Genomic DNA, 113,180 nt, shown 5'->3' with positions numbered 1-113,180 from the left:
CTAAAATGTCACATAGCCTAAAAGCATGCATTCCATTCAGCCCGCTGAAACAACTCTCTCCCTCTACCTCTCGCTCACCTCTGCAATAGAGAGAACATTGCATAATGACGCACCATTCACTCCTCCCAGATTAATCAAATATTATGGATCTATCCACCAATTCATTATTTATTGGTTGCCTCTGAAATCAATCTGAAAAAGTCACGAGGAAAGTGTCTTGGGCGAGGTGCGCTTGTTTTGGAATTTCATTCGTTGGAGCTGCGGCGAAAACTCCGCCCCCGTCCAACTGCCGCACTGGATTGGGTGCTACGGTCGTCTGTCTCCGGGACATCAGGGGAGGCACGAGTTCGCTCTAGGAGTAATCAGTTTCGGACTCGTAGTGGAACCAAGCGCTTGGGTCCCCGATGCTGCACAAATCACGGCGACCCCCGGTGGAGATGAAGGCGGACTCCGATTGGCTCTGATTTTTAAAAGCCCTTTTCATTCAGGAGGTTGCCCATTATCAACATGGCTGAGCCTTCGGCCCCAGTACCCTCTGCAAAAATGGCGTCACTTAGCCGGGTTCGAGCTCTGACGATGATTTTCTTAACTGTCAGCGGTTGTTTGGTCACCTCGACAAGTGGCAAGGAAGGCGGGGTAGAGTCGGACACGGTTATCATCGGGCTCCGGTTGGAGGACACGGACGACATTTCCTTTATGGATAGGGGCTACCTACGGGTGAGTGAACGGTCTCGTGTCAAATTGAGGGTCTACGGGCAAAACATAAACAACGAGACCTGGTCCAAAATTGCATTTACGGAACACGAGCAGATCCGACCAGTCGGGGACATCGACAGCTTATCAGGGGACAACGGGAGCAAAGAGGATACATCCGCGCATCCCTGCGGTATCAGGACCTCGGATATAATCATCTTGCCCAACATCATTCTAAGTCGCAGGACGTCGGGAGTAGTTGAAATCGAGGTCAAACCCCTTCGAAAAACCGAGAGGAGTAAATCGTATTACCTGTGCATCGCCACCTCGACACCTGCCCATCACGCCGCCGGCCTGCACGACCCATGGACCGAAAACACCTGGATTTACCACGACGGAGATGACACGAAAGTGATAGTTGTGGAGGAGAAGAGGTTTCTGCTCCCCTTCTGGCTTCAAGTCATCTTTATTTCTATGTTGCTGTGTCTGTCAGGCATGTTCAGCGGGTTGAACTTGGGACTGATGGCACTGGACCCAATGGAGCTCCAAATAGTTCAGAATTGTGGCACAGAGATGGAGAAGAATTATGCCAAAAAGATAGAGCCAGTTAGGAGCCAAGGGAATTACCTGCTTTGCTCACTTCTCCTAGGCAACGTGCTCGTCAATACAACTCTAACTATCTTATTTGATGATATTGCAGGTTCTGGGCTGATAGCTGTGGTGATGTCAACTATTGGAATTGTCATCTTTGGAGAGATTGTCCCTCAAGCCATATGCTCAAGACATGGCCTTGCCGTTGGAGCCAACACCATTTTCCTCACCAAGTTTTTCATGCTGCTCACCTTCCCTGCGTCATACCCAGTGAGCAAACTTCTAGATTACCTTTTGGGCCAAGAGATAGGCACTGTGTACAACCGCGAGAAGCTTTTGGAGATGCTCAGAGTCACGGATCCGTACAATGATCTGGTCAAAGAGGAGTTGAACATCATTCAGGGCGCCTTGGAACTACGGACTAAGACTGTGGAGGACGTGATGACCCCGCTAAGAGATTGTTTTATGATTCCAGGTGATGCTATCCTCGACTTCAACACCATGTCTGAAATTATGGAGAGCGGCTACACGCGCATCCCCGTGTTCGAGGGCGAGAGGTCCAACATTGTGGATCTATTGTTCGTGAAGGACCTGGCGTTTGTCGACCCAGATGATTCTACGCCGCTGAAAACCATCACTAAGTTTTACAGCCATCAGCTGCATTTTGTGTTCAATGACACCAGGCTGGATGCCATGCTGGAGGAGTTCAAGAAAGGTGAGAGGGGTTTCATTTTTATTGGCCAACTGTACCCTGTCAATCAAATGATCATGCCATTTCAAGCCAAATGTGGGATGACTGTTCCATCATGGCTTTCATTTGGCATGTCTATGGTCTAGGGATTCATTGCAAATGTGAGAATGGCGTTTCATCGGAACACAGACCGATTATATAATAACCTAGAGAGACAAGTGTTGCTACTCATTAGTAAGCAGTCAATTCACTGTATTACATCTCCACTGTAGATTTCTATTCATATCAACATATTTATGGCATTTTATAGTTAGGGAAAACATCACAACCTTCAATCAGGGGGTATTTGCCTCTGGGAACAACACTGTCCCAGTTCCTTGACTGTATATGTATAACGTCACACACTTGACATAATAATATCCAGATCAGATGTCCTACTATGATAATACTATGACATCATAGAGAGCTCGAAGACCATTTCCCTCTGGAAAATGGTCAAGTAATGTGTGTCTTACTGTCTAATAACAGGTTACTGTCATTTAAAACTTGACTGAGACACGTGAATGACCTCATAGCACGGATGGCCTGCTGTCCTTCAGGTGTCTCCCAAGTGTTTCAAGTGTATAAACAAAGATGTTAAGCCAAACCACGAAACCCGACTTTCAGGAAGATGGATTGTGGCGTTGCTCCATCAGGAAGGGTGTCACAAAAGATCCCAGATACAATAAAAAGAAAAGAGGCGAGGTGAGGTGGGGAGGAATGGCATCCTAAAGTAGCTGGCTGCCATACCTTGTCAGAGATGTAAGGGCATATTTGTTGTCACCTCTTGGGTCATTTCCTGCAAAGAAACGGTGGGGAGGGGGAATGTTCATGTTATCTTTCACCATCACTTCCATTCCTCGTTAATGTTCACACGGTTCCCCTCCCACTCTCTCTTTCTCTCTATCTATCTCTCTCTCTCTCTCTCTCTCTCTCTCTCTCTCTCCCTCTCTCTTTCCTTGTCTCTCCTCTCTCTCTCTCTCTCTCTCTTTCCTTGTCTCTCCTCTCTCTCTCTCTCTCTCTCTCTCTCTCTCTCCTTGTCTCTCTCTCTCTCTCTCCTTCTCTCTCTCTTTCCTTCTCTCTCTCTCTCTCTCTCTCTCTCTCTCTCTCTCTCTCTCTCCACCCCTCTCCCCCTCTGTGGTTTGTGACTTGCATTAGGAAATTCATTCATGGGAATGGTACAACCGCGTCAGTGCTAAGGTTATCAGGTGGGGGCATCTTGTTTGAGAACCTGCTTAAATCCCCTCCTGTCCCTACTCTAAGTTGTGTGCATTGCCTCTGAATGATGGTGGTGTATAACTCCATTCATCCTGCCCACTGGAATGCAGTCGTGTGAATAATGAATAACTCCTCTCTCTTAACACCCACAGAGTTACACTTTATGACATAGTTACTCACTTTGTAAAGTTTTCATTTTAAGGTGCGTTTTGGTTTCGTCACAGTCTGACACTGACAATCACACCTGTCTGTTGATAGCAGGAACAATATACATTTTGATCAGGCAGTTTCTGTGCACACGGTTGTTACAACATTACGGTTGTTACATCATTACAGTTGTTACATCATTACGGTTGTTACGTCATTACGGTTGCTACGTCATTACGGTTGTTACAACATTACGGTTGTTACATCAGTATGGTTGTTACATCATTACGGTTGTTACATCATTACGGTTGTTACATCATTACGGTTGTTACAACATTACGGTTGTTACATCATTACGGTTGTTACATCATTACGGTTGTTACATCATTACGGTTGTTACATCATTACGGTTGCTACGTCATTACGGTTGTTACAACATTACGGTTTTTGCATCATTACGGTTGCTACATCATTACGGTTGTTACGTCATTACGGTTGCTATGTCATTACGGTTGTTACATCATTACGGTTGTTACATCATTACATTTTTTGCATCATTACGGTTGTTACATCATTACGGTTGTTATATCATTACAGTTGTTACTTCATTACGGTTGTTACATCATTACGGTTGTTACATCATTACGGTTGTTACATACTTACGGTTTTCCATCATTACGGTTTTTACATCATTATGGTTGTTACATCACTACGGTTGTTATATCATTACATTTTTTACATCATAAAGGTTGTTACATCATTACGGTTTTTACATCATTATGGTTGCTACATCATTACGGTTGTTACATCACTACGGTTGTTATATTATTACATTTTTTACATCATTACGGTTGTTACATCACTACGGTTGTTATAGCATTACATTTTTTACATCATTACGGTTGTTACATCACTACGGTTGTTATAGCATTACATTTTTTACATCATTACGGTTGTTACATCACTACGGTTGTTACATCATTACGGTTGTTACATCATTACGGTTGTTACATCAGTACATTTTTTACATCATTACGGTTGTTACATCACTACGGTTGTTACATCATTACGGTTGTTACATCATTACGGTTGTTACATCAGTACATTTTTTACATCATTACGGTTGTTACATCACTACGGTTGTTATAGCATTACATTTTTTACATCATTACGGTTGTTACATCACTACGGTTGTTATAGCATTACATTTTTTACATCATTACGGTTGTTACATCATTACGGTTGTTACAACATTACGGTTGTTACATCAATACGGTTGTTACATCATTACGGTTGTTAAAACATTACGGTTGTTACATCATTACAGTTGTTACATCATTACGGTTGTTACGTCATTACGGTTGCTACGTCATTACGGTTGTTACAACATTACGGTTGTTATATCAGTATGGTTGTTACATCATTACAGTTGTTACATCATTACAGTTGTTACATCATTACGGTTGTTACGTCATTACGGTTGTTACAACATTACGGTTGTTACATCATTATGGTTGTTACATCATTACGGTTGTTACATTATTACGGTTGTTACATCATTATGGTTGCTACGTCATTACGGTTGTTACAACATTACGGTTGTTGCATCATTACTGTTGTTACATCATTACGGTTGTTACGTCATTATGGTTGCTATGTCATTACGGTTGTTACATCATTACGGTTGTTACATCATTACGGTTGTTACATCATTACAGTTGTTACATCATTACGGTTGTTACATCATTACGTTTTTTTACATCATTATGGTTGCTACATCATTACGGTTGGTACATCACTACGGTTGTTATATCATTACGGTTGTTACATCATTACGGTTGTTACATCATTACGGTTGTTACATCATAAAATGTTTTACATCATTACGGTTGTTACATCATTACGGTTGTTATATCATTACAGTTGTTACTTCATTACGGTTGTTACATCATTACGGTTGTTACATCATTATGGTTTTTACATCATTATGGTTGTTACATCATTACTGTTGTTACATAATTACGGTTTTCCATCATTACGGTTTTTACATCATTATGGTTGTTACATCACTAGGGTTGTTATATCATTAAATTTTTTACATCATTACGGTTGTTACATCACTACGGTTGTTATAGCATTACATTTTTTACATCATTACGGTTGTTACATCACTACGGTTGTTATAGCATTACATTTTTTACATCATTACGGTTGTTACATCACTACGGTTGTTACATCATTACGGTTGTTACATCAGTACATTTTTTACATCATTACGGTTGTTACATCACTACGGTTGTTACATCATTACGGTTGTTACATCATTACGGTTGTTACATCAGTAAATGTTTTACATCATTACGGTTGTTACATCATTACGAGGCTTAAAAAAGACTACTTACACTTTGTAGCCTATCATACATACTTAACTTTAAGACTGGTTGTGACCATGTTCATCTAGTCAATATGACTATGATTTCCCTGAACTCCGTTTGATCAGAGAAATAATATCAATTAGGCATTTTATATTAATTATTCAATCGCTAGAGTGTTTGTTTTGGTTTATTGTAAAGTCCGGTTAATGAGAAGGAAATTAGTGGAAAAAATAACTGTGCTTGTCAAAGTAGCCTTGTTTGAAGGCTAATGTATAATATGTTACATATTATGCATATTCATTAATTTGGTCACATTCATTTGAAGGTTTCTGTCAGTGATGAAAATCTTTACAGAAACCATGGTGTGATTACTTCAAATTAGGTTTCTATTAATATAGCGGACAATGGTATGCATTAGCATTTGCATAATGGATTCATTAATACATGGATATGATTAGCAGACTAGAAGGTGGTCAGAACAGAACAGCAGCTGCATTGATAATCTTATGTATTGTAGGATATTGCTGACCTATGGCCAGTCCTTTAGACATCATCAGTGATCCCAGAACATGACCCGTAAAACCCCCATTATCTACCACCACAGTTTCAGTTTTAAACTCCAGCTTCACACAGCTGAAAATGCTATATTTTTGCTTATGGAAAATATATTTCACAGCAGTTTAGATGGTTTAGAGGGTACAGTGATTCTCTACGCGATTCTTGCTTGTTTTGTCACAAACTGAAATTAGGCGAACTATTAGAATTTTAGCAACCAGGAAATGGCGGAGCGATTTCTGCATTGTGCATGTTTAAGAACTAGAAGCATAGAAATTGCGCCCCATAGAACAGATCTGTCACTTCTTAGACTTGTTTTCAATGAGAATGACAGATCTATAACTCCAATTTCTGTGTGAATTTGTTTGTATATTTGGTTATATATTGCCGTTTTAAAGCTCTAGATATAACCTTTTAGTAGATTGTACATATAGGTAAGGTACGTCAGACTAAACCCTAGTCCTCCAGGTTCCAGCCTCCCAGCAAGGCCACGAGGCCAGGTGCCAGTGTGGTCTTTGGGTTCCTGTTCTTGGCTCTGCTCCAGAGGGAACTCGCCTTCCTTCCGTCCAACCTCTGGAGCGGTTGTAAATCCTGAGGAAGGGAGGTCAAAGTTTCTCGTCAATCTGCCTCTAGTCACGGCACCACACTCGGTTCAAAGTGCTTTGTATTGTAAGTCATTGTTAATTCATTTGACTGCCTCTTGTGGAGCTGGTTGCTGCACAGCCGCCTGAAGTTGGGTTGAAGAAAGAAAGAAAAAAGCCTCCCGCCACATCTGCTCCAACAGCTACATACGTTAGAGATACACTGCTCTTTCCATGACATAGACTGACCAGGTGAATCCAGGTGAAAGCTATGATCCCTTATGGATGTCACTTGTTAAATCCACTTCAGTCAGTGTATGTGAAAGGGAGGAGGAAGGTTAAAAAATGATTTTTAAGCCTTGAGACAATTGAGACATGGATTGTGTATGTTTGCCATTCAGAGGGTGAATGGGCAAGACAAAAGTTTTAAATGCCTTTGAATGGGGTATGGTAGTAGGTACCAGGTGCACCGGTTTGTGTCAAGAACTCCACTGTTGCTGGGTTTTTCCACGCTCAACCGTTTCCCTTGTGTATCAAGAATGGTCCACCATCCAGAGGACATCCAGCCAATTTGACCGAACTGTGGGAGGTATTGGAGTCAGCATGGGTCAGCATCCCTGTGGAATGCTTTTGACACCTTGTAGAGTCCATGCCTCAACGTATTGAGGTGTTCTGAGGGCGGGGGTGTGGAGGGGGGGGGGGGGGGGGTGCAACACAATCTTAGGAAGGTGTTCCTGATGTTTGGTATACTCAGTGTAAAGCACACAAAAAGCGTAATTAGTTTGACTTTTGAACTCAGGTTTTTGAGGATTCTGAATTAGCCGTTTCTTGCTGGTTCTGTTTGTGGTTGAAGAGGAGGCTTTCACTTTCTGCACTGCAACTGTGAAGTAAACCAGCTTCCACTTGAAAAAAAACAGTGGTGGCAGTTCTTAATACTATGCCCCCATGCTAAGGTTCAGGTTGGTGGCTTGACCTAAGCCACTATCGTCATCCTAGACCTTTAAATCGAGACAGACAACCCCTTGGAAACTTCTGAACCCCTTTGTTAGTGTCTGTCGGATTGCAACAATTTGTGACAATTAGCGACTAGTAGTGACAGTGACAATTAGCGACAATTAGAGACTACTAGCCATACAGGAGATTAGGTGGTCAAGCAGCAGGAGTAGTGTGTTAATGAGTGGGTCAACGTGTTCCCTTTGGGATGAACCCAAGTAGCACACACAGAATGGGCCAATCACACTCACATCCAGTCTTGTTTTTTGAACGAATGAATGTCACTCGCTTGTTGCACCCCCTTTAAGTTTTACTTGTCTTATGTTGTCATATTTCATAGACACGTGACATATTTAAAAAGGTAGATCGAGGTTCGCCTTCTGCTTGTGTTTTGAATCACATGCACACACGCACGCACACACACACACACACACACACACACACACACACACACACACACACACACACACACACACACACACACACACACACACACACACACAGAGGGTTGATTTTAATCTTATCCCTCCCTGAACTCCATGACCTTGGACAGTGTAACTTGGCCCAGTGCCAGTCACTGCAGGTGGGAAGGACTGCTGTCGTTCAAACTAAGCAGCGCATCGCCATCGTTCCTCGAAAGTGTCATTCCTCGTTTTCCAGTTCTGCTCCATTCCACTCGTGCCTGTTTCTGTCTCACATATAACTAGAATACTATGTGCTGTATGTGCTTGATTGGGGTTGAGAAAGAGGCCTCCAGTGTAGACTACACTGTAAAAACAGAACGACTCGAAACACGATGATTGTGTAATGAATACACAGATAGTGTTTTAAAACAGAATAAAAGCACTCTGAAACACGATGATTGTGTAATGAATACACAGATAGTGTTTTAAAACAGAATAAAAGCACTCTGAAACACGAGGATTGTGTAATGAATACACAGATAGTGTTTTAAAACAGAATAAAAGCACTCTGAAACACGATGATTGTGTAATGAACACACAGATAGTGTTATAAAACAAAATAAAAGCACTCTGAAACACCCAAAGTGGTTCTTATATTTAAATGTGGGTGTTTTTAAGATAGTGTTGTGAAAACACTTTTGGGGGTTTTCAGTGCATGTAAACGGCAGCCTCAAAACACACAAAATATATATTTTATTGCAGACTAAACTGAGTATACCTTACATTAGGAACACCTTCCTAATATTGAGTTGTTTCAATGATTTGTTAGTTTAATTGAACCATAAAATGTTATTCTTACATTTTATGGGTCAATTAAATTAACAAATCATTGAAACAACTCAATCCAACTTAATGTTTCTCAAAATGTAAGATATTTCATATGAGGATAACCAAAGATAGAGAACATGTACAGTGCCTTGCGAAAGTATTCGGCCCCCTTGAACTTTGCGACCTTTTGCCACATTTCAGGCTTCAAACATAAAGATATAAAACTGTATTTTTTTGTGAAGAATCAACAACAAGTGGGACACAATCATGAAGTGGAACGACATTTATTGGATATTTCAAACTTTTTTAACAAATCAAAAACTGAAAAATTGGGCGTGCAAAATTATTCAGCCCCTTTACTTTCAGTGCAGCAAACTCTCTCCAGAAGTTCAGTGAGGATCTCTGAATGATCCAATGTTGACCTAAATGACTAATGATGATAAATACAATCCACCTGTGTGTAATCAAGTCTCCGTATAAATGCACCTGCACTGTGATAGTCTCAGAGGTCCGTTAAAAGCGCAGAGAGCATCATGAAGAACAAGGAACACACCAGGCAGGTCCGAGATACTGTTGTGAAGAAGTTTAAAGCCGGATTTGGATACAAAAAGATTTCCCAAGCTTTAAACATCCCAAGGAGCACTGTGCAAGCGATAATATTGAAATGGAAGGAGTATCAGACCACTGCAAATCTACCAAGACCTGGCCGTCCCTCTAAACTTTCAGCTGATACAAGGAGAAGACTGATCAGAGATGCAGCCAAAAGGCCCATGATCGCTCTGGATGAACTGCAGAGATCTACAGCTGAGGTGGGAGACTCTGTCCATAGGACAACAATCAGTCGTATATTGCACAAATCTGGCCTTTATGGAAGAGTGGCAAGAAGAAAGCCATATCTTAAAGATATCCATAAAAAGTGTTGTTTAAAGTTTGCCACAAGCCACCTGGGAGACACACCAAACATGTGGAAGAAGGTGCTCTGGTCAGATGAAACCAAAATTGAACTTTTTGGCAACAATGCAAAACGTTATGTTTGGCGTAAAAGCAACACAGCTCATCACCCTGAACACACCATCCCCACTGTCAAACATGGTGGTGGCAGCATCATGGTTTGGGCCTGCTTTTCTTCAGCAGGGACAGGGAAGATGGTTAAAATTGATGGGAAGATGGATGGAGCCAAATACAGGACCATTCTGGAAGAAAACCTGATGGAGTCTGAAAAAGACCTGAGATTGAGACGGAGATTTGTCTTCCAACAAGACAATGATCCAAAACATAAAGCAAAATCTACAATGGAATGGTTCAAAAATAAACATATCCAGGTGTTAGAATGGCCAAGTCAAAGTTCAGACCTGAATCCAATCGAGAATCTGTGGAAAGAACTGAAAACTGCTGTTCACAAATGCTCTCCATCCAACCTCACTGAGCTCGAGCTGTTTTGCAAGGAGGAATGGGAAAAAATGTCAGTCTCTCGATGTGCAAAACTGATAGAGACATACCCCAAGCGACTTACAGCTGTAATCGCAGCAAAAGGTGGCGCTACAAAGTATTAACTTAAGGGGGCTGAATAATTTTGCACGCCCAATTTTTCAGTTTTTGATTTGTTAAAAAAGTTTGAAATATCCAATAAATGTCGTTCCACTTCATGATTGTGTCCCACTTGTTGTTGATTCTTCACAAAAAAATACAGTTTTATATCTTTATGTTTGAAGCCTGAAATGTGGCAAAAGGTCGCAAAGTTCAAGGGGGCCGAATACTTTCGCAAGGCACTGTATTTATTTAACTAATCAGAAGTATGTTCTTGCATTTCCTATCTTCCCACGTGGCTCAGTTTTTAGAGGATTGTGGGTAATTCAACATTTTAGATTTTATGATTATTTTACACAATGTTGTATGCATGTTTGAAGAAAGAAATGTATACTTCTATATTAGTATTAAGCAACTTGTTATGCCATGAGGTGTAATGGATAATAATGAACGGATATCAAAATTATCAGGCCAAATTACGTTCAATGATGAGACGACACATTCCCACATTGACAACTTTTTACAGTAGAGGCAAAGTATCCAGTATCCTGCAATGTTTGATGTAATGTAACCCCCATGCCTGCATTAAACAGAACTTGAAACATCAAAATAGTGTTTTCAACCAATTGGTGTTACTGTGTCATGTTTCAAAACATCTCAGGTTGATGTGTTTCAATACCCCAGAAAAGTTCAGGTTTCGTCTCCTTTGAGTTGGTGGCAGCACAGTTGCCACTAGTTTTGGTATTACAAAGCACTTCATTTTAACAGTGTACTAGAGGCTACATGAGCCCTGGCAGGTATTGAACTAGTTCACCCCTTTCCTGCAATATAGGCCAATCTATGCTTAATTCAGATTCAGCAGCCTCCACAGCCGCCTTCTCCTTCCTTTTTGTCTTAAAGTGAAACTAAACTAAACTTGATATTGGAGTATTTTAACACTTTCAGGGACATTGCTTCAGTGGACGCTTTTCGAATTCATATCGTTTCACAAAAGTGGTTTTCAATTCTCGGCAGCAAATACAGCTGTGCTTGAGCGTTTGTTTACCTGGTTACAGTTCTTGTGCTTATTTATAATGCCGAAGTAAGAGGTGGGATTAAATGGCGTCATGTTGGCAGTTGGACAGGAATGGCTCCTGGTGAGGGATACCCCTTTGAACACAGCGTGACTTTTCCTTCAAGACTCTTTACTTTATCTATTGATTACATGCTTCACCTTAATGTGGATTGGTTGTCTCGGTTTTAGTCGCTCTTGTCTCACTAAACAAGAGTTCATTTTACCTCTGTTTTTTTTGTTTGCAACTCAAACTAGGCATGTTTTGGCAAGCTTGACGTGTTCAACGAAAGCGTAAAACGTACTGTAGCCAGATGATCAGTTTGAAGTAGTTCTGAGAATCAGACCTCGGATCAAATACTTTTTTGTTGTTTTAGTACTTTGAGTAGTTTCTTTAGGCTGTCTGGAGTGCCAGATTGGCACGGTTTGCAGTTATTGTGACTATTCTATTGAACCCAGGTCTGTTGAGAATAAATAGACTTCTGTGATCAGTTTGTTTGAGCCGGTTGTGTTCAAAGCCAGGCTTTTCAAATGGCCAACATTCCTCAAATTCTACTATAACATGGATTGGACTTTTTAAAGGCCAGGTACAGTCAAAAACGTGATTTTCCTGTGTTTTATATATATTTCCACGCTTTGAGGTTGGAATAATACTGTGACATTTTGAAAATTATGATAATGCCCTTTTAGTTGTAGAGCTGTTCTAGGGGAGGGAGTTTTGACCTGCCTGGTGACATCACCATGCGGTAAATTGGTTAAAAGACCAATAAGAAAGATAGTTCCAAACCTCTCTGCCAATAACAGCTAGTTTTCCCCTCCCCGCTCAGACCACTCCCAGACAGTCCTAGCAAAATTCTTTCTTGAAAGACTTTTGCCCATTTGAATGGAAATCTCTTACAGTAAGGTGCTTAGTTGTTAGACAGAAATCATTTGATATTGAGATAAAAAAAAAAACATGTCTGCATTGGACCTTGAAAACTGATTAGCAGTGTCACTGTTGAGGAGAATGGAGCCAGCTTCCAGCCTCAGTGTGTTTCTGACTGCAAAGTCTGTCTGATCTGGTATCGCAACTTGTCTTCTTCATGTGTTTGAACACATCTTAAATGACTTCTCGTACTACAGTATTAAGGGCAGAAGCAAACTCATACATTTACCGCTATTTTGTGTAGTCACGATTATTTGCGCTCTTTCCTAAAAAAGCCATCCTTACCCAGAAGGCACTTGAGTATTGTTTCGTTGTTGTTCCGTTGAAATATGTCAGTTGTCACTTAATGTAATTAATTACACAATAAGGTATTACTGTTCACTGATCACTGTTCTTGTGATCCACGCATATAAACAGTCGTTAATCGGTCGTTAACCTGTGAAACTTGGCATGCGTTGAAAAAGCGTGATACTCCAAATTCGTCCTACTTGGCAGGCCTGTATTAGAAGCTGTGTTAGAAAATTAACATAATGCTTTAGCACGTCCGTACAGCACCTCCGCCGGCTCTGGAGAACAGTGACGTACTCCCGCTGGAGATTCACCAATAGGAAATAATAGACAAAGGTATGATATGGCATATCTTATCTCCTCACCTGCTTATCCTGAAGGACTGGATAGATGCAGGCAACATGGCAGAGCCATACCGTCCCTGCCACAAACCAACTGAACTGAACCCGCGGTTGTCTTATCTTCGAATGCCTTTTGATCCCACCCTCTGTTGCAGCTCCTCAAGATGTGGTCGATTCTCAAAATAGGAGTGTTCTGCTTCTGCTCATTCTATTTCTTTTGATGCTGGTGCATCAATGGAATTGTTATTATGGGATTGTAAGAGTCTGTTTCATGAATCAGACATTGTTCCTGTGTAGTGAACGGGGGTATTGAAACAGTTTTTTTTTTAATGTCTGTAGCTTTGCTGTGGAACACTTTAAAGTTGGCTTTTGAAATAAGCTCAGAGAAGTCTGGAATTGTAGTCTGATCGGAGTAAGGCTAACTCTTTGATTTCAGTGAGCTGGCATAATGGCAGTGCTACTAGCGTTCCGTACAACTCGGCCAGAACAAATATCGTTTCACAGATGCAGCTAGTTATTTTGACCGGCAAAGTGTAATGATACTGTCTATGTCTGTAGTCTCTTGAATTATCAATGTCCTTCTCTAAATGTCATATTGAAAGAATTATGCTATTGAAATGAAACAGAAACTGAATTAGCCGTTCTAATTCCTTCTAATACGAATAACTCTGTAAAAGGCAAAGTCGTGTGGTAATGTGAGGTCATGATGACAGTGTGTTGGGCACACCACACGTGCATCATGGAATTTGGCTCTTGTGATTCATATCCGTAGGTCCAGTAAGCTTGGTTTTGTCTTACCAACATGGATTCCAGAAATGTAGCTTATTATAAAGTCTGAGCGCATGTTATTCCCAGAAGTGTGACTTTAGCGGTTTTGAGTCTGATGATATGTAGGCTAATCAAGGACGCCTACTTCCCACAGAAGTTGGATAGGCCGTTGTACAGAGAAAATAATTATATTACGCAAATCAATCCCTTACAGGCAGGCCCTTTCTCCAGGGCTTTAGGAAAGTATCCAGACCCCTTGACTTTTTCTACATTTTGTTACATTACAGCCCTATTCTAAAAGGGATTCAAGAAAAACATTTCCTCAGCAATCTACACACAATACCCCATAATGACAAAGTGAAAATAGTTTTTTAGAAATGTTTGCAAATGTATTAAAAATAAAAACAGATACCTTATTTAAATAAGTATTCCAACCCTTTGCTATGAGACTCGAAATTGAGCTCAGGTGCATCCTGTTTCAATTGATCACCCTTAAGATGTTTCTACAACTTGATTGGAGTCCACCTGTGGTCAAATCAATTGATTGGACATGATTAGGGTCCCACAGTTGACAGTGCATGTCAGAGCAAAAACCAAGCCATTGAGGTTGAAGGAATTGTCCGTAGAACTCTGAGACAGGATTGTGGCACAGATCTGGGGAAGGGTACCAAAAAACATCTGCAGCATTGAAGGTCCCCAAGAACACAGTGGCCTCCACCATTCTTAAATGGAAGAAGTTTGGAACCACCAAGACACTTTCTAGAGCTGGCCGCCCGGGCAAACTAAGCAATCAGGAGAGAAGGGCCTTGGTCAGAGAGATGACCAAGAACCCGATGGTCACTCTGACAGAGCTCTAAAGCTCCTCTGTGGAGATGGGAGAACATTCCAGAAGGACAACCATTCCTCCAGCACTCCACCAATCAGGCCTTTATGGTAGAGTGGACAGAAGGAAGCCACTCCTCCGTAAAAGGCACATGACAGCCCGCTTTGAGTTTGCCAAAAGGCACCTAAAGGCTCTCAGACCATGAGAAACAAGATTCTCTGGTCTGATGAAACCAATATTGAACCCTTTGGCCTGAATTCCAAGCGTCACATCTGGAGGAAACCTGGCACCATCCCTACGGTGAAGCATGGTGGTGGCAGCATCATGCTGTAGGGATGTTTTTCCAGTGGCAGGGACTGGGAGACTAGTCAGGATCAAGGCAAATATGAACGGAGCAAAGTACAGAGAGATCCTTGATGAAAACCTGCTGCAGAGCCCTCAGGACCTCAGACTGGGGAGAATGTTCAACGACCCTAAGCACACAGCCAAGACAACGCAGGAGTGGCTTCGGGACAAGTCTCTGAATGTCCTTGAGTTGCCCAGCCAGAGCCCGGACTTGAAACCGATTGAACATCTCTGGAGAGACCTGAAAATAGCTGTGCAGCAACGCTCCCCATCCAACCTGAGAGAGCTTGAGAGGCTCTGTAGAGAAGAATGGGAGAAATTCCCAAATACAGTTGTGCCAAGCTTATAGCATCATACCCAAGAAGAGTCAAGGCTGTAATCGCTGCCAAAGGTGCTTCAACAAAGTACTGAGTAAAGGGTCTGAATACTTATGTAAATGTGATATTTCAGTTTTACATTTTTAATAAAGTAGCAACAATTTCTAAAAACCTGTTTTTTCTTTGTCATTATGGGTTATTGTGTGTTAATTGATGAGGGGAAAAAACTATTGAATCCATTTTAGAATAAGGCTGTAATGTAACACAATGTGGGAAAAGTCAAGGGGTCAGAATACTTTCCCAAGGCACTGTATATGTTTCGATAAAAAAGCTTCAACAGGCTTTATAGACTTAGAGGTTCAAGTAGAGAAGAACATTCCATCAGGAAGGTCCCCACCTTCCCACTAACCAATGGTTTGTCACCATGTACGACTACCTTGATTTGTACTGTGTACACTATTAGAAAAAAAGGTGCTAGAACCTAAAAGGGTTCTTTGGGTGCCCCATTGGATAACCCTTTGAAGAACCCTATTGTTTGTAGGTAGAACCCTTTTGGGTTGCATGTTGAACCCTTTCTACAGAGGGTACTACATGGAACCCAAAAGAGTTCTATCTGGAACCAAAAAGGGTACTTCTATGGGGACAGCCGAATAACCCTTTTGGAACCCTTTTTCCAAGAGTGTACCCAGTGAGTTATTAGTTAAGCCGTACTAGGGTTGTTGTGGTGGGACTCCCTAGTAATGATAATACGGCTGCTTGCAGACTTTTACAGACTTATGTCTATCCCAAACCCCTTGCTTTCTGAATCCAGTGACATCCCGGACGAGCCCCGATTTGATGTTTACTATTTGTGTAATGCAAACGTGGTTTCTGCACAATGTGTACCACACACACAGTCTGTGCTTGGTCTACTATTGGAGCTTTGTTTTTGCTCATAGACCAATAGCAAGCCCCTCTGTCCTCTGTCCTTACAACCTACGTCATACCACGGCTATATTGTTTGTGTGGATTGCATTACGGCCCAGTCAATTGTTTTCAGAACCCGTACAGTTTTCTGCTTCAGGATTTACATTTTGGATTCTTGATATTGTGGATCTAGTACCAGATCAAATGGCTTGATCCTGCCCTGAGAGAAATGTCTCAGGGGAGGGAGGGGTTGTGCCCTAGATTATGCCATCTCCTAATATTTCTCTTGGGAGTAAAGATGAGGACGTGTTTGTTTTCCATGTGGTTATGGCTTGAAGATATTATCATTATGGCAGGTTACATTTTACGGCATCATAATCAACGAAGGCAAAGTCTATGATGATGATGATGAATATAGTGGTTATGACGATGATGAATATAATGGTTATGATGATGATGAATATAGTGGTTATGATGATGATGAATATAATGGTTATGATGATGATGAATATAATGGTTATGATGATGATGAATATAATGGTTATGATGATGATGATGAATATAGTGGTTATGATGATGAATATAGTGGTTATGATGATGATGAATATAGTGGTTATGATGATGATGAATATAGTGGTTATGATGATGATGATGAATATAGTGGTTATAATGATGATGAATATAGTGGTTATGATGATGATGAATATAATGGTTATGATGATGATGAATATAATGGTTATGATGATGATGATGAATATAGTGGTTATGATGATGATGAATATAATGGTTATGATGATGATGAATAAAGTGGTTATGATGATGATGATGAATATAGTGGTTATGATGATGATGAATATAATGGTTATGATGATGATGATGAATATAGTGGTTATGATGATGATGAATATAATGGTTATGATGATGATGAATAAAGTGGTTATGATGATGATGATGAATATAGTGGTTATGATGATGATGAATATAGTGGTTATGATGATGATGAATATAGTGATTATGATGATGATGAATATAGTGGTTATGATGATGATGAATATAGTGGTTATGATGATGATGAATATAATGGTTACGATGATGATGAATATAATGGTTATGATGATGATGATGAATATAGTGGTTATGATGATGATGAATATAGTGGTTATGATGATGATGATGAATATAGTGGTTATAATGATGATGAATATAGTGGTTATGATGATGATGAATATAATGGTTATGATGATGATGAATATAATGGTTATGATGATGATGATGAATATAGTGGTTATGATGATGATGAATATAGTGGTTATGATGATGATGAATATAGTGGTTATGATGATGATGAATATAGTGGTTATGATGATGATGAATATAGTGGTTATGATGATGATGATGATGAATATAATGGTTATGATGATGATGAATATAGTGGTTATGATGATGATGAATATAATGGTTACGATGATGATGATGAATATAATGGTTATGATGATGATGATGAATATAATGGTTATGATGATGATGAATATAATGGTTATGATGATGATGATGAATATAGTGGTTATGATGATGATGAATATAGTGGTTATGATGATGATGAATATAGTGGTTATGATGATGATGAATATAGTGGTTATGATGATGATGATGATGAATATAATGGTTATGATGATGATGAATATAATGGTTATGATGATGATGATGAATATAATGGTTATGATGATGATGATGAATATAATGGTTATAATGATGATGAATATAATGGTTATGATGATGATGATGAATATAGTGGTTATGATGATGATGAATATAGTGGTTATGATGATGATGAATATAGTGGTTATGATGATGATGAATATAATGGTTATGATGATGATGATGAATATAGTGGTTATGATGATGATGAATATAGTGGTTATGATGATGATGAATATAGTGGTTATGATGATGATGAATATAGTGGTTATGATGATGATGATGAATATAGTGGTTATGATGATGATGATGAATATAATGGTTATGATGATGATGATGAATATAGTGGTTATGATGATGATGATGAATATAATGGTTATGATGATGATGATGAATATAGTGGTTATGATGATGATGATGAATATAATGGTTATGATGATGATGAATATAGTGGTTATGATGATGAATATAATGGTTATGATGATGATGATGAATATAATGGTTATGATGATGATGATGAATATAATGGTTATGATGATGATGATGAATATAATGTTTATGATGATGATGAATATAATGGTTATGATGATGATGATGAATATAATGGTTATGATGATGATGAATATAGTGGTTATGATGATGATGAATATAGTGGTTATGATGATGATGAATATAGTGGTTATGATGATGATGAATATGGTGGTTATGATGATGATGAATATAGTGGTTATGATGATGATGATGAATATAGTGGTTATGATGATGATGAATATAGTGGTTATGATGATGATGAATATAATGGTTATGATGATGATGAATAAAGTGGTTATGATGATGATGAATATAGTGGTTATGATGATGATGAATATAGTGGTTATGATGATGATGAATATAGTGGTTATGATGATGATGAATATAGTGGTTATGATGATGATGAATATAGTGGTTATGATGATGATGAATATAATGGTTATGATGATGATGAATATAATGGTTATGATGATGATGATGAATATAGTGGTTATGATGATGATGAATATAATGGTTATGATGATGATGAATATAATGGTTATGATGATGATGATGAATATAGTGGTTATGATGATGATGATGAATATAGTGGTTATGATGATGATGATGATGATGATGAATATAGTGGTTATGATGATGATGAATATAATGATTATGATGATGATGAATATAATGGTTATGATGATGATGATGAATATAGTGGTTATGATGATGATGAATATAATGGTTATGATGATGATGAATATAATGGTTATGATGATGATGATGAATATAGTGGTTATGATGATGATGATGAATATAGTGGTTATGATGATGATGATGATGATGATGAATATAGTGGTTATGATGATGATGAATATAATGATTATGATGATGATGAATATAATGGTTATGATGATGATGATGGGGGTGATTATTATCATGTACTATCACCTTTATGGAATTGTAATACATTGAATAACATTTGATTCTGATCTCAGTTGGTTTTGTGATGTTCACAGGAATCACCTTGATTTGCTGACCTTGTCTTCTTTAATGCAATCAAATAAGAATATACTTCACACAAACACTTCCGTTATTCAAACTAAAGTAGATGAAAGTCCAAACATTGCATTTGTCCTCATCCTAGAAAGATCGGAATTTGAGAGCCAGTACTTTTTTGACTTCCTTCACGTTCCAGTTGAGCAGCCAGCCACAGAACAGTCATATTCGGTTAACCAGCCACAGAACAGTCATATTCAGTCAGCCAGCCACAGAACAGTCATATTCAGTCAGCCAGCCACAGAACAGCCATATTCAGTCAGCCAGCCACAGAACAGTCATATTCAGTCAGCCAGCCACAGAACAGTCATATTCAGTCAGCCAGCCACAGAACAGTCATATTCAGTCAGCCAGCCACAGAACAGTCATATTCAGTCAACCAGCCACAGAACAGTCATATTCAGTCAGCCAGCCACAGAACAGCCATATTCGATCAACCAGCCACAGAACAGTCATATTCAGTCAACCAGCCACAGAACAGTCATATTCGATCAACCAGCCACAGAACAGTCATATTCAGTCAACCAGCCACAGAACAGTCATATTCGATCAACCAGCCACAGAACAGTCATATTCAGTCAGCCAGCCACAGAACAGTCATATTCAGTCAGCCAGCCACAGAACAGTCATATTCAGTCAACCAGCCACAGAACAGTCATATTCGATCAACCAGCCACAGAACAGTCATATTCAGTCAACCAGCCACAGAACAGTCATATTCAGTCAGCCAGCCACAGAACAGTCATATTCAGTCAGCCAGCCACAGAACAGTCATATTCAGTCAGCCAGCCACAGAACAGTCATATTCAGTCAGCCAGCCACAGAACAGTCATATTCAGTCAGCCAGCCACAGAACAGTCATATTAAGTCAGCCGGCCACAGAACAGTCATATTCAGTCAGCCAGCCACAGAACAGCCATATTTGGTCAGCCAGCCACAAAACAGTCATATTCAGTCAGCCAGCCACAGAACAGTCATATTCAGTCAGCCAGCCACAGAACAGTCATATTCAGTCAGCCAGCCACAGAACAGTCATATTAAGTCAGCCGGCCACAGAACAGTCACATTCAGTCAGCCAGCCACAGAACAGCCATATTTGGTCAGCCAGCCACAGAACAGTCATAGTCAGTCAGCCAGCCACAGAACAGTCACATTCAGTCAGCCAGCCACAGAACAGTCATATTCAGTCAGCCAGCCACTGAACAGTCATATTCAGTCAGCTAGCCACAGAACAGTCATATTCAGTCAGCCAGTTCTCCAGAGAGTAGCAGTAGCCACAGACCTGCACTTCACCTCAGCCTGTGTGAAACATACTCACACTCTTTACCAGAGCCACTTGCCTTGCCTTGGGATTCTGCAACCCCTTCTCTCTCTCCCCTCCGCCTCCCTCCACTCCCTCCATATTGTCCTCCTGCCCGTTCCCCTCAATGTTATAAATTACAAACGACACAAACCGCGGCCTAATGCCCTGCCGTGGACGCCTTCCAAGCTGCAACTTTTTGGAAGGAACCAAGGGCCCTGGTTCATTGATAACACCAGGCACACACTCTCTCCCTCCCTCTCTGTCTCTCCCTTTCTCTCTCTCTCTCTCTCACTCTCTCTTGTTCTCTCTCTCTCTCTCTCTCTCTCCCTCTCTCTGTCTCCCTCTCTGTCTATCCCTTTCTCTCTCTCTCTCTCTCTCTCTCTCTCTCTCTCTCTCTCTCTCTCTCCCTCTCTCTCTCTCTGTCTCTCTGTCTCTCTCTCTCTCTCTCTCTCTCTCTCTCTGTCTCTCCCTTCTCTCTCTCTCTCTCTCTCTCTCTCTCTCTCTCTCTCTCTCTCTCTCTCTCTGTCTCTCTCTCTCTTCCATTTAGAGGAAAGGAGGAAAAACACCCTGAACAGAGGACGGGTGCTAGGGAGGGCCAAAAGACACTGCTTTAGAAATCAGCTGAGAGCTGAGAGGGCCTTTCTCACTATTTTAGCAGTGAAGCAGCACTATCCTTCCACACCATCTTTGTGAAAGACTAATAGTATCCAAAAGTATCAAGACTAAATAAAGGGTTGAAGGAATGTATGCTACGTCTTTTCTTCCAGTCTAGACATTGCATTTTCCCAGGTTTGTGACTCGCGCATGGGACTATTTTCTGAGGAGAAGGCACACAAAAAGCACAGAACATGCGAGATGTTCTTGGTTGGTTCAAGGTTATTATTTTGACCCCAACAGCCACATTCCCAGTACAGCTTAGCGCGCGGCCATGACTGAAAGCTTTTTTATTGGTGCTTAGCTCCTTCTGGCTTTAAGGATTTCTGACACGGCTAATTGTTTTTATTGAGGTATTAATTATTATTACAGAGTTATAAAGCTGAAAACAGGCCGAGCCAAGAATGTGCATGTTTTCAGGTGTTAGATTGTCGTATTGCTTCTGTCTGTATCAGCCCATTCAGACTAATGAACCCCACTCTATGTACTATACCCCCCAAATTGTAATGGTTGAAAAGGTGTGTCTACAGCATTTACTCCAGCTTTATCATCGTGTTTTCTACAACTCACTCAGAGAAGCCTGGCCACTATTTACTCAAGTCAATTAGTAAGGTGTTAGTGTTGTCCACAAGTCACTGAAACCAAAGTATCGTCGAAGGAATCCATTTGTAGTGAGTTGGAGAACGACGTTGAAAGGAAGAACTAATGAAAGAGAGAGAGTTTCTGTTTGACCCTGACTGTCATTGATAAGCGCAAAGAGAGCCTCCCTACACCTCACAGGATACAATATGCTCTCGGTAGTGATGAGCTACAACGTGATGTCACTCTGAGATATCTCATGGAGTGTGAGTTCGTTGCCGGAGGGCTGAAACTCCAAGGACATTGGCCAAAGGGCAATCTCTACTTGAAAAGATTCCGGGGAGAGAAGAGAGGGGGGTTAACTGTGATAAAGGTGTTAGGGAGTCAGAGTCACTGTCTGTGAGCTCGCTGGATCAGGTGGAGGTGCTGAATTAAAGTTATTATTCCAACCCTATCACAGACTCAAAATGCAGATATTCTCCGAAAAGCCAGGGCACTCTAGATGAGTGAACACAGCCTCAGTGTTAGATTGCAGTGAGGATATCAACTGACACTGGCCATAGAGGGCAGTTTAAAATATATATACTTGTATCTCAAATGTCCCTGACTGTCACTATCTTGTGATAAATCAAATCAAATGTATTGGTCACATACACGTGTTTAGCAGATGTTATTGCGGGTGTAGGGAAATGCTTGCGTTGCCGCTCACTGATTCACATCTTTGTAAACCACAGCACCACCTGACTATCTATCTGTCCCTTCATTCATTGTCATTCATCTCTCATCACAAGTTTCCCATTGATGCTTCTCTTGCTCCCATGACTGAAAGACCTTGGAGTTTCAACACTCATCACAGGGTGTTTTAAACAACAAACGCAGCCAGCTGAGAATACTCCTTGTCTGGCCTCTATATGAATGAACACCAATGCCAATTCAGTGTGTTTGCTTAGAGTGTAACGCCACCTACTACTGCCGCCACAGATGTAGGATCTTAATTTGATCACCCTGTTGCAGGGTTAAAAAGACTTCTGAAGTTTGTAATTTCCACTTTGACATTTCAGACTTGATTTTCTCTTATAAAAAAATCTACCAACCCCTAAACACATGTTCATTAATTATAATTCACATAATAATTTCCTTTTGCTGCGTTGTTTTCCTGCTGTAGTAAACTGGCTCAAATTAAGATCCTACATCTGTACTGCCCCATTCAAACAAACCAAACAGATAGAGGTCTGCGTCCCAATAATCTCTAATTTCTCCCAAAGCGTGTACTTTTTACCTTCCCTTCATGGATTCATGGAAGGAAAATGCCTGGTATAATAATAATGGTGTGGGCTTTAGGTTGAGAGTGTGGGCTTTTGGTTGAGAGTGTGGGCTTTTGGTTGAGAGTGTGGGCTTTAGGTTGAGAGTGTGGGCTTTAGGTTGAGAGTGTGGGCTTTTGGTTGAGAGTGTGGGCTTTAGGTTGAGAGTGTGGGCTTTAGGTTGAGAGTGTGGGCTTTAGGTTGAGAGTGTGGGCTTTTGGTTGAGAGTGTGGGCTTCAGGTTGAGAGTGTGGGCTTCAGGTTGAGAGTGTGGGCTTTAGGTTGAGAGTGTGGGCTTTAGGTTGAGAGTGTGGGCTTTAGGTTGAGAATGTGGGCTTTAGGTTGAGAGTGTGGGCTTTAGGTTGAGAGTGTGGGCTTTTGTTTGAGAGTGCGGGCTTTTGTTTGAGAGTGCGGGCTTTTGGTTGAGAGTGCGGGCTTTAGGTTGAGAGTGTGGGCTTTTGGTTGAGAGTGTGGGCTTTTGGTTGAGAGCGTGGGCTTTAGGTTGAGAGTGTGGGCTTTAGGTTGAGAGTGCGGGATTTAGGTTGAGAGTGCGGGCTTTAGGTTGAGAGTGCGGGCTTTAGGTTGAGAGTGCGGGCTTTTGGTTGAGAGTGCGGGCTTTAGGTTGAGAGTGCAAACTTTTGGTTGAGAGTGTGGGCTTTTGGTTGAGAGTGTGGGCTGTTGGTTGAGAGTGTGGGCTTTTGGTTGAGAGTGTGGGCTTTTAGTTGAGAGTGTGGGCTTTAGGTTGAGAGTGTGGGCTTTAGGTTGAGAGTGTGGGGTTTTGGTTGAGAGTGTGGGCTTTAGGTTGAGAGTGTGGCCTTTAGGTTTAGAGTGTGGGCTTTAGGTTGAGAGTGTGGGCTTTAGGTTGAGAGTGTGGGCTTTAGGTTGAGAGTGTGGCCTTTAGGTTTAGAGTGTGGGCTTTAGGTTGAGAGTGTGGCCTTTAGGTTGAGAGTGTGGGCTTTAGGTTGAGAGTGGAGTTACACACTGTTTGTGGGGATATTCTGGGAAGATATTGATTTTCTGGTTGATTTTCTACTATTTGGAACGGAAGCTGCTACTTAAGCTGCTTCCTGTCTTGTATATGCATTTGACATTGGCTTGAGTATGATGATGGCCATTGACAATACCAAAACAGACACAGTGTTGGAACGGTTATTTGGTGTGTGTGTGTGTGTGTGCGTGTGCGTGTGCGTGTGCGTGTGTGTGTGTGTGGGTGTGTGTGTGTGTGCGTGCATGTGTGTGTGTGTGTTTTGCGGTGTTGCCCCCTTCAGTTTCTGTTATCAGTGAAGTGTTTGAGTCATTAGGGTAGCAGTAGCCTATTTCACAGTCCTGATGAGGTCAGCCAATCCTTTAATTTAAAGGTTTAGGCTTATTTTCTCAAATGAACTAGGAGTGGGTAGGAGACATAGGAAAAGAGAATCTGGTGGTTTTATGATATAGGGTCAATTTGAGTGTGTTGTTGAATGTATACTGATGAGTATCCCTACTGATAATGGCTGTGCTCCAATGTCCCCCTACTGTGTAGAAGGAAGTACTGTGTTGGGTATGCATTCTAAGTGGTAAGGCTATTGGAGTGTAGCCATGCAATCTGGAGGCTGACAGTTGCCTGTCTTTACAGTGTCTTTATGTCTGCCAAAATAAAGCTATTCCTTATACTAAATTATCCATCCAAATAGCTGAAAGTACTGTAAATACCCATACCATTGTTTTTTCACATATATTTCTTCTGTTGCGTTGACATTATGCGGTATGACAGAGGAACGTATGATTGTATCTTACCAGTATCATCTGCCAACGTGAAGCGATTCGCTGTATTAAATGAAAAGTATACCCATACCCAATACCCATACATTTCTCATAAAGCTTTCTGTCAACAAGGCTTTTCAAGGTCCAATGCAGCCATTTTCTTTTTTATCTCAACATCAAATCTTTTCTGGGTCAGAATGAATGACTTCACTGGGATTGTTTTCAATTCAAATGGTCAAAAAGACACAAAAAGAGTTTCTTAGCAAAGGGACATTTCTTGCTGTTTTTGGCAGAGGTTTGGAGCTCTCTTTCCCATTGGTCTACTAACTAATTTACCGCCTGAGGATGTCACCATGCAGGTCAAAACTCTGAAGTTGAAGTTTCAGGTGGTATTTTTAAACAGCTCTGATTCTAAATTATCATAATTTTCTAAGTTTCACAGTATTATTCCAACCTCATAGTGTGGAAATATATACAAAACACATGAAAATCACGTTTTTGACTGTACTTGGCCTTTAAATCCAATAATGAGATTCATTATCATGAAGTCAATATAGAAATGCCTCATATGCCAATCCTAATATTTACATTCCTCCTATCAGTGGGAACTTGAAGGTGAAATGCACACAAAAGAGGCTGATAAGCCCCACAACAACCAATAGGTTTCTGATAACACAAAGTACCTCAGTACCTCTACTGACCTATAATATCTTATTATGAGACGCACAAAGTTGTAGCCTAAATATTTGCCTAGTGAGATACTAAAAATATGCTAAAAATAGTCAATTTATAGCTACTACTCCAGAGTTCAACTGTCTTCTTAGCCGTCCATGTCAATGGAAAAATGGGTCAAAACTCAAGATGGCTTAGCATGGAAACTCTTGCCTTTTTTTCTAGACTGGATTTCAAATAACGACGTTTGTTATCCAATGGGTTCCCATCGCCACAGAGATTACACTATATTTGTCAAAGCTGAAATATTTGGAGAGAGAGCGAGAGAGAGGTCTGACCAATGTCCAGGACAGATAGACATGCCCTGCAGCTTTACGGGATGTATTTATAGGGTAGAAATTACGCTATGGAAAAATATGACAAACTGCACCTTCCATAAATAAACCTGGGAATGGTGGAAAAGAGCACACAGTCAGTCTCAGAAGGCCCAGGGAGAGGTTCTCACAAGCCTGGGAGGCACGACAGTGATGGCTGGGGGTTGTGGCGGTGGCTCCATGGCTTGGTCACTGGGCAGCCATCTTGGTGACCCCTAGAAGCTACTGTGGAGCGTGGGTCATGGGCCGAATTGTGTTCGGGTCAGTACTCAGTATGTTGACGGTTCATGTTACCTGTGAAACAGTTTGCAGTCCTCCTGTAGGATTTTGTTCCTACCGATTCTACTAGTCAGCTGCTTCTCAGGAGTCACATACTAGGGCTTGATCTGATTGTGTTACATCACAGAGTTTGAATTAGGCTGTTTGAGAAGGTTTGAATCCTAAGCAACCTGCCTACACATAGTTTGAAGTACAATAGACCAACATAGCTACTGTAGTAGGGCATATGTGGAGTAGGCATAGTGGTGCCCATGTGATTTTCATTTTTCACAATCCCTACTCCTTATTTGAAACTTGTCATCCAGCAACTAGACTAAAATAGAATGTTTAAATTTAGGCAAAATACATTGTTTGTCCTGCTTTTCCGTTCATGTGTAGATGTGTACAGTGTGTGTAGAGGTGTACAGTGTGTGTAGAGGTGTACAGTGTGTGTATGTGTGTACAGTGTGTGTAGAGTTGTACAGTATGTGTAGATGTGTACAGTGTGTGAGAGGTATAAAGTATGTGTAGAGGTGTACAGTGTGTGTAGAGGTGTACAGTGTGTGTAGAGTTGTACAGTGTGTGTAGATGTGTTCAGTGTGTGTAGAGGTGTACAGTGTGTGTAGGTCTGTACAGTATGTGTACAGTGTGTGTAGATGTGTTCAGTGTGTGTAGGTGTGTACAGTATGTGTAAATGTGTACAGTGTGTAGATGTGTACAGTGTGTATAGATGTGTACAGTATGCATATATGTATACAGTATGTCTAGATGTGTACAGTGTGTGTACATTATGTGTAGATGTGTACAGTGTGTGTATATGTGTACAGTATGTGTAGATGTGTACAGTATGTGCAGTATGTGCAGATGTGTACATTATGTGTAGATGTGTACAGTGTGTACAGTATGTGTAGGTGTGTACAGTATATGTAGATGTGTACAGTGTGTACTGTATGTGCAGATGTGTACAGTATGTGAAGATGTGTACAGTGTATATAGATGTGTACAGTATGTGTGGATGTGTACAGTATGTGTAGATGTGTACAGTGTGCACAGTATGTGTAGATGTGTACAGTGTGTATAGTATGTGTATATGTGTACAGTGTGAACAGTATGTGTAGATGTGTACAATGTGTATGCTATATGTAGATGTGTACAGTGTGTACAGTATGTGTAGGTGTGTACAGTATGTGTAGATGTGTACAGTGTGTACATTATGTGTAGATGTGTACATTATGTGTAGATGTGTGCAGTATGTGTAGATGTGTACAGTATGTGTAGATGTGTGCAATGTGTACGCTATGTGTAGATGTGTACAGTGTGTAAAGTATGTGTAGGTGTGTACAGTATGTGTAGATGTGTACATTATGTGTAGATGTGTATATTATGTGCAGATGTGTACAGTGTGTACAGTATGTGTGGATGTGTACAGTGTGTACAGTATGTGTGGATGTGTACAGTGTGTACAGTGTGTACAGTATGTGTAGGTGTGTACAGTATGTGTAGATGTGTACAGTGTGTACAGTATGTGTAGGTGTGTACAGTATGTGTAGATGTGTACATTATGTGTAGATGTGTACAGTGTGTACAGTATGTGTGGATGTGTACAGTGTGTACAGTGTGTACAGTATGTGTAGGTGTGTACAGTATGTGTAGACATTTCTACTCTTGCCGGCATGGATCATTCTCCCCTCAGTGTGTGTGTGTGTGTATGTGTGTGCATGTGTGTGCGTGTGTGTGTTTGAGCATGCATGCCATGCCTCTTAAATGTTTTCTCCAGTTTGATGTGTGTCCCGGGAGTTCTTTTGTGCTTTTATTTTCATCCTCCTTCATCCCCCTAGAAGAGGTCCCGTGTGCACGACCGTCCCCACTCTGTCCAAGCCAGACAGCCCCAACCAGATCCACACACACACACACACACACACACACACACACACACACACACACACACACACACACACACACACACACACACACACACATTCTACCACATACATACCGCTCTGTCTTATGAGGGCCTGGCCAGCCAGTCCCCACTTATCAGACCTGGGTTCAAATACTATTTGAAATCTTTGTGTTTGTTTTAGCCTGCCAGTGGTGCCAGTTGGATGGGACTTTTTCATTAGTTCCATTTCAACTGGCAAACTCAGTCAAGCCCAGCTAAAGTACTTGATTTTATTTCAAATAGTATTGGAACCCAGGTCTGCCAGAAGCACACACTCTTTCCGAGGCTGTCTGCCAATCTGTAGATTCCACAGGGTCAAGAGGTCACCCTGCCTCCCCACTACTTCCCTAACTCCTAGCGACAAAACCGGAGTGTACAACACTAATTATAGCAGCCGAGGAGCTATGAATAAGCAGTTTGGATTTGTCTTCAGAGTATTTATGGAAGACGCCAGTCGTCTTGTTAGGTAACTGTCGTTCTGTGTTGTTTTTTTTGTGTGGGAATTCTGGCCAAGTGGAAGCTATGTAGTCATCTATTGCGGGACAGTAACCATGTTTCCATCCACGGTGTTTATGCGAGTAAGATCATGCCGTATAAAAATCCCCATAGGTGTGATGGAAACCTGAAGGGTCAGTACAATTTCATAAATGTCGACAGACAATTTGTTCGTTCGACGTTGTAGGATCTTTTTGTGTTTGTGAAGTTGATGATGCGACAATTGCGGTGGAAATTTTGACATAATAAATCATCATGTCAAAGTAAACTTGGAGTCATGTGATGACGGGCTACGTTGTACTACCACCAAGACATGGGAAAGCATTAGGAGTTTATAGGCAGATGAAATATGTTATGATGAACTTCATGGTGGTAAAGTGATGGACGGTGATGAGCTTGATACACATTTTCTATAAATAGTGAGGGTTTTATTTGAATGCCGTTGACATGGTGATCGATGCTTGGCTGCCAATTGTTACGGGATTCAGGAAGCTGGGCATTTGCCGTTAGTTCCTACTTCACAGTAGAAACTAACTTAAATGTCTTCTTGAACATTTGAACTTTGATGTGCCTTAATAATAAACTTGTATGTGATCTGTAAATATTAATAAAAATGTAAATTACAAGCCTAGTTTAGCCAAGTAGAAAACACTGAGCTATATAGGAAAAAGGACAGGATCCTTCCTGGCTAGCCATGATTGGCTGAGATAATGGAGGGCTGGACATACCAAGAGATGAATCCTGATTGGTCTGTCATGTCACAGGTTTTTATCAATGACAGAATCGGGGCTTCCCTGGTCAGTACATAGATAATCTTTGCTACATGCATATTTTTGGAAAGATATAGCTATGAACAACTGAAAAAGTGTTGCTTCAGCTCTCAACAACACTGCTGCCCTGAATTTAGCTAGTGCTATCAAAGCTCAGTGGGAGATCATTTAAATAGAGAGACTTTCTGGAGGAATTTGAGCGTTTGAACTTATAACGCGGCTGCATGGGATTCGTCGGATTATAAAAATCGGATGGTTTAGTTGCATCCCAATGTTTGGCATCCGCAATAAGCTAATGTAAGGAGCCGCTTGTGGATTTGACTGCTCTAACGCAGTTCCACCTCCGACACGGCCAAAACAAGCGCTATTATGGCTAGTATGGATTTGATAGAATCTAGTCCTTACTTGATGTACTTTAGCTGGTTAAGAACCTGCTCAGTAAAATTGGACAGACCACGTAAACATACATTGTGCCGTAGATCTGTCGTGATACAACAGGATGTGAGCAGCAGTAGTTCCGCCGCTTGGATTTTTCATCACTGGTTATTTGGACAAATCATGATTTCGCAGGTGTTCGCTTCTTTCGAGTTTTGGAAGGGGACATTTGGCCCATAGACTTGCACTTACTTTGCTAAGAGAGAGGGAGAAAGAAGCCAAACAAATGAAATGGTTGGTGGAAATGTAATGGTCTATTCCAAGCACTAAGGTTAAAAGAGTCTACGAACATTGTTTCTAGAGAAACGTGATATATTCTTTATCTGGAAGTGTGACCATTTAGATTCAATGAAACTCTAGTGTTCTATGACTGAGTGGAATTGAATTGCACTGAATGGAATTATACTACCTGTCACTCAAACTAAAATCCTGTGGGTTGTAGCCAATTCAATAGAATTTTAACTCATGAGTTGAATGGGAGTCAATTCCAAAGTTCTGAATTGAGACCCACCCTGCTAGACAGAGAGCTAAGCCATAGAAGTGTAGGGCCCTGTAGCAATGATGCAGTAATGCAGAAAGAGAGACAGAGAGGGAGAGGAGACCACACAGAGGAACAGGCTCACAGAGCATTATACAAGACCATGGACGGAAACATGAAAGACAAAAAGAAAAAATGCCCTGCATTTAACAATCCCTTCTCTACTGTTTGCAAAAGTGCAGGAACCAGCAAGAGAAACAACGTCCTGGCAATGGAAAATGTCTCAGCTGACTCGCATGGGGATGTTCTCTGCGTCAACACTAGGGCCAAAGTCCAAGACCATCAAATATAAAGTCCATGGAGAATAAGAGCACCTCCCCCCAGCTCCCCACTGCACTGAGGCTAGGAAACACTGTCACCACCGATAAATCCACAACAATTGAGAATTTCAATAAGCATTTTTCTACGGCTGGCCATGCTTTCCACCTGGCCACCCCTACCCTGGTCAACACCCCTCCACCCCCCACAGCAACTTGCCCAAGCCTCCCCCATTTCTCCTTCACCCAAATCCAGATAGCTGATGTTCTGAAAGAGCTGCAAAATCTGGACCCCTACAAATGGTCTAGCAGGGCTAGACAATCTGGACCCTCTCTTTCTAAAATTATCAGCTGAAATTGTTGCAACCCCTATTACTAGCCTGTTCAACATCTCTTTCGTATCGTCTGAGATCCTCAAAGATTGGAAAGCTGCCGTGGTCATCCCCCTCATCAAAGGGGGAGACACTTCTAGACCCAAACTGCTGCAGACCTATATCTATCCTACCCTGCCTTTCTAAGGTCTTCGAAAGCCAAGTTAACAAACAGATCACCGACCATTTCGAATCCCACCGTACCTTCTCTGCTATGCAATCTGGTTTCCGAGCTGGTCATGGGTGCATCTCAGCAACGCTCAAGGTCCGGGCTGACTCTTTTCTCTGTATACATCAATGATGTCGCTCTCGCTGCTGGTGATTCTCTGATCCACCTCTACGCAGATGACACCATTCTGTATAGTTCTGACCCTTCTTTGGACACTGTGTTAACTAATCTCCAGACAAGCTTCAATGCCACACAACTCTCCTTACGTGGCCTCCGACTGCTCTTAAATTCAAGTAAAACTAAATGCATGCTCTTCAAACGATCACTGCCCGCACCTGCCCGCCCATACAGCATCACTACTCTGGACGGTTCTGACTTAGAATATGTGGACAACTACAAATACCTAGGTGTCTGGTTATACTGTAAACTCTCCTTCCAGACTCACACTAAGCATCTCCAATCCAAAATTAAATCTAGAATCGGCTTCCTATTTTGCAACAAAGCATCCTTCACTCATGCTGACAAACATACTCTCGTAAAACGGACTATCCTGCCAATCCTTGACTTCAGCGATGTCATTTACAAAATAGCCTCCAACACCATACTCAGCAAATTGGATTCAGTCTATCACAGTGCCATCTGTTTTGTGACCAAAGCCCCATATACTACCCACCACTACGACCTGTATGCTCTCGTTGGCTGGCCCTCGCTTCATATTCGCCAAAACCACTGGCTCAAGGTCATCTATAAGTCTTTGCTAGGTAAAGCCCCGCCTTATCTCAGCTCACTGGTAACCATAGCAGCACCCACTCGTAGCACGCACTCCAGCAGGTATATTTCACTGGTCACCCCCAAAGCCAATTCTCCCTTTGGCCGCCTTTCCTTCCAGTTCTCTGCTGCCAATGACTGGAACGAATTGCAACAATCACTGAAGCTGGAGACCCATATCTCCCTCACTAACTTTAAGCACCAGCTGTCAGAACCGCTCAAAGATCACTGCACCTGTACATAGCCCATCTGTAAATAGCCAATCCAACTAAATCAAATCAAATCAAATCAAATGTATTTGTCACATACACATGGTTAGCAGATGTTAATGCGAGTGTAGCGAAATGCTTGTGCTTCTAGTTCCGACAATGCAGTAATAACCAACAAGTAATCTAGCTAACAATTCCAAAACTACTACCTTATAGACACAAGTGTAAGGGGATAAAGAATATGTACATAAAGATATATGAATGACTGATGGTACAGAGCGGCATAGGCAAGATACAGTAGATGGTATTGAGTGCAGTATATACATATGAGATGAGTATGTAAACAAAGTGGCATAGTTAAAGTGGCTAGTGATACATGTATTACATAAAGATGCAGTAGATGATATAGAGTACAGTATATACGTATACATATGAGATGAATAATGTAGGGTATGTAAACATTATATTAGGTAGCAACTACCTCATCCCCATACTGTTATTTATTTATTTTACTCCTTTGCACCCCAGTATCTCTACTTGCACATTCATCTTCTGCACATCTATCACTCCAGTGTTTAATTGCTAAATTGTAATTATTTCGCCACTATGGCTTATTTATTGCCTTACCTCCCTAATCTTACTACATTACCACACACTGTATATAGACTTTTCTATTGTGCTATTGACTGTACGTTTGTTTATCCCATGTGTAACTCTGTGTTGTTGTTTGTGTCGCACTGCTTTGCTTTATCTTGGCCAGGTCGCAGTTGCAAATTAGAACTTGTTCTCAACTGGCCTACCTGGTTAAATAAAGGTGAAATAAATAAATAAATACATTTTCCTATAGTAGGCCTATTTTAACAGGCTACATCCTGACAAAATACATCATATGAGTGGCCTGCTATTGGACCTTTCTTGTGCTTCTAAACTACACGTGTCAAACTCATTCCACAGAGGGTCAAGAGTCTGGGTTTTCGCTCCTCCCTTGTACTTAATTGATGAATTAAGCTCACTGAGTAGTCAGGAACTCCCCTCACCTGGTTGTCTAGGTCTTAATTGAATAGAAAAAAACTAAAACCAGAAAACAACTACCCACAAACCACAGTGGGAAAACAGGCTGCCTAAATATGGTTCTCAATCTGAGATAACGATTGACAGCTGCCTCTGATTGGGAACCATACCAGGCCAAACACATAGAACTATAACACATAGAACAAAAACATAGAATGTCCACCCCAACTCATGCCCTGACCAAACTAAAATAGAGACATAAAAAAGGAACTACGGTCAGGACGTGACACCTAGGCTGTAGGCAGTTATTTTGGCATGAAACAAAACAGGACTTTTGAGCAGTTATTAGCCTACATCAATACAATTGAATGCCTATAGACAATAATTGTGTACTCACTTCATAACAAGAATACATTCCTCATTGCACTGTGTTGTAGCCCAGGTGTGATAATCATCTTGTCTGAAAACGTAGGCCTAGGCCAAATCAATAGTGAAGCTTTGCGTACCCCGATACCAGAGAGCCCAGCCTGGAGGAACGCACAGATCTGACATTTCATAATCTGTTAACCTTTTGTCTTGCACCCTGGCAGGTAAATATTTAGCCTTTATCCCTAATATTTAGCTCATGAATGGCCTAATATCTAGCTAATATTTAGCTTAATTACTTGGGCTACACATCACTAGCCTCTCCCTTCCAGCTGAGCGGCAGGTAGCCTAGCGGTTAAGAGCGTTGTGCTGGTAACCAACAGGTCGCTAGTTCTGAGCCGACTAAGTCAAAAATCTGTCAATGTGCCCTTGCGCAAAGCTCTTAAACCTAATTGCTCCTGTATGTTGATCTGGATAAGAGTGTCTGATAAATAACTAAAACATTCCTTTGCGCTATAGGCTACAAAAACTATAGGACATTCATATTTTATATATGAAAGAAGCAGGCTTGTTTTTACTAATTGTTGAATGTAAAACAGGCCTACCACCTTATTAATAGGCCTACAGCGTGCAGTAGGATGCGTTGATCAGTTGATTGACAGGTGTAAGACCTCTGGGGTGGATGCTCACCAACATTTTTCGAGTAACGTAGCCTATAGTTTATCGTTATAGACATTGGCTTGGTGGATGGTCCTTAACTCTGACAACAGAACTAACATAATTATCACAACAGAACTACCAGTAGGTATAACTAACGTTAGTGGACTTGAATTAAAAACATTTAAATATAAAAATACATTTATACTTGTTTGCTTTACTTTTATGCTCTATAAATGAACTCCTTCGAATAATTAACTCTGTCATCTTTGCCACCGGCGTGCTGCAGTAGGGAGGTAACGCGGAAGTGGAGTCCATCACTTCCGTTGTTTGGCTGTGCTCATAGAAACTTTTGACAATTAGGTGGGTACGCTGTCATAACCTGCTTTAGCATGTAAGGTTGTTGGTTACATTGGAACAACACAAGCATTTATTGTCTAATTTACTGAAGCATTAGACCATACAGGTACAGTAAAGTAAACTCTTGAAGGACATTGGAAGTTGATAGGAGCTTCTTGCTGAATGTCCTCTTTACTTCAAATGATTTCCATGAAAAGTGTGGAGACATCCTCAAGGGAAATATCAAATAGGATTTCCTCTTCATCCTAGTGGGGAAATATGTGTCTCTTTCTACCCGTACACCCAATCGAACATAATGTTTCTGCCACTGTCTCTTATTACGGAAAAGAGCTTCTAGATATCAGGACAGCGATTACTCACCCCGTACTGGAAGAAGATATTTTTTTCTTTAACGAGTTGGACGCAAAGGATTTACTCCAGACACCCGACAAGGCCCTCATCCCCGTCATTCGAAGGAGAAAGAGATGGAGATATCGGGGACGTAGGTCTGGGTGCCTTGTAAGGATCCGACGGCGAGTGGGTAATCTGCCTTTACCATCAATCCTATTAGCCAACGTACAATCAATGGATAATAAAATAGATGAACTACGAGCACTTATATCGTACCAATGGGACATTAAAAACTGTAGTATCTTATGTTTCACAGAGTCGTGGCTGAACGACGACATAATTAACATACAGCTGGCAGGTTTTACACTTTTTCGGCAGGATAGAACAGCGGCCTCTGGTAAGACAGGGGGGTGGTGGTCTATGTATGTTTGTAAACAACAGCTAGTGCACGAAATCTAAGGAAGTCTCAAGGTTTTGCTCGCCTGAGGTAGAGTATCTCATGATAAGCTGTAGACCACACTATTTACTAAGAGAAATTTCATCTATATTCTTTGTAGCTGTCTATTTACCACCACAAACTGATGCTGGCACTAAGACCGCACTCATTGAGCTGCATACGGCCATAAGCAAACCACTCATCCAGAGGCCGGCGCTCCTAGTGGCCGGGGACTTTATGCAGGGAAACTTTAATCTGTTTTACCTCATTTCTACCAGCATGTTAAATGTGCAACCAGAGGGAAAAACTGTAGACCACCTCTTTTCTGCTGCTGCTACTCTCTGTTTATTATCTATGCAGAGTCACTTTAACTCTACCTACATGTACATATTACCTCAATTATCTCGACTAACCGGTGCCCCCACACATTGACTCAGTACCGGTACCCCCTGTATATAGCCTCGCTATTGTTATTTTACTGCTGCTCTTTCATTTTTTTTTTTATATAAAAATGTTACCTTTATTTAACTAGGCAAGTCAGTCCTCTTCGATATAGGGGGCGCTATTTTAATTTTTGGATGGAAAACGTTCCCGTTTTAAACAAGATATTTTGTCACGAAAAGATGCTCGACTATGCATATAATTGACAGCTTTGGAAAGAAAACACTGACGTTTCCAAAACTGCAAAGATATTGTCTGTGAGTGCCACAGAATTGATGTTACAAGCGAAACCCAGATAAAAATCCAATCAGGAAGTGCCGCATTTTTTGAAACCGCCTCATGCCAATGACTCCTTATATGGCTGTGAATGGGCCACGAATGAGCTTAGGCTTTCTGTCGCTTCCCCAAGGTGTCGACAGCATTGTGACATATTTGTAGGCATATCATTGGAAGATTAACCATAAGAGACTACATCTACCAGGTGGTCGCTTGGTGTCCTCCGTTGCAATTATTGCGTAATCTCCAGCTGCAGTATTTTTCCGTTCGCTTCTGATGAGAAACCAACTGTCACGACTGATATATTATCAAATAGATATGTGAAAAACACCTTGAGGATTGATTCTAAACAACGTTTGCCATGTTTCTGTCGATATTATGGAGCTAATTTGGAAAAAAGTTGTAGTGACTGCATTTTCCGGTCTTTTTCTTAGCCAAACGTGATGAACAAAACGGAGCTATTTCGCCTACACAAATAATATTTTTGGAAAAAATTAACATTTGCTATCTAACTGAGAGTCTCGTCATTGAAAACATCCGAAGTTCTTCAAAGGTAAATTATTTTATTTTAATGCTTTTCTTGTTTTTGTGAAAATGTTGCCTGCTGAATGCTAGGCTTAATGCTATGCTAGGCTATCAATACTCTTACACAAATGCTTGTGTAGCTTTGGTTGAAAAGCATATTTTGAAAATCTGAGATGACAGTGTTGTTAACAAAAGGCTAAGGAAACGTTGCGTTATGGTAATGCACTTGAGGCTATGATTACGCTCCCGGATACGGGTTTGGTAGTCGCAAGAAGTTTTAAGAACAAATTCTTATTTTCAATGACGGCCTAGGAACAGTGGGTTAACTGCCTTGTTCAGGGGATTTGTACCTTGTCAGCTCGGGGATTCGATCTTGCAACCTTTCAGTTTCTAGTCCAACACTCTAACCACTAGGCTACGCTGCAGCCCAAATATTTGTTACTGTTATTTAAAAAAAAAAAAGAATTACTGTCCAAATACATGTGGAGGGGAGAGTATATGACCATGCATATACACTCCCCTCCATATATTTACTGGTCCCAGATCGGTTTGTGCTGTATAGCACAATGGTCATAGCAGTTGGCAAGACGTCACAACCAGATCTGGGATCAGTCTGTAACTAAAAAAGACAGATTTTTAACCCTTGCCACTTAGGAACGTAGCCCTTTCCTGCAGTCAAATGACTAGTGACCTCATGGGTGGAACGTTATTCATATTCTTCAGAATATAATCATTAATAAACATTACAAAACAAAAACTCTGAAAATCTGGTGTTTCTATGTCAAACAGTGTTGTTATATTTCAGTTTTCTGTGATGTATATAAAGTGTAATATTGGGCTGAAAACTCCAAATGTAACACATTTCAACTGTATGTCTGACATGGTACAGGTGTCTTCTCTTTTTAAAGCCCATAACCATGTGTGTGAGGTGTATACTTTTGTTTCATAGTAGATTTGTTTAAGACCACCAAGAAACACTGTGTGACCCTGATTTAGCCCACTGCAGTAAAAGGATAAAGGGATATGAAGGTGTGTGTGTGTGTGTGTGTGTGTGTGTGTGTGTGTGTGTGTGTGTGTGTGTAGCTGGTGTAGAGAGTCAGGCACAGGACAGCAGATATGAGTAATCAACGTACTTTACTCAAAAATACAATAATACAAGCCAACATAGCGAGCCCACAAAAAACAGACCGATGTACAATGAACAATCACTCACAAACACAACATGGGGAACAGAGGGTTAAATAATAAACAAGTCATTGGTTGAGTGAAGCCAGGTGTAAGACAAAGACAGAACAAATGGAAAATGAAAAGTGGATCGGCGGTGGCTAGAAACCCGGTGACGTCGACCGCCGAACGCCGCCCGCCGAACGCCGCCCGAACAAGGAGAGGGACCGACTTCGGCGGAAGTCGTGACAGTGTGTGTGTGTGTGTGTGTGTGTGTGTGTGTGTGTGTGTGTGTGTGTGTGTGTGTGTGTGTGTGTGTGTGTGTGTGTGTGTGTGTGTGAACATGCATGGTCATATATTCTCCCCTCCATATATATTAGGACAGTGAAGTAGTTTTTTAAATTTGGCTCTATACTCTATAATGAATGTCACCTTTTAATTGAGGGTATTTTCATACATACAGGTATCTGTTTTAACATTTAGAAATGAAAGCACTTTATGTATCTAGTCCCCCCATTTGAAGAAGTCATAAATATTGTGATAAATTCACTTACAGTGCATTAAAGTAGTCAAAAGTTGAGTGTTTGGTCCCATATTCCTAGCACTCAATGACACCATCAAGCGTGTGACTCTACCAATGTGTTGGATGCATTTGAAGCTTGTTTTGGTTGTATTTCGGATTATATTTTGTCCAATAGGAACTAAATTATGACTAATGTATTCTGTCATTTTGGAGTCACCTTTATTGTAAGTAAGAAAATAAGGTGTTTCTGAACATGATTACGGATAATCATGAAGGAACCGTGAATAATGATGAGTGAGATGGAACATAGATTATCCCTTCCAAAATGCTAATCTCCCCTGTTTTTGGTAATAGTGAGAGGTTCTCATGCAGTGTTTTTTCTGGATAAAAAAGAGGCTTAGGTGGTGGGCATGGCACCACGAAAAATATTGAAATATAACCATAGCCTATCTCTAGCGCATTCATGTCATGCTATGCAAGGGCTCATAGTTAGGTATCTTAATAGATGCATCGTTACAATGACAGCGTAGTGTCATCATAATGGCTGTTCTCAAAAGTGTGCTTCTGCCATACCAGTTACTGAACATGCTAAAAGTCCAAGCCACATTTGGAGAAGTATGCTGATATATAGCCTGCACCAGCCCGGTAAAGGCCCATGACTTACCTTCTGCTTCTCCCTGAGGTCAATGGTGCATGAAGATCACCACAGAGTTGAATCCTCAGGGTAAACTGTATGCGTCACATCGTGTAGCTGAGGGTCATAACTCTTTCGTAACTCATTAACAGTCCTCCACCACATTAAGTTGGTGTCTATTTATGAATTCATACATGGACACTTCGTGTGTGCTTTATAGACCAGTATTACCGATTTCATTATGATGTGGAGGAGGACTGTTAATGAGTTACGAAAGAGTTATTATGACCCTCAGCTACACGATTTGATCCGTGAAACATCCCCTGAGGATTCAACCCTGTGGTGATCTTCATGCACCATTGACCTCTGAGAAGAAGAAGCAGAAGTTAAGTCACAGGCCTCTACCAATGAGGCCAATGGTGACTTTAAAACAGTTACAGAGTTTAATGGCTGTGATAGGGGGAAACTGAGGATGGATCAACAACATTGTAGTTACTCCACAATACTAACCTAATTGACAGAGTGAAAAGAGGGAAGAATAAAAAATATTCCAAAACATGAATCCTGTTTTGCATCAAGGCACTAAAGTAAAGTAATACAAACATGTGGCAAAGCAATTCACTTTTTGTCCAAAATACAAAGTGTTATGTCTGGGGCAAATCCAATACAACACATTATTGAGTACCACTCTCCATATTTACAAGCATAGTGGTGGCTACTTGTTAGATATTACTGCACAGTCGGAACTAGAAGCACAAGCATTTCGCACATCTAGGCACAGGCAAAATCTTAAAGGAAAACCTGGTTCAGTCTACTTTCCTTCAGACACTGGAAGATGAATTCACCTTTCAGCAGGACAATAACAGTGGCCGAGTTACAGTTTTGACTTAAATCTGCTTGAAAATCTATGGCAAGACTTAAAAATGGTTGTCTAGCAATGATCAACAACAATTTGACAGAGCTTGAAGAAATTTGAAAAGAATAATGGGCACATGTTACACAATCCTTGTGTGGAAAACTCTTAGAGACTTTTACCCAGAAAGACTCACAGTGTCACGACTTCCGCCGAGGTCGGCGCCTCTCCTCGTTCGTTCGGCGGTCGACGTCGCCGGCTTTCTAGCCATCGCCGCTCCATTTTTCATGCATCCATTTGTTTTGTCTTGTTCCCTGCACACCTGGTTTTCATTCCCCAATCAATCCATGTGTATTTATTCCTCTGTTCCCCCTCATGTCTTTGTGTAAGATTGTTTGTGTTATGTGTATTTTTGATTTGTGTATATTGTTACGCGCATTACTTTTTGTCTATTTTATGTTACTTTGTGCTGTCATTTTGGACCGGAATAAAAAGTGTGCCTGTTCACTACACTCTGCTCTCCTGCACCTGACTTCGCCTCCGATAGGTGACGCTGCCAAAGGTGAAGCTGCTAACATATGTGAATACTTATGTCAATGAGATATTTCTGTATTTCATTTTTGATAAAATGCAAAGATATCTTAAAAAATATGTTTTCACTTTGTCATTCTGTGGGTAATGTGTGTAGATGGGTGACAAAAAAAGGCTATTGAATCCATGTTGAATTCAGGCTGTAACACAACAAGATGGGGAAGAAGTCAAGGGGTGTGAAAACTTTCTGAACTTGTATGAACACACCCTCAAATAAAAGGTGACGTTCTATACTGTCGCCTCACATGAAACATTTGATCTCAAATCCCAAAATGCAAGTGTACAGAAATACAACTTTAAATTGTAGCTTCACTGTCCAAATACATGTGGAGGTGGAGTGTATGTGTATACCACAGGAGGCTGGTGAGGGGAGGACGACTCATAATCATGTCTGTAACGGTGCAGAAAGGAATGGCATCAAACACCTGGAAACCGTGTGTTTGATGTACAGTATTTGATACCATTCCACTGATTCCACCCCAGTCATTACCACAAGCTTGTTCTCCCCAATTAAGCTGCCACCAACATCCTGTGGTGTACAGGTGTGTGTGCGTGCTTATCTCTCTGTCTCTCTCTCTGTCTCTCTCTGTGCTGTGCGTGTCTCTCTCTGTCTCTGTCTCTGTCTCTATCTCTCTCTGTGCTGTGTGTGTGTCTCTCTCTGTCTCTATATCTCTCTGTGCTGTGTGTCTCTGTCTCTGTCTCTATCCCTATCTGTGCTGTGTGTGTCTTTCTCTCTGTCTCTCTATGTGCTGTGTCTCTCTCTCTCTGTCTCTGTCTCTATCCCTCTCTGTGCTGTGTGTGTCTTTCTCTCTGTCTCTCTCTGTGCTGTGTGTGTCTCTGTCTCTGTCACTATCCCTCTCTGTGCTGTGTGTGTCTCTTTCTGTTTCTGTCACTATCCCTCACCTTGCTGTGTGTGTCTCTCTGTCTCTGTCTCTCTCTGTGCTGTGTGTCTCTCTCTGTCTCTCTCTGTGCTGTGTGTGTCTCTCTGTCCCTATCTGTGCTGTGTGTATGTGTCTCTGTTTGTGTCTCTGTCCCTCTCTGTGCTGTGTGTATGTGTCTCTGTTTGTGTCTCTGTCTCTGTCCCTCTCTGTACTCTGTGTCTTTCTCTCTGTCTCTCTCTGTGCTGTGTGTGTCTCTCTGTCTCTGTCCCTCTCTGTGCTGTGTGTATGTCCCTCTCTGTGCTGTGTGTATGTGTATCTGTCTGTGTCTGTGTCTCTGTCCCTCTCTGTGCTCTGTGTATGTGTATCTGTCTGTGTCTCTGTCCCTCTCTGTGCTCTGTGTCTCTGTCTGTGTCTCTGTCTGTGTCTCTGTCTCTGTCCCTCTCTGTACTCTGTGTCTTTCTCTCTGTGCTGTGTGTGTCTCTCTGTCTCTGTCCCTCTCTGTGCTGTGTGTGTCTCTCTGTCTCTGTCCCTCTCTGTGCTGTGTGTATGTGTCTCTGTCTGTGTCTCTGTCTCTGTCCCTGTCCCTCTCTGTGCTGTGTGTGTGTGTGTCTTTCTGTCTCTGTCCCTCTATGTGCTGTGTGTGTGGCTTACTTGAGTGCTGTTGTCACCTTACACCTGGCCTAACTAGATCTATCTGGTTTACAGAGGTTATATTGGTGTGTTGTGTTGGGAAGGCACGGTTAATTACTGCAGTGGGCTAAATCAGGGTGTTTCTTGGTAGTCTTAAACAAATATAGTTTGAGACAAAAGTATACACCTCACACACGTGGTTATGGGCTTTAAAAAAAGAAGACACTTGCACCATGTCAGATATAGAATTGAAATGTATTACATTTTGTGTTTGCATCCCAATATTACACTTTATACACAACACAGAAGACTGTTACAGTTTATATATGTAAATCAGTCAATTGAAATAAATTCACTAGGCCCTAAATGACTACAGACCCGTAGCACTCACGTCTGTAGCCATGAAGTGCTTTGAAAGGCTGGTAATGGCTCACATCAACACCATTATCCCAGAAACCCTAGACCCACTCCAATTTGCATACCGCCCAAACAGATCCACAGATGATGCAATCTCTATTGCACTCCACACTGCCCTTTCCCACCTGGACAAAAGGAACACCTATGTGAGAATGCTATTCATTGACTACAGCTCGGCGTTCAACACCATAGTGCCCTCAAAGCTCATCAATAAGCTAAGGACCCTGGGACTAAACACCTCCCTCTGCAACTGGATCCTGGACTTCCTGACGGGCCGCCCCCAGGTGGTGAGGGTAGGTAGCTACACATCTGCCATGCTGATCCTCAACACTGGAGCTCCCCAGAGGTGCGTGCTCAGTCCCCTCCTGTACTCCCTGTTCACCCACGACTGCATGGCCAGGCACGACTCTAACACCATCATTAAGTTTGCAGACGACACAACAGGGGTAGGCCTGATCACTGACAACGACGAGACAGCCTATAGGGAGGAGGTCAGAGACCTGGCCGGATGGTGCCAGAATAACAACCTCTCCCTCAACGTAACCAAGACTAAGGAGACGATTGTGGACAACATGAAAAAGAGCACCAAGCACGCCCCCATTCTCATCGACGGGGCTGTAGTGGAGCAGGTTGAGAGCTTCAAGTTCCTTGGTGTCCACATCAACAACAAACTAGAATTGTCCAAACACACCAAGACAGTCGTGAAGAGGGCACGACAAAGCCTATTACCCCTCAGGAAACTAAAAAGATTTGGCATGGGTCCTGAGATCCTCAAAAGGTTCTACAGCTACAACATCGAGAGCATCCTGACCGGTTGCATCACTGCCTGGTACGGCAATTGCTCGGCCTCCGACCGCAAGGCACTTCAGAGGGTAGTGTGTACGGCCCAGTACAGCACTGGGGCAAAGCTGCCTGACATCCAAGACCTCTACACCAGGCGGTGTCAGTGGAAGGCCTTGAAAATTGTCAAAGACCCCAGCCACCCCAGTCATAGACTGTTCTCTCTACTACCGCATGGCAAGCGGTAACGGCGTGCCAAGTCTAGGACAAAAAGGCTTCTCAACAGTTTTTACCCCCAAGCCACAAGACTCCTGAACAGGTAACCAAATAGACTTACCCGGACTATTTGCATTGTGTTCCCCCCCAACCCTCTTTTACGCTGCTGCTACTCTCTGTTTATCATATATGCATAGTCACTTTAACTATACATTCATGTACATACTACCTCAATTGGCCCGACCAACCAGTGCTCCCGCACATTGGCTAACCGGGCTATCTGCATTGTGTCCCACCACCCGCCACCCACCAACCCCTCTTTTTACGCTACTGCTACTCTCTGTTAGAGGTCGACCGATTATGATTTTTCAACGCCGATACCGATTATTAGAGGACCAAAAAAGCCGAAACCGATTAATCGGCCGATTCTTTAACATGTATTTGTAATAATGACAATTACAACAATACTGAATGAACACTTATTTTTACTTAATATAATACATCAATAAAATCAATTTAGCCTCAAGTAAATAATGAAACATGTTCAATTTGGTTTAAATAATGCAAAAACAAAGTGTTGGAGAAGAAAGTAAAAGTGCAATATGTGCTATGTAAGAAAGCTAACGTTTCAGTTCGTTGCTCAGAACATGAGAACATATGAAAGCTGGTGGTTCCTTTTAACATGAGTCTTCAATATTCCCAGGTAAGAAGTTTTAGGTTGAAGTTATTATAGGAATTATAGGACTATTTCCCTCTATACCATTTGTATTTCATTAACCTTTGACTATTGGATGTTCTTATAGGCGCTTTAGTATTGCCAGTGTAACAGTATAGCTTCCGTCCCTCTCCTCGTTCCTCCCTGGGCTCGAACTAGCAACACAACGACAACAGCCACCATCAAAGCAGCGTTACCCATGCAGAGCAAGGGGAACAACTACTAGAAGGCTCAGAGCGAGTGACGTTTGAAACGCTATTAGCGCGCGCTAACTAGCTAGCCATTTCACTTCGGTTACACCAGCCTCATCTCGGGAGTTGATGGGCTTGAAGTCATAAACAGCGCAATGCTTGACACACAACGAAGAGCTGGTGGCAAAACGCACAAAAGTGCTGTTTGAATGAATGTTTACGTGCCTGCATTTGCCTACCACCGCTCAGTCAGATACTTAGATACTTGTGTGCTTGTATGCTCAGTCAGATTATATGCAACGCAGGACACGCTAGATAATATCTAGTAATATCATCAACCATGTGTAGTTAACTAGTGATTATGATTGATTTGTTTTTTATAAGATAAGTTTAATGCTAGCTAGCAACTTACCTTGGCTTACTGCATTCGCGTAACAGGCAGTCTCCTTGTGGAGTGCAGCGAGAGAGAGTCAGGTCGTTATTGCGTTGGACTAGTTAACTGTACGGTTGCAAGATTGGATCCCCCGAGCTGACAAGGTGAAAATCTGTCGTTCTGCCCCTGAACGAGGCAGTTAACCCACCGTTCCTAGGCCGTCATTGAATTTAAGAATGTGTTGTTAACTGACTTGCCTCGTTAAATAAAGGTATATAAAAAAAAAACGTCAAATCGGCACCCAAAAATACAGATTTCCGATTGTTATGAAAACTTGAAATCGGCCCTAACTAATCGGCCATTCCGATTAATCGGTCGACCTCTACTCTCTGTTCATCATATATGCATAGTCACTTTAACCATACCTACATGTACATACTACCTCAATAAGCCTGACTAACCGGTGTCTGTATATAGCCTTGCTACTGTTATTTTCAAATATCTTTTTACTGTTGTTTTATTTCTTTACTTACCTACACACACACACACACACACACACACACACACACACACACACACACACACACACACACACACACACACACATACCTTTTTCCCCCACTATTGGTAAGGTCTACACTTGTTGTATTCGGCGCACGTGACAAATAAACTTTGATTTGATTTGATCTATAGATTTCACATTTAGGGCAGGGGCCCACCCACTTGGGAGCCAGGCCCGGCCAATCAGAATGAGTTTTTCCCCATAAAAGGGCCTATTACAGACAGAAATACTCCTTAGTTTCGTCAGCTGTCTGGATGGCTGGTATGTCTGGGTGGCTGTTATCAGATGATCCCGCAGGTGAAGAAGCCGGATGTTGAGGTCCTGGGCTACACGTGGTCTGTGTTTATGAGCTGGTTAGACTTACTGCCAAATTCTCCAAAATGACGTTGGAGGCGGCATATGGTAGAGAAATTAACATTAAATGCTCTGGCAACAGCTTTGGTGGACATTCCTGCAGTCAGCATGCCAATTGCATGCACCCTCATAACTTGAGGAATCTGTGGCATGGCGTTGTGTGGCAAAACTGCACATTTTAGAGTGGCCTTTTATTATCCCCAGTACAAGGAAAATAAAGGCAGCATCAGGTTCTTGATATTCCACACCTGTCAGGTGGATGGATTCTCTTATTAAAGGAGACATGCTCACTAACAGGGATGGAAACAAATTTGTGCCCAAGATTTGAAAGAAATTCTAGCTTTTTGTATGGAACTTTTCTGCAATCTTTTATGAAACATGGGACCAACACTTTACATGTTGCGTTTATATATTTTTTCAGTATATAACAAAACTGTTTGACATAGAAACACCATATTTTCTGATTTATTTTATTTTTATAATGAAGAAAAATATGAATAACATTCCACAATGAGGTTAGTAGGTCATTTGACTGCAGTTAACACACATTCCAGGGTTGGTTTCTACTCGATCTGCAACACCTGTGTATTTGGAGTGATTTCCCTCTGATCAACATGGAGCTGTTCTGTTTTCCAACTACCTCAGGTGCTCAGAGTAACACAGTGTAGAGGGATTGTTGCTACTTGACTGGATCCATTTACCCCATTGAGGGACCAGAGTGAGAAAGAGAGAGAGAGAGATATAGAGAGAGAGAGAGTCCTTAGTATTTAAACTATGCCCTATCTGCATCTAAACGACCCCACAAGCTCCAAGACAATCTGATCACACAGTAGTGACTTCGGTCAGTGAGAATATCGCCCGGGAGGGCGGGAACGGAAACTTCATTTTCTGGGCTAATATTAGCCCGGGCCGGGCCTCCTCTGGAAAATTCCTTTTAAATGATCACTCGCTGAGAAAAGGCAAAGAATTTGTTTAGCGTTTTGGTTGACAGTATATTGCATGGATGGGTTTTTGCAGACAGTGGCTGTGTAGTAGAGGGTCCTGGGAAAGCAGATGTGGGTTGAGGTTTCTTTCCATCAGATGACCAATGGAATGATTGTCATTGCTGTGTGCCAGACAGTAGAACATTGTTTCTTATTTTATACTGATTGATAGAGATCAATACAGTCACGTAATAGGCCATGAGCTTGATATCATGTCATGGTACAGCATCACAGTAGGCTACTGTTACCACTGTATTACTAGTGTTACCATCTCACTGTTACTACTGTATTATACTAGTGTTACTATGTTACTGTTACTACAGTATTACTAGTGTTACTATGTTACTGTTACCACTGTATTACTAGTGTTACTATGTTACTGTTATTACTGTATTACCAGTGTTACTATGTTACTGTTACTACTGTATTACTAGTGTTACTATGTTACTGTTACTACTGTATTACTAGTGTTACTATGTTACTGTTACTACTGTATTACTAGTGTTACCATCTCACTGTTACTACAGTATTACTAGTGTTACTATGTTACTGTTACCACTGTATTACTAGTGTTACTATGTTACTGTTATTACTGTATTACCAGTGTTACTATGTTACTGTTACTACTGTATTACTAGTGTTACTATGTTACTGTTACTACTGTATTACTAGTGTTACTATGTTACTGTTACTACTGTATTACTAGTGTTACCATCTCACTGTTACTACTGTATTACTAGTGTTACTATGTTACTGTTACTACTGTATTACTATTGTTAATATGTTACTGTTACTACTGTATTACTAGTGTTACTATGTTACTGTTACTACTGTATTACTAGTGTTACCATCTCAGTGTTACTACTGTATTACTAGTGTTACTATGTTACTGTTACCACTGTATTACTAGTGTTGCCATCTCACTGTTACTACTGTATTATACTAGTGTTTCTATGTTACTGTTACTACTGTATTACTAGTGTTACTATGTTACTGTTACCACTGTATTACTAGTGTTACTATGTTACTGTTACTACTGTAGTATACTAGTGTTACTATGTTACTGTTACCACTGTATTACTAGTGTTACCATCTCACTGTTACTACTGTATTATACTAGTGTTTCTATGTTACTGTTACTACTGTATTACTAGTGTTACTATGTTACTGTTACCACTGTATTACTAGTGTTACTATGTTACTGTTACTACTGTATTACTAGTGTTACTATGTTACTGTTACTACTGTATTACTAGTGTTACTATGTTACTGTTACTACTTTGTTACTAGTGTTACTATGTTACTGTTACTACTGTATTACTAGTGTTACTATGTTGCTGTTACTACTGTATTACTAGTGTTACTATGTTATTGTTACTACTGCATTACTAGTGTTACTATGTTACTGTTACTACTTTGTTACTAGTGTTACTATGTTACTGTTACTACTGTATTATACTAGTGTTACTATGTTATTGTCACTACTGTAGTACTAGTGTTACTATGTTACTGTTACTACTATGTTACTTGTGTTACTATGTTACTGTTACTACTGTGTTACTAGTGTTACTATCTCGCTGTTACTACTGTAGTACTAGTGTTACTATGTTACTGTTACTACTGTATTACCAGTGTTACTATGTTACTGTTACTACTTTGTTACTAGTGTTACTATGTTACTGTTACTACTGTGTTACTGGTGTTACTATCGCGCTGTTACTACTGTATTACTAGTGTTACTATCTCGTTGTTACTACTGTGTTACTGGTGTTACTATCTCGCTGTTACTCCTTTGTTACTAGTGTTACTAACTTACTCACTGTTACTTTCTGCAAGCTTTTATTAAGTTGCAAACCTCAAAGCATATGTTCATACATATCATATGGTAAAATAAAAAATGTAATAATAAATTAACTTTTCTCAGTACTTTGTTGAAGCACCTTTGGCTGCGATTTAAGCCGTGAGTCTTCTTAGGTATGATGCTACAAGCTTGGCACACCTGTATTTGGGGAGTTTCTCTCATTCTTCTCTGCAGATCCTATCAAACTCTGTCAGGTTGGATGGGGGGCGTCACTTCACAGCTATTCTCAGGTCTCTCCAGAGATGTTTGATCGGGTTAAAGTCCGGGCTCTGGCTTGGGCCTCTCAAGGACATTCAGAGACTTGTCCTGAAGCCACTCCTGTGTTCTCTTGGCTGTGTGCTTAGGGTCGTTGTCCTGTTGGAAGGTGAACCTTTGCCCCAGTCTGAGCAGGTTTTCATCAAGGAGCTCTCTGTACTTTGCTCTGTTCATCTTTGCCTCGATCTTGACTAGTCTCCCAGTCCCATTCCGCTGAAAATCATCCCCACAGCATGATGCTGCCACTACATAGCTTCACCGTAGGGATGGCACCAGGTTTCCTCCAAACATGACACTTGGCATTCAGGCCAAAGAGTTCAATCTTGGTTTCATCAGACTAGATCATCTTGTTTCTCATGGTCTGAGTCCTGTAGGTCCCTTTTGACAAACTCCAAGTGAGCTGTCAAGTGCCTTTTACTGAGGAGTGGCTTCCGTCTGGCCACTCTACCATAAAGGCCTGATTGGTGGAGTGCTACAGAGATGGTAGTCCTTCTGGAAGGTTCTCCCATCCCCACAGAGGAACTCTGGACCTCTGTCAGAGTGACCATCGGGTTCTTGGTCACCTCCCTGACCAAGGCCCTTCTCCCCTGATTGCTCAGTTTGGTTGGGCGGCCAGGTCTTGGAAGAGTCTTGGATGGTTCCAAACTTCTTCCTTTTAAGAATGATGTGGCCACTGTGTTCTTGGGGACCTTCAATGCTGCAGGACATTTTTGGTACCCTTCCCCAGATCTGTGCCTCGACACGATCCTGTCTCTGTGAGCTCTATGGACAATTCCTTTGACCTCATGGCTTGGTTTTTGCTCTGACATACACTGTCAACTGTGGGACCTTATACAGACAGGTGCCTTTCCAAATCATGTCCAATCAATTTAATTTACCACAGGTGGACTCCAATCAAGTTCAAGAAACATTTAAAAGATGATCAATGGAAACAGGATGCACCTGAGCTCAATTTTGAGTCCCATAGCAAACGGTCTGAATACTTATGTAAATTATTTATTGCTGTTTTGTTTTGTTTTTTTGTTTTTTGTGCAAAAATGACTAAAAACCTGTTTTTGCTTTGTCATTATGGGGTATTGGATGTAAATTGATGAGGGGAAAAAACTATTTCATCAATGTTAAAATAAGGCTGTAACTATCCAAATGTGGAAAAATGAAGGGGTCTGAATACTTTCCGAATGCACTGTATATGCCTTGATGAAATATCCCAGATGTGAAATACTGTATTGATGTATGATGTGTGCTTTATTACTTTATGCAATGTATCATTAAGCCATAAGGCCTGGGGAGGTGTGTTATGTTGCCAAAATACCACGGCTAAGTGCTGTTCCTTTGCACAACGGAACACAGAGTACCTGGATACAGCAAGCGGAATATTGGCCATATACTACACACCTCTAAGATGCCTTATTGCTGTTATAAACTGTTTAACAATGTAAAAAAAAAAAATTTGTGTCATACTTTCAGCCAATCAGCATTCAGACCTCGAACCACCTGGTTTATAATTAGTGATATATTGCATGAACAGAGAGTACTTGACCTCTATCCTCTGAGTGTTCAAAAAGACCACCGTGTTCATAAGTTGACCTTTATAGCGTTGGAGACAGAGGCTCTTGCTGCACTTTATCACTATGACCCAAAACTTTACAACCTCTTAAATGTGTGTTCTGTCTCTATCTCTCTCTATCGCTGTCTCTCTATCGCTCCTTCTGTGTGTGTGTGTGTTAGGTAAATCCCACCTGGCCATAGTTCAGAGGGTGAACAACGAGGGTGAGGGGGACCCCTTCTACGAGGTCCTGGGCATCGTCACCCTGGAGGACATAATCGAGGAAATCATCAAGTCAGAGATCCTGGACGAGACAGACTTGTACAGTAGGTGCCCAAACTACTAAGGGGTATCAATGTTTTCATTTTGAGTAACTTGAACCTGTTACCAGACCAGTACCACTTTATTATCTGCTGTAATGTAAGGTGCTACCGCAAAGCTTTAGCTTCCAGGCAATTTACATCGTTGTTATGTTATGTCCAGTAATGTTTCAACGGCAACTCTGTTTGCCCCATTTTTTTCATTTTAAATTGTACACGTTGTCCATAGGGAAAGAATATATTTGCTTGAAAATAAATTCCTTTGAGTAACTAAAGTTTATTCACCCTTGTACCTAGGAAATGCACTATCAAAGTCAGCTTACAATTTCTCCCTTTTCCCAAAAACAACTTCTCCCCTTTCATCCCATTTTTCTCCCCTCAGCTGACAACAAAACGAAGAAGAAAATCACCCATCGTGAGCGGAAGCAGGATTTCTCAGCCTTCAAGCCCAACGACAGTGAAATGAAGGTTAAAATATCACCTCAGCTTCTGCTGGCAACCCTGCGTTACCTAGCAACAGGCAAGTGTGCACACTGCGTTGCTGCTTGACTTCCCCCAGTGTGCCCTCAGAACCCTGACTGTGGAACGTGTGTGTGTGTGTGTGTGTGTGTGTGTGTGTGTGTGTATGTGTGTGTGTGTGGGGAGAGGGCGAGAGTGTGTGTTTGTGTGTGTGTTTGCGACAAGTGAATGTGTGTGTGTGTTTGTGATGTACACGTGGGTGTTTGTCTGAGAGGAAACACTAGGCCTCTGGGGAGCGCTGCATGGGATGTCTGCACAGACTTTATATGGCTCAGTCTGAAAACATGGCCGACTATTTGCTTGCGTGTCATGTTCTCATCGGTTGGGAGACTGACTGTAGCATTTAGCTTGGAACACATACCACAATTTGTTTACACTACTTTCACGATGACATCACTTTCAACAGTTTGGCTGATTGCCGGGGTTCTCACAGAAGGCATGTCTACATGCCAGACCTTTATTCACATATGCTTGAAATTCTTGATTGAGATGTGCTTGATTGAGCTTGCCTAGGGCAATGGGTCGAATGGAATAGTCCCCAAAGTGCAAACCCCATCCCATCTGGCACTTCAGGCAGGCTAAAGCAAACAGGCTAAAGCTCAAAGCAGAACATTAGATCCAGATCAATATATGGCTGTGGTGCCAAGTGTTTAAAAGATTTTAAATACTATTAGAAAAATCCCATGGAACGTACAACTGGAACCACCGTGGAATGTCCCAGCTAGCTACCAGTAGTAGAGCACAGGTGATTAAAATATGTTGCATTTGTAGGGGATTTGGTGAGAACTTTGACCTAGCGAGCTGCTAAGCATCGCTTAAAGCTGTGGCCCCGCTGGCCCCTCTAAAGGAACAGCAGGGCCAGTCCCTACCGTAGTGTGGTGGAGCAAGCTGCCAACTGAGACATATCACCACACTCTGGTGTCAGGGGCACGATTGGTTAGCCTTTGTTACCTTGACCAATGAGAAAAATGATAGAGTATGGGGAGAATCAGGTTGAGCCTGTGTGCGATACACGTGATTATAGTCAATTTACCGTAGATAAGGTGATAATGAGGTGATATGTTAAATGCAAGAGAGGGAGTGTGTTTTTACATGGAATTCTATTGTTGATATGGTATTGTAGGGTATTACATCACAACATCTTGTGTCTTACCACTGCATCATATTGTCTTGTACAATGTTGTATCTTACGATATTGGTCAATTTGTTCTTAAATTATGTCTCTCTCTCTCTCTCCCCCCTCTCTCTCTCTCTCCCCCCCCCCCCCCCCTCTCTCTCCCCTCTCTCTCTTCTCTCTCTCCCTCCCTCTCTCTCTCTCTCTCTCTCTCTCTCTCTCCCACCCCCTCTCTTTCTCTCTCTCTCTCTCTCTTCTCTCTCTCTCTCTCTCTCTCCCCATCCCCCTCTCCAGAGGTGGAGTCGTTCGGGCCGGTGCAGATGTCAGAGAAGATCCTACTGCGTCTGCTCAAACACCCCAACGTGATCCAGGAGCTGAAGTACGACGAGAAGAACAAGAGAGCACCAGAGCACTACCTCTTCCACAGGAACAAGCCTGTGGACTACTTCATACTCATCCTGCAGGTAAGTACCGAGCCATGCCATTGGGCCAGGGGTTAGTACGGGGCCACGCTATTGGGCCAGAACCAGGAAGATGAAACACTACAATCACTTAACTGTTGTATTTGTCTTTCTTGCACTAACAAACACTGATTTTGCAGATAGCAGATATTTTACTTGCAGTGATTGAGATGCTGTATGTAGTTGTACAATGACAGCAATGACAAATGTAGAGCGGGGCCACGCTATCGGCCCGGGTCAGAAATGGGCAACGCTATCGGTCTGGGTCAGAAATGGGCCACGCTATCGGTCCGGGTCAGAAATGGCCAACGCTATTGGTCCGGGTCAGAAATGGGCCACGCTATCGGCCCGGGGTCAGAAATGGGCAACGCTATCGGTCCGGGTCAGAAATGGGCCACACTATCGGGCCAGGTCAGAAATGGGCCACACTATCGGGCCAGGTCAGAAATGGGCCACACTGTCGGGCAAGGTCAGAAATGGGCCACACTATCGGGCAAGGTCAGTAATGGGCCACACTATCAGGCCAGGTCAGTAAAGGGCCATGCTATTGGGAGACGGTCACTACACTCTTCAGCTGTGGTTACACCTTGCATTAACATGTAGTTGTCATCATCCGATCAAGATGGAGATTTGTTGCGTCTACACATGGTAATAAAATGTGTCTGTTATCTGCCCACTGCGTCCGTATTGTGACCAGATTCCCTGGTCCCTCCCTCGATGCAAAATTATCCAACCTGACTTGAACCTCCCCTTACGACACGAGCTGTATCAATCGACAGAAAACAGCTAACTCTTTATACTCATCCTTACAGCCCAATACCTTGTCCAGCTCTGAATAAAATGGGCATTGGGTTTTCCTGTTCCCACTCCCACTCCAGTAGGCAGTTAGTTTCTAATGAAGTCCATGATGTTAATTCTGGAGGAATTGTCAAGGTATCGTTACCCATAATTACTATCTCAACAGGCCAGTGCGATTTATCTTTAGAGGACGGGACAACCATGACATTGGTCAAATTTCTAAGCTTTCGTGGTCAGGATTAGTTTACACTTCTAGGATATCCGTACAAGATGCGTATTTGACTTCCTCCGGCGGTCAGGAAGGTCAAATCACAATCAGTTCACAATGCGTCTTTTGATTGTCTACACCTGTCGACAAATGTGGGTACAATCAGAATGTTGACAAGATCAGGGCAACTGACACATGTTAGAACCTGGTATAAAAGAGGCTTTAGGAAAAAAAGTGCTATCTAGAACCTAAGCAGTTCTTCGGATGTCCCTATAGGAGAACCCTTTTTGTTTCCAGGTAGAACACTTTTGACATCCATGTAAAACCCTTTCCACAGAGGGTTCTACCTGAAAACAGAAATAGTTTGTACCTGGAACCAAAAAGAGTTCTCATATGGGGATAGCTAAATAAAATTTTGGAACCCTTTCCCTAAGAGTATAGGCCAGGAAGGGGATTGGCAGCTATTAAACAAAGCAAGGGGATTTTCCACGAATTATAAACAAGAGTGAGATTTGCCATCGAGTCAGGGTGGCAGCATGAGGGTGATGCAAGTCGGAAGTGATGCTGCAAGTACCTGTCCAGTTCAGTCAAAAAAAAGTGCATTTTCTGTATTTTATATATATTTCCGCACTATGAGGTTGGAAAAATACAGTTTTTTTTTTTTGTTGTGAAAATGATGATAAGGCCCTTTTAGTGTAAGCGCTGTTTGAAAAGACCACCTAAAGGTACAGCCTGTTTTGGTAGGATGGAGTTTTGACCTGACTGGTGACATCATCAGGCGGTAAATGAGTTGATAGCCCAATAAGAAAGAGAGTTCCAAACCTCTCTGCCAATTAACAGCTAGTTTTCAGTTTTCCCCTCCCAACTCTGACCACTCCCAGACAGTCCAAGCTAAATTCTTGAGAAATGGCTCTTTACTAAGAAGCTACTTTTGTTTCTTTTTGACCATTTTAATTGAAAGCAATCACAGTAAGGTACTTAATTGTTAACAAGAAATGATTTGATATTGAGATAAACACGTCTGCATTGGGTATTTAATCTTTAAGAGAAAGTGTTACTGTCACGGGTGTCGTTGGAAGTAGACCACAGTGCAGCGTGGTGGGCGTACATTTTATTTTATTTTAAAATGTCGCCAACAAAACAAGAAACAACCGTGAAGCTTACAGGGCTAAGTGCCACCAGCAAAGTTAACTACCCACACTGAAAGGAGGGAAAAAGGGCTACCTTGATTCCCAATCAGAGACAATGATTGACAGCTGTCCCTGATTGAGAACCATACCCGGCCAAAACATAGAACTAAAGAAACATAGAATGCCCACCCCACATCACACCCTGACCTAACCAAATAGAGAAATAAAACGGCTCTCTAAGGTCAGGGCGTGACAGTACCCCCCCTCAAAGGTGCGGACTCCGACCGCAAAACCTGAACCTATAGGGGAGGGTCTGGGTGGGCATCTATCCACGGTGGTGGCTCTGGTGCGGTATGTAGACCCTGCTCCACCTCTGGCTCACCCCGCTTTGGTGGTGCCTTTGGTGTGGTGACCCTCGTTGCGGGCACCCTCGTTGCGGGCCTCGGACTGGGCACCCTCGTTGCGGGCCTCGGACTGGGCACCCTCGTTACGGGCCTCGGACTGGGCACCCTCGTTACGGGCCTCGGACTGGAGGCCGTCGCCGGAGGCTCCGGACTGAAGGACGTCGCAAGAGGCTCCGGACTGGAGACCGTTGCAGGAAGCTCCGGACTGAAGCATGTCGCTGGAGGCTCTGGACTGGGGGCCGTCGCTGGAGGCTTCGTGCCATGACTCCTCACTGGAGGCTTCGTGCCATGGATCATCACTGGAGGCTTCTTGCCATGGATCATCACTGGAGGCTTCGTGCCATGGATCATCACTGGAGGCTTCGTGCCATGGATCATCACTGGAGGCTTCTTGCCATGGATCATCACTGGGGGCTTCTTGCCATGGATCATCACTGGAGGCTTCTTGCCATGGATCATCACTGGAGGCTTCGTGCCATGGATCATCACTGGAGGCTTCGTGTCATGGATCATCACTGGAGGCTTCTTGCCATGGATCATCACTGGAGGCTTTGTGCCATGGATCATCACTGGAGGCTTTGTGCCATGGATCATCACTGGAGGCTTCTTGCCATGGATCATCACTGGAGATTTCGTGCCATAGATCCTCACTGGAGTGGAGAGACACACAGGAGGCCTGGCTCTGGGAGCAGGCACAGGATACACTGGGCCGTGGAGGCGCACTGGAGGTCTCGAGCGTAGAGCCTGCACAACCCGTCCTGGCTGGATGGTGACTTTGGCCTGGCACGTGCGGGGCGCAGGCACAGGACGCACTTGGCTGTGCAGAAGCACCGGAGACACATTGCGCAGAGCCGGCGCAGGATATCCTGGGCCGTAGAGACGTACTGGCGGCCAGATGCGCTGAGCCGGCACCCTCCGACCTGGCTGGTAGCACACTCTAGCCCGGCCGATGCGGGGAGCTGGAATGTAGCGCACCGGGCTGTGAATGCGCACTGGAGACACCTTGCGCTCCACCGCATAACACGGTGCCTGACCAGTACGACGCTTGCCACGGTAAGCGCGGGGAGTTGGCTCAGGTCTCCAACCTGACTCAGCCAAACTCCCCGTGTGCCTCCCCACCTAAAAAATTGGGGGGCTGCCTCTCGTGCCTGGTCCGTTGCCGTGACTCCTGGTAGCGAAGTCGTTCCTCCCTTGCTAGCCTGTTTTTCAGCCTGTTTCCATGGCAGGGTCTTGTCCCCTGCCATAACCTCCTCCCATGTCCAAGATGTCCTCCATTCTCTCTTCTCCCCGGGCCCAGGATCCCTGCTCCTCCTGGCCACGCTGCTTGGTCCATGTGTGGTGGGTAGTTCTGTCACGGGTGTCTTTGGAAGTTGACCAAAGTGCAGCGAGGTGAGCGTACAGTTTCTTTTATTTTATAATGTTGCCAACAACCGTGCCGCTTACAGGGCTAAGTGCCACAAACAAAGTTAACTACCCACACTGAAAGGAGGGAAAAAGGGCTACCTAAGTATGATTCCCAATCAGAGACAACGATTGACAGCTGTCCCTGATTGAGAACCATACCTGGCCAAAACATAGAAATAAAGAAACATAGAAAACAAAACATAGAATGCCCACCCCACATCACACCCTGACCTAACCAAATAGAGAAATAAAATGGCTCTCTAAGGTCAGGGCATGACAGTTACAGATGGATTGGCTGAAATGTTGCAGCATGCAAATAGGAAATTTACTTTGTGGACGTAAAAGCCCCAATGCAGGTGTTTTTATATCAATATCAAATCACTTCTAGGTAACAATTAAGTACCATGCTGTAATAGTTTTCCATTAAAATTGTAAAAAAATAAACAAAAATAACTTCTTTGCAATAAAAAAATTCTCAAGTTTCTAGGACGGTCTGGGAGTGGTCTGAGTGGGGAGGGGGAGGGCACTCGAAAACAAAAAACGAGCTGTTATAGGCAGAGAGGTTTGAACTCTCTTTGTTATTGGTCTATTAACTTATCTACCTTATTTACCGTAACCAGGCTAGCTGAAACTCCACCCATGCTAAACCCTGCTTGATGAGATTATATTTTCAACCAGTAACTATCAGGAAATAACACGGATCACAGTTTCGTCAGCTGTTGTACAATATGATACAAAACACAGGGAGAACAGAACTCACTGGGCCTTTAAAAGAACGTGAAGTAAATAGTCATCTCACTGCGAAGGAGAGATTTGCCTGAATATTGTTCAAGGTGTGAATTCTGAAATGTTGTTACGCGGTTCAGTCAATGCCTCGACTATAATGCTGCTAAAACAAAAACACATAGTGAATTTACTGTAGCTGATGTTCAAACCTCTATACCCCGCAGTACTGCTCAACTGATCTGAGTCTTCTTCAGACTCTTACGCAGAGTGTCTTGTGTTCCTCTGCAGGGGAAGGTGGAGGTGGAGGCAGGGAAGGAAGGGATGAAGTTTGAAGCAGGAGCGTTCTCCTCCTATGGGATGATGGCTCTCACCACCTCCCCAGGTAAGACTTCCTTGTATACCGACGTCTCAATGGCTGTGTCTAAAATTAGGTCCTATAAATATTCACTGCAGTACACAACACTTTTGTCCAGAACCCTACGTCCCTATATAAAACTACTTTACAAAAATACTACATTGTAGTCTATAGGCACCTACCATGTATGTTTCAGATTTCCCCAATTCCCTCCTACCCATCATCCATCGGCAGCTACTGAGACAAGGGCTAGGTCTAGGATGACTGGTTTAGAAATAGTAAAGAAACAGTTTATCAGTAACCAAGTGAATTGACTCATATTGAAATAAGGTATGACACATTTTTTTGTGAGGCAGCCTCTGTATTTTCTCAGTTCATTCAAACTTCCAGTCAGGCGCTAGTAGGATCTCAGAGACACCTGCTGGTGAGAGGGCAGAATTACACCCTCCTCATCAAAAAAGTTGTCACTGTAGTTTGGTTTATGGAACATAGAGCACATGCTTATGAGATGATGTATTTTGTCATATTTTATCACAGACCCTCTTTCAATGTGCTTGGATGGCACGTTGGTTGTTTTTCAGGACACAGTGTACGACGGTAACGTTATACAATTATTTAATTTGTGGGCTTTGGTGATGGATTTTTCCGTGTGTGTCTCCCTTCTCTGTCGTCCGTCTCGCCTCGCCAGTCCCTCTCTCCCTGTCTCGTACCTTCGTTGTCAGTAGGGCTGAGTCCCTAGCAGGATCTCCAGGTATGATAGTCCTCTCTTTCCTGCCTGCCTGCCTGCCTGCCTGCCTGCCTGCCTGTCTGTCAACCTGTCTGTCTGTCAACCTGTCTGTCTGTCCGTCCATCCCCCCTATCCCTCTATCTCTCCTCACATCTAAAATGCCTCTTCCATCTGTCTATCACCCATTGGGATGAGTGTACACTTCACCTAAGCCTGGTATTTACCGGTATCAAAACTGCATGATGTGTTGTGGACATAGCAATGAATTCTGGACCTGCTGGTCATGAGCTTAAATTATTTGGGAGCGGGATTCTCTTGTGCCACATAGCAAGAATACTTTGAGCATTGTTTGTTACATGTTTGTGTATTAATATGCATTTCCTACTTACTCTGTCCTTACGTTTGCTTTGCATATTAAATGTTGTTCTGCATGGATGTTTAACAAGGGAGGACGTACCTATTGTTTTGGACTCTGAAGGATGTCTGTTACTGTGTACTGTGCATGTGAAGCGTCCATTCCTCTCTGTGTGTGTGTGTGTGTGATAACCAGTGCCATAACTCAAGCCAGTGAATAGTGTAGTAGGGGCCCCCAGAGTGAGGCATAGCCGCCACTAGAGACAGGCTCCACCCCTCTAGCCCCTTAACCCTCTGACTCCATAAACAAGGCTATGAGTTACAGCCCCCAGCAGGGCCGCTGACTGCAGCACGCACACACAAGCTGCAAGCACACACACACACACATTCTGAAAACATACACACACAGCTCAGGCCTCTGATCCACCCCAAATTTACTAAATTCCCTCCTCCTTCTTTTCCCCCTTGTCCCACTCCACCCTCTTCCACTCCATCCACTCCTCCATCCCCTACCGTCCCCCGTCGGCCCCCGAGAAAGTAGAGTACTAATCTCCCAGGGTTCACTGGGCCTTGGACTACTGCGTGGGTCTGGGGACCACATCCAAACCCAGGATTACATACATTCCAGCCAGAGTAGTGAGCATTAACGCCCCAGTCCTCTGCAAGCCCACCTCTTTTCCACTTTGTTGTGTGGTTTTCCTCTCGTCTGCTTTTTAAGGAGTGGAAAACATAAGCTGAGTTTAATTAAAATAAAGAGAAAGTATTCTCATTTGAGAAGTGGGGAAAAAAAGCAGCGTCACTCTAGACCACTGACTCAAAACCTGTGAAGCAAAGCCCCCCCCTAATGGGAGGACTTAATATATATATATATTACATTTCCATTGTCACGATCGTCGTAAGAAGCGGACCAAAGCGCAGCGTGGCGTGAATGCATCATTTAATTGATGACAAAAAACACGAAGTAAACTGTACTAAAACAATAAACGACCGAGAAGCTATCATAAGAACCGTGCTGACACAAGCAACTAACAGAGACAATCACCCACAAACACACAGTGAAACCCAGGCTACCTAAGTATGATTCTCAATCAGAGACAACTAACGACACCTGCCTCTGATTGAGAACCATACTAGGCCCAAACATAGAAATCCCAAAATCATAGAAAAACAAACATAGACTGCCCACCCCAACTCACGCCCTGACCATACTAAATAACGACAAAACAAAGGAAATAAAGGTCAGAACGTGACATCCATACATTGCACCAAGGATTCTTGGCCTATATGTTACCTAATCATTCAATTAAAGAAATAGCTTCTCATTCTGCGTAGAATTCAGTAAATAGATGATGCACAATCAGGTTGTGTAAAAGGAGATTAGATGACAAACATAAATCATACACAGCTATGGCTAGGTACAGCAGTACAGCTATAACCGATTGTGGATTCCATATACAGTGTCTGTGTGACATGTTCTGCTTTTACTCTGTTCTCTATTCTGTTCTCAGATCAGGGCTGGGGTCAATTCCATTTCAATTCCAGGTCTCTTCAATGCTTTTCAATGAGGAAAATGTAGAATTGGATATTGGAATTTGGTTTACGTTCTGAATCGACTTTCATAGACATGGGATCGACCCCAAGCCCAGATAGGTATTTGCTGTGAACAGAAGCCGAAAACTTCTATTCTTCTCTAACCTGTGCAGAGAACAAGTCCCCCCCGCGGCCGTTTGGCCTGAACCACTCAGACTCCCTGAACCGGAGTGACCGCATCGATGCCATCACACCCACTCTGGGGAGCAGTAACAACCAGCTGAACGCCTTCCTACAGATATACATGCCAGACTACTCTGTCAGGGCTGTGTCTGACCTGCAGTACATCAAGGTGAGAGGATAGTCAGGATACACACACACACACACACACTACAGATATACATGCCAGACTACTCTGTCAGGGCTGTGTCTGACCTGCAGTACATGAAGGTGACAGGATAGTCAGGATACACACACACACAGACACGCATACACACACACTACACACACATTACACTATACACACACACTACAGATATACATGCCAGACTACTCTGTCAGGGCTGTGTCTGACCTGCAGTACATCAAGGTGAGAGGATAGTCAGGATACACACACACACACATTACACTATACACACACACTACAGATATATATGCCAGACTACTCTGTCAGGGCTGTGTCTGACCTGCAGTACATCAAGGTGAGAGGATAGTCAGGATTCACACACACACACACAGGCACGCATACACACACACTACACACACATTACACTATACACACACACTACAGATATACATGCCAGACTACTCTGTCAGGGCTGTGTCTGACCTGCAGTACATCAAGGTGAGAGGATAGTCAGGATACACACACACAGACACGCATACACACACTACACACACATTACACTATACACACACACTACAGATACAGTTGAAGTCGAAAGTTTACATACACTTTAGCCAAATACATTTAAACTCAGTTTTTCACAATTCCTGACATTTAATCCTAGTAACAATTCCCTGTCTTTGGTCAGTTAGGATCACCACATTATTTTAAGAATGTGAAATGTCAGAATAATAGTAGAGAGAATGATTTCTTTCAGATTTTTTTTCTTTCATCACATTCCCAGTGGGTCAGAAGTTTGCATACACTGAATTAGTATTTGGTAGCATTGCCTTTAAATGGATTAATTTGAGTCAAATGTTTCGGGTAGCCTTCCACAAGTTTCCCAAAATAAGTTGGGTTAATTTTGGCCCATTCCTCCTGACAGAGTTGGTGTAACTGAGTCAGGTTTGTAGGCCTCCTTGCTCGCACACGCTTTTTCAGTTCTGCCTACAAATATTCTACAGGATTGAGTTCAGGGCTTTGTGATGGCCACTCCAATACCTTGACTTTGTTGTCCTTAAGCCATTTTGCCACAACTTTGGAAGTTTGCTTGGGGTCGTTGTCCATTTGGAAGACCCATTTGCGACCAAGATGTTGCTTCAAGATATCCACATAATTTCCCATCCTCATAATGCCATCTATTTTGTGAAGCGCACCAGGCCCTCCTGCAGCAAAGCACCCCCACAACATGATGCTGCCACCCCCATGCTTCACGGTTGGGATGGTGTTCTTTGGCTTGCAAGCCTCCCCCTTTTTCCTTCAAATATAACAACGGTCATTATGGCCAAACAGTTCTATTTTTGTTTCATCAGACCAGAGGATGTGCAGTTGCAAGCCGTAATCTGGCTTTTTTATGGCGGTTTTGGAGCAGTGGATTCTTCCTTGCTGTGTGGTCTTTTAGGTTATTTCGATATAGGACTCATTTTACTGTGGATATAGATACTTTTGTACCTGTTTCCTCCAGCATCTTCACAAGGTCCTTTGCTGTTGTTCTGGGATTGATTTGAACTTTTCACACCAAAGTATGTTCATCTCTAGGAGACAGAACGCGTCTCCTTCCTGAGCGGTATGAAGGCTGGGTGATCCCATAGTGTTTATACTTGCGTACTGTTATTTGTACAGATGAACGTGGTAGCTTCAGGCGTTTGGAAATTTCTCCCAAGGATGAGCCAGACTTGTGGAGGTCTACAATTTATTTTCTGAGGTCTTGGCTGATATCTTTTGATTTTCCCAAGATGTCAAGCAAAGAGGCACTGAGTTTGAAGGTAGGCCTTGAAATACATCCACAGGTACACCTCCAATTGACTCAAATTATGTCAATTAGCCTATCAGAAGCTTCTAAAGCCATTACATAATTTTCTGGAATTTTCCAAGCTGTTTAAAGGCACAGTCAACTTTGTGTATGTAAACTTGACTTGTGTCATGCACAAAGTAGATGTCCTAAACTATAGTTCGTTAACAAGAAATGTGTGAAGTGGTTGAAAAACTAGTTTTAATGACTCCAACCTAAGTGTATGTAAACTTCCGACTTCAATTGTATACAAGCCAGACTGCTCTGTTATGGCTGTCGGACCTGCAGTATATCAAGGGGAGTCTATACACACTTCTACACACACGTGTGCACGCACATACTGTACACACACACACACACAGACACACACATTTTTGACCAACCGCCTTGATTCGGTCTTATGTAGCAAAATTTGAAATGGTGTTTTTTATATTGGATAAAAGCAGAGACCCAGAGCTACAAAATGGTATATCATACGCTGCATTTGAGAAACAATGGGAAAGTCATTTTGCTTTGAAAGTTAATAAACTGGTAAACTCACTTTTGAGAAAATCGGCTTTGAATGCTTTGGTACCTACTGGAGAGCTCTTCTTTGTCTACACCTATTCAGCACCCTTTTAAGCTTTAGCTCCTCCAATCTCTTTATCTGAGCGTTTTGTCCTAACAACAGCAGTCAAGCACCCAAGCTAACTGGTTAACAGTTGTCACAGTGACATTCTATTAAAATGGACACTTGCATAGTGGAGTCTTTTGTTAAGACATGTAGCTAGCTATCTAGCTAAACAATGAACCATAATCCCAACTCATGACATTACTAACCTGCATGAATCTGCAGGTAGCTAACCAACCAGGTTCAATGTTAGCTAGCTAACATTTTGCAACAACTAGCCAAGCAAATGGCTCTGAGATACAAATAATACGATCATACACGTAACGTTAGGTAGCGAGCCAGCCAGCTAATGTTAGCTATCTAGCTAACAGTACACTTTAACTTGAAATGAAAACAACTGTCAAAATTTGAAATGTGTCAAATGTAGCTAGCTAAACTATCTTACCCGTATACGTCATGGTTGGATGCTTCTCCCTGTCACAGATGCCATGGTTGCCCTTAGTTTGAAGATGTAATCCAGAGACAGGTGTTTTGTCCATGTCTTTAGCTATCATACTCTAATTCCACTGATTTCAAACCTCGATCCTCCAGGAAGTGGAGAGCAACACTTATGCAGTTCTACTGAGCAATAGATTTTCTAAAAAGCAGCGTTAGACAGGATTACCTACACATACTGACCAGCTCAAATAGACAGAAGTGTGCTACATGGCATACCAATCCGAACTCATCTCCCGGTATTTCCAGCCCACTCATTATCTCAGCCAATCATGGCTAGTGGGAAGGTTGCTGACTTTTTCTGTGGCTAAACCAACTAGGCTTTCAATTTAACAATTGTATTCGTTTTTACAGATGGCATACAAGTTTGTGATTAAGGCACATGAAAGTTCACATGTTCCAGAAGGCATTTCTTCCAATAAAAAAACGCATTTTGATAAACAAAAAAAAGATTGTGGCTCAAATGGCTGTCCTGTAAAGTAGTGACCCGCAACATACACCTGGTTTTCTGAAACGGGTCACATTTGGCTGTTGCTTGTATAACAGTGGAGGTTGAGGTTGAATTGACTGGCGTAGGATCTGTCCAAGTGGGAGGATGTAGATTATGAAAAAGAGGGGGCCTAGCATGGAGCCCAGAGGCACACCCTGTGTGACTTTAGTGAGATATATGTGTCCAGTTGGTGAAACATGATTGAAACCAGGAGAAAGTGGATAAGAATGTTCTATTGGAAATGTAGCTATGCTATCATTCAAGGTGATCATGTAGATATCCACATCTGCCAGTTCAACTGATGCCCAGGGATGCTATTTAATATACTGTAATATCATATAACCTGATATCATGTAACCAACCGTATTATCCTCCCGCAGGTGACCCGTCAGCAGTACCAGAACGCCCTGATGGCGTCGCGCATGGATAAGACGCCCCAGTCGATGGACAGTGAGTTCACCAAGATCGAATTGACTCTGACCACTGAGCTCCACGATGGTGGAGGGGGAGGCGTCCTGGAGACGCCAGCTATGGCCCACCACGAGACAGCCAGCCTGCTCAACCTCAACACACAGCCCCAGAACTGTCTGGCCCACAGGGTCAACCACACTGCGCACAATGAGGGACCCATCTAGCCCACACTGGGATGGTGGGGACAGAGGGGTCTGGGGACAGGGGGAGAGGGTGAGAGGAGTGAGGAGGGATGGTGTTAGTACCCTCTGGGCCAGGGCCTGGGCCTAATCCTCCAACATCCAAGGACCTCTAACCCCTACCCATCACCCCCTTATGGCTGGAAGACCCTGGAGGGTTTGAGGGGAAGGACCTCTAACCCCTACCCACCACCCCCTTATGGCTGGAAGACCCTGGAGAATTTGAGGGGAAGGACCTCTAACCTCTACCCACCACCCCCTTATGGCTGGAAGACCCTGAAGGATTTGAGGGGAAGGACCTCTAACCCTTACTCACCACCCCCTATGGATTGAAGACCCTGGAGGATTTGAGGGGAAGGACCTCTAACCCCTACCCACCACCCCCTTATGGATTGAAGACCCTGGAGGATTTGAGGGGAAGGGGGCTACGGAGATGTGTATACTGAGCCCCAGCCTGAACCTCTACTCTCTACCCTCCACCACCCCGGTCTGATTCCACAGCCTGGAACAGGATACCCTTTGGGGTAGTGGGGAAGGGGGCTAAAGGGATAGCACTCTGGGCCCTCACCCACCTCTAGAAGACCCTGTTAGGGTGGGCTTGGACCGTCCTCGGCCAATCCATCCGCTTAAATACCCGGGAACCTGGTATTCCAGTAGCTCGGAAAGATGGACAACAGTGTGCATGCCCCCCCCCATTCCCTGACCACACACAAACACTTACACATAAGTATACACACTTTCCAGTCTGTTCTTGTTCAGGGATTGGCAGTGGACTGTAGTATTACTAGTACTACTACAACGAAGGACTTAAACGCACGCAGACAAATATGGTTAGTCAAAGACTGTACCAAATACCGCTTTGAAGGAAACCATGGAACCATGAACCAATAATGTTTTTGTGCATTTATTTATTATATATATACAGTGGGGAGAACAAGTATTTGATACACTGCTGATTTTGCAGGTTTTCCTACTTACAAAGCATGTAGAGGTCTGTAAATTTTATCATAGGTACACTTCAACTGTGGGAGACGGAATCTAAAACAAATATCCAGAAAATCACATTGTATGATTTGTAAGTAATTAATTTGCATTTTATTGCATGACATAAGTATTTGATACATCAGCAAAAGCAGAACTTAATATTTGGTACAGAAACCTTTGTTTGCAATTACAGAGATCATACATTTCCTGTAGTTCTTGACCAGGTTTGCACACACTGCAGCAGGGATTTTGGCCCACTCCTCCATACAGACCTTCTCCAGATCCTTCAGGTTTCGGGGCTGTCGCTGGGCGATACGGACTTTCAGCTCCCTCCAAAGATGTTCTATTGGGTTCAGGTCTGGAGACTGGCTAGACCACTCCAGGACCTTGAGATGCTTCTTACGGAGCCACTCCTTAGTTGCCCTGGCTGTGTGTTTCGTGTCGTTGTCATGCTGGAAGACCCAGCCATGACCCATCTTCAATGCTGTTACTGAGGAAAGGAGGTTGTTGGCCAAGATCTCGCAATACATGGCCCCATCCATCCTCCCCTCAATACGGTGCAGTCGTCCTGTCCCCTTTGCAGAAAAGCATCCCCAGAGAATGATGTTTCCACCTCCATGCTTCACGGTTGGGATGGTGTTCTTGCTGTTGTACTCACCCTTCTTCTTCCTCCAAACACAGCGAGTGGAGTTTAGACCACAAAGCTCTATTTTTGTCTCATCAGACCACATGACCTTCTTCCATTCCTCCTCTGGATCATCCAGATGGTCATTGGCAAACTTCAGATGGGCCTGGACATGTGCTGGCTTGAGCAGGGGGACCTTGCGTGCGCTGCAGGATTTTAATCCATGACGGCGTAGTGTGTTACTAATGGTTTTCTTTGAGACTGTGGTCCCAGCTCTCTTCAGGTCATTGACCAGGTCCTGACGTGTAGTTCTGGGCTGATCCCTCACCTTCCTCATGATCATTGATGCCCCACGAGGTGAGATCTTGGATGGAGCCCCAGACCAAGGGTGATTGACCGTCATCTTGAACTTCTTCCATTTTCTAATAATTGCGCCAACAGTTGTTGCCTTCTCACCAATATGCTTGCCTATTGTCCTGTAGCCCATGCCAGCCTTGTGCAGGTCTACAATTTAATCCCTGATGTCCTTACACAGCTCTCTGGTCTTGGCCATTGTGGAGAGGTTGGAGTCTGTTTGATTGAGTGTGTGGACAGGTGTCTTTAATACAGATAACGAGTTCAAACAGGTGCAGTTAATACAAGTAATGAGTGGAGAACAGGAGGGCTTCTTAAAGAAAAACTAACAGGTCTGTGAGAGCCGGAATTGTTACTGGTTGGTAGGAGATCAAATACTTATGTTATGCAATAAAATGCAAATTAATTACTTAAAAATCATACAATGAGATTTTACAGTTGACGTCTCTCACAGTTGAAGTGTACCTATGATAAAAATTACAGACCTCTACATGCTTTGTAAGTAGGAAAACCTGCAAAATCGGCAGTGTATCAAATACTTGTTCTCCCCACTGTATATATGTGTATATATGTATGTGTGGAGAAGATATGATATATACCAGTGCACAAACATGCATGGGCATGTAGATGTTTGTGTGTGTATATATGTGATATTGAAATACATGCTATATACATATATATATGCTCATACAGTACCAGTCAAAAGTTTGGACACACCTATTCATTCAAGGGTTTATCTTTATTTTTACTATTTTATCAAATATATTTTGATTTGTTTAACACTTTTTTTGGTTACTACATGATTCCATATGTGTTATTTCATAGTTTTGATGTCTTCACTATTATTCTACAATGTAGAAAATAGTAAAAATAAAGAAAAAACCCTTGAATGAGTAGGTGTCCAAACTTTTGACTGGTAGTGTACATACATGTATATGAGTTGGTGAGGGTCTTTTAAAGATATGTATATTACAGATGTTGTTATTTTTACTATTCTTCTCAATCAGGCTAATGGTACCGTATCTTTTCACCTTCTTAAAATCACATGATTGCCTTTAAAAAAAAAATTAATCTTAATTATTTTTAACAAAGTGCAATGGGAAAAAAAAACAGTATATTTAGGAGATGATTATGAATAAAACAATCACTTTATTGTAAATTGAGACAGATATATTTGTATGTTTGTATGCACCGTATGTATGTGTATATTTTGGTTCAAAGATGCTGAGTTGCAACCGTCCACAAGCAAAACCCGTCCCTAAGCCAGTTTCTTTTCCTATTACGGCCCATGTACGTTCAGAAGCCCTTTGACCTCATTATATTGCTGTTTGATATGGAGGTTATCCAGACTTAAGTTAACAGACTTAAAGCAGACTTAATAATAGAATCCAGACAAGTCTTACGACTGTGGTTTAGGATGTATTGACATTGAAAAGTGCTAACTTGGCACTTATGAACTCATGTGTCTTTTATTATTCATAATCAAACGTGATCATTGGCCAGTATTAATGACCTCATCTAACATGTTGAGCATCATGAACTTCACAAAAGCAACCTCGACATTAAACTATTGTCCATGAATGACCCTCTTGTATGGCACAGCACTCTCCTTTCCACTGTGTGTGTGTTGTGTGGCATGTTAAAGTATGTTCAGTCGCCTTCAGCTCATGTTGAGCTTAGAGTGTAAGCTTTATTCAATCAAACTCTTTAACTGGGTTTTGGGGTTAAAGGCAGACTATGCATTATGAAATACACAGAGTGTACAAAACATTAGGAACACCTTCCAGTCATTTTGAGTTGCACCTTAACTTTTGCCCTCGGAAAAGCCTCAATTCATCGGGCATGAACTCTACAATGTGTCGAAAGCTTTCCACAGGAATGCTGGCCCATGTTTACTCCAATGCTTCCCACAGTTGTGTCAAGTTGGCTGGATGTCCTTTGGGTGGTGGACCATTCTTGATACAGATGAGAAACTGTTGAATGTGAAAAACCCAGCAGGGTTGCAGTTCTTGACACAAACCGGTGCGCCTGGCACCTACTACCATACCCCGTTCAAAGACACTTAAATCTTTGTCTTGCCCATTCACCCTCTGAATGACAATACACAATCCGTGTCTCAATTTTCTCAAGGCTTAACAATCCTTCTTTACCCTGTCTCTTCCCCTTCATCTACACTGATTGAAGTGGATTTAACAGTTGACATCAATAAGGGATCATAGCTTTCACCTAGAATTACCTGGTCAGTCTATGTCATGGAAAGAGCAGGTGTTCTTAATGTTATGTCCACTCTGTGTATAGCATACACAGTGTGGAAAATTCCTGCTTAAATAAATTGACACCAACAAAACTGAAATTTACTATTGCATTGTGGGAGGGTGCAAAGTCGAAAGAGCCAATAGTTGGGAGCCTTGGCAGATTCAAATGTTCTCGTTGTTGTTGTCAGTAAGCAGGATGTCGCCCCGCTGTGAATGATGTCATTTTTTGGAGTGTACCTTTGAGATTAAGGTACCATTCTTCTTGCAGTGTGAGAATGTAATGAAAAACAATGTTTACTGTGTGAAACAAAAAGAATAATGCTTCAAACATGCTCTCTTTCAGTGCAAGAAGAATGTTTTTTCCCAACAATGCCCCAATCATCTGGTTAACAAGTTTAATCAAATAGTGTGGGCTTGAACTGAAACCTTTTTATAATTGAACCTTTATTTAACTAGGCAAGTCGGTTAAGAACAAATTATTATTTACAATGAAGGCCTACAGCGGAACAGTGCCTTGTTCAGGGGCAGCACGACAGATTTTTTTACCTTGTCAGCTCGGGGATTCGATCCAGCAACCTTTCAGTTACTGGCCCAACGCTCTAACCACTACCTGTCAGCCCAAGCTTGTTGATGTTTTACACCCTTTAACTTGGTCACTTGGTCACTGTTGGAGATGAACAGAAACGGTTGTTTTTCTGTGACTGACTGATCTTTTTTGTAAGGCTCGAGTTCATACCAACTTAAAACACTTTAAAGTGAAAACATTGCCAAATTAACACTTAAGTGCTTGTTTTCACATGCTAGTTTTTCATCTTTGTAATCTAATAATAATTCATTGAATCACCATGTGCCACTGAAGCTAAAAACCTTAACATTCAAATGCTTACTATTATTATTATTATTATTTATTGTAAGAGCAAAACATTCCCTTCGCTGGTTACTATAGATGCTAGTTCTTTGAATTGTGATGACTTGAATCATAGCAATGCATAGTTTGGGGGAAATTGAGGAAAATATGAAATCTCACCATTGATGTACTGTATTGAATGTACGCAATTACAGTATTAGAACTACTAATGTGTTTTCTGTATCTTAGCCACACATATGTTGTAGCCAAACATATGTTGTATATTTCTTATCACAATTCTCCTATAAGCTTGTAAACAAATGATTCTCTGTTTTTCTTTGCATGGATCATTACCTAATTTGTTATCATTTGTCTCTTGGGAAATATGTATGTCTCTTGGGAAATATGTATGAAGAACCAAGCCAGGGTTGGGGTGTATGTACAAGGCGTATGCCTTCTGTTGAGTATATTAACTTCAAGTGTAAACTTATTTCTAGGGTAATGTAATGTTGAGTTGACTTTTTCTTTGTATCCGTTTGTATATAAATGGTTTTATATGAATCAAAGCTGAACTTAAAGTAGGAGTCCAAAAATAACTCTCCTATCCTAAATCCCTGTAGACGCAGCATCTTAACGTAACGCACGTTGACGCAGTTTGTAGTCATCCTAGACAGTTGTAATATCAGCTCGCTAAAGCAAAGATATTCATTGCAGAATGTAGCTCCAAATAGTATGGGAGTGCAATTGCAACTTTTGACCACTGGTGGTCGCCATTCTCTTAGTGTCACAGTATTCCCAAATTACTGTGAGCATAAACAACTTCTAAAAAAAAAACCACATGGGTTGGCAACCTTCCCACATACACCAAGGGGCTTCCATTTCAAAATGACCAGACTATGGAAGAGATTAATAACACTGACCAGATATTGTTGTTTTTGTTGTTTTACTTGTGAGTGTTCCTATGCATCAGGTGAACTCTGCTCTGCAAGGACAATCATTCCAGAGATAAGCGATGATGATGATGATATAATACGATTGTATTTGTACTTTACCATCTATATTTTGATCACTGCTGTATCTAATACACTTATATGAAAAAAAAGAGTATCTCCTTCAAAATAAAAGTCCTTCACATGCAGATGAGGGTTTTTCACATGTTCATGTCAGAATGTTGAAAATAACATATATGACTTTCCAGTGTAGTCTTGTGTTGGTTTTGGAGCCTGGTTGTGACCTATATCTTGACCCATGTGGTCTTTACCCCTGCTTCTTGAACATTCACAGGAAAAGAAACACCTGAAAAAAAGAGATCCCTCTCTCTTTCTATTGCTCTCTCTCTCTTTTCCCCCTCTTTCTCTGAGGACTTTCTCCGCTCTCAAGACAAGACCCACATCACCAATGAACGACTACAGTATTTGTCAAGACACTTTAGATCCGCTGAAAAAATACTTCACTTGCTACTCTCCATTCTATCCTTATCTGAGTCATATCGGACCATGTTTATCCTCATGCTGCTATGTATATGTGCCTGTCCACATGTTTGATACTCAACACGGCAAAAGCATTCCCATATTCTGCTCTGGTTGGTGTTGGTGGTACAATAAAAAGTGAATTATTAACAGAATGTGTAATAGTGATGGAATATGTTATTTTTCACCTCAACACAAAGGTGCTCAGATTAAAGAGAAGCAGTTCAGAACATTGTATGCAGGCAATTTCAAGGACAGAATGATCTATTGCAAAGATGATTTACCCTTCTGTTAAAATGACATTTTCAGTAGCTGGTTTGTCTTGTTTAATCTTCCTGAAAGGTATTTAAATCTGGAAAAACGTAACTGTTTTTAAAAAAAATACTCATAAAAATGTCTTTAAAAAAAATGTTTCCATGTTTTAATTGACCTGCTATTCTTGATTTGTGTTAAAAACCATTGCTGCAGAGCATTGCTGCATTATAAGCAAAAGTTGCTGAGTCAAAAAAATGCAGCTGATGCTGCTGCAAATATTACCCCTTGACCTTGCATGTTAGCGTACACGGATCTGCCAAACGCATTGACCGGTTTGTGGACATGTAACCCTTGGATCAAAGCATTAGGAGATGTACATTTATTTGTGTACCTATTCATGACTTTTTTCCACTATACAGTATACATTTCCCGTTGTGTAGCCTATGTCCATCTGTTAACTGGAACCACACAATGTTTGCGTTGTAGTAAGTCTCAATGTACTCACAGTATGCAATAGAAATGTTTTCAAATCTTATTACATAGTGTAACATGAATGGGGATCTGGCGCTCAGAGAAATGGATTTGGGATTACTGGATATATTTTATTTGGTAGTTAAATAGAATTGTAAAAAAAAAAAAAAAAGGGGGGGCGTTTATATCTTCCAAATTTGACAGGACTTCTATTCTTGAATCATGTTTTGAGTCACCTTTTGGACACCCAAATGTCAACCCTTTTAAACTGTGAGGAGGAGGTAAAATGACAAATGTAATCCCCCCCCCCCCCCCCCCCCCCCCCCCCATGTGCTTGATTTTTGTGTCACCAGAGGGATGGGAGAGGAGAATTCTAGACTAAGTGCCCTGAAGTTCATTGGATATAAAAAGCTATGCAAGCAAATAGATTTTTCACAATTAATTGTAGAATATTTAATTTAACACATTACTGGATATATTAAGTCCTTTCGGTATGCAATAATGTTTCTGTATAATTATATGCAAGTATAATTCTTACATTCAAATACTTGTTTTACTCAAAATTGTAAAACTATAGTTTTGCAAGAAGAACAAGAAGAACAACAGGAGACAGACAGTACACACACCCAGTGACTTATTATGGAAGATTAGCTTTTATTGTACATATGTCATTTCCCCAATGTACACATTATATAATAATTCTGGAAACAAAACGCTCTGAGGAACATCCAAGAAAATGCACGAAACAAAAAAATAAGCGAATGCGTGATAGTTGTCACGCTCGGTCTGCAATTGTTGACATTTTGTATAAATGGACAAATTGTATAAATGGATCGTGGCATTAACCTGTTCGCCATGTTTAGCTCGCTCAGACATACTCACTGAAGCCGTTATAATAAAAAAAACAGTGTCTGAAACCAGAAAAATGCCAAAAACAAGAAGAAAAAAAAGAATTTAAGGAACATTTCTTCAACAACATGTAAATGGAAATGCATATATTATATACAACGTTGTAAACTAAGAATCTGAAAACACTGGTTAGAAAAAACAAACAGCAAAACAAGGTGTTGTTGAGTAAGGTGCCATGTCTGATGCACGGTAAATACATGCTCTTCAACATCGCCTATTTTTCAGCATATCGGTCTGCAAGGCTAATATTATTATTATTAAGTGTACAATTGTTACCACACAGATGACCTTGTAGAACTTGTGTGTCCAGAGCTTTTTCTCAGACGGACATGTTTTCTTTTCTTCCACATATCAGTTGTGGCCCTAACCTAGTTCTAGCCATACAGTTATCAAACTTTGACGTAAGCTATTTGCTTACACTGGCCAGCCTTTTAGTAAGTTACTTTACACGTATAATGCACTGTACTGCGTCTTTGCATAGAAATACATGTCTTGTAAAGTGTTTTGACAGAAAAGGACTTCAAATGTTCCTCCCAACGACCAAGCTTTATTATGAATTCGTCAGTAATGAGACCAACAAAAAAAATGACTAACCAACCAGGTGAAGAATACAGCTGCCTCAGGTGTTTCTGTGGTATTTCTAGTTAAATCAATACTTAAAAATATACTTTTTTTTCAGAGAGTAATAAAATATTGAACCACTATATAGTTCCTCTGTAACAATTTTAGTAAGAGGAGAATCTGTTTTAAAGATCCCCAGTTGAACCCACATTCCCCTTTTTACTACTTGCCTCGGCAAACACCGAGTTACAAACAGACCCGCTATTGGTCTTCCCTTCATCAGCCCAATCGAAACCTCTAGCCACACAACTACATGCCTTAGAAATAAAGTGATACGCATGTTTTACATACATATGATATTGCAGATAACCTATAATTTTTTTTTTTAAGAACCGTACTCCATACTATCTGGGTCATGTTCATTAGGACACACAACTGAAAATGTTTAGCATTTCCGTTGCTAAACAGGAAAGTTCAACATTAACCAAGTCGGTAACATTTTCCAGTCACATTTTTTTAAGTATCTCAACGTTTCAGTGGAATTGTGGGCCTAATCAACGATTGCAATTTCCATTTTGAAATTAAAAGGTTTGAACATGTTTGGAGACAGCAAATGCAACGCTTGTGGGAAATATTGGGACGGCAGGGTAGCCTAGTGGTTAGAGCGTTGGGCTAGTAACCTAGTAAATTTGAATCCCCGAGCTGACAAGGTACAAATCTGTCGTTCTGCCCCTGAACAAGGCAATTAACCCATTGTTCCTAGGCCTTCATTGAAAATAAGAATTTGTTCTTAACTGACCTGCCTAGTTAAATAAAATAAAAATCAGGTGCTTCTTTGCATCATGCAGTGTTTCTTACCCCTAAATGACCAATAAAACTCCTGAATACTGTAGTCCTTTATTCATCTTCCACACTTCATAGGCCTGCTAGGGTGAGTCTACAACCTATTCCCACCAGTCAGGAGGGCACCCCTTGTCCTTTTCCCAGGCCCACCCTAACCTCTCTGGGGGCGGTCAGACCCAAACGCCCTCTCACCGAAGCGTTGGTTCCTTGTCTGGTGCCCGTGCATTCTCAAGGCCTACACAGTGTCACACATCACAGCACCCCAGGCTAACCTGGATTTCCTTTTTCAATATCAAGGCCTACTGTAGATCTGGGTTCAAATACGATTCAAAATCATTTCATATACTTTATTGGGGCTTGACTGAGCTTGCCTGGAGCAATGGAACCAGAAAAATGTTCACAAATGTTAAACTCTGCCCACCTGGTGCTCCAAGCAGGCTAAAGTTGCTGAAACCTTTCAAATAGTATTTGAACCCAGGTCTGTTCCTATAACATACTGTACTCTCTATGTTAACTGCAAAGAATTACTAGGAACCACCAGACCATATTATCACACGTGGAATATGAGGGTATGGTTAGGTAGGGGTGAATATGTCAGTTCTATGCAATGAAAAATAAAAACTGTTACAATGTAATATTCAAGAGAACACCTAACGAACAACTCCAAGCTCAGTAAAAAGGTAAAACTACTACTGCATGTTAGTTGCACATAGTGTAACAATGTTGAAGGTTTCGATATCTCATATCATCCTACAGGAGAACAAAAAAAAGTCATGGTATTTTGCATGAATGCTTTTTACAGTATCATGTATGAGAACAGTAATACTGGGTCACAGCCTCTCAATAGCATTAGGCCTATGTGACCGTCCACAGTTGCCATAGTCCCCATCTGTACAGAGGCAGCATAATCGATACTCTGTACGCACAGTTGCCTAGAAACAACATTTCACGCATCTCAAAACGCCAGTTGAAATTAGCCACACAGAATCACAGATTACATTATGTGCACCATACTTTAAATAGACAGCAGGTTTCATGTCATATCGAGCTAATATTGACAATCAGTTACCCACAATCAGACTTGTGCTTTGTGTAACCCAAAACTTACACCACACTGTTCTTTAGTACAATTACGGATGCCTTGGTTACAGTCGCTCAGGACGACACAAACTCGACTTTTGATTGGCAAAGGCCGGACACACACACACACACACACACACACACACAGCTGTGTTATGCAGGGTCACGACGGGAGGAATTATACTGCAAAAAAAATGACCAAAATAACAACCAGCGAGAAATACATTTTTTGGACCATGTTTTTGGATTGCCGTGCTGCTCGATGCGCGTCAACACCAGAACCACAAGGCTAGAACACTTTCATTTCAAAAGGAGAAAAGCAAAACAGTATATAGAGTTTACATACAGTACTGTACATACTGTTTGGCAAAGGCTATTCCATCTTAGTGCTTCACATTGAAACTACGGTATGGTGCCTGCATTATGGCAGACTATGTAAACACACACAGGGAATTATTCTCCATGACCAGACACTAAGGTCAGTACAGAGAAAAGTAGTGTTCGTAATATTTGCTTCTTGTGTGTATTCATGTATATTTGTCTGCTACAACATCCTATGCCGTAAAAACTGTTTTAGCTTCATCAACTTTTAAAATATTTTAAAAAATTGGCCAACTTCAAGTCAACCTTTTCCCATTTCATCATAAAAATCCATAGAAAAAAACAATCATTAAAAACATAAAACTTGAGAAGGGGTGGGCACGGGGCAACGTGCTGTAGTAGCATACAGTTGTCTGATCTGATTCATAAAAGCTTAATATCCTGATACATCTCTAGTATAAAAAGTAACTTCATTTCTCTCTATATAAATCTCCTATAGATACACCACAATGTCCATATCCCCTCCCCCCTCATTCCAATGTATCCTACATTGACTCTTACTGTGGACTATAGAGTACATTATAGTTTAGATCTTCCTAGAAGTATTTATACTCTAAAACCTCCTCAGGGAAACCTCAGAAAGGAATCAAGATGGTTTTCACTCCTCTCTCTCTCTCTTCCTCCTCCTAGGAAGGAATCACGCCTGGTTAGGGTCACGCCATCACACCTCCTCCCATCTACTCTTCCTCCTCCTCATCGTCATCTTCATCGTGGCAGTGGGTGATCTCCTGGGGGGTCTGGGGGAACATGTTGGGGGGTTTGATCTCACTGATGGACCGGGTCAGCTGGCTGCGGTTCTTGTTGCTACAGCACTCCAGGTCCTTGCCCTCAGTGCAGTGGCGGTTGCGCGTGGCCAGGGGGGACTCGGTGTCCGTGTCGATGTGCGCGTGCTCCACCGTTGACTCGTGGGGCATCTGGGAGGGGAGAGAGAGAGAGAGACAGAAACAGACAGTGCAAGAGAAGGTGAGAAGAGAGGCTACTACCAGAGCACTTCCAGTTGGCTAGCAGCTAGTAAAGAGAGTTTCAGCTCACCTAACGTAATATAATAATATTATTACCATGCGTTTAACTTGTTATATAGAATATTGATCACTGTGTGTATGTGATGTGCATGTTTCAGATAATATGTTTGGTAAAGACATTTGTATTGAAATGAGAAGATTACTCATACATACCAACTCTAATGTAAATGTCACTCTGCCTGTCAGTGTTTCAGCTAGATGGGTGCCAGACTTTGTAACGGTTCAGTCTAAGTTAATAAGAGTCAAGTACTGTATTTTTTTTTTATTAAATTAGCTAGAAATGTTGATTCATGTGCATCTATATTTTTAACCATCAATTTCTAACAATTACAGTTTTCCAATTAGCAAATGAAAAGGGCTGTATCTTACACTATTTTCTCTGCAACATTTTATTCCGCAAATGCTGCATTTCTCCCTTTTTTCCCGTAAACTGTTAACAGGAATCAACAAACTAATTCAATAGAGTGGCTCACCAGGACGTGAGCAGCTCTGAAGAGGTAGCTGAAGGGATAGTACAGGAGGTTGATGAAGGAGGCAGCGTACAGGTCAGCATAGCGCATCACCTGAGAGGCAAACAGAGTCTGTCTGGAGCCAGACCTGAACAGACTACCCATCATGCCGTAGCACATGTCCATGTCATGGGTCACTTTCTGGGGAGGGGAGAAGAACACTGGGTTTAGATACTCAGCCCGAAAGACGCTCTGACAATATTTCAAGCTCTGGTGGAAGAACGTGATGACCATTGTCAAATATTTTTTAAATGGATGGTATTGTACTCTTGTGTTACGTGTGTTCCGGTATTTCTAAACTTTCGATGGGACGGGAGGAGGATCATAGTATTTTCAGGATTTACTTAGGGGTTTTAAGACCATATAAGTCCACAGTTGGGAATGATTTGGTTGAAAGACAAAACTGAAACCTGTAACTATTCAGGAACACATGTGGACATATTTAATAATGTTTCTGTAGTTGCTATGGAAACGTGTAGAATCAGTACCTTGACCCTTCTCTGGAGAGCACTGATGTCAGGTCTCTCATTACTACTGCTGTCCAGATGCCTGGAGAGATGGATGAGAATGGGTAGAGGGCAAAGAGATAGAGAGAAGAAGGGGATTGGAAGTGAGAGAGCGTGAGAGAGAGAAGACAGTGCTAGTCACTATTATAAAGAGCAAGAGGGAAGGAGACAGGCCTATATAGTTAGATGACTGTTTCTAAATGGGCTGAAGTCTGACTGTGAAGCCGGTTATCATCAGACCGATGGGGCAAACCCTGCAGACTTTGGCCCAAGGAGACACACACACACACGCACACACACACACACACGGAGCCGATGGTGACACACACCAACGCACGCACTCAAACAGTCGTTGACGCACACGCCAGGTGCAGGGGCAGCCTAGAGAGCGAGCAGAGGGGCGTTGTAGGGGAGTAGACGGTGCAGTACTCACTTGTAGAGCTCTGCCAAGAAAATGTCCAGGCCCTGCAATTCCTCAAATAACGCTGTAAGACAGAAGAGGAAAAAGGAGGCCAGGGTCAGTCTCAGTCACAACATATTTCCCTCCTCCCTTAAAATCAGCGGTGGAGAAAGTACAGATACCACAAAAAAACAACGCAAGTAGTACTTTAAAGTATTTTTTTTACACCACTGCCCTTAAATCACAGGTGTTGGCTCACTCTTGTTCCATCTGTTGCTTTTTCACTCTCCCCCTCTTTATCTTCCCTTCTCATTCCCCCTCTCCCTGGCACGCTGTCACTCACAGGCCGTTGAGAGGTTTACGAGGGCATTTTACAGCTACAATGACACGTCACAGTTATATTTGTGTATGTGTGCCTGTGCATGAATGTGTGTGTGTGTGTGTGTGTGTGTGTGTGTGTGTGTGTGTGTGTGTGTGTGTGTCACTGCTATAGTATACATCACTTGACTAATTAATACCCCTTGACTTTTTCTACATTTTGTTGTGTTACAGCCTGAATTTAAAATTGATTAAATTGAGATTTGGTGTCACTGGCCTACACATAATTTCCCATAATGTCAAAGTGGAATTATGTTACGACATTTTTACAAATTAATTTAAAAAAATGAAAAGCTGAATTGTCTTGAGTCGATAAGAACTCCACCGCTTTCTAATGGCAAGCCTAAATAAGTTAAGATCCCTCAGTCGGCAGTGAATTTCAACCACAGATTCAACCACAAAGACCAAGGAGGATTTCCAATGCCTCGCAAAGAATGGCACCTATAAAATGAAAAAGCAGACATTGAATATCCCTTTTGAGCATGGTGAAACTATTAATTACACGTTGGATGGTGTATCAATACACCCAGGCACCACAAAGATACAGGCGTCCTCACGGATTTCACCGTGAGGCCACCATGACTTTAAAACAGTTAGAGTTGAATGGTTGTGATAGGAGAAAACTGAGGATGAATCAACAGCTTTGTAGTTACTCCACAATACTAACAAATGACAGAGTGAAAAGAAGGAAGCCTGTACAGAAGAAAAAAATATTGAAAAATATGCACAAAAATAAAAATAAACTTTACGTCCTGAATACAAAGTGTTACATTTGGGGCAAATCCAACACAACACGTCACTGAGTACCACTCTTCATATTTTCAAGCATGGTGGTGGCTGCATCCTGTTATGGGTATGCTTGTCATCAGCAAGGACTAGGGAGTGTTTTTAGCATAAGAATAAATAGATAAGCACAGGCAAAATCCTAGAGGAAAACCTGGTTCAGTCTGCATTCCAACAGACACTGGGAGACAAATTCACCTTTCAGCAGGACAATAATCTAAAACACAAGACCAAATATACACTGGAGTTGCTTACCAAGATGACATTGAATGGTCCTGAGTGGCCAAGTTACAGTTCTGACTTCAACTGGCTTGAAAATATATGACAAGACTTGAAAATGGTTGTCTAGCAACGATCAACAACCAATTTAACAGAGCTTAAAGAATTCTTTAAAGAAGAATGTGAAAATGTTGTACAACCCAGGTGTGCAAAGCTCTTAGAAACTTACCCAGAAAGACTCACAGCTATAATCACTGCCTAAGATGGTTCTAACATGTATTGACTCAGGGGTGTGAATACTTATGTAAATGAGATATTTCAGAGTTTCATTTGAAATTAAAACACAAAAATGTTTTCACTTAGTCATTATGGGGCTTTGTGTGTAGATGGGTGAGAAAAAAACATATTGAATCCATGTTGAATTCAGTCTGTAACAACAAAATGTGGTATAAGTCAAGGAGTACGAATACTTTCTGAACATGCCATTTAGCAGTCATGCTGCATACATTTTACGTACTGGTGGTCCCGGGAACCAAATCCATAACTCTGGCGTTGCAAGCACCATGCTCTACCAACTGAGCTACAGAGGACCAGTGCTCTCCAGTGTGTCCATCAGCCATTTTTATGTACGAGTATCTGTGTGTCTGCACACGTCTGTCTGGCTGCTTGCATGGAAATGTCCACCCGTCCTTTTGTGTGTGTGTGTGTGTGTGAGAGAGAGAAAGACCGCGTGCGTGTGAGACTCACAGCTCTTGTCAGTCCAGACATGCAACTCCTGGGCCAGCTCGGGGATGACGAGGAAGGTCCTCCAGCCCTGGCGTTTCTTGGACTTGAGGATGTCCCCGAAGATGTGGTCTCCGATGTAGACGATGTCCTTCCCCTTGGCCCCCAGCAGGTCACACACGATGTCAGAAGAACCTGGGCGAGAGAGAGACATATTGAAATGTAGATGTTACTGGACGTTATTGTTTGATTAAAGATTTGTACCACGTTTTTTTTCGATTCATACCATTGTTTTGTTTTTAGGGAACCCGGACCCTGGAGAACAGTGAACGTTGTTGAGAAGACTATGCTGGCTAAATAAAGGTCAACTGGGATCCATCTTGTTTAGAAGTACTCTGCTAGTTAGATGATTTGTGAAGTTGGCAGTGCTGTCTGGCGGTTTGTGCTGTGAGTCAGTGCATGTCCCCAGGTATCTTACCTCCAGAGTAGACGATGCCATGGTGCAGGGGTCCGGTGTAGGTCCCGATCTTCAGCCGCCCTGTCGTCTAACACCAGAGAACACATGGAACAGTAGCCTCACCGCAAAACAATGTCAAGTATATGTATTCATTATGGATCCCCATTAGTTCCTGCCAAAGCAGCAGCTACTCTTCCTGGGGTTTATTATAGATCCCCATTTAGTTCCTGCCAAAGCAGCAGCTACTCTTCCTGGGGTTTATTATAGATCCCCATTTAGTTCCTGCCAAAGCAGCAGCTACTCTTCCTGGGGTTTATTATAGATCCCCATTTAGTTCCTGCCAAAGCAGCAGCTACTCTTCCTGGGGTTTATTATAGATCCCCATTTAGTTCCTGCCAAAGCAGCAGCTACTCTTCCTGGGGTTTATTATAGATCCCCATTTAGTTCCTGCCAAAGCAGCAGCTACTCTTCCTGGGGTTTATTATAGATCCCCATTTAGTTCCTGCCAAAGCAGCAGCTACTCTTCCTGGGGTTTATTATAGATCCCCATTAGTTCCTGCCAAAGCAGCAGCTACTCTTCCTGGGGTTTATTATAGATCCCCATTTAGTTCCTGCCAAAGCAGCAGCTACTCTTCCTGGGGTTTATTATAGATCCCCATTAGTTCCTGCCAAAGCAGCAGCTACTCTTCCTGGGGTTTATTATAGATCCCCATTAGTTCCTGCCAAAGCAGCAGCTACTCTTCCTGGGGTTTATTATAGATCCCCATTAGTTCCTGCCAAAGCAGCAGCTACTCTTCCTGGGGTCCAGCAAAATGAAGGCAGTTTATAACATTTTAAAAACATTACATTCACAGATTTCACAACACACTGTGTGCCCTCAGGCCCCTACTCCACCACTACCACATATCTACAGTACAAAATCCATGTGTGTGTGTGTATAGTGCATATGTTATGTGTGTGTGTATGCATGTGTCTGTGCCTATGTCCCTGCAGTTCCATAAGCTGTATTTATCAGTTTTTAAATCTAATTTTACTGCTTGCATCAGTTACTTGATGTGGAATAGAGTTCCATGTAGTCATGGCTCTATGTAGTACTGTGCGCCTCCCATAGTCTGTTCTGGACTGCGAAGAGACCTCTGGTGTCATGTCTTGTGGGGTATGCATGGGTGTCCGAGCTACATGCCAAAGTATAAGTAGTGATGAAGTCAATCTCTGCTCCACTTTGAGCCAGGAGAGATTGATATGCATATTATTAATGTTAGCGCTCTGTGTACATCCAAGGTCCAGTCATGCTGCCCTGTTCTAAGCCAAGTCCCTTTATGTGGCATCTGACCAGAAGACTGAACAGTAGTCCAGGTGTGTCAAAACCAGGGCCTGTTGGACCTGCCTTGTTGATAGTGTTGTTAAGAATGCAGAGCAGCACTTTGTTATGGACAGACTTCTCCTCTTAGCTACTGTTGTATCAATATGTTTTGACCATGACAGTTTACAATCCAGGGTTACTCCGAGCAGATTAGTCTCCTCAACTTGCTCAAATTATAATTCTTTAGAAGTTGTACTTCACATTGTGTGACCGATCAGGCTACCACACTACCAGGCTACCACACTACCAGGCTACCACACTACCAGGCTACCACACTCAAAAAAGTCTTGGCACTGTGTTCTGACAGAACCCGTTCTCCGTCTATGTGAGTGTAGAGGTGTGATGGTGTAATTACTCACTGTGTCGACTTGTCTGAGCACCGTTCCCTCTCCAAAGAACAGAGGCTTCCTGGCGTCCACCAGAATCAGGTCAAAGTAGGACTGCCACGGCCGGTGGGATGTCCCGTGCTGCAACAACACAGATTCTGGTCAATGCGTACCGACTATAGTTAACTACATGCATCTACATAAATTAACAAGATTTCACGTCTACGGGAGAACGCCGTGTATGAATGTTGAAATGATTCTCTTACCTTTGGGCCGTGGGGGAAGTCAAACAGGTATGTCATGATCTTCTGTGAGAAAATGTAACAACATAACGAGTCTATTAGTCATCTCATTTAAAATGTCTGTGTGACTGGGACAGATACCGCAGCTATATGCCCCAGTTCAGTACGCAAACACGTCACCCCAGTTTCATATGCAAACGTAACAGTATGCCAGGACATGTTTTGTGAAGCTGTGTGTACGTTTGCTTTGCATATTAAATGTTGTTCTGCATGGACATTTAACAAGGGAGGACATAACTATTGTTTTGGACTCTGAAGGATGTATGTTACTGTGCATGTGAAGCGTCCATTCCTCTGTCTGTCTGTGTGTGTGTGTGTGTGTGTGTGTGTGTGTGTGTGTGTGTGTAAACAGTGGACCTGGGCACTTAGCGTGGTCAGTACTGTGTACTCACGTGTGTGTATTTGTAGTCACTGTTGGTGGCCAGGAACACCTTGGCTACTTCATTCATTCTACTCAGCAGGAGAGGCAGCTTAGCCTTCATGAGAGAGAGAACACTAAATATTACAAAGCCATTGTCATATACAGTGCGTTCGTACAGACATACAGACAGAGACGCAGAGTAAATGTTAACTTCTCATCAGGTTTTGAAGTCGTCGTGCCAGTGTGTTCCCGCAGGAATACGACACAAGTCGAGACGCTAAAGGGGCTGGTAAAATGTTAATGTGTGTACTTACGTCTCTCACTACGTACTTTTCAAGGTTCTCTACTGTCTTTTCCTTCAGGGTGCCCTGGAAGACAGGACTACCGGTAAATGGGTTGAAATACGTAGAAAAATAACAAGCACACATCTATACATCACATAAAATGTCTTCTTCATAATGACACTCAGCGTAAACCCATGTCAATCATTTTCAGGGTACATACCATTAGCACGACGATAAACAGTAAATGATTGCTTCAAGATAAAGATAATCACTTCAATACCTTGAAATGGAAGTAAAGTGAATTGAAGTGAACAAATGATTGCACTGTGATAGACTTCCTCATCGCGCTACCTTGAAGTGGACCCAGTCGACGGCGTCGCGGATGTCCTGGAACATGCTCTTGAAGGACATGAAGAGGTCGCCATCTTTAAAGCCAGTCTCACAGCTGAGGTAAGGGGGGAGGAGAGGGACACACAGAGCCAGTGGACAGGCCAAGGCCAGACAGAGAGCTTTGCTTTTAAACGCTAGTAGCCATTTTTCACTACATTTTTTGGTTTTGTTTTGCTTTTAAATGGGATAGTCTTCCCTTGTTTGAGGTGGTTTCCAGCCAAACAGGAAAGCAATCTCCCCCTAAAAGACCAACAACTCGTTTCAGAGGAGAAGACATGCAGCCATTCCATTGCAGATCACATCATCACACAAAGAATTCATTAAAACTATCGCTAACAAATTATTGTATAATTATATCGAGACGATAGACATGATATTACATCATGCCAGATGATTAGTCATTACAGGTAAATTTAAATAATAAAAGTAATGAAATCTGAAAATATGGAATTAAGTTACTGCATGCATTCGTGGAATGATTAGTATGGAAGACCAATAATCATTCAGAGAGCTGAGTAATCCTAATAAAGTATCTGGTTTATGACACAATAAAAGGGTGGTTCTATTACTCAACTACTGGCTTAACAGGGTTAGGGCTAAAGTATTGGAGGATTTTTATTGGAGATATGGACCTACCCTGTTGTCATGTTGTCTAATTGGCTTATCAAATGTTGCCATGTCATATCCAGGAATTACTTGTATATAACCCACAAGACAAATAAGGTGGGTAGGGTGACTAGGGATTCCTTACCTTGCATATCTGTCACAGTTTGAGAAGAAGTCCACGAGGCAGGCAAAGAGGTAGGTCTCTGCAGAGAGAGGGAAACTGTACTGTAAAATCAATCGAGTGTCAATAAAGTTGAGTTGAACTCCATGGCCTTGCCTCAAACTGTGCTCAGACAAAATGGAGGGCATGTCTGGGCTTGTCCCTCTTATGAATGACAGTTGAATCTAGATGGAGATAAACACATTTTTAAATAATTGAATGGCTCTGGCATGGACAGAATCTCTCCTCCTTCTACCTGGCAAGTTGAAGAGAGTGTTGAGGATATAGAAACGTTCAGTATCGTCACGCTGGATGAACTTGTTCGGGTATAGCTCCCGTATTTCAGGTCTGGGGAGAGAAGAGAAAAAGAAAATGCAACGTCAGGAGAATTTCTTGGCAGGTAGACCGGGATCTAACCTTCAAAAACCCGCTCAATGATCCGGGGAGAAGGGGACGTAGGGAGGACACTGCGAGAAGGTTAGGAGAGCGTTGGGTTCACCACTTACCCTCGTAGGAAATTGAAGCCGTGGACACAGACCAGGATGTTGCCGTAGGCGTCCACCTTTAACAGGTTCCCATACAGGGTGTCAAACACCAGGCCTCTGAAGAAATACAGAGAAACAACATCATTCCGTCAGTTAGAATATCTAGAAACGGTTGATACATGATCTTTAAAAGCCCATCAGACAATCTACCTAGCTACAACCAGGACCAAATTAGAAACCCACATCCAGGTATAAAAATAGCATTAAAACGTCCTCACCATGGCAACAACATGGCAACCATGATGTGATAGGTAATAGGTACCTTGTAATAAAGTACAGCTGGTGCCCCGTTGACATCGAAGCGTTTTCCAGTTTAAAAATATATAAATAGCAGTATATCACCATGGCAACAACATTAACGGTACGATGTGATTGGTGGTCACCTGGTGGGGAAGGCGGGGTCGTAGACGAAGCTGAGCAGCTCCTGGGGGTAACCGATGTGGACCAGGCGCTCCACGGTTAGCTCAAAGCCCAGGGACTCATACTCTGGAGATTTGTACACTGGAGAATAGGAACACAGACAGACGTTAGCATTTAACACAAGCCGGTGTAGACTACAGAGTCACACAGCAGCACTCCACGATGCCTATACAGGGACGTAATTACACTGAAGCCATACATTTAGGAGAAGGACGTACGAGGAAATCTAATCGCCTGTTTGCGAACGGACCACTTTGTAAATAGCAGCCTCCCATTTATCCTCAACCAGCCAATGTGGACCCATTCACCTTGACTAGATAACAGCATGTCAGCTACCGCAACGTGACATGATGGTGATGCAACGTGAGACAAGTATTTTAAAAATAACTCTAACCGTCAGGGTATCTGGGATACTGTTGGTAATAACATAGCCTAGCCCCTCTCCCCTGAAAGTGCACATGCTCGGGCACACACACACCGAGCGCAGGGGCCTGAATACCCTAGGATCTAATCCGTGGAGAAACAGGATCCATCGCTCAACTCTGGACTCTGATACTAATGAGGCCCGTGGAGACGATGACATTCAGACGCCAAACAACCAGGCATCTCTAGGGCCCTGTTCATTAGGGCACGTGACAGAAAACAGTTTACACGGTTTTGCAACGGAAAAGGATAATAAGCCTTTCTTATTGGGCAGGTCCATTTAGTCCCCACCTTTTTGTCTGTTTGGTGCCTAATGAACACACCCCCAGGCCTGGCGAGCCAAGCCATGGGTGAAAGGGAAAAGGAGAGAGGGATACAATGTCCAGGCCTGGGCCAGAGGGGCCTATCAGCCGATGAGAATGCTAACTGACATTGGAAGAAGGCTCTGTCAGATGGTATTCATATAAAGGGTGTTTTTCCACATTAGGTCCAGTCAGGCTGCAGGAGGGGAGGACTTGGCTGATGCTTAGAGGGAGCAGGAAGGACAATGTGGGGATAGGCTAGCTAGCGCTGAGACCCCAAACATGGAAGGAATAGGCCTGGGCAAATGTGTCTTACTGAGTTAGCGCGCGTGCACACACACACACAGACGGACAGACAGAGTGACAGATATAGAGAGAGAGAGAGATACAGACAAAGGAGTGTGAATCCCCATCTTGGAGTAATGTGTGTGCGCGCCCAATTGTGTGTTCTCTCCCTCCCTCTCTGGTGAGTTTAAATGCCCTGTGGTGTCCCAGTGTCCCTGGCTGGCTAGCGAAGCAGAGGAGTGGTGGGCATCATGCCCAGTGCTGCAGCCTCCAAGAGTCGCACAGTCCTGGGCCAGACTCCTCCATTCAAATACCCCCACCTTTCCTCTCCTCATCCCTGCCTCCATTTCCCTAAGCTCTGTGGCTGTTACAAAGAAACCTATTTTAAGAGTATTTTCCCCTCTGCCACCTTCCCGATCAGCTCTCTCTTTGGTTGGCCCGGTGATGAGCAGAGTTCTCTCTCTCTCTCTGCACTGTCCACTGCTGTGACCTTCAGACAGCTTTAGCTTAAACACACACAGGCGTGGAAACACACGCACAGCCTATTTATGTCTGTATATATATATAACACAGTCTAGTCCAGGGATAGGAATCGTTGATGGAAGTGGGGGTCACAAAAAACAAAAAAAACAAACAGAACTCATGAGGGTGGGTCTGCGTACCTACATCCACACCCCAACTTTCAAGCAAAACATTTCAGCGCCCCCCCCCCCCTCGTGACAGCGAAAATAAAAAAAAAGTATGCTTTTTTTTCCTTCTTTTTTAAAAACAATTCCTGCAATTCTACACATTTTTCCATGGGGCGAACAGAAAGGTTTGCAGTTTTTAACATGATAACTGGCCCCACCCCGGTCTCTAAATTTGGTCATGGTTACTACAAGTTTAAATAGGTGAACGCTAGACTAATTTACCAATCTATAAAAATAAATAAAAATCCCTGACATTTCAAAATTGCACCTTGTGTGTTCTATTATTCTAAATCTTGGGGGGTGAAATTGTTCCGTGGCCCGCCGGTGGCCCATCCCTGGTCTAGTCCATTAGATTTACTGGTCTGGGACCATGTTTAAGTTGAAATAGTTGATTTGTTTACTCATAGGTGAGGGGTATACCTTACATTTGGGACGAAAGTGACCCTGGAGGGCTGTAAATTCTAGCCTAGTCACTCACTCACACACACACACCTTAAGGGGTATAATTATCAGTCAATGACTGCATCAGGAGAGGAGGATTTAATGGATCCCCAAGCTTAGTGTGTGTTTATGTTACCAAGCTATAATTTACTACTTTCCAATGTCACTTTCGTCCCAAATGTAACGTATACCCCTCACCTATGAGTAAACAAATCGTGTGTGAGAGAGAGAGTGAGAGAGTGAGTGAGTAGGGTAGAATTTATGTAAGCTCTACCCCTCAGCTACAGGTAAACAACTTAACTCTAACTAGAATATGGTTGTAGACCTGTAAATCTATTGGACTAGACTGTGCTATATACAGATACATAAACAGCCTTCATCCCAAATGGCACCCTATTCCCAATAAAGTGCACTAATTTTGACCAGAGCCCTATGGCACCAGGTCAAAAGAAGTGTACTGTAATCGGGAATAGGGTGCCATATGGATCGTAGCCATAGCTTATGACATATGAAGTGTCTTCTGTACAACTTCCTGGTTGCTAATTATAGGCCTAAGTAATTATATAGCTGTATCGGAGGTGGGTCCAGACATCGCTGTCACTCAGACAGCAATATCTTTATTAGACAGCAACACCTTGTCAAAATAACATAAATTAACATGAGCACTGTTAGTAGCTTGGGCTCCGCTCTACCAAAGGCTAAGAGTTAGCATAGCATAGTCTAGCTTATTCCAAAACGAATGGCTTTCAGGCTAATCACGATGCTACAATAGAACAGTGAAAAATAACCCCGTGCCCCATAGAACTAACAGGTCGACAGTGTGGCTCCAGTGTCATTTGAGCTTCTCAGAACAGTGGAGTCTCTCACTAGGTGGTTTTCAGAACAGTGTGTGTGTGTACAGTGTGTGTGTACAGTGTGTGTGTGTGTGTGTACAGTGTGTGTCATTTGAACTACAGCACAGTGAAGCCTCTCTATGTTGTGTTTTCAGAACAGCGACAGATGTGTCAGCCAGCGTCGCCGGGGGCATCTAGTTACCACGGTAATGTGCCAGAGGCAAGTGGGCAGGGAGTGTTAGGCCAGACAGAGCTGTCATCAGTGGATGATTTCACGACCTTTGATATAAACCACAGTTAATAACGGATGACCTATCATCGAAGGGCATGGTTCAACTAATGCCCTTTGCTTTTATCAGGCATCGTGGTCTTGATGTGGAAATACGGTATCGTAGTGACATGGATAGATGGGAGGACATTTGATCTCCTCTGTGTGACACAAAGCTATTGACAGAAGGCCTATATCATAGAGGAACATGGTTCAACACTGACCAGAGATCACGGTCCTAATACGAACATACAGGAACACCGTCTGGTTATGGTCTATTTACAGTCAGAGGATTTCTTGCACATTTAACCATGCTGTATGAAAACAATTGTGGACAATTCCTAACAGCCCCCTGTTTAAATCCTCACTAGAAACAGAAACCAATGTATAGCCTACCTGCTGCCGTGAGAAGTCGTCCCAGTGAGGGGTCTGACTCCTCAGGCGTCAAGTCCTATCACCATTGGTCAAGACACTATCTAGCTAGCTAAACGTGCTTCAGTGACTCAGCTAAGTGGAGGGTTGGTAATTCATCTATAAATACAGTGTGTGTGTGTGTGTGTGTGTGTGTGTGTGTGTGTGACTTTGAGGAGGGGGTCATCCCTAGGGAAAGGGGATCGCTTGTACCCGCAAACACATGGCCCATATCCCATTTCCATCATCTGAGGGCAGATTTTACAGACGCTCAACTGTTGACATGTAGCCTCTTTATATGGGACGGCCCATAACCAAGTGATGATGTTTACAAGATGCCAGGGCTATCGTATGGCTTCACTAAATGCTCGAGTTGCGACCGAGCACGACACAGCGACACCTCAGCCTCCTGCCGGTCACTGGGGAGAACCTCATCTAGGGTTCTGGTGCGTCTTGCGGTTACAATCGGGCACGGACTCATGTCAACGCCATCATTTAGACATTGTGTCAAGTGATGTCCCCTAACTGACTTTAGCATTCATGTGGTTGACAGTCAGGTTACAGACAACCTATTGTCACTTAGAAAACTATTAGAGAATTAGTGCTACTTTAAAAAATATATTTTTTTTACTATTACTTACTGAAATACAGAGAAACTGTACTAGTGTTAATATTTAGAAAGTGAGGATAGTCTTAGCCATTCACTTGAGGTCAAAGAGTTTTGTTGTTTGCATATTCCAATGACAGAAGAGACTAAAAACAATACATAAACTGACATCTAAATCAGATTACAGATTCAGTTAACGCATTTTCCTCCGTTACAGTATCCTTCTGAAGAACTCATCACCTTTTTCCATCATCGCTGTACCCCAAGAAACCTACACCTCCCCTGCCCTTCTACCCACCACCCCTAGTCCCCAGTGAGTCTGGTCTGGGCTTATCGAATGACATGTGAGCCCCTGTTCTGACCCGGTGTACTTTGTCAACAAACACTGAAAGAGAAATCAATATGGCCGACGACTAGTTGCTATGCCAACCAAACTAGAGTTGAGCCTACATTGTAAAGTAGTGACGGTGGGCTGAGTGCACCCACACACACACACTGTAAAGAAGTGTTAATGGCCAGGGCATCGACTGTAGTGCACTTACCGGCTAGAGTGTAATCCATATCGAAGCCAAAACATTTAATCTTCTCCATGGCCAAGCTTCTGTTTACAAAAACTCTAAAAAGGGAGGAAACAGAAAGATAGAATCAGAAGTGTGATTTTGAGAGACATACTTTTTTGCCCCACTGTATTTAGTCAGCCACCAATTGTGCAAGTTCTCCCACTTAAAAAGATGAGGCCTGTAATTTTCATCATAGGTACACTTCAACTATGACAGACAAAATGGGAAAAAAAATCCAGAAAATCACATTGTAGGATTTTTTATGAATTTATTAGCAAATTATGGTGGAAAATAAGTATTTGGTCACCTACAAACAAGCAATATTTCTGGCTCTCACAGACCTTCTTTAAGAGGCTCCTCTGTCCTCCACTCCACATTAATGGCACCTGTTTGAACTTGTTATCAGTATAAAAGACACCTGTCCACAACCTCAAACAGTCACACTCCAAACTCCACTATGGCCAAGACCAAAGAGCTGTCAAAGGACACCAGAAACAAAATTGTAGACCTGCACCAGGCTGGGAAGACTGAATCTGCAATAGGTAAGCAGCTTAGTTTGAAGAAATCAACTGTGGGAGCAATTATCAGGAAATGGAAGACATACAAGACCACTGATAATCTTCCTCGATCTGGGGCTCCACGCAAGATCTCACCCCGTGGGGTCAAAATAATCACAAGAACGGTGAGCAAAAATCCCAGAACCACACGGGGGGACCCAGTGAATGACCTGCAGAGAGCTGGCACTGCCAGGGACTCAAATCCTGCAGTGCCAGACGTGTCCCCCTGCTTAAGCCAGTACATGTCCAGGCCCATCTGAAGTTTGCTAGAGAGCATTTGGATGATCCAGAAGAAGATTGGGAGAATGTTATATGGTCAGATGAAACCAAAATATAACTTTTTGGTAAAAACTCTACTCGTCGTGTTTGGAGGACAAAGAATGCCGAGTTACATCCAAAGAACACCATACCTACTGTGACGCATGGGGGTGGAAACATCATGCTTTGGGGCTGTTATTCTGCAAAGGGACCAGGACGACTGATCCGTGTAAAGGAAAGAATGAATGGGGCCATGTATCGTGAGATTTTGAGTGAAAACTCAAATCAGCAAGGGCATTGAAGATGAAACGTGGTTGGGTCTTTCAGCATGATCCCAAACACACCGCCCGGGCAACGAAGGAGTGGCTTCGTAAGAAGCATTTCAAGGTCCTGGAGTGGCCTAGCCAGTGTCCAGATATCAACCCCATAGAAAATCTTTGGAGGGAGTTGAAAGTCCGTGTTGTCCAGCAACAGCCCCAAAACATCACTGCTCTAGAGATCTGCATGGAGGAATGGGCCAAAATACCAGCAACAGTGTGTGAAAACCTTGTGAAGACAGAAAACATTTGACCTCTGTCATTGCCAACAAAGGGTATATAACAAAGTATTGAGAAACTTTTGTTATTGACCAAATACTTATTTTCCACCTTACATTTGAAAATAAATTCATTAAAAATCCTACACTCTCTCATCTTTTTAAGTGGGAGAACTTGGTGGCTGACTAAATACTTTTTTGCCCCACTGTACAAGAGAGTTCTACCTCTGTGTGTGCAAGGAGAACATTAGGATAAATTGCCTCTCACAGAAGAAGAATGAGCAGAGGTATTTTGGGGATTAAATCATATATGTTAGCCATCCAGTGATGGCTAACGTGGTTCTCGTTTTGAAATATAGCCTAACAAACATCTACAATTGATATGCATGGCCTCTAAACAGATATTAGAAACAATCTGGCACAGACAATGAAGTCAGTAAGCTCCTATTTTCTCTAGCCTTACAAGGCACGTTCCCACATGTCTTAAAAACATAGGAATTTGAGTATTAGACAGGTAGACTCGCTGTCTGAGCTTTTTAATCTTTTAAAATGCATTATTAGCCCTTAGACAGTGCATTGCTTCCTACAGGGTAGGTTCACAAGTGCACACTATAGCAAAACATTTAGCAATGGACAACAAAAATTAGCGTTTCTTATTGGACACGATCCATCCCTGTTTCAGTCTGTTTGGTACCTAATGAACATGACACTCCATTCTGCATAGACAGCATGTTTACGGTGGCACCTCAACTAGCTCAACTGTTCCCGGTGTTAAATCTGAAGGCACGGCAGGGGGGTCTGCATGGCCGGAGTGGTCGGCATTGTTGGCATATCCTGCCTGACACTTTCTGATCCAGCCATCTCCAGTGGCAGGCCAGGCCAGGCAGCTCCAGTGGCAGGACAGGCAGCTCCAGTGGCAGGCCAGGCAGCTACCACAAAACAACTTATACTGCAAAGTAACTTGTATAAAAAAGATTAAGCTACACATAGAATTTTGCAATTTCTTTATAAATATGTTGGTATTCAAAAAAGGTCTCCAGATGTTTTCACGCACAAATCAACATAATTAATCTAGCCATTTGTTTTATATTTCATACAACTAGTAAATCCAGTTCAACTACTACATATCTGTTAATGAGATTGAAAACATGTTGACAGAAATTCCACAAACTGGTTTTTCTTTGCTCCGAAACAGTCAATCAACATCTATGACACAATCCTCATTTCCACAACACCCTAACACTACCCTTTTCCTACTCAGGGAAATAGTAGGTCCGGGACGATACCAGTATCGCAATACTCATTAGTATTGTGGCAAAATAAATAAATAAACAGATTTACCTTCTTTACAAAAAAAAGTCCTATTGTTGGTAACAGACATCATGTTGTCATCAAGTCACATTTATATATTTTCCAAGCTATAGAACACAATATTTTAAATACAGCAGGTTTTTAAAAGGAGCAAAGAATGATCTTCTTTGTGTTTTTATTTTTACCATGGAAAACCTATTCACTATGATCGAATACTCATACTAACCACACTAATGTACTATTTGTGACTTATGTAGTATGTAGTATGCTTACTGGTCATTGTATGGATATAGTTAGTATGCCAAAAGTTCCGGAAGTCATACTAAAAATCGCCAAAATACGAAGTATACAAGCAGTGGACACTATTTCCGTTATTTTAGGGCCCATAATGCAAAATGGGCGTGGCTTCACAACATTTTCAGATTTGAAAAAGAAAATGGTGGAAAATATGCAGCTAAAGTACAGCGAGAAAGGATACAAAGTCATTGCTTTCACTAATTAAGACAAATGTTAAGAAAATGTTGAGCAATGTAATAAAGTAATGACTTTTAAAATAAGTTACATTACACGTTATGTTGGCTGACAGTTAGCTAACCTTACGAACCGCATAGCATATCATCACAGCAGTATGCAAGCTAGCTACCGTCCTAAAGTTAGTTGGCTACTAACATATCGAAATTTGCCAGTTAGTTATATAGCATATAGTTAATATACTAACTACCCAATGTTTATTGACATGATTATTCACTTCATTCTTAGCTATGTGGTTTAGTCATTGTGCATTCTCAACAGGCATTGCTAATTCTGTCTATCTACTCCGATTTCAGAGCACTCTCGTCTCATCAGAGGGCGCGTTGTAAATTCACACTGGCTATCTTCTCCAATTTCAGAGCACTCTAGTCCGAGTGTGCCAGAGCGCAGAATAACTGATGAATTTATGAACGCTCAACACCCATTGAATATGGCCGGTGTCAAACGTTGGCTAAAGAAAAAGTGTTGCCAGCAGCACAGTTAGTCACCAACGCTCTGGATAACCAGCTCTGCTAGGGCGAGTAAAATAAGGTGACCAGATTTCTGAAATGAAAACCGGGGACATTTCCAGTTCGGCGGTCAATAAATAATTAAAATATCCAATGTTATTATCTATTAAATAAAAAAAGAGGTACAATTCCGGTATTTAGTCTAACAGGCACATAGTGGCACACTGTGACAGAGAAAACAACTATATTACTATATTACAGAAACACTACAGACAAGACAGAACCGATCTGAACAGCCATTCAGTGGTCCTGCTAGAATAAGAGCAAAATTGAAAAAAAAAGACAATAGTATGTGTGAAATACTTAACATAAAGAAATAAGATGCTGATGAGATTGGTAACTACATAATATACTTATACCAACCTAATCTGTATATTTCTCAGAAGAATGTATCTTATTCAGGATTGCTGTGTGTTTGGCCAGCTTCTTCATGAACTCCTGGCAGGGGAGGTTAAAGTTGGTCTTCACAATAAGCGTGGCCTTGATGGTAGGAACAGTGAACCTATTTCTTGCTGCTGTCCATAGATCATTCATTTGGGAGAACACTCTCTCGACTGGTGCATTACCTCCAGGTAAGCACACGACAACAGACGCTAATCTAGCGAGGTTAGTGTGTGGGATGGCATTCTCTTTGAAGTGGGTAACCACCGTGCTCCATCTCTGACTGAGCGGTGTCTCCGATGTTTTCCATTCTTCAAGCGATTCCCCCCTTTAGGAACTCTTGCAGGCCAGTAACCTCGTCACACAATGCATCCTCATTGATGGTCACATTGGGGCATTTTTCCTGCAGTGTGCCTGTTGCCTTCTGGATCTCTTCACGCAGAGGTTGCTTTTTTTTAAAGGAGACCATGTAAATCTTTTAGATCATCTGTGTGCTTTCCCCATGCTTGCAAGTAGTTCACAGCCATAGTGAAGAATGATTGGGATGTTTTGAGAAAGATCTCTTTAAACATGGCTCCATTTTCCTCTAGCTCTCTCAGAAGTCCAACAACAAGTCAATTTTGCCTCAACGTTTCTCAGAATTGCAGCGGACTCCACAGCACAGTGGTCCTGGCCTCCAAGCATCTTGATCGTGTCACTGAATACGGTCAAGTTTCCATGGACAAAGTTCAGTCAGTGGATCTTCGAACATTGTTCGTAGGACAACAGGGCATTTGTCTTCAGAAATAAATAAAAAAGGATTTCAATGGCACATTTTCAGCACTCTTTCTAGAGCAGGGAGCATGGACATCCAGCGAACATAGCTGTGTCCTAAAATGTTATGGTACTTCTGGCCAACAAACTCACAAAAGCCCTTCAGTCTTTCTACTCTGACGGTGAAAATATGAACATATTCAAATATCTTTGTGAGCAGATACTCAACATCATATCCAAAGCTGTCCTGGCCGTGTTATGAATGATGTGGGCAGGAAAACCTAAGCCAATCACCTCCCGCTGCAGAGCATTTTTAACTTTGGTATGGACATTGACCCTCCCCAGCCTATTCGTCAGAGAATGTTTTCCAGGTTACATTTTTGGATGATCACCAGGACCTCAGTTGCAATCTCCTCTGCTGTTTCTCCATTCAATTCAACAAAATCAACCATGTTTCCACAGATGTGTTGCCACCATATATCTTACAATATCTGACTACTATTGGCAGCAGCTTTACATGTCTATGATTGGAGGCATCAATGGACAGCGACACAAATTCAACCTGGTCTAGGTCCTGTGTTACCAAAGTAGTTGCCCATGGTGCTAACACGCTACTCACTATGGCGTCACATTTTGTCCTAGCATATGTAAACTTTGGCTCATAAAGCTTCCGTGTGAGTTGTGCTGTGCATTCCATAGATCTGTAACTATGATTGTGTCGCATAGTGTGGTATGCAAAGACACCCTCCTGCACAGCTAAACCATATTATTCTTGGGAAGGTTCTAACTTCTTGAAGAATGTGGTGACAGAGGGCAAACCAACACGGCCAATCAGAGAGGCTTTATGCTTTTTTGTCTGCTGATGTTCTACCACTGCCATTCTTCTCCGGCTGCCAATTGAAAGAGAGGATGCAGTGAACCATTCTATCGTCTTGACCTGAGCGTAGTAAATGGAAATTCTCTCATCATGTTTATCATAAAGAGTGCATTTTCGTTTCTTGGAAAGAGTCATTGTATCTCCTCTGTCTGCTCTTCTACACTCTCCTTGTGCCACTCTTAATTACTCTCTTAACTTTGTCATTCTCCTCCAATCTTCCTCCTCTTTTCTTCACTCATCTTCCTTTCCACCTCACTCTTCTACACACTCCTTGCTTCACTCTTTTTACTCCCTTCATTTTTCCTTCTCCTTCCTCTCCAATCTGTATGAATAAATAGTACACTATTAGATAAAATACTTTGGTTAACAGATTCCCATTGCTTGCCTCATGTTTTGTATTTTCTCTAAAATATTGTTTGGAATAATAAATTGGCAGGCTCTGTAACCACATCTTCACCTTTCCTCCTCTGTCTCCTTCACTCTTCTTTCCTATGCAGTCTTCCTCCTCTCCTTCCTCCCCACTGCTAATGCTATCCATGAACATTTCTAAATACATTTTCACACTACTTATTATAATGCCAAACCACTAAAATTGTAATCTACAAAAATATTATCCGAATAAATTGTGCATTCATTTAATACAATCATATTTTCAAAATAGCCCATCCACTGCATGTTTACATGTGAACGTTTTTTAACCTAGCTACCATAACAGTAGCTAGCTAACTTAGTCTACATAGCTAACGTAAGCTAGCATAACCTATTTAAAACCTTATAGAGCAGATCATCTATCTATATAATAAATTGTGACATAACATCACTAGCTAGTATCTCAAACGAGTGTAACTTACCTGGCTTGAAAATACGTTTGTGGGGATGTTGTGGATTCACTTGATACTTGCTAGCTTCTGGCCGAGTTTTCCACAGCAGTTCTCTCTAAAACTATCGCGAGCAAGTAGTTAGTAGAAAAAGAAGAGTGAATGAAGCTGCTATAGCGAGCAGCCCCCCCCCCCCCCCCCCCCCTGTTGGCCTAAACAAGCACAATGCGATTGAGACATTAACCCGTAGGCTCTGTCTTTCTTGCCAAGTAAAATATTTCACTTTGCGGTCTGTTTTTAACGCACAGTTAAATAACGGGGACATTTCCGGGGACAGCTCCAGCCGAGGACAGGCAACCAAAAATGGGGACTGTCCCCGGTGAACGGGGACGTCTGGTCACCCTAGAGTAAAATTACACCTCATTTGTGTCTGGAAGTAGCTAACAAGCTAGCCAACGTTAGCCAGTTAGCTTGGGTGCTTGACTGCCGTTGTGAGGTCAGAACGCTCAGATCAACCCTACTCCTCGACCAGAGAGTCCAGTGTGTGCGCTCTGAACGCTCCAAGAGCGAAACGCTCTGAATTTACAAACGCTCCAGAATGAAATTATGAACACACCCGAAATCGTAAAAGGTCTAGCTAGTCATTTGTTATGCTAACAAGCTAGCAAGAGGTTGCATAGCAACAGCATCAACTTCCGGTAGACAGGCAAAGCACTAGTACACTCAACTGAAAGGATACAGTTATTTTACAGTATACTCAAATTAACTAATAGTATGTAGTATATACACTCATTAAGTACGTAGTATATAGTATGTTAATATGGGAATTTGCTATTATGATACTGCTATCGTCACGGACCTCGGAAATAGACCATAATACATTCAGAAATGATCCAATATTTTGTCATTACCTTGCTGCAGCTCCATACTGAACCAGCTTCCACTGCGAGTTAAGCCCGGCGGCAGACATACGATGCATTCTGTGTCGTGACTAAAAGTGTAAAAGTGTAGCTTGCGCTCTGGCCTAGCCCGCTTACATAATGCTATTCCAACTCCAGCCCAGAAACAAAAAGAGCCCACTCTCTTTGCTTCCTTGCCATTCAATTTCTGACGTGTTGCAAAATGTATTGTTGCCATTCTGCATCGTTCTCTGTTATTGTTGTTGTTGTTTGTGGTGCCCGTTTGTCACTAGTGTTGTTGGTTGGAGGGAGTTGTTTGCTCTAGCCCTCAAAGACATCCAGAACAATCCATCAGGTGGAAACAGCAACAATCTCAGTGCCTCCCAGGCCCTAAGCCACTGGAGCTAGGCTACTGTACAGTACTAAGGCTCAAGCCTGTATTCGCAAAGAGTCATAGTGTACTAGGATCAGTTTAGCCTTTTAGGTGATAATGAATGTGATTGTATGGACCGGAGGGACCTGATCCTAGATCTGCACTCCTAACTCTGAGACAGTTTGTGAATAGGGGCTATGCTTTCTATCAGGAATAAGGAGAACGTAACACCATTCACTGCTTTAACTCAGAAGAATTTAATCAGAAATAGCCAATTACCTAATATGGATGATACGATTACAATGTCAGTGCACTGGATGTGAGGTAGACCTACTACTGACACTAAGCTGTAGCTTACAGCCGAGGTCTCTCTAGGCTAACTGATAACAATCGTCTGGAATGTGAGTAGGCCTAAGAAGGACCTACTGTATTCTCAGCATTGAGTACAAAGCGGAGTCTTGAAGTAATGGGTAGAGTTCTCCTTGTTATACAGTCCCCCTATGAACAGGTTAAACGGTCAAACTCTAGGTGTACAGTTCAGGCCCTCCTTCTGCAAATAGACCAAGGTGTTCTGGGGCTATTAGCACTGAGGTGAACGTGAATGGGAGTCATAAATGTTGCCCAAGTGTGCGAGTACTCTTCTCCCTACTATTGACAAAGCGTGACGGTGGGGGACAGCCCACTTTGACCTGATGACTGGGCCTCAAATAGACTGAATGTGTGGGCCGGCCTCCCGTACTAGCCTACCATTACCAGATTGTCTGGTTGTCGCCACTGGGGTCTGACTGAGGGATTCACTTTTAGGTGCAGGCGACGTAGAAATAGATTTACTAGAACGGGTAAATCCCCTCAAGAGCACAGTGATTCTATTTCTATGTAGTCTATCTCTAACAGTGAATCCCTAGCTTAGGCAGACCACAGCGTGTGACAATCAGGCAGATTTGTGTACCACCAGTAGCCTTATCTTTTGGAAACAGTACATTGAACCTATCGTGAAAGAGTTTATCTAATTAGGTCTAACAGACTCTTCTCTGTGAGACTAACAAATGGTGTTCGCCTTACTGACTGAGTGGATTGTTTCATTGTATGGTTTCATCAACCTCTCAGCAAAGATAACTTTCTGTAAAGGTTGCTGATGTTATTTTTTTTATCTGCAAAGCTTGTTAAACTAAGCCTGACATTTCAACAAAAAAAAGTGTTGTTAGAAGTACATAAAATGTATCAACCCCTCAAAACAACCAGGTAGTAACAGTTCAATGCTGTTGTCGTGAGGGGCTTCGCTTACAGACTTCCTTACAGATGCCAGAGTGTCACTGAACGCAGATAGACCCAACAGTGACACAGTGACAGAAAAGTGACAGCTTTAGTGGCGCTGTAATGTCCATAGGTTATGTAACCGTATGAAATAAATGCAATTAAGCCGCACGCGCACACACACACAACGTCTCTTTGATGAAGTTAAACGTTGCACAAGCGGCTGTTTATCTCACTCACGTGGAGCCGGCATTCCTGCCCACTGCCATTGTCTACCGTTAAGGCCAGCTAACCAGCATGCACGGCCAAAGGCTTCTTTCCTGTCATGAGATAAAATGCATTTAGGGCTCATCTATTTTAGGGTCCCCATTTTCAGTTATAAAAGTAAGTGACTGTCAAACCATTGTAACCTATTTTACGGCTGGGCACCACTTTAGCCTATATTTAACGAATTAGAGGACTAGTTTATCGAGTTAGGACATAGAGAGAGGTTATTTGACCGCTGCACGCAGCTAGTGTAGAACCACACACACAGTCACACACACTAGAGCTGGGATGATGAACCGAAAATTATCGACAGACATTTTGCAGATATCTTTCATTACGATAAGTAGCCTATAGTAGAGGAATGTGAAGTTTGAAATGAAATAAGTTTGTTAATGACAATTGATGGCTACAACCATCAAACAGGTACTAGAGGTTTAAAGGATAATTTTAAAAACCTGTGGTGTACATTCATGTTGTAAACTTATTGTTCTCGCCTAAATTCAGGAAATTTATCGCAATATGGATTTTTTTTCCATATCGCCCACCTCTAACACACACACACACACACACACACACACACATCACAAATTACATGTCAGTATTGAGAAAATACACGTGTTTCAGTCGAACAGGATGTTGGTATAACGGTTATGAGGTTCCGAGGAAGACGCTTCAGACAGGAAGTGTTAGATTAAAACCACAGAGACTTCAGAACTGAACGGGTGTAAAACAAACTAGTACACACGGACTCTGTAATATACGCTACATGGCTGACAGGTTGTCACAAGATATTTGACCAAAGAATAACCTACAACTACACCACATTCAAATCCACAGCCATTTATCAAGACATACTGAGTGGTTATGACGGTGTGAACTGAGAATTAGGAAATGTGAAAAGTGGAAATGTGTTTACCCAAAGTTGAAAGACATTTGCAAACAGAGGGTTGGGTTAACACATTTACAGCCAAGTAGTATCATAGCGTCCTGTCATATGTTGCTGCTGTAATTATCTGAAGTAGACTAATGACTAAAGAAAACAGTGACACACAATACCTGCTACATACAGTATAGTAGCTTAATATAACTTAACCTTATTATACATCATTTACATGTTAGTCATTTAGCAGACGCTCTTATCCACTGTGACTTACAGGCACAAGTAAGTGCCTTGCTCAAGGGCATATCAACAGATTTTTCACCTAGTCAGCTTGGGGATTCGAACCAACAACCTATCGGCTCCTGGCCCACAGCTCTTAACCGCTAGGCTATCTTCCCAGTGTGCATCCATCCATACATATAGTAGCAGTCATAAATTTGGACACACATACTCATTCAAGGGTTTTTCTTTATGTTTACTATTTTCTACATTGTAGAATAATAGTGAAGACATTACAACTATGAAATAACACGTGGAATCATGCGTTTAACACTTATTTTGGTTACTACTTCTCTCAACCAGCATTACCTGGTTTGCTTTTCCAACAGTCTTGAAGGAGTTCCCACATGTGCTGAGAACTTGTTTGCTGCTTTTCCTTCACTCTGCGGTCCAAGGTAGGGGTGGTATACCAAAGGTAAACCTATTTGGTAAAAGACCAAGTCCATATTATGGCGAGAACAGCTCAAATAAGCAAAGAGAAACGACAATGTTTCATTACTTTAAGACATGAAGGTCAGTCAACGCTGAACATTTCAAGAACTTTTAAAGTTTCTTCAAGTGCAGTCGCAAAAACCATCAAGCACTATGATGAAACTGACTCTCATGAGGACCGCCACAGGAAAGGAAGACCCAGAGTTACCTCTGATGCAGAGGATAAGTTCATTAGAGTTACCAGCCTCAGATTGCAGCGCAAATAAATGCTTCACAGAGTTCAAGTAGACACATCTCAACATCAACTGTTCAGAGGAGATGGTCGAATTGCAGCAAAGAAACCACTACTAAAGACACCAATAAGAAGAAGAGACTTGCTTGGGCCAAGAAACACGAACAATGGACATTAGACCGGTGGAAATCTGTCCTGGTCTGATGAGTCCAAATGTGAGATTCTTGCTTCCAACCGCCGTGTCTTTGTGAGATGCAGAGTAAGTGAATGGATGATCTCTGCATGTGTGGTTCCCATCGTGAAGCATGGAGGTGTGATGGTGCTTTTCTGGTGACACTGTCAGTGAATTATTTAGAATTTAAGGCACACTTAACCAGCATGGCTACCACAGTATTCTGCAGCGATACGCCATCCCATCAGATTTGTGCTTAATGGGCCTATCATTTGTTTTCAACAGGAAAATGACCCAACACACCTCTAGGCTGTGTAAGAGCAATTTGACCAAGAAGGAGAGTGATGGGAGTGCTGCATCAGATGACCTGGCCTCCACAATCACCCTACCTCAACCCAATTAAGATGGTTTGAAATTAGTTGGAGCGCAGAGTGAAGGAAAAGCAGCAAACAAGTTCTCAGCATATGTGGGAACTCCTTCAAGACTGTTGGAAAAGCAAACCAAGTGAAGCTGGTTGAGAGAATACCAAGAGTGTTTAAATACACTTTTTTTGGTTACTACATGATTCCATGTGTTATTTCATAGTTTTGATGTCTTCACTATTATTCTACAATGTAGAAAATAGTCCAAATAAAGAAAAACCCTTGAATGAGTAGGTGTCCAAACTTTTGACTGGTACTGTACATACATACCTATGGGAACATGTCACCCCTGACAGTATCAATAACTGTGGGTAACTAATATGTCACTGACAGTGTCCATCCATACATACCTATGGTAAGCCTCTCTGCGGTACTTCTTCATGGCCAGCCCGTCCATGTTGGCTGGAAGGTCTGCATAGTTCTGCAGTCTGTCGCTCCATGAAGTGGTCATATTTATACCTTTAAAATCCTCTGAAAGTCAATCTAGAGGGGGAGAAAAAAAGAAAAATTCACCTTGACATGATTCTGCAGTTTCCTCTTCTTGCGCTTTGAGCATAGGCCTAACTGAACATTATATAGGATGATCTATTTAGCGTCAAATATCTCTGAAATCTTCAAACAGGAGGAGTATGAACTCTCAAAGAGTTCACTACACTCGCTCTGCGAAACCTGTACGAACGAGCCACAGTTGCAAGCCACTGCCTGAAAAACAGCTGCATTTGGACTAATTATGTAGTTCTAAGGCGGGGAGAACTGCCGGGCGGGGAGAACCTAGTCCTCCAGTCACACCAGCTGTTTGTTATGTCAATGACAGAACAAAAAGAACCACAATAATCTTATCTAATCCCTAAACTACACTAGGCCAAGTCTGTGTGCCAAATGGCACCCTATTCCATACATAGTGTACAGGGTGCCGCTTGGGACACATCCCTAGTTTGAGTCACTCTTGACGACTAAAGAAATTGAACAGCGTGTGTTGTCAATGTTCACACTTTGCAGGCCATTTCTATGCAAGACTCGGAAATGAGTTAGAGGAACAGGGGACGAATGGAAGACTAATTACTGTCCTCATCCTGACTAATGAAAAACGGTCGGCCACCAAGGTGGGCGAAATCAAAGGAGTCACTTCTTCTGGGCTACTCAGTCTGAGGGACAAAGAGCTAGGGCAGGTTAGATTAGATTAAATCGAGCACACGTGAAAGGAAATTGAGTTGCATGGTAGGCGTAACACATTATTCTTCTTTTTTTTAATGATAAAAACAGAAACGAAAAGAGCCTTCCGTGCCAGCACATCTGTTCAGTGTTTATCAGCGTAAAATTCTCAGGGGAAAGATTTATGTTTTTAGCTGTCTCTCCAGAGAATGACCCGTTTTTTTTTTTTTTTTTACATTAACTGCCTTCTCTATCTCCCAGGACACTAGGGAAGGGGGCAGGAGAAAAAGCTGAGGTCAGCTTTTCTTTGTCACACAACTCGCAAATGACACAATACACAAACAAGCCAGAAAACCTTGAGGGGTTGAAGGGCGAGATAGCCAGCAGATCTGACCTTGCTTACAGCAGCACTAGAGGGTTCTCACGTGCCGGCGTGAGGTAAGGCTCGGGAAACGTACCTCAATCCAGGGATGAGAAATGCGTTGTACTTCGAATTGTGCCGTTATCCCAACTGTTACACTGAGAAGATTCAACGACTGGTAAAAAACAAACACTCGTTCAATCTCCTCGGTGTAACAGTTGGCATATTGGGACAATTCGAACACATTTCTCATCCTTGGAATGAGGTACGTTTTCTGAGCAATACCTCGCGCCGGCTCCACGGTGTCTTCATATACACAGGAATGCTGTCAAACCCTAGTGCAGCTGTAAGCAAGGGGGGCAGATCTGCTGGCTAAGGGTGAGGGAAAGACATCCCCAGCAACCTTGAGTTTCCTCACTCGCAGCTGTGCTAGGGAAAAGTGAAACTTGATGAGATGCTCTGAAACTGGGTTCAGTCAAAGTGACATCACAGTGTGAACTACTCAACTGAGCAAGTTGCCTAAGGAGGCCAAGGACAGCCCTTGTTCCAGCCTTATGCTCCTAGACAAACCAGTGAAGATATGCAGAGTATAGCTTTATTTAACATTTTGTAATGGGCTATACAATCAAAGACAAGTTAATATTTCTATCCTCAATAGAAAATGATAGTGTTCAGACTTGGTCCAAGGTCCTACATGGAACACTGGACCTGCCTTGTCAGACCAATCAATGCCTGATTGGCTGTTGATGCACCATGCCAGATATGTTTTTGATTAAAAAAAAACAGATAGCTAACGTTATGTAGCAGCTAACACATTTTTACGTTTGCGAATGGGCAAATCAACACAGGGTAAAAAAAAAAGAAAGTCAAGTAAACTAGCAGTAACTACTCCATTTGAGTAGCAAGCAATAATCAGCTGAGCTACGCTAGCTAGCATGGTAGCTAACAGCAATTTTGTGGCCAACAAAAAAGTGATAAGTTAGTTAGGTCACATTTTAAATGAAGTAGTTAGGTATGTGCTTTAAAAGGTGCAATATGCATAAATCACTTGCTAATATTTCACCTGTGTTCAGTTTGTGACAAAACAACCAGTCATGGTATAGAGAATCATTGTACAATCTACTATATTTTCCATAAACAAAAATATTGTATTTTCAGCTGTTTGAAGCTGGTATACAAAACCGAAACTTAAGAACGGGAAGCATAGAAAACGCGCACATAGAACAGATCTGCCGCTTCTTAGACTTGCTTTCAATAATAATGAAAGATCTATAATCTGTATTTCTGTGAATTTGGTTGGGTCGCCCAAAAAAAGTGACATATTGCATCTTTAATAACTAGGTTTAGCTAATTGTTAGCCTGCATATATCCTGTTGTTACCTTTTAATTATAGGCTCAGCTCGCGCAGGGCTTGTCATTATGCGCTTATCTTGCCAGCACAAACAATGGTCTCGGTCAAATCCCCTTTTCTTTGCTTGCAGGTCGCCAAGGGGGTTAGCTAGTAATGTAGCTAGTTATAGCTACCTTGTCAGCTAACAGCTGATTAGGAAGTTTAGCATTAAATACTAACGTTAAGCAATTTACAAAATGGACGTTAGCTAAGGCACAATTGAACTATTTTGTCGCATTTATTAGCATTATGCTAGCTAGCAGGTTACAAAACAACCATTCACATCTGCTCCCCCTTCACGGAAAAGCCAAAGTGGCAGACTGTCTATTGTAGAATAGAACAAAAACGAGTGTTCTGTGACCGATTTTCCATACACTCACCTCTGTATTCCTCGATAAAGCAACAACTGCACCGTTTGATAATCTGAACATGCGCTTCATACACGATCAACGTGCAACAAAATCGAAAAAAGTATCTGAAATGCACTCGCAGAAGAACAAGTAGATACGTTATGCATACACAGTCCGTGGAGATATGATTCTTTCGCAATTTCTTGAAAAAGCTCTCTACTGACAGTGGATTGTTACGGAGGCAGTGGGCGGTGTTTTTCTGCTGTAAGGGGGAGGGACATAAATTGCATTATTGAAATGTGATGTTTTTAGGCTGAATACAATTCTGATATCATCAATGGGCCATCAATGAGACTACTGTTGCAATTCCTTTCATTCACTAAATGTATTTCGAATACAAATACAATTGTGATTTCGTAATTTCACAAGTTTCACTGCAAACAAGGATGTGACTAGGTGGCAGTTCCACATGATGAAGGTCTAAGGGCCAGGCTCCAGTCTGTTATTGCTGTCTCCCTAATCTACCTCTGTGTCTCTGCTGCTGTTTAGCAGTTTTAATGACAGGGGGACAAAGTACTGTTTATATCTGTTCAGCCTGCATCTAGGCACCCTATAACACCTCCCCGTTGGCATCAGCTGGAACTCTGTGTTCAGTGCATGTGTGGAGTCCGATATGACCCTGTCCAGGAGAGAGGAGGGAAGTTTCATGCCTATAATCTTCCCTGCTGTCTTAGTCAGTCTCAAGATTTGGGCTTTGAGCTGCACCGTCAGGTTACCAAACCATGTAACAGTGAACTGCACCGTCAGGTTACCAAACCATGTGACAGTGAGCTGCACCATCAGGTTATCAAATCATGTGACAGTGAGCTGCACCATCAGGTGACCAAACCATGTAACAGTGAGCTACACCGTCAGGTGACCAAACCATGTAACAGTGAGCTACACCATCAGGTGACCAAACCATGTAACAGTGAACTGCACCATCAGGTGACCAAACCATCCATGTACAGTAACAATGCCATAGCGTATGATTGACCCAATAGTAGATCGGTGAATAATCTGCCCACTGGGCATTAGAATCTGTCTATCATCCATCTCATGTCATATTTAAAGATATAAATGTCTGCTAAAGCAATTTGTAAAAAGAGGCTATATAAACCCAACACTGTCTACATCCATCCATCCATCTAACCATATGCACCTAGCCTTGTATTTAGCTGCCTCTGTCCCATCCAAAACTCTGGTGCCGTGCAGTATGAGTTGCGTCAACAGAGGGCAGCGTCACACAACTATTTCCATGGGAGGTGTGGAGAGAGGTCTGATTTTGGAAATCTGCATGATGACTAAGGATGATACAGGGATATTTACAAACTAAATCTAGCCATGTGTCAGAAATGTGCAGGATTCTCTGCATGACAATATCTGATGCCTATTGACTTAGAGACAAGACGCTTCATAGTTCATGGTTCAAAATTGTAGTTTCAAATTAAGTAGAAGGACATGTATTACTTTCAGTAATGGGAGGAGTAGCTCACAAAAGGCAGTAAGTAACTATTCAGGTTCACCTTCTAAAATAATATACATTTCAGCATTACTACCGGTTTTAGGCTACAGAATAAATGTGTTAGGTAGCCTAAAACGTATCCTAAGTCCAATAGTATTGAGAATGAAAACTACATAGGTTTAGAACAACATTAAATATAGTTTAGTACAATGTGTCCAGTCTCCTCAGAGGTGAGTGGCTAAAACGAGATACAGTATTTCTTGCTGAAATCAGCACTGCGCCAAAACGGACAGTTCCATCTACCGACTCTAGCGTCCAAAATAGGTGCGGCTCCTTTTAGATGTGAGTTTAATCACAAATATAAATGTGGTTATTAACCATTTGAAAGTGCTTATAATCAATGACTCGGTATATTTAAGGTATTTGATGAGAGGTTGTTTTACCTGGTAAATCTGCAGTGGCCAGTTGGGCAGGCTAGAGGTTGCCATCAGCCGGGTTTAATTATTGATCGTTGGGAGGTCCCCCTATAAAAAGGAGACGCGCCTCCTGCTCTGCTCCCTTTCATCACTCGCCAAGATGAGCTACGGATCTGACTTCAATTCCGCTTCTTCCTACCGAAAGATGTTCGGGGAGTCTCCCCGATACTCCAGCTCTCCATCCCGGATGAGCAATGCCTCTTTACGCAGCGGCGGTTACCGGTCCCACTCTCAGTCCCGGAGCATGGGCTCTAACCTGGGCTCCTCTTTCCACCAGAAGAGGTCCTCTGGCCGGTCCTACTCGCAGATGCCCATGCCGATGGAGAACTTGGATTTCGCCCAGAGCACGGTGCTCAACAATGAGTTCAAAATCATCCGCACCAACGAGAAGGAGCAGATGATGGGGCTCAATGACCGCTTTGCCATGTTCATCGACAAGGTTCGCAACTTGGAACAGCAGAACAAGGTGCTCGAGACCGAGCTGGTGACCCTGCGTCAGAGGCAGACGGAGCCCTCGCGCTTGGCGGACCTGTACCAGCAGGAGATCCGCGAGCTGCGCTCCCAGCTCGATGAGGTGAACGGCGAGAAGTCCCAGATCCTCATCGAGCGTGACAACATTGAGGAGGACCTGCAGAAGCTCCGCGGCAAATACGATGACGAGTACCGCCTGCGGGAGGAAGCCGAGCAGACCCTCAAGGCGTTCAAGAAGGACGTGGACGACGCCACCATGGTGCGTTTAGACCTGGAGAAGAAGGTAGAATCGCTCCTCGACGAGATCAACTTCATGAGGAAGGTGCACGAGGAGGAGGTGGCCGAGCTTATGAACATGATCCAAGCCGCCCAGGTGTCCGTGGAGATGGAGGTCTCCAAACCTGACCTCACCTCTGCCCTGAAGGAGATTCGAGGCCAGTACGAGTCCATGGCCTCAAAGAACCTCCAGTCCGCCGAGGAGTGGTACAAGTCGAAGTTCGTTGACCTCAATGAGCAGGCCACCCGTAGCCAGGAGGCGATGCGCGCCAGCCGGGAGGAACTCAACGAGTTCCGGAGGCAGCTCCAGTCCAAGACCATCGAGATTGAGAGCCTGAGGGGAACCAACGAGTCCCTGGAAAGGCAGCTCAACGAGATGGAGGAGAGGCACAACCAGGAGATTGGCCAGTACCAGGTAAGACATTATTTGTTTACTTTAAATACACTTAAAAGCTCAAATGTGAGCTTATCTTTCTTGCAGTTTGTTTACAAACATATCCAGGATAAAGCAAGAGATAAATAAATGTTTCGTTTGGAAAGATGTTGCATTTAACCATGTGCAAAAAAATGTATAATTCTGATTAAAACAAAATCACAATTTCTGTTCTAATAAAAGTGGGGAATTTAGCTTTATTTAACATTATTTCAGAGCTATTCAATTGTTTTACTAAAATGCACAACACGAGAGTTGTAAAATAAAAGTGTTGAGATGACAGCAGGAGCTGTTCACTCTCCATGGTGCTGAAACTATTCCGGTGGCGTGATAAAACGCTCTGTCACCGGTTATCGAGCTGCGTTTGAAAGCGTATTTTAGCTCTTTTTGAGTTTGGAAGTTGAAAACCATTGTTCTAATTTTAAAATACGCACGCGCCTCTCATTGTAACTGCTTTGTGTTGTACTTAGTAACTGAGAAACCCATTGACTGCTCTCTTATGACCGTATTTTATTTGGCGTTAGTGCGTCTCTGTACATAGTGATGAAATATTATTTGGAGTGCGGCCGGTTCTGGTTATTTAAAATCGAATTTATACGTCTTATTGTTATCGTTATTCTCTTGAGTCAGGCATCACCAACACTCAGAAGAAAGGTAGGCTATATTAAAACATAGCCTATATCAACACAAATCACTTTTAGGGTTGCCACTGTTTCAAAATGTGTTTTCTACTTCAATATGTTACCAGGACAACATGGCCGAGATGGACAATGACCTGAGGACCACTAAGAGCGAGATGGCTCGTCACCTGCGGGAGTACCAGGACCTGCTGAATGTCAAGATGGCGCTGGATATTGAAATTGCTGCATACAGGTACTTAATATAATCATATATAATAATATAATATATGCAATTTAGCAGATGCTTTTACCCAAAGACACTTACAGTCATGCATACATTTTACATAGCTTGTATTCATAACACTCATCCTTGTAATCACAACATCACAATGATGTATTACTGTAACATACAAATTATAAAAATATCCTAGCTTTCATATAGTTACAGTAGATTTATTAAGCTTGAAAATGTCATGCCTAAATACCTGCATGACCTACACGTGATCAGCATCACTTTAAAGATCCTGATCAATCAATGACATAGATTTAGAAGTCATTAGCCACACACCTTGAGGTGACTTGGCATTACTCTCCTGGGGTAGCATGGGCTGGTCACCTGACTCGTTTATATTTTAACCTGTTTTAACCAAACCCCCTCTCTCTCCCTTCCTCCCCTCCCGCTATCTCTACATCTTTCCTTCCTTTCCCTCTCCCTCTTCCCTCTGTCCCTTCTTTCTTCTCCTCCCACCCCTCCCTCCCTCCGTCACACTCCCTCCCTAAACACCCGCCCCCCCCTCTCCTCAGGAAACTCCTGGAAGGGGAAGAGACTCGCATCAGCACAGGCATCACCTACTCCAGCCCCAGCATGAACATGAGGTCCTCCGAGATGAGGTCCTTCGGGATGAGGTCCTCCAACATGAGGTCCTCCGACATGACCTCCTCCGGCGACGTGGACTTGCCCAGCATGGGCAGCTACAACCAGACCACCAGGTACACCACCATCTCTGCAGGATCCAAGAAGGACGAGGGAAAGGACCAGGAGGATGGGCAGAGCAAGTCTGGCAAGGGGTCCAACGACGGAGACCAGAAGGAGTCCAGCGACACCAACCAGAAAAACTAGACTCTCCCCTTCCCTTAGGTTTAACCTTACACCTTCCATCCCCTCCCTCCTACTCCCCATCCCCCTCCCCCCTTCACAGGGGTATTCTCAGAGAGGAATCCGTTATAGTTTAGACTCTACTACTACTACTGTGTAACCTACCACTATCCAACAACCAATCACTGTACTTCTCTCCACTCTACTCTCTTACTATGACAATAACAAAGTAGTTACAGGCACACTTCTGGCCCTATCAGGAGACACGTAGGTTATTGTGGTGATAGGAACATACAGTTCAGTACAATACTTCCAACAGTTTACTCTCACTTTGGGCTCGTGCTATTGTATGGCACTAGCCTGGTTTAACCAGACTGAACGCTGCGCTCACTAGAAACAACAGTGAAACACAACTAAATCAGTTTGGGACGCCAGGCTAGTTTGGCACCGAGCTGTGATAGATGTCATTCAGTTCAAGAAATAATCACGCGCTACTGCCACCGCCTATGATAATATTCTCTATACACATTCCATGGGGGGAGGGGTGTGTGTGTGTGTGAGAGAGTTTGAATTTGTGCACGGAAAACAAAAATCCAAAACATATCAGCTTGTTAACTGTTGTTAACACGTCTACTACATCCACATACTACAATATGAAGGGAAGCACCTGTATGGTACGGAGGTGAGAGCTAGAGATCGACCAAGTTGTTAAAGGAGCACACAGTTATTCAAACTCAGCAGACAACCAGATCTGTGATCTTGCTGAGCCATTTTTGCCTTATCTACAACGCAGATAATATTGCGAACTCTTGCGTTTTAATGCAATGCAGATAAAATTCTCTCTTTATTTTTTTCAGACAAAACATCACGAGTAACAAAATCAGACTATATCTAAAAGGCTTGTTCGTACCCTGGCCTCGTCACTGTCAATAGCATCTGCCTTATGATCCTGGTCCACTCAAATCTGTATGACAACAGCGCGTAGCTGTTTAAACTGCTCCAGAACCAGAACTCAACCAACAACGGTTCCATCAAACGCATAATTACTCTCCAAGATTGCTCGTGATGCCAATTAATCAAACTTCTACAAAGGTCCAGTCCAGTCAGAAACGTGATTTTCCGGTGTTTTATAGATGTTTACACACTACGAGGTTGGAATAATTCAGTGAAATTGTGAAAATGATGATAATGCCCTTTTAGTGTAAGCGCTGATTGCTGTTTGAATAGACCGCCGGAAATCTCAGCCTGAAAGTGAAACTAGCTAATAATCAAGCTGTTATTTGCATGATGTATGTAGCATATCTCAAGCTTGCATGGTGACAGGTTGTTAGAGGGCCATACTTCATATTCACACGCTCATAACGTATAGTCGGAAATCAATGGGAGGCTAGGTTCCACACTTCATTGCCAGTGCTTTACATCGCCATGTACACAACACTCGTTTTAGAACATGAGGTTGTACGTGCTTAGTTGGCCAGTAGGTTAGACTTGAGATGAATGCCATCATTTAGACAGGATGTGACTTCGGCACACGCTGCTGACATTGTCCTCAGCCACGCTGCTTGGTTCTTGTGTGATGATTATGCTAATGATGAGGATGCCCGTCATGACGAGAGTCATATTCAGGGCACTTATGTATCGATCTAGATGGGATCTCATTTGTACTGACGATCAGTTTGCGCAGGCCATGACTGGTTACAAGAAAAGGGGCAATGGGAGAAGTAGAAAGAAAAGTAGGAGGTGTGGGACTCTGAGAAACAGGGAGAAAGGAAATGAAACACAGAGAGAGAGAGAGAGAGAAGGTGAGCTACCTTTAAATGATCTTTCTCACGACAGGCTCAATCAATCAAATAGAGAATGCGTAGGTAGCGAATGACGTTTTAGCACGAATGCATGGGCTTCTACATGGTCCAATAGGGTGTGACGGACAGAATGGTATGCATAAACCCCATTTCCCACGTTCCATTGCGGACTCCTGAAGCTCGTTTGAATTAACAGCGACGTCCAGCCTCCGAACAGTACCACATCACGACACTACGCCTTAGGAACACCACAACTAACAAGCCAAACAAACAAGTAAACAAAAACAAGCCAAAAGTCCAGAAAAATGGACCGGATCATGAGGCTTTTGAAGCACCATGAACTCTGAAAAATACGGCCGTGACAGAGTTATTATGTCTGTAGTGAATGATCATGAATGATCTCACCAATAGAAATCTGTATGTAAGGACACTAGGCAGCCCTTTTGTTTCCTTCTTGTGCACTGTCCAGGATTCAACACAACTACTTCTGTCTTATTACCTTTGTATCTTAGCTTGAGTGCCAGTCTATTTCTGCTATGTTGCCAGCTCATTGTCTCTCATTGACAGAGAGTTGGCAAGAGAGCACAAACAAATCTGGAACTAGGCTACCTCTGTATCTATGTCTGTCTGGCTGTCTGTCACGGCCCTCTAAGCCCTGACCGGCTGCCCTCACTCACCCTGTGAATGGAAACCACTGATTGTACAACAAACTACAGAAAGCTGTTGATTGGTGGAGATGTGGTTGCCGTTGTTTTACACGAGGCTTGCGTTACTAAGTGTCTGAGTGTCTGGAGTTGTATGTGTTTGTATATGTGGACAGTTTCCTGGGGTAACTCATAGTGGGGAATCAGGTTGGGAAAATCAGAAAGTTTGGCCTACCGTTTCCTTAATTCTTGAGCTCCAATGTAAAGTGTAGTGTAGTGTAAAATGTCTTACAAAGGAAAACTGGCTGCATGTACAAGCACAGCTACATCGACAAGTACAAA

General features: G+C 42.3%; 3 protein-coding genes across 5 annotated transcripts; 2 read left to right on the top strand and 1 right to left on the bottom strand.

Annotated features, from left to right (window-relative positions):
* The first annotated feature begins 504 nt into the window (after positions 1-504).
* Positions 505-64,901, top strand: LOC139423801 (metal transporter CNNM2-like). The gene is made up of 8 exons (XM_071175434.1): positions 505-1,999; positions 50,627-50,770; positions 51,147-51,284; positions 52,692-52,861; positions 57,817-57,910; positions 58,572-58,634; positions 60,668-60,846; positions 64,647-64,901. Exons 1-8 carry the CDS (start codon positions 508-510, stop codon positions 64,899-64,901), a joined length of 2,535 nt encoding a protein of 844 aa, XP_071031535.1. The 5' UTR covers positions 505-507.
* A 7,905-nt stretch (positions 64,902-72,806) lies between these two features.
* Positions 72,807-105,780, bottom strand: LOC139424524 (cytosolic purine 5'-nucleotidase-like). Of its 3 annotated transcripts, XR_011635951.1 has the most exons (19): positions 105,547-105,780; positions 102,614-102,746; positions 90,506-90,579; positions 85,668-85,785; positions 85,246-85,341; positions 84,996-85,087; positions 84,725-84,782; positions 83,935-84,028; positions 83,614-83,667; positions 83,331-83,414; positions 82,903-82,944; positions 82,670-82,777; positions 80,969-81,035; positions 80,515-80,685; positions 78,421-78,472; positions 77,970-78,030; positions 77,446-77,622; positions 74,944-76,864; positions 72,807-74,411 (listed from the first exon to the last, which is right to left on the bottom strand). XR_011635951.1 is itself a non-coding variant. In XM_071176450.1 (18 exons), the coding sequence occupies exons 2-18, from the start codon at positions 102,712-102,714 to the stop codon at positions 76,628-76,630; spliced, it is 1,686 nt and encodes a 561-aa protein (XP_071032551.1). In that variant the 5' UTR covers positions 102,715-102,746; positions 105,547-105,743; the 3' UTR covers positions 72,807-76,627. The 3 variants fall into 3 exon arrangements, 2 of the variants coding, with proteins under 2 accessions (XP_071032551.1, XP_071032552.1); XM_071176450.1 differs by having other exon boundaries at positions 72,807-76,864; positions 105,547-105,743; XM_071176451.1 differs by lacking the exons at positions 102,614-102,746; positions 105,547-105,780 and adding an exon at positions 99,820-99,899 and having other exon boundaries at positions 72,807-76,864.
* Positions 105,781-107,595: 1,815 nt separating this feature from the next.
* LOC139424525 (alpha-internexin-like) lies at positions 107,596-110,530 on the top strand. Its single transcript, XM_071176452.1, has 3 exons — positions 107,596-108,658; positions 109,425-109,549; positions 110,101-110,530. Exons 1-3 carry the CDS (start codon positions 107,597-107,599, stop codon positions 110,414-110,416), a joined length of 1,503 nt encoding a protein of 500 aa, XP_071032553.1. The 5' UTR covers position 107,596; the 3' UTR covers positions 110,417-110,530.
* Positions 110,531-113,180: the final 2,650 nt, after the last annotated feature.

The sequence above is a fragment of the Oncorhynchus clarkii genome, chromosome 13, assembly GCF_045791955.1.
Source record: "Oncorhynchus clarkii lewisi isolate Uvic-CL-2024 chromosome 13, UVic_Ocla_1.0, whole genome shotgun sequence".
NCBI classification, from domain to species: Eukaryota; Metazoa; Chordata; class Actinopteri; order Salmoniformes; family Salmonidae; genus Oncorhynchus; species Oncorhynchus clarkii.
The sequence above is the reverse complement of the archived record's forward strand: the minus strand, read 5'-3'. Positions and strand labels throughout refer to the sequence as shown.

Excerpts from the sequence above, each read along its gene's own strand:
- LOC139423801 (XM_071175434.1), top strand. The coding sequence starts at position 508 with ATGGCTGAGCCTTCGGCCCCAGTACCCTCTGCAAAAATGGCGTCACTT. Across the intron at positions 57,911-58,571 it reads GGCTCTCACCACCTCCCCAG|TCCCTCTCTCCCTGTCTCGT; the intron begins GTAAGACTTCCT and ends TCGCCTCGCCAG. Across the intron at positions 60,847-64,646 it reads CTGACCTGCAGTACATCAAG|GTGACCCGTCAGCAGTACCA; the intron begins GTGAGAGGATAG and ends ATCCTCCCGCAG.
- LOC139424524 (XM_071176450.1), bottom strand. The coding sequence starts at position 102,714 with ATGACCACTTCATGGAGCGACAGACTGCAGAACTATGCAGACCTTCCA. Across the intron at positions 80,686-80,968 it reads TGGCATCGTCTACTCTGGAG|GTTCTTCTGACATCGTGTGT; the intron begins GTAAGATACCTG and ends TCTCTCGCCCAG. Across the intron at positions 78,473-80,514 it reads TGTCTGGACTGACAAGAGCT|CGTTATTTGAGGAATTGCAG; the intron begins GTGAGTCTCACA and ends TCTGTCTTACAG.
- LOC139424525 (XM_071176452.1), top strand. The coding sequence starts at position 107,597 with ATGAGCTACGGATCTGACTTCAATTCCGCTTCTTCCTACCGAAAGATG. Across the intron at positions 108,659-109,424 it reads AGGAGATTGGCCAGTACCAG|GACAACATGGCCGAGATGGA; the intron begins GTAAGACATTAT and ends ATATGTTACCAG. Across the intron at positions 109,550-110,100 it reads ATTGAAATTGCTGCATACAG|GAAACTCCTGGAAGGGGAAG; the intron begins GTACTTAATATA and ends CCCTCTCCTCAG.